Source organism: Salvia miltiorrhiza, chromosome 4 (assembly GCF_028751815.1).
Source record: "Salvia miltiorrhiza cultivar Shanhuang (shh) chromosome 4, IMPLAD_Smil_shh, whole genome shotgun sequence".
Classification (NCBI taxonomy): Eukaryota; Viridiplantae; Streptophyta; class Magnoliopsida; order Lamiales; family Lamiaceae; genus Salvia; species Salvia miltiorrhiza.
The window spans coordinates 4,448,964-4,578,122 of record NC_080390.1 but is presented as its reverse complement, the minus strand read 5'-3'; the positions used below and the strand labels follow the sequence as shown (position 1 = coordinate 4,578,122).

The 129,159-nt window shown below is 37.3% G+C and overlaps 9 protein-coding genes, 2 long non-coding RNA genes and 1 pseudogene across 12 annotated transcripts; 5 read left to right on the top strand and 7 right to left on the bottom strand.

Moving 5' to 3' along the window:
* Positions 1-32,023: 32,023 nt before the first annotated feature.
* On the bottom strand, positions 32,024-32,774 carry LOC131022317 (dirigent protein 22-like). The gene has a single exon (XM_057951764.1). It carries the CDS (start codon positions 32,723-32,725, stop codon positions 32,150-32,152), a length of 576 nt encoding a protein of 191 aa, XP_057807747.1. The 5' UTR covers positions 32,726-32,774; the 3' UTR covers positions 32,024-32,149.
* A 4,415-nt stretch (positions 32,775-37,189) lies between these two features.
* Positions 37,190-38,101, bottom strand: LOC131022316 (pterocarpan synthase 1-like). The gene has a single exon (XM_057951763.1). It carries the CDS (start codon positions 37,926-37,928, stop codon positions 37,362-37,364), a length of 567 nt encoding a protein of 188 aa, XP_057807746.1. The 5' UTR covers positions 37,929-38,101; the 3' UTR covers positions 37,190-37,361.
* A 2,964-nt stretch (positions 38,102-41,065) lies between these two features.
* Positions 41,066-42,692, bottom strand: LOC131022880 (NDR1/HIN1-like protein 10; annotated as a pseudogene).
* A 1,893-nt stretch (positions 42,693-44,585) lies between these two features.
* Positions 44,586-45,296, bottom strand: LOC131022315 (uncharacterized). Its single transcript, XM_057951762.1, has 2 exons — positions 45,162-45,296; positions 44,586-45,073 (listed from the first exon to the last, which is right to left on the bottom strand). Exons 1-2 carry the CDS (start codon positions 45,279-45,281, stop codon positions 44,732-44,734), a joined length of 462 nt encoding a protein of 153 aa, XP_057807745.1. The 5' UTR covers positions 45,282-45,296; the 3' UTR covers positions 44,586-44,731.
* A 3,075-nt stretch (positions 45,297-48,371) lies between these two features.
* LOC131022314 (dirigent protein 21-like) lies at positions 48,372-49,144 on the top strand. The gene has a single exon (XM_057951761.1). It carries the CDS (start codon positions 48,417-48,419, stop codon positions 48,996-48,998), a length of 582 nt encoding a protein of 193 aa, XP_057807744.1. The 5' UTR covers positions 48,372-48,416; the 3' UTR covers positions 48,999-49,144.
* A 1,789-nt stretch (positions 49,145-50,933) lies between these two features.
* Positions 50,934-56,630, bottom strand: LOC131022313 (cycloartenol-C-24-methyltransferase). 2 transcript variants are annotated; one of them, XM_057951759.1, is made up of 14 exons: positions 56,461-56,630; positions 56,249-56,380; positions 54,895-54,961; positions 54,141-54,214; positions 53,376-53,460; positions 53,238-53,293; positions 52,817-52,871; positions 52,518-52,565; positions 52,349-52,432; positions 52,123-52,239; positions 51,959-52,042; positions 51,743-51,868; positions 51,548-51,645; positions 50,934-51,245 (listed from the first exon to the last, which is right to left on the bottom strand). In XM_057951759.1, the coding sequence occupies exons 2-14, from the start codon at positions 56,329-56,331 to the stop codon at positions 51,182-51,184; spliced, it is 1,041 nt and encodes a 346-aa protein (XP_057807742.1). In that variant the 5' UTR covers positions 56,332-56,380; positions 56,461-56,630; the 3' UTR covers positions 50,934-51,181. The 2 variants fall into 2 exon arrangements, with proteins under 2 accessions (XP_057807742.1, XP_057807743.1); XM_057951760.1 differs by having other exon boundaries at positions 56,249-56,389; positions 56,462-56,564.
* Positions 56,631-66,189: 9,559 nt separating this feature from the next.
* On the top strand, positions 66,190-68,270 carry LOC131022312 (protein DUF642 L-GALACTONO-1,4-LACTONE-RESPONSIVE GENE 2-like). The gene is made up of 3 exons (XM_057951758.1): positions 66,190-66,434; positions 66,528-67,025; positions 67,661-68,270. The coding sequence occupies exons 1-3, from the start codon at positions 66,368-66,370 to the stop codon at positions 68,182-68,184; spliced, it is 1,089 nt and encodes a 362-aa protein (XP_057807741.1). The 5' UTR covers positions 66,190-66,367; the 3' UTR covers positions 68,185-68,270.
* Positions 68,271-77,838: 9,568 nt separating this feature from the next.
* LOC131022311 (dnaJ protein ERDJ3A) lies at positions 77,839-81,832 on the top strand. The gene is made up of 7 exons (XM_057951757.1): positions 77,839-78,131; positions 78,855-78,910; positions 78,999-79,072; positions 79,685-80,199; positions 80,281-80,619; positions 80,741-81,076; positions 81,288-81,832. The coding sequence occupies exons 1-7, from the start codon at positions 78,045-78,047 to the stop codon at positions 81,573-81,575; spliced, it is 1,695 nt and encodes a 564-aa protein (XP_057807740.1). The 5' UTR covers positions 77,839-78,044; the 3' UTR covers positions 81,576-81,832.
* Positions 81,833-86,378: 4,546 nt separating this feature from the next.
* Positions 86,379-87,454, top strand: LOC131022310 (uncharacterized). The gene is made up of 2 exons (XR_009101233.1): positions 86,379-86,484; positions 86,788-87,454. It is a non-coding gene; the product is annotated as an uncharacterized LOC131022310 (long non-coding RNA).
* A 2,678-nt stretch (positions 87,455-90,132) lies between these two features.
* Positions 90,133-96,836, top strand: LOC131022308 (DNA topoisomerase 2-like). The gene is given in 20 exon segments (XM_057951756.1): positions 90,133-90,818; positions 91,140-91,432; positions 91,506-91,572; positions 91,675-91,954; positions 92,055-92,251; positions 92,338-92,556; positions 92,717-92,830; positions 92,919-93,032; positions 93,132-93,296; positions 93,404-93,745; positions 93,834-93,967; positions 94,046-94,400; positions 94,470-94,656; positions 94,741-94,790; positions 94,907-95,332; positions 95,409-95,583; positions 95,662-95,729; positions 95,814-95,910; positions 96,122-96,239; positions 96,241-96,836. Coding segments are annotated over 20 exon segments (4,464 nt in total). The 5' UTR covers positions 90,133-90,236; the 3' UTR covers positions 96,722-96,836.
* Positions 96,837-98,049: 1,213 nt separating this feature from the next.
* On the bottom strand, positions 98,050-103,512 carry LOC131022307 (protein OBERON 4). The gene is given in 5 exon segments (XM_057951755.1): positions 98,050-98,668; positions 98,670-98,920; positions 100,012-101,629; positions 101,631-102,146; positions 102,148-103,512. Coding segments are annotated over 5 exon segments (3,477 nt in total). The 5' UTR covers positions 102,922-103,512; the 3' UTR covers positions 98,050-98,350.
* A 12,384-nt stretch (positions 103,513-115,896) lies between these two features.
* Positions 115,897-117,042, bottom strand: LOC131022306 (uncharacterized). Its single transcript, XR_009101232.1, has 2 exons — positions 116,777-117,042; positions 115,897-116,173 (listed from the first exon to the last, which is right to left on the bottom strand). It is a non-coding gene; the product is annotated as an uncharacterized LOC131022306 (long non-coding RNA).
* Positions 117,043-129,159: the final 12,117 nt, after the last annotated feature.

The window sequence follows — 129,159 nt, the reverse complement described above, 5'->3', positions numbered from 1 at the left end:
GAAGAAAAGCCTTCTTCAGCACCCACACACCTCGCGTAGGATTTCCCTGCTAAGCACACCTCGTGCTCAGACTTTTCACTCAGAGTTCAGAGTACCTTCCTGAACTCCGAACCACTCAAACACTCTTATGGGGGAGAGGTTTGAACGAGTGCCAACTATACTTACAAAGAACAAGTTCTTTGAAGCAAGTTTGACCTTTGGCTTCTGGGTAAACAGATATATGCCTAGGGTCTAAGAGAATGTATGTAATCAGCAGTGACTGATTTTGGCTTTGGAATTCTCTTCTTCGATTCAAGCTTTGGGGCGGTTAAGCTTTAGGCTGAGTAGCAATTTCGGCAGAGCTTCAGCTTATGTCGTTGAATCGGTGAAGGTTGAAGTGATCCTCGAGCGCTATTTGTAGGAGAACTCTTGAATTGATCTGTTGGCATAAATCATCCTCAATATTTCTTCCGTTGGAGAGCAATTCGAATTTGGGCTGAGGCTTCAATCTTCGAGGTTCCTTGTCTGTGTGGAAACGGCTCTCTTTGATGGACAGGAGATGTGACATCTCTGAAAAGTAACCACCAGATAGGAATGACCTCTGCAGAGATAAGATATTCTGAGATCTCTGCATTTAATGCGGCTGTACTTGTGCGTACGTGGCTTCCTCTGAACGTTGGAAGATCAGTCCTAGGAGGAATGTTCAACTCATACTTGACTTTAGTATCAGTCCTTTGCGCGCATTAAATAATCAGTCTTCAACTTATTCTTCAACTGATACTTCAGTTGGTATCTGCAGTCTTCAGTCTTCAGTCTTCGTTCTTCAGTCTTCAGTCTTCAGTCTTCGACACCGCAACTAAACTAGAAACGAACTCTAACACTTGAGTTCAAAACGATTCTAGTCTATTACATATAAGTCCTATGAATTTTGGTATCATCAAAACAAGGGTTAGGATATTCCACAAGGTTCCCAACAATTTCCCCCTTTTTGATGATGCCAAAACCACACAGCAGTTCTAGACAGCAAAAAGACTGAACTCACAGTACAAGTTCTAAACATGGGGTGAAAACAGTTCCCCCTTAACAATAGAACCTAAAAACTTGTACTTAGAGTAAGAACGAAAACAGTTCTAAAAATAGAACAAAAAGAAGACAGAAAAACCATAATCAGAGCCTGGACAAAGAGTCATTGTCTTCAGGTTGAGATCAATAAGAAGTTCATTTCATTAAAAAATGACTGATAAGCCATCAGTCGAGGTACAGGGCAAGACTTACATTGGAGTAGAAAGAAAAACAAAAACATCATGGGAAACCCATGGACTCCAGCAGTCTGCTTGGCTGCGCCTTGAACTTCTTGATCTTCATCTTCTGTCTTCGTGTCTTCATGTTCCTAAGCTTGTTCCACTCTCACTTGTGTTCCGTTGAATTGAGGTCTTTACCTCTTGGCGAATCTTCCTCATGATCATCGGTTGAAATAGGATGATCATTTTGCTTGATCGTCTTCAGTCTTTTGAGAATAAGTCTCTTAAGAATTTCCCCCTTTTTGGCAACATCAAAAAGGTGGGATTTTGACTGAAGGATGAAGCTAAGACCACTGCGTGGAAACAGAATCGCAGAATGGTCCAGAGAAAGATGCTGAGGGTTAGAGGTAAATGGAGAACGCGGAGGGTTTAGAAAAGGAAAAATAAAGAGTGAGTGGAGGAGATATGAAGGAGACGGAGAACGGGGAGGGATCAGGTTTGCATGACTCTCGAGACTTGGAAGAAGAGAGCAGCAATCATGCAAACCAAAGGAGGTTGAGGAGAGGGTTGATGGTGAAGAGAAAGAAGCACGTGAGGAGAAGTGTGTGGAGGAGAAAAATCGAATCAGTGGCTATCGTGAGGATAGACACTGTCGATGTGGCACCGGTTGACAATGAGCTCCTGCTCATTGTTGTTGCTTGGCATCGAAGCTCCACAGTGGGCAAGTGGCCTTTTTGTGAAGACTATGAAGTCTGTCCTATTTCAGACAGGTACTTCAAACCGATGCACCGGGCATGAGGATAGAAGACACACGCTTCGCTGGATACAAGTGAGGGTAGAGCAAACTTTGACGCCGGAGAGACGTTGAGATCCAGTGGAAGGGTCCGGTGAAGACCAGGTATGTGAGCGTCATTCTTCCACTCCATGACTTTGCAGTCATAGATTTCTCCTTTAGTCGGAACAATTTTTCTCTGCAACTTTTGGAAAGATTGAAAAATTTTCTCACAGTTAAGGCTGTGGAGAGTTGTTAGTTGATGCAGAAAAATCGTGAAGACAGCATGGTATAAATAGACAAGATTTGAACCATGTAAGAAGATGAAAGGTTTTTCGAAAACTGTGCCTAAAATGTAATTGAAGAGAAAATTCGCGTCCGCCGTCACTGCGAGGGACTGCGTCTTCAAAAAGTTGAAAGGCATCATTACATTCTGTCATGTCAATGAGCTTTTCAAGAAATTTTATTGCAGAGGCAAAAAGATTGGAAAGATTTTTGGCAATAAGATCAGGACAAGTTCAATCAAAACAGATTTTCACTTTATAAAAATCTTGTCCTTCTCGGATATTCCATTTTCCAACAATTTCCAACAATCAGTTAAAGTTTTTGAAAGAAACTGATCAGTTAGAGAAAAGATTTTGAACTAAAAACCTAAAGCTCTTAACTGAAATAACTGATTTTGAAATGTAAGCATTTAAAATACTTACTGATCAACTGAACATAGTAGTCAGTTGATACCACGTGATCCTGGTTGATTCATCAGGATGACTTCTTCTTCAGATGAGCATTCGGACTTCATTGCTTTCCACGTCGGCGATTGTTGAATCATTAGTTGGTTGACCACCAGTCAGCATGACTGTTTGAGAAGATCTTCAAACACAGCATCACTCTTCAGGGTTGATGAGGCCGATCTCTGCACATAGATCATTGAACCTCTCTTCTGGAAGAGCCTTGGTCAGCAGGTCCGCTCTCTGAATAGCAGTGGGAATCCATTCCACAAAGACATTCTTCTTTTCGACATGATCACGAATGAAGTGATGTCGAATTTCAATATGCTTTACTCTGGTGTGGTGAACTGGATTCTGGGAGATTGCAATAGCACTGGAGCTGTCGCAATAGATAGGAACTTCCTTTTCGTCGATCCCATAGTCCTTTAGTTGATGGACTAACCACAGGATTTGTGAGCAGCAGCTTCCAGCAGCAACATATTCAGCTTCAGTTGTAGAGGTGGCGACTGAAGTCTGCTTCTTTGAAAACCAAGAAATGAGCTTGTTGCCTAGGAATTGACATATTCCGGAGATTGATTTGCGATCAAGCTTGCATCCACCGAAGTCTGAATCTGAATATCCGGTGAGCTTGATGTCGTCGTCTGCTAGATACCACAATCCTAAATTAGGCGTGCCTTTTAGATATCTCAGAATCCGCTTTGCTGCATCCAAATGAGCTTCCTTAGGATCTGATTGATATCTTGCACATACCCCGACTGCAAATGCGATATCTGGTCTGCTCGCAGTCAAATACAACAAAGATCCAATGATTTCTCTGTACTTCTTCGAAGAGACAGAGTTTCCTTCTGAACCTGGATCAACTTTCCAGTTTGTGTTCATTGGGATCTTGACTGACTTCATGTGCTGAATACCGAACTTAGCTATCAGTTCCTTGGCATACTTGGACTGGCTGATCAGTATTCCTTCGTTGGTCTGCTTGACTTGCAATCCGAGAAAGAAATTCATTTCTCCCATCATGGACATTTGAAATTTGTTGGTCATGATGTCAGCAAACTTCTTGCACATGCGTTCGGATTTGGATCCGAAGATTATGTCATCGACATAAATCTGAACAAGCAAGAGATCTTCTTCTTCTTTGAGAGTGAACAGAGTTCTGTCCACAGATCCCTTTTTGAAGCCTTGTTCAACCAGATACTCCGAGAGAGTATCATACCACGCTCTTGGTGCTTGCTTCAATCCATAGAGCGCATTCTTCAGCTTGTACACCTTTTCTGGTCCAGCAACCTCAAACCCTGGAGGTTGTTCTACATAGACTTCATCTGTGAGCACTCCATTGAGAAATGCACACTTGACATCCATTTGGTGTACCTTGAAACCTTTGTGATCTGCGAAGGCTAAGAAGAGTCTGACTGCTTCCAATCTGGCAACTGGGGCGAACGTCTCGTCGTAGTCGATTCCTTCTTCTTGACTGTATCCTTTAGCCACTAGCCTTGCTTTGTTTCTCACAACATTTCCTTCTTCGTCTTCCTTGTTCTTGAAAATCCATTTCAAGCCAATCACCTTTGCATCGTCTGGTCGATCCACAAGCTCCCAAACTGAATTCCGGTTGAATTCATTGAGTTCTTATAGCATTGCGATGACCCATTGAGTAGACTTCAGAGCTTCTTCAATATCCTTGGGCTCTGTAGTTGATAAGAAACAGCTGAAATTCTTATCTTCGTTGATGCAGTTCTGATTGATGTCGAAGACGAGGTTGCACATTGATCTCCGAGTCTTGACGCCATCTGATGGTTCTCCAATGATGTTCTCCTTTGAGTGGAGTTCAAACCATCTTCGATACTTCTTGATCTCTTCAGGTGAAGGTGGGGCTTCTTCGGTCAGAATGGTTCTGGGGTGTTGAGCACCTTTTGGAGCAGGGGTGAGTTGAGCTGGGGCGGCTTCTGCGCGTTCAGCTCTAACTTCAGCAACTGGAGTTCCCCCTTGACTGATGCCGTCTGCATTTGCTTCAGTTTGAACTTCAGACCTTCGGTTGATCTTCTGATACTGAAGCATCTCAGTATCTTCATCTTTGCCTGGTCCCCATATCAAGACAGTAGAGGGCTCGGTGTTGTGGATTTCAGCTCTGGAACCTTCAGTGTTTTGAACACACTTTTCAGCTTCTTGTTCCCTGAAACCATCTGTAGACTCATCAAAGATCACATGAGGTATTTCTTCAACACAAAGAGTTTGAGTATTAAACACTCGATAGGCTTTGCTTGAACGTTCTGTTCCAGAGTATCCAAGGAAGACTCCTGGATCAGCCTTGCTATCGAAAGTGTTCAACCTCTTCTTATCATTGTTGTGTATGAAACACTTAGAACCGAAAGCATGAAAGTAGGCAATCAATGGCTTTCTGTTCTTTCATAACTCGTATGGAGTTCTTCCATGTCTCTGAGTGAGGAATGAGCGATTCTGCGTGTAGCATGCATTGTTGACTGCTTCGGCCCAAAACTTCAAGGGGAGTTTTGACTCGGCTAGCATCGTCCTTGCTGCTTCCTTTAGAGATCGGTTTTTTCTTTCTGCAACTTCGTTCTGCTGTGGAGTTCTTGCTGCAGAAGTTTGATGACTGATTCCTTGTTCATCACAATACTTACTAATGACAGTATTGAGGAACTCAGTCCCACGATCTGATCTGATGCTGATGATGTTGACTTCCTTTTCAACGCTCAGTCTTCTCAGCAGCTTTGGCAGTTCCTCCAGTGTCTCTTTCTTCTTGAAGAGAAAGATAACCCAAGTATATCGTGAATAATCATCCACAACTACTAAGGTGTACTTCCTACCGTTGTAGCTTCTTGGAGTGATCGGGCCAAAAAGATCTATGTGAAGTAGATGCAGAATCCTTTCAGAGGAGTGTCCTGATTTTGACTTGAATGATGTCCGCGTCTGCTTTCCTCTGAGGCATGCTTCACATTCTTGCTTCTTCTGGAACACAATAGAAGGAAGGCCTTCTACCAGTTGATGTTTAGCAAGTTTGTTGATCGTCTTGAAGTTGAGATGGTTGAGTCTCTTGTGCCATAGCCAATTGAGCTCCGAGCTGCTCTTGCTGATGAGACACGTTTCTGGTGGGCTGTCTTCCCAAGAAACGACGTAGAGACTTCCTTGTCTGAATCCTTTCAGAACCACCTTCTTTTGATTGTTTCTAACAGTGAATTCATCCTTCTTGATCTTCACTGTGAAACCACTGTCACAAAATTGACTCACAGACAACAGATTATGTTTAAGACCAGAAACAAAGCTAACATTACTGATACTGGCGTTACCCATGTTGAGCACATCGTAGCCTTTTGTTTCTCCGATTGAGTTGTCTCTGAATGCAACTTTGGATCCAGCTTTCTCAACATACTGAGATAGATATTCTTTGTAGCCCGTCATGTGCTTAGAACAGCCACTGTCCAGATACCACGTTCTGATCGAAGCTTTGGCCTCTTCCTTCTTTTTGTGTTTCCAGACATTGACCTGCAAGGAAGAGTTGCTTCAGGCACCCAATCAAGCTTTGGGTCCTTCGATGTTAGCTCGAGTTCCCTTTGGAACCCATATCTGCTTCAGAGTTGGTCTGGCTGATCTCTTGCGCTTTGTTGAATGTCTGATTGACGTCGTTGGCGCTTCAGGTGGCACATGAGCATTCTTCCGTTGAGAAATCCTTTTGAAGGCCTCACTCTTGTAGCAGTTCTGTCTGATGAGTTGTTGAGGACTTCTTTGCTCGGCGAAGTATCTTCCTTGAGATACTTGAGTCTTTGCAGACTTTTGGAGACTTGGCTGATGTCTAGTAGCTTGTTGTCGTGGATGGCTCTTGGCTCGCCTGAACTCAGCATTGCTTGGTCTCCATGGATGTTGTTCCTTCTGAAACTGAACTGAAGATGTCAGTTTCTGACTGATGTGGCCTTTCTTCCCCCTGGATTGACGAGGAAGATTCTTCTTGGCTTTTGATGTTCCTTCCCTGATCTTTGACTGAAATCTGCTTTCCAGCCTTCTTAATAGAATGATATGGTTGGGAACCTCCTTAGCTCGTCTGAAGCTTCGTGGAGGTGGAACATTTGATCTAGCCATCAGTCTGCGCTTGCGAACTTCATCCATATCATGATCTCTTGATTCTTCTGAGGTTGTGATTTCAGAAGGATCGTCTTTTGAGATGATCATGATATCCTTTCCTTTGTCAGCTGCAACCTTTCCTCCGATGCTGTTGACCAGTCCTTTCGATGGAAAGTTGCTCATCATGGGAGACTGCATCATGCAGTTCTTGACTGTTTCTTTCAGCTTGTGATTTAGCCTCCTGATCTCATGAGATGCTCTTTCACATTCTGAGTTGGAGATTCTAAGCTCTTCTTCCAGTCGGTTGTTCTCCATGATTAGCTGATCAAGACAAGTTTCATCCGGAAAGTAGATGATTGTCTGATTCTTAGCTCGTTCATCATTGATCTCCTTGTCCATTTTCTGATTCTGCTTGAGGAGATCTTCGAACATTTTCCTCAGCTGACAGTGATCAGTCATGAGCTGATCAAACTCGTCAGTTTCATCGGATGAGCTATCTCCAGATTCTGAGTGGTCTCCTGAAAGCATCAGGAAGTTATCAGTAAATGGAGTTTTTGAGTGAGAGTTTACCTCTGAGCCATTCATTCCATTGTCGTAGCTGTTGTCAGCCACGCTTTCTGATTCGTTGGCCATAAGGGCTCGGCTCTCATCATCTGAGCTGGAACTGTCGAAGTCGGATGATTCTGATGTGTCCTTGGAAGAGTCAGCATCGTCAGCAACCATCGCTTTCTTCTTCGAAAAGCTACGATCTTTCTTAGCTTTCAGTTCTCTGCGCTCAGCTGGAGTCAGATCAGGGCATTCATGTCGAAAGTGCCCTTTCTTTCTACATCCAAAGCATTCCATATCTTTGATGTCGTAAGCGGCTGACTTCCTTTCTCCGCTTCGATCTGTGGAATGTCTGGAGTTGCCTTCTCTTTCTTTTCCTTTGTAGTGCTGCTTGTGGAACCTTCTGTACTTCCGGAACTTGGACTCCATCTTGTTGAATCTTTCAGTCAACAAAGCATATTGACTGAAGAAGTCCTCTGGGTTGAGTTCCGTTGGTTCCTTGATCTGCTTCTTGCCTTCTCTGGTTGAGGCCTTCAGTGCTACTCCTCTTGAGGTTGATGGACCATCTTCGTCTGATCCTCCAGCCTTCTTGTTACCAAGATTTCTCAGAAGGTCGAACTCATTTGCCATGAGATCGGAGAAAAGCTTGTTTGTCGGGAGCTGACTGAAACTTGGCTTATGTTGATGAGCGACTGAGTAGATCTGCCATTCTCCACGTGGTAGTGCTCGAAGAATCTTCAGGTTGATTTCTAGTTGAGTGTATTTGTCTTTGGAAATGGATTGAACTTCATTCAAGATAAGATTGAATCTTTGTTCCATTTCCTCGACAGATTCATTCTTGAGCATGAGGAAGGAGTCGAACTTCTGGCAAGCTATCGATAGCTTATTCTCCTTGATTTCCTCGGAACCTACGCACATTCTTTCCAGAATGTCCCACATCTCATTTGCAGTTCCGCACTTGATGATCTTCATGACATGCTTGTCGGGAACAGTGCAGGAGATGATGCTTTTGGCGAGGTTGTCTAACTCATCTTGCTTCCTTTCTTCTGTGGTGAAGTCTGCCTTTGACTTGGGCTAGACCTCATCGTAAGGATCCTGATGGAGATCATTAGGAACCCTTTTGACAGTTTCGGTGATGGTGATCGGTCCGCTGGTGATGACTTCCCACATTCGGCAATGTTGGGCGGTGAGGAAGCTTTCAAGCCGAAACTTCCATATGTCGTATTTTTCAATACTAAACATAGGTAGAGAAGATAATCTGCTGTGGTTAGTCTCCATCAAAAAAGAGAGAACAGATAACAGCAGATAGAGCAAATAGCAAGCACAAAAAGAAAGAGTAAAACTTTTTCGAGACCTTTAAGAAAAAGGATCTAGTTCAAATAGAACCTAGTCAGATGCAGATAGTTCTTGCGAACAACCTGCTCTGATACCAATTGTTAGGTCCTGAGGGTCTCGAATAGGTGTATGGGGGGGGAATACACCTATAGGCTATTTTTGACTTAATCTACTGACCTCAATCAGAGGGATCTCAGTCATAGATCAAAACGAAACTTTGCACGCAAACAAGGACTCCTGTTTTACTGAAATCAGTTTTTGACCAACAGGGTTGACGACTGATACTGAAAGCTCTTCAGTAATGAGTTATCAGTTAAGTTACTGGAACTTAACTGATCCAAGTAAGGGCTTCAGTCGTGTTTGCAAAGATAGAGATGATATCACTCTTCCTTACTATCAGAGGATAGTTCAGTCAGATTGATATCATACGCAGCGGAAATTAAACTTAGTTTCGTAATAGCCTCGGTGGAGCAGGTTGTTGGATTAAGGTTTCTCTTTGCTGTTATTCAGTGTTCAGTTTTATCAATAGAAATAGCACAAGTAAGAATGTAAAACTGAAAGCTTTAAATAACACAGAGACTTTTACGTGGTTCGAAAAAACCCTTTCCTACATCCACGGCTGGTTGATCAGACCAACAATCCACTCCGCAAGTGCTTCACTGGTGCACTGCAAACCGTACCCGTGTGCTTGCCTGGTGCACACAACCGTAAACTGAAGAAAACCCTTCTTCAGCACCCACACACCTCGCGTAGGATTTCCCTGCTAAGCACACCTCGTGCTTAGACTTTTCACTCAGAGTTCAGAGTACCTTCCTGAACTTCGAACCACTCAAACACTCTTATGGGGGGAGGTTTGAACGAGTGCCAACTATACTTACAAAGAACAAGTTCTTTGAAGCAAGTTTGACCTTTGGCTTCTGGGTAAACAGATATATGCCTAGGGTCTAAGAGAATGTATGTAATCAGCAGTGACTGATTTTGGCTTTGGAATTCTCTTCTTCGATTCAAGCTTTGGGGCGGTTAAGCTTTAGGCTGAGTAGCAATTTCGGCAGAGCTTCAGCTTATGTCGTTGAATCGGTGAAGGTTGAAGTGATCCTCGAGCGCTATTTGTAGGAGAACTCTTGAATAGATCCGTTGGAGTAAATCGTCCTCAAGATTTCTTCTGTTGGAGAGCAATTCGAATTTGGGCTGAGGCTTCAATCTTCGAGGTTCCTTGTCTGTGTGGAAACGGCTCTCTTTGATGGACAGGAGATGTGACATCTCTGAAAAGTAACCACCAGATAGGAATGACCTCTGCAGAGATAAGATATTCTGAGATCTCTGCATTTAATGTGGCTGTACTTGTGCGTACGTGGCTTTCTCTGAACGTTGGAAGATCAGTCCTAGGAGGAATGTTCAACTGATACTTGACTTTAGTATCAGTCCTTTGCACGCATTAAATAATCAGTCTTCAACTGATTCTTCAACTGATACTTCAGTTGGTATCTGCAGTCTTCAGTCTTCGTTCTTCAGTCTTCAGTCTTCAGTCTTCGACACCGCAACTAAACTAGAAACGAACTCTAACACTTGAGTTCAAAACGATTCTAGTCTATTACATATAAGTCCTATGAATTTTGGTATCATCAAAACAAGGGTTAGGATATTCCACAAGGTTCCCAACATTTGTTCATATCAATAAAAGAGATCGAGTTGACCTGCCCGTGGACGTAGATCCAAAAGGATCGAACCACGTAAATCAAGCGTGTTCTTGTTCTTAATCTTTACTTCAAAGTTTGTTGCATTCAATCTGTTTCGCGGAGAGTTATTCGGCTTACAGTTATGTAACATTACGAATTTTCTATGAAAAATGATGAATTTTAATTTAAAGAAAAAAACTATAATATTCAAATTTTGGACCAATAATTCATTTAGCAAAGCTATGATTTCACGGGATTAAAATATTTGCTATTAAGCATAATGGTCTGTGACATGCTATATTTCAACACATATTTTTGAAATATTAATAGACATGTAAAGATATTCAAACTTAACTTAATACCTATCAAAGTTAATCGTATAGATACAAAAAAATACATACATTAATAAAAAAAATGCACATTAATAAAAATACATAAATACATAAATAAAAGTTCCATTATTTAACATTATTTTTTAAAAGGGTCAATTATATTAATATTGTTAATATTATATTTGTTAAATTCAAAAATGGGGACCCCAAAATAAATTTTGTTTATAAACTTATATTTAATAAACAAGGGTACACTTTCAATAGGTTTATAAATTTTTGCTGTGTATAAAAGGAGTAATTAAGTTACATAACTTACATCATTAAGAATGAAAAAAAAAAAAAAACAATGTTGCGGTTTTGTTGGAAATGGAATCAATGGTTTTTGTTAAATTGGTTTTTAATTTTTTCACTCTAATTCCAATTATATCCTTGCAATTGAATTAAATTACATTTACTTTGCTTTTTATATATATAAAGATATATATATATATATATATTTAAAATTATATATTTTATTTATTTGTTTTACATATTGAAAAAATATTAGTAATAGGAAATTATGTAATTATTATAAATTGATAACATATATACTATATAATATATTTTGTTTTAAGAACTATTAACTCAATAATTTTCATCTAACTAATTAATTGATTATTAATTAATTCTTAAAATTTTATATTTTCATGTACTTTCTCACTACTCTCATCCAAATAATTAAATCTTACTATATAAATTAGAAAAGTGAATCATTCCTTTTTCAAAATAGGGATAGTATAATACTAATAATTATCAACTAATATATATTCTCTTTAAAAATTCTACAGCCAGATATTAATTAATATCAGCTGATGTATTTTTACAAAAAGCGTGTAAAATATTTTGATTTTTTTTATTCTTTACACAAAACACATATTTTATATGATAAATCTTATTTAATTTGTATAATTATAGAAACTCCTTATATAAGTGATATTTTATCTATATAGACACATGTTATTTTTTATGAATTGCTTAAGTTATATTGAAATATTTTAGATCACTTTGCAAATAGTAAATTTGGTATCAAATTTTAATTTTATTATTTTATTTTAATATTATACATCTATATTCACAATTTACGTGATGAGGATGAAATTGAGCGCTTAAAATATTCAATTATGACTTCAGTGCAAATGCGAAACATGAAGAAAAAGTCACAGATCTGAGGTTAAAGGGGAATCAGAATAAAAGTAGAAAGCGAGAGATTTATATTCAGACTACAGAGACGCAGATTTGAAACACGTGACAACCAACAATTTGCACTTCTCAAATGTTATTATTTGGATGTCGAAACCAAGTTAAATGGACCTTGGTATTGTATCTGAACAATAGATCAATTATAAACAAGTCCTTTCATACGAGGAAATCAAATAAACAAATGATATTTTCTTTTCTAAGTTTTTTAAACACTCAATTTCTTAGTTCTTAGCTCGATTTTCTTCATTTTATATTTGCATAAGTTACATTGGTTATAAAAGTTAAAATATGAGGATACGTTCCTCATTTTAAGGAAAGATTTTGATAGTGGGAATGCATAGTTGCATACATTAAAAACTGCCGAAGAGTTTGACAACTTTTTCCACAAATTCCAATTATATCCTTCTAATTGATTTTAATTACATTTACTTTGCTTTATATATATATAAAGATTAGATCAATTTGCAAATAATAAATTTGATATTAATTTTTTTTTAGGTTATATTGATAATTACTCACTACGTCCACAAAAGCAGTCTATTTTTGTGATTTAAGGACGTCCACAAAAATTAGTCTTATTATAGTTTTGGAAAGTTTGCATCACATGATGGATCTTTTTCTTCACTCACAGTATAATTAATTATTATTATTACACTACTTTTTAAGTGTGATCCTTTATTCATTCACAATACACTAATCATTTTTATTAAAATTTGTATCATATTTTTCTAGAACTATTTTTTGTGGACGAAGAAAATATAAAATATATACATAATTTATGCGAGTCTAAAATCACCGCGCATAACGCGGGAGATACACTAGTAGTGTATAATAACAATATTATCAACTTAATTAATGAGTATAATATTTAATTTAATGAGTATTGTATAATAATAATTATTAAATTCATAAAAAATAATTAAAATTTATAGCTTGCAAACTGAATAATTTAAGTCAATCTTATTTTGAGTAAATAACACTAAACTATCAATATAATAAAATTAATAGTAGTCATTTAATATAACAATTTTGGGCTCTTAAAAGTCCAAAATGTATTACTATTATTATTAAAAGATCATATTAAATAGCCCAAAATTAAGTAAAATATCAAGAAAAATACAAATAATATAAAAAGAAAAATATAACAACAAATATATTTATATAAATAAATAATAAATCATACACATAATCAAATAAATTTATAATAAGAGTGGATTTTGAAAATAGCCACTTTGAAATAGTAAATTTACAAATTGGCTACACTTACCATTTTTTTCCTTCACATAAAAAAATTAAAAATTATCCACGAATTCACAACTAATACTAATTTTAATTGTGAATTCAAGTTTTGAAACTCGAATCCACAATTGAATAGCTAATTTTGTGAATTCGAGCTTTAAAGTTTGAATTCACAACTAGAAATATTGTTAGTCGTGAATTCAAGTTTTAAAATTTGAATCCTCAACTAGAAATGTTGTTAGTTGTGAATTCAAGGTTTAAAACTCAAATTCAAAACTAACATTATTTCTAGTTGGGAATTCAAACTTTAAAATTTGAATTCACAACTAGCAATAGAGTTGGTTGCGAATTCGAGCTTTAAAACTCAAATTCACAACTAACACTAGCAATTCAGTTGTGAATTCATTCCTGAAAATGAGTGGGAAAGTTGGAAAGAGTATTTGGGTCGGGATGCTGTGAAAGTGATAACACTCCCTTTTCCATAGTTTTTAATGTTCTTATGATGTTAATTTTATAGGGAATTGAGTGTTTGATGATTATTTTTGTGCTTAAATTGCTTTATCTTGTGAAATATGATACTTGCTCGTACTTTGGTGAATTTTACAGAAATATGGAGTTTGAATTTGAACTATTGGTCTTAATGAAAGTTGTAGTTTGTCTCGATACGAGTTCGTAGATGCAAACGTTTCGCAAATCCGAGTTCGGATGAAAACGATATGATCGAAACAAGAAAGTCGTGCGCAGTAGTGAATAGTGCCCAACGGGAATTTCTGAATTTCCAGGATTTTGCGAAATTTTGATATGTTATCAGTATTTTTGAGTTCTACACTGTATTTATCTTCTATGTCTATATATAGGTCTTTTATTTTTACCTATTTAGGGTTCCCGCGGTAAACTCCCACAGACCGTCTGACCCGGTGGCATGACGGCAATAAACCCGATGTCAACAGCAGTACAGGCTTGGCTACCGGAAGTAGCAGTAGCGGACATATCATCAACGCCGCAAGATTGTTTATCACCCGAAGAGTGGGAAAACGAAACCCTAGAAACTGGAGCAGCCGAAGGAACCCTAGCCGCCAAAGGCTGAGAACCGAACGAGGCTAGTTCCGGGAAGAGTAAACCATCAAAAGAGTGAATTCATGCGCCGGCAGCAGCAGGCATTAGAGCTTGAGTGGTGGCCGCACCGACAGAATCGAAAGAGGGAGCCTTCGGCGGAGGCGGAGGCCGAGAGAAATTCGAAGAGACAATTGGAAATTCCGAAGAAGGCATGGAAGAGACCATGCCGGCCGGTGAAAGCCAATACCCGGCCTGTGAAGACGAACGTAGAGCGGCCTTACCGCCGCCGCGGCGTCAAGGCGGAAGACGGCTCACGCAAGAGCATTCCCAATATTTAAGATGCATATATTTTAATCATTTTAAATTTTCAAAAAAAAAATCACCCCCCCCCCCTTAAGGGACATAGGGGAATCGAACCTCTGACCTCTGTATTTTGTAAATGATACTTTGCCACCTTGCCCGACGATGGCAGCCGCTTAAATGATTTTTAATGTCTTTAAAAAGGCACTCGTCTACAGAAATCCGATCCTTATAACTGGGCTCTATTTCTTGAGCCGACGATCGAGGCACATGGTGCATCAACAACGATAGTGGGCTCGTTGGAGCGCGGCTCGAGTCACACTATGAATGCCCTTATAAGATCTTAATTAAAACTTTACATCTTATAAATCATTAGAGATTATGAATTATTTATAATAAGTTTAGACAAACACACTTTTACTCTCATTAAGTAAGGTAATATGGAAAAACACATTTTTTACTGTCAATATTATAAATTTATAATAGTGCCACGGTGTGCCATTTGATCCGGATCAATTTGATCATCTTAGATTTATTGTTATGTTTAACCATATATTGATTTAATGTGTTTATATGAAACTAAGGCGCAATTGAAGTATTAATAAGGGATAATTGCATGTCTAAACAAAAGGGGGATAATTGCATATAAATATACCAATTCTGACTAAAATTCATTTTTGACGCTTATTTAGAAAAACTCAATAAAATACACAAATTTTATTAGTTGTTTAATTTTGTCTTCAATGAGCCATGTAAACGCAATGTACAGGCCATGTAGACACCATATAGATGTCACATAGACGCTATGTAGATGCTGTATCATTTATGATGAGCCACGTAGACATCATATTATTTTTTTAATTTAGAGAAAATAAAATTATAGTCAAAATCAAATAACTAATACTCCCTCCGTCCCAATAATCATGTCCCGTTTCTTTTCGGCACGAGTATTAAGGAGAGTAGTATTAAGAAAAAAGTTGTATGGCCCACATATTTATGGATTTGTTAATTAAATTTTAAGCATTGTTAACAGTCCTCTTCAATTTCTTGTTGCCGCCCATGCCAAGCAACCGGAACAGTGAACGTCGTTGGTGCGAGCCGCCGGAACAGTGAACAGAGGAGAGAGCTTATGAATACCACAACTTCTGAACACCAAAACACCATAATTTCGAAACAGTAAAACAGAGGAGAGAAATCTTTCAATTATGAACACCAAAACACCACCAGAAATCAAAAAATGAAAATCTTTCAATTTCTGAAATTAAAACAACAAAAAAAAAAACTCTAACAATTATGAGAGAGGAGACGGAGGGCAGCGACAGTTGTGGCGGCGCAAGGGTGGAGGCGAGCCCTAATTTCTAAAAACAAAAGAGTAGGAGAGAGGAGGCAGCCGAGGGCCAGAGGTGGTGGGTGAGAGCCAGAGGCGGAGGACAGCGGCTGCTGCGGTGGCGCAAGGGTGGAGGCGAGGCTAATTTCCAGCGAGCCCTAATTTTTGGAAATGAAAAAAAATAGAGTAGGAAAGAGGAGGCGGTGAGGCGAAGCGAAAAGAGGGGTGGTGGGCGCTCTACACCGCCGCTGCAACGAGCTCATGAGGGTGGCAGGGGCGGCGCAAGGGTGGAGGCGAGAGGGCTGCAGATGCAGCTCGAAGGGTGGAAGTGGGAAGGTGGCGAGGTGGCGCGATGGTGGAGGTGGGAGGACGACGGAGGTGGCGCGATGCTGGAGGGCGGTGGAGGTGGGAGGTGGGAGATGAGAGGGCGGCGGATAGGTGGAGAAGATAGAGAGGAAAGAGAATGTGGGGAGAGAAAGAGATAATTAGGGTTTAGATTTAATAGGTATATATAAATGTACTCCCTCCGTCCCATTAATAAAGACATACTCCCTCCATCCAAGATTCAGTGCCCCATTTGGGTATGGGCACGGAGTCTAAGAAAAGGTGAAAAAGGTGATGTGGATAAAGTATAAGGGTAGTGATCAAGAGATTAGATGACTTTTACTAATTTTGTGTTAAAAGAGTCTTTTTAATTTATGAATTTATTTTTAGCACCATTTGGGTTTATTTTTTTAATTTAAAATTTTCAATTTATTAAATTTCAATTTTTTGGCCCCATTTTGCCTTAAATTTCATTTTTTTTGGCTAAATTTTTCTGCCATTTATTTTTTTCCCATTTTTTTAATTGAGATACACTTGTTGCCTTATTTCAATTAATCGAAAAAGCATACACAACTTCACTCGGCCTCTTCCCGATCACGTCTGAAAGACTCTCTGATCTCGGCGATTCGTTGTGCCTCTTCCCAATCGCGTCTGAAAGATTCTCGAAGGGCTGCAATTCGCTTGGCCTTTTCCTTCTCTCTTCTGATTTGTTCAGACAGATGGAAGCCATCGGAATCGTATTCCGGCGATTCAGAGAGAGGGAGGGGCACCGGCTCAGTTTCCGGTAGCAACCATGGTCCGCCTTCGTAAGAAGGCAAAATCTGCTCTAATTCAGAGCGAGAGAGGGAGGCCGCCTCGATTCCCGGCAGTATCCATGGTGCCGCTTCGGATTCCGGTGGCGACGACTCCAATCCGGTGAGAGGGAGCAACCACGGCACTGCACACAAATCGTAAGCCCCAGTTTTAGTTTCATGCACAATCGACTCCGATCCACAGAGAGGGAGGCGCGCCGCTATGGATTCCGATAGCAACCACGACGCCGCTTCGGATTCGGGAACGAAATCAACCGATTCAGAGAGATCAAGAAGAGAAAATTCAGTTTCTGGCACAATCGTCTCCCGCAACACAAATCCATCCAGATAATTCATAAAAATGCCCTCCATCGATAAAGACGGAGGAGATTTGGATGGAGGTGGATTCATGAATCGAGAGTCTCAAGATCAGGAAGAGAGATGATTCTAGGGTTTTCAGAATTGAGAGTGAGAGAGGAAGCGGCGCTGGGTTCGAAATAATGGAGAGAATAAAGGATAGGGCAGAATACTTAATGAGAGCGCCGACCGAGGTAGTAAAATAGAGAGAGAGTGTTAATCAAGCCTTAATTAACTGTTTTTAAAAAAGGGGCGGGTAATGAATGGCAAAGGGTAGCAATTTTAAATAAATAGGGATGGTAAAAGGGTACAAAAAGCAAAACAGGGCATTCAATTGTGGACACTTTTTAAAGGCCAAACAGGGCACTAAATCATGGATGGAGGGAGTAGGTCTTTTGGGCACGGAGATTAAGGAGAGGTAGATTAGTTGTTAAAGTGTTGTGGCCCACCACTATTAGTGTAGGTGATTAATTTTGGAATCTTTCTATTTAATGCTTTACTTGAATTTTGAATTTAATTTCAAAAAATTTAATTAATTTAATTGAATTAATTTTTTTTAACCCAATTTTTTTTTTCGTTGATTTTTTATTAAACCTATCTTCATTTACTGCTTATCAAAACAGAATCAAACAAGTTATAGAAAAGGGGCGGCTACTCCCCTTTAAACACAAAACCAAAACTGTAAAGATGAAAAAATGGGCGCCAACTCAAATTTTTCATTCATAACTTTAATTTCCCACCAAATTTTGGGATTACAACCTTATAAAAGGTGTGGTTCTTCCAGAGCACAAACCATACACAAAAACTGTCTTAGAAACTCCAAACACAAAAAAAAAAAAAAAAATCACAAGATAGGTAGAAGGAAGGATTTAACAAGTGAGGAAAGGCAAGCCATGGCCTTCTTTCTTCTTCAAAATTCAACAGATGGGAAGCTCCACCATGGGACTATCGCTGCTGCCATGGCGAAGTGGGGGTGTTGTCGGAGCTCCGTCTCGCGTTTATGGCAGGCTGCAAAAAAGGAGCAAGCATAAGGTCAGTTAGTCTCTGTTCAAAGCAAAAAAATCAACAAATGTAGAAGAAAAAGAGTGCAAATAGATTTAGAACTCATATCTAGTCTAGAGTTGCACAAAAGGGGAACCATTCGAAGACTAAAAACAAATATAAATTGCTCGAAGAGTATAGTGGGTAGATGGATCTCGAAGGGCTTATCAGAGCTCATTCAAGTGTTATCCGACCCGATTTGACGACCCCCAACAAGTTATTGAGGCTACGGTTCTCTCTTGAACAGATTGAGTATGATAGGATATGCAATGTCCTAAAGTTCAAGAATATGCACAATGTAGTGTATATTGATGAGAAGTGGTTCTACTTCACCAAAGAAAACCATAAATTTTACTTAACTCCAGAGGAAACTGATCCGCATCGCACATGCAAGAGTAAGAAGTTTATCAAAAAAGTTATGTTCAGTTGTGCAGTGTCCAGGCCTCTATTCAATGAAGATGGGAGTGTGTTATTCGATGGCAAGATAGGGATTTTCCCTTTCACTGAGATGGTACTAGCCAGAAGAACAAGCAAGAACAGGCTGGCTGGAACAATGGAGGAGAAGCCAATCCAGTCCATCACTAAACAAGTGATGAAGGACTGCTATATCTCCAAGGCAAGATAGCTTAATTGAAGTTTATTCCAGTTTGTATTGTATTGCATTCAAATGTATGCAAGATTTATTAATTTCAGTTTGTTATGCCTTTAAATACAATTAATTCCAACAATTATGGCCAAATGGCCCCAATTTGCAAGCAAAACTATATATATACAGCAAGATAATGCAAGACCACATATTAAGGACAATAATCCAGATTGGAGAGCTGCAGCAACAGCCAATGGCTTCGATATCCAGATTGTACAGCAACCTCCAAATAGCCCAGACACCAACATCAATGACTTGGGTTGGTTTAGGGCTATTCAAAGCTTGCAAGAACAGTCAGTTGCCACAAATGAGCATGAGCTAGTAAAAGCAGTTGAAAAATCATTTGAGGAGCTAAGTCCTAATACTTTAAACTCTGTTTTCTTGAGCCTACAGGGATGTTTAACTGAAATTATGAAAATAAGAGGGCAGAATTGTTACAAGCTTCCACACATGAAGAAGGGAATGCTTGCAAGACAAGGTGCACTTCCAATGGCATTAGAAGTGCCAAAAGAGCTCGTGGAAGAGTGCGTTGGCTATTTATTTGAAAAAGGAGTGATGGAGGGCATAGACCAACTGAAAATGCAGTTGGGATTAGACCCTTCTCCATTTGAAGCAATGGAGACTGTCTTCAATCAATTGAATATGATTGAGGATGCCTCCATTTAGTTGGAATATGGTAAATATTTTTTGTAAAGCTTGAGAGCCTAATTTTTTGTAAAGCTCAAAGCATAGTCTTTTGTAAAGCTCATGGTATAGGTTTTTGTAAAGATCAGGGGGCAGTCTTTTGTAAAGCTCAAGGCATAGTTTTTGTAAAGCTTGAGAGCCTAACATTTTGTTAGAAAGATCACTTTTTAGAATTAAATGTAAAGAGGCAGGACAAACAAGAGGGACACACCCCTCATACCAAACACAATTAGTCACAAGAAAGAACCAGGGCACACACCATATTCAATCAAACACAATTAGTCACAAGAAAGAACCATGGCAGCAACCATCAACAAAATGTAGGGGACACCGCCCACAATCTCATTTTTTGACATTTAATCATAGATTTTTAGCATTATAGGGAAAATCAAACAAATGAGCAGCAAGTTCATCATCTCAGCATTCAGTCCATCTACCATAACAGACGAACACAGCGGAATAACAACACAGAGGGCCACACCCCTCATACGAACAGGACACAGAGAAACACAGAGGAACAACAGCACAGAGGGTCACACCCCTCATACCAACAGGACATAGAGGAACACAGAGGAACAACAGCACAGAGGGCCACACTCCTCATACCAACAGGACATAGACGATCACAAATATCGCAACAATAAGAAAGATCTCACCCTTTTAAAGCCAGAAACATGGTCTCCACCATCCTTCGCAACAAAGGGGAGCACCGGAGCCACCAGTCGCCGCCGAAAACCTCTTCCCGCTCACGCATGATGTCATCCCAGCTCTCCGTGCATAGGAGAGAGTCTAGCTCCGACTCTTGCGCCTTCATCGTGGTAGAGGGGCGGCAATAGATGGGCCGCCGGATCGGACTTCTCGGAACCCTCGAATCCTCCATGAAAGCACCACCGGCGGACTCCTCAGAACCCTGGAATGCGCCGCTCCCCTCATATAAAAAACCAGGTGGCGGCAACGGCAACGGAGGTAACTCCTCAAAGAATTCTTCGTCCTCCGAATCGGGGACGAATTCGGAGTTCAAATATGCCGACCAACCCATATTATCGGCCATAAATGCGTAGATCTAGGGTTCCAGAGAGAGGGAAAAAGGGGGATTAGGGTTTTGGAGGAGAGCGGTGCGGATGGAGGCTGAGGACGGCGGAATCTTAGGGTTTTGGAGGAGGGCGGCGCGGATGGAGGCGGTATCTTAGGGTTTCGGAGAGTGAGAGAGGCGGAGAGGCCGAGAGAGTGAAAATCAAGATAGGGTTTTTTTTGTTTCTTATTTATACTTTAATTAAGGTGCAATTAATTAGTGTATATTAAAGCCTAATTCTTTCCTTATTTAGCAGTGTGTCTTTATTATTGGGACACCCCAATAAGGAAAGTGTGTCTTCAATAATGGGACGGAGGGAGTATTAAGTTACTGTTAAACATTTCTTAATTATGTCTCAATTTAGAAATGGGACATGAATATTGGGACAACCCAAAAAGGAAAGTGGGACAAGATTATTGGGACGGAGGGAGTAAAATTTATATATTTTATTAAATCTTTCTAAGTACGCATAAAAAATAATTGTTGATCAAAATTTGTGCATTTATATGCAATTTCTTATTAATAATTCATTGAGGGAGGACATGAATACGACTTCCCCAAAGTAGCATATTAATTTTTTGGGTAAATATCGTATTAAACCTTGAACTATAACCGCTTTATCAAAAATACCCTGAAACTTTTGAAATGCTCTCTAAACCCTCAAAGTATCAGAGTTTTATCGTATATATCCCGTATCTCTTTTCCGGCCACCAGAAATGTGACGTGGCTCGCCGAATGCCACAGTGTAATTTACATTCTATTTTTTTTAATCCATGTAATTTTATATTCTCTTTTTTAATCCATGTCATTCTATAAATCAAAATCCATCCTGGAAATTAAACAAAATTCTGCGATTACAGACCTTCGATCCATAAATGAGACACAATTTGGAACAGATTAGAAAGAACAGATTAGAACATACAAATGAATCTGCTATTTGTCTCACTACTCGCAATTCTACAAATGAGACGTAATTTGGAACAGATTAGAACATACAAATGAGTCTGCTATTTGTCTTACTACTCGCAATCTGCATTTTGCTAATATGCATTTTGCTATCCATATTGGAACAGATTAGAGAAAACTACATTTGTCTCGACCGCCATGGAGGCCTGAAAGAAGTTCAATTTGGATTTTAATTTTTAGGATAGATTTTGATTTATAGAATGACATGGATTAAAAAAAATAGAATTTAAATTACACTGTGGCATCCGGCGAGCCACGTCACGTTTCTGGTGGCCGAAAAAGAAATGCGAGGTATATTTGATAAAACCATGATACTTTAAGGGTTTAGAGAGCATTTCGAAAGTTCCAGTGTATTTTTGATAAAGCGGGTATAATTCAAGGTTTAATATGATATTTACCCTAATTTCTCTTTTTTTATAAAAGTAGCATAATAATTGTTTATTTATTAGTGGATAATAATTAATAACTAACTTGTATCGTTACTTCATGATCCACTCAACAGTAAGAAATGAATTTTATTGCTTTAATTGTTTATTTATTAGTGGATAATAAATAACTAACTAGTATCGTTACTTCATGATCCACTCAACAGTAATAAAGAAATTTATTTGCTTTAAGATAATGACGACAAGATAAAATATTCATAAACATTTTTTATGCTCTAAGCCAAAATCTTAGATTTAGAATTAGGTTAGGTCAGTACTTATCATCAGTTATTCATTAATCATTATTAGAGTCCGTTAATATTAAGTTAGTTAAGATTAACTACATTTACAGTTAGTTTAGCTTGCAAACAATTAGTGGGTAATTAGATAAACTCTTAAACTTCAAGAATTTATAAGAATCACTACAAAAAACACGGAGTTTACCAACGGCGATCGCCGTCGGTATTTTGGTGAACCCACGACCCGCGTTGAAGCACATCGACGGCAAGGCCGGCCGTCAGTAATTACCGACGGCACGGCCACTCTCGGTAATCACCGAGGGTAATCGCCATCGGTGAATAATTATCCCACATTTAAATAATCAAAATTAATTAAGCCTACCAACAGCGGAGACCGTCGGCCCTCAGAATTTTTTAAAAAGTCAACCCGTGCTCTTTCCTGTTGGTAATCCCTCGGTAATTACCGAGAGGGTGTGCGCCGTCGATAACTTTGACCGGAAAATGGCCTGTTTTTTTGTAATGAGTGCCTCCAAAAGAGAATTAGAATTTTAGTTTTCAAAATGTCATACTCTCTCTGTCCCAATTATAAATATCTCACTTTCCATAATGAGATGTTCCATTACAACTGTCTCATTCACTTTTTGACAAATAATTAAAGAAATTTAATAGGTCCACCTACCATATTCTCTCTCTATACCTACTTTTAAAATAATATTTAAATAATTTCCATTAATCCACTTTATCTACTAATTATATATTCCTTAGTCTTCGTGTCCAAAAATAATGAGACATTTGTAATGGGATGAAAGGAGTGTCAATTTAAAAATTTACCTATTTTTTTTAACATCTACTCAAACAATGAATCAATTTTTAACTTCTGGAAGACCCTACTATAATATACTTCATCCGTCCTCATAAATGTATCTAATTTGTCATTTTCGTCCGTTCTCATAAAATATATTCAGTCTATTTTTGATAAGTTTTCCACTCATAATAAAGTGGGACTCTTACTCTATTCACAATACATTTAATTACTTTATTAAAATATGTGCTATTTAAAAATATATACTTTTATAAAAACGAATGGAGTAAAAAAAAAAAAAGCACACAAGCAAATTTTTGTGAAAAAAAAAAAAACAAATAAACAAACAAATAAAAATATTAAAAGTTGTCACCGGGGCTACCGAAAGGTGTCTGGGAGCTGGGTGCATATTTGCACTTGGTTTTTCGATTTACTTGTGAGAACTAGTTTCTAAAATCTTCAATGGTGGTTTCTTCTTTTGGGAACTGGAAATTTTATTCATTGGAGGCATCCTAAGCTTTTTAACGATAAGTTCCTTTACTCTAATTTTTTTTATAATATTATATATAATAATTATTTTATAAATATTATTCAATTATAATTTATTATTTTTATTATATACTATCTCAAGTTCATCTATCTTCAGATTTCATCTCTAACAAAGATTTTCTCTCTAACTCATAGGATCAATCATCCAAATACTTTAACAACTTATAAAATTTAAAGAAATTGTATCTTACAAGCTCTTGAAACATCATATAAGCTCTTTAAAATAAGCTTCGCCAAACACCCTTTTAGTTTAACTTTTGCGACTGTTTACAACTAGGAGATGCTTATTTTGCATGACTAATAAGATGCATGATTGAATGTTTTTCTCCTCAAGGGTGGAATTTCTGTAATCACACCATTTTAATGTGAGGTGAATCAAGTAAAATTAGCTTAAATAACATAAATAATTAAAAATCTTAAAATATTCTAAAATTTTAATTTATCGAAATAAACAAAAAAATAATTTTATATTTTTATTTATCAAGAATAATCCTATAACTTATCAGCTCATACACATGACGTGTTAATGTGAAAATGTAAACTCTATAAAAGGAGCAAATTTAAGATCAACTTCAGTTTACGTTGTAACACAAATTGGACCAAATGAAGGTTCTATGATGTATAGGGTATTTATGTCGTCTAGTAATGAATCAATTAGGTACATTACTTTTATATGAAGTTATTTTTCATAAAATTTATATTATTCCTTCAATGATGAGCTAACTATTTAGGCAGTTGATGTCATTGACGATCGTGCTAAAATAGGCAAAATGTTAATATTTGGGTTAGTTGTGTTAGCATATGATTGGCCCATTTATTGATCAAAAAAAAAATATGATTGGCCCATTTGGCACATGGAAACTGATCGTCCTTCGCTTTATCTGTGAGTGCAGCATAACACTAACATATAACACTAGTATTTTTATTTATTTATTTATTATTACCATCTTTTTTTGGTTTCTTTCTTCTTCGGAGGGAACAATAACATCAACACAAGAAAGTAGGCGAGGGTCACAGAATCTGGTAAAAAGCATGCGAAATGAATCTTGAATATCGATTATTAAATTCTCATAGGATCTAGAGGATACATAATTTTCACTTTTTTTTTTCTCTCTGAAAATGCAGGTATGTATTTTTTTTTCAATTGTCAAGATCAGTGGATCCAAGGGTGGATACGTGGCTTAAATCTAGGAAAGATGAAGCAAGTGGGTTCAAGTAAATTAAAGTTGTTTGTCTAAACTCTTAACATAAATATCGTACCCGAAAGTTGATGCACATACAAAGCCTTATCATGGATTGGGGGTAGGGATGGCAACGGGCCGGATCTGGACCGGGTCTGGCCAATACCAGATCCAGATCCGTTTGCATATACCAGATCCAGATCCGTTTGCATATACCAGATCCAGATCCGGATCCAGATCCGCGGATCTGAAAATTTTAAATCCAGATCCAGATCCGTCAAATCCGCGGGTCCGCGGGTCCAGATCCATGGATCTACTATTTTTTAATTAATTTAAAAAAAATTCAAAAAATCAACAAGTTTCGATAAATCCAATCTGAAATGGTTGAATCAAACAAACTCAATCAAAAACCATAATCTAATCTAACAAAATGGCTGCCAAAATGAACAAATTTAACGGCTGATATGAGTCAAATGACTGAATCTAACAAACTCAATCTCTCCAAAATGGCTGAAATCAACAATTTTTCTAACAAAATCTAACAATTTAATGGCTGCCAAATCAACAAATCTAACAATAAGTTTCAAATATAGTCTTAAATCTAACAATTTATTTAACAAAATGGCTAACTTTAGATTCTGAGCACTGTGGTGGACATCGACATCCGGCGACCGGTGCGTCGAGAGGTGGCTGTTATGGCGGCGGCCAATGGTGCGGCGCAACGGCGACCGGTGCGTGACGTGAGAGGGAGTTGAGCAGAGAGTAAAAGAGAGAGTGTGAAAGAGAAAGCGGCGACCTGTAACTCCGCCTTCGCCGGTGAACTGAGAGGGAGGCCGGCAGGGTGAGCTCGACCGCCGACGAACTGCAGCCCACAGCACGCAGAGTCGTACACAGAGTCATAGATGGCGGCCGAACTGGAGTGCTCCGAGAAGTCCGAGAAGGTGGCCGGCGAGCTGGAGTGATCCGAGAAGGTGGCGGCGGGCTGAGAAATAGAAAGAGGGGCGGCGGGCGAACAACGAACTGGAAGAGGATGGGCGTCAGGGCGTGTGCTGCTGCTGGAGAGGGAGACCGGACATGGGAGTGAGGCGACGATCGGCGAACTGGAGAGGCCGATAGGGAGATGGGGGTGATTGAGGCGGCGAGCGAGTGAGGGAGGGAGAGGAACCGAGAAAGGGGAAATTAGAATTAGAAACTAGGGTTTGGAAAGTTATTCAAATTTTTCTATTATTTTTATTTTTTAATATATATAATATTATTAATAAAATAAATATAAAAAATAAATAATATATTTTAAATAAAATCGGATCCACGGGTCGGATCTGGGTCGGATCCGGATCTCAAATTTCAAGATCCAGATCCAGATCCGTTTTAAAAAATGAGATCCAGATCCGGATCCAGATCCGCGGATCCAAAAAATTGAGATCCAGATCCGTAAAATCGGATCTGGATCCACGGATCTGGACCGGGTCCAGGATCCATTGCCATCCCTAATTGGGGGTGGGGTGTCTTAGATGCCATTGGTAGATGTGTGTAAGCCACACTTTTTTTTCCTTTTTTTTTTTTGAGGAATGTGTAAGCCATGACTCAAACTATCGCTTTAAGCTTATTTCAAAGAGTTTATCAGCTTCAAAGACTTATAAAATATTTCAAAAAATTCAGTTTAAGTTTATTTTAAAAAATTTATAAATTTCAAAGACGTTTCCTTCTATTCATGAGAAGAAACAAAAAAAAATGATTATTTTTTCTTTGAAAAACTAGATTTAGAAGAAAAAAAAAACATTGGCGCTAGATTGATGAAGAAGGAAGAAAGTGACAAGTAGTGTTTCGTGTCACCGTGTCCGTATCCACACAACATCTCCAACTCTAGAGCTCCATTGGGGGCTCTAGGAGGGTGGTTCCCATCTTAGAGAGTCACTCTACAGTCAAGGGGAACAAATAGAGACTTTAATTTTTTCATTCCATTTTTTACCTTTTCAATTTTAAAATTTCAACATTTCGTTAAAATTAAAATTGCCACATTACATTAATTAAAATTAAATCCAATTATTAAAAAGATTACAATAATTCACATAAAATTACAATGAAAAACTACAGCAATCCTATACGGTTCATGATTTTTCGAGCTGTGAATTGTGCACTGTCAATTGTCATTGATCCATCTTAATTTGAGGTGTATGTACTAAAAATTTTAAAATCGAGAGCTTCCCTTTGAGTGGCGAAGAGCTCAATTTCTTTGGCGACATGATCTCGCTGTTTTGGAGAGTGATGGAATTTCTACTACATCGTCGTTTTGAGCGAAACGAGTTTCGTTCAAGTTGATTGCATCAAGCCACGTGGCGAAGGCATTCGAGCTTTGAGAGAAATTAATGCGAGAACCCCAACCGAGAAGAAGTGGAAATGCTCGAAGAATGTGCTTAGGTTTTGAAGAACTCATTGAATTCACGATCCATTTTGATAAATGAAAGATGGCAAGAAGAATAAGAAATGAGAAAGGAAGACCAAAAAATGAGAGAATTATGAAATTTTGATGTAAAAAATAAGTTGAAAAATAAGTGTATTTATAGGAAGAACGAAATTAAAATGGGGGGAGGGGAAGAAGAAGAAGAAGAAGACCTTATGGTAAATATTCGGCCAACCAAAATGAAGGCTTTATCGTATATATATCATGATATCATCCCAATAAAATGTTGGGCAAAATTGGCCAACCAAAAAATGAAGGCATTATCGTATATATCATCCCAATAAAATGTTGGACAAAATTGTCAAACTGTAATAGAGACGTAATATTATAATTCAATTTATAATATTATGTAAGTTGAGAAATTTTATGTTGCATATTTTATATGAGCAGAGTATCGTTTATGTTTAGCATACATTAGCGCTATCTTTTTTACTATATACACTTATTTTATTATACTATATACATCATAATTATTATTGAGATTATTAATTTTATATATTACATAAAAAATCAAAACTTGAATTTTTATTTTTATTAATTATTTGAAGGTAAATGAAAAATAAACGAAATGAGCTTTAAATTTTACATAATTTACAAAATTCATTAACTCAATAACAATTTGCAATGTAAGGTATTCAAACAAAAATAAATATAAAGTCTAAAGAGTAAAATTTTGAAATAGTCAAAATGAATCATAAAACACAAATTATGGCCACTCATTGAAAAAACATAAATTTTTGCCATTTGTATAGCTTTGGGGCGTTTTTGCCCTTAATTGGGCGGACTGAGTAGGGTTAGAAGCGCGGGTCGCGTGCCGGGTAGGATCAGGCACGCGGGTCGGGTTAGGCACTTATGGCACTATTTAGTGCCATAAGTGCCAACGGAAATTTTTTTTTACTCCCCCTACCCTGTCTACCCCCCAGACCCTCGACCCCACCCACCCCCCTCTCCCAAGCCAAAAAAAAAAAATTTACTCCCCCTGCCTTGTTTACCCCCCAGACCCCCGATCCCACCCACCCACCCCACCCCCCCAAGCCAAAAAAAATAATAAATTTACTCCCCCTAGATAAAAATAAATCAAATTTTACTTTTGTTATTTTATTTTATGGCAGCCAACGAAAATCCAAAATAAAATAAAGTAAAATGGTCTTTTTTAGCACTTAGTGCCATAAGTGCCAAATATGCAGAACAAATATAGAAACAACAGCATCATCTAAACCCTAAATGGAATATTTAAACCATAAATGGATAATCTAAACCCTAAATGGAATATCTAAACCCTAAATGGATAATCTAAACCCTAAATGGAATATCTAAACCCTAGGGGAAGTGTTTAAAAGGGTCATTTTGGCACTTATGGCACTATTAGTGCCATAAAATAAAATAACAAAAGTAAAATTTGATTTATTTTTATCTAGGGGGAGTAAAAAAAAAAAATTGGCTTGGGGGTGGGTGGGGTGGGTAGGGTCGGGGGTCTGGGGGGTAGGCAGGGCAGTGGGAGTAAAAAAAAAAAAAATTTGGCTTGGGGGTGGGTGGGGTCGGGGTCTAGGGGGGTAGACAAGGCAGGGAAAGTAAAAAAAAAAAAAAAAACTAGCTTGGGGGTGGGTGGTGGGGGGGGGATGAGTGGGGTCGGGGGTCTGGGGGTAGACAAGGCAGGGGAAGTAAGAAAAAAAAAAAAATTGGCTTGGGGGTGGGTGGTGGGTGGGGTCGGGGTCTGGGGATTGACAAGGCAAGGGAAGTAAAAAGATTTTTTTTTTGGCTTGTGGGTGGGGGGTAGGTGGGGTCGGGGGGGTCTGGGGGCAGGGGAGTAAAAAAGAAAAAAAAAATTTGGCTTGGGGATGGAGGTGGGTCAAGGGGTAGATAGGGCGTAGAGAATTAAAAAAATAAAAAAAAATAATTTTTTTTAACTTAGGGGTATATTAGGCATATTGTCTAGTTAATGACCATAATTTGTGTTTTTTCAATTAATGGTCAAATATTGTGTTTGCATCTTCAATGTGATCATTTGACACCATTATTTCAAGTCTAAAAGTGACCAAAAATAAAAGACAAAGCAGTGTTTGCATGGATTGGAGTAATTTGATTGCTTTGACGCAATCTCAAAATTAAAACACATGATACTTTTATCCCATTCCCATATATACCTCATTTACTTTTTTGTACGTGTATAAAATGAAATCATTCATATATACAAGTGGTACGTGCACGTGTGTTGCAATATTAGATGCAGCACTTCAAATGCGACTTTCCCCTTAAAATAAGTGACGAGAGTCAATTGGAATCATCTCTATTCATATGTCCCAAATATGAATTTCTTCGCATCCAATATATTTTAAAAGTCATTTCCCCTCACATTGTATCATTTTAATTTCCATTTTCTCTTGGAATTTGACCACCAAATTTATGGACTTAGGCATGCTAATAATGATTGTATCTTGGAAATTCTGGGTTGAAGTTTTGTAGAAGCTAAGTTTCCCACATTTAATCAACGGCGGATTGGAAAGGGTTTTGCTCATTCAAATTTAGATGCCTTTCACTTTTTTTTTAAAGATTTGGTAGAGGAGAAAATGTTGAAACAAAGCACACAAAAAAGTCTTCCACTGGCTTAGCTTAAAAGATCCGATATTATATTTTTAATTTGTTTGCTTTAAGTTTTATCCGAGATAAATATAATTCTAGATATAGAAAATTAGAATTGGCCAAAAGTATGGTGAGGGAGGGATATTGAAAGGAGTAGGCTAAATGGATTCGAAGTCTTCATTAGATTTTAATTTAGAATATCTGTATAATGGCCCATTAAATGAGTTTTAAGTGTAAATCTTTTTTTTTTTTTTGGGCCTTTTTAATAAGTTTGGTCATAACTGTATGTGACATTGGGCGAGAACAAATTTTATTCAAGTGCCATACTAATAAAAACATGAGCTCTCCCTTCAAAACAATAAAAATAAAAACATGAGCTCTATAGTCACTTTAACAATAAAAATACTACATCCGTCTTTCTTATTTTTTCTTTTTGGGACATCCATAAAAGAACTTCCTGTTTATTTTTGGATTATATCCACCACTTATAAATATCTCATTTATCCTTACTTTTCACTTTTCATCACTCTCAATACTAATTAAAAGACATTTTCACTATTTCTAATATATTCAGCAATTTTTTCTCTATTTTCAATACACTCAACAATTTTTTTATTAAAACTTGTGTCACTAATTCTTAAAAAGTTATTTGGATGAAGTATATACACCTCTTTGCACATGACTCCAGATCGGCTGACATAATGTAAAAATTTTATTTTTCAATATTTATGGGATTTGTACCCTGATGGCCTAGGAGAATTTAAAACTAGTTGATGTTTAATAACTAGTTTAAAACATATTTAATATCTAGTTGGTTGTTAAATTTTGTTATCGCATAAATTAATTGCAGAAATTTATTTTTTTCGCATGTTCTTAGGTACACGATGCATTTCTTAGGCATGCAACTTTGTAAATAGTAGGGTACCTATTCGGTTTGAAAGATTACATGAGTCTTAGTTTCATTCTATGCTATTCGGTTAATTAAGGGGGCATTCACTTTAAAATATTAGTTTTGATAGATAAAATAATAAGGTTAATCCATTGTTAATTTTGATGGATTAAAACATTGAGATATCCCAAGGCTTTTGATTATTTCTGTCATGTGAGCTAGTTTTGTTTGATTCTTATCGAATATTGAGAACGAAAATACTCAATCATCTATTTTATCAATCATGCAAAGTAAACGTCCCCTAAATGAACTAATCCCAGTACCTAGTTTTAGAATAGTGCTACAAAGAATTAGTTTTGTCTTATGAATTACGATAAGATTAATTCGAATTTAAATAATTTCAAGTTAATCTGAACACCCACTATATACTTCATCCGTCCCATTACAAATGTCTCACTTTCATAATGGGATGTCTCATTAATTCCATTTTTGGCAATATATTCTCTATAGCTCTCTATACCTAATATTTACATAATTTTCATCGACCCATTTTATCTACTTTCTACACATTTATTAACCTCCGTACCCAAAAGTAATGAGACATTTGTAATGGGACGAAGGGAGTATTCGTTACTGTACTTGTAAGCCGACTTCGACCTGAATTCCGTAGGCTATAAAATAGACTTCCGATTTATCTACTTGCCATTGCTACCATATTGTGCCTTTTTGGACTTCTCCAATCTCAATATGGGGTGATATTTTGATTTTGGTTTCCCCCAAGACCATTTTATAATTGTAAATTTATCATAAAAAAATAAGTGAGATTTTTTTTTCTTTAAATCTCTTATTTCTTTTCTTATTTTCTACAAAAAAAAAAATCATCATTTCTCATTTATTCTTTTTCCTCGAACGAATAATAACAGTAACATTATCACACCATGGAGGGATAATAGTGCCCCGTTCAATTGTAATGTTGGGCCTCGATGACTTAACAAACTATTCTGATTTCTGATTTTTTTTTTTTTTTGATATTTTCATTCCTTTTAATTAGATGATTGTTATTTTCATATGAATGAATAGGATTTCTAGACTTTTATTTGTTAAAACCGGACTTTTGCTCATTATCTATGTAAATGGGAAGCATAAATATAGAGTCATCTATGTTAAAAGCTTGGATAGAAAATGAAAAAACCTACAATTTGATCATAAATAGGAGTGTGCACTATAATATCATCACAAGACATCAACGTGCATTATTCCATGCTCAAATAATTAAATAAACAACACAAGAGAGAGAGAGAGAATTAATAATGCAAAGCGACGACATTAATCTCAACAATGGCAAGAGCCATGGTGAAGTTGAAGAAGTATGTCTGCAAGGTAATAATCCCCCTCGCGAGGCGGAAGACGCCGGTGCCCCCGACGACGGGCAGCTCCCGGTATCGTTCCCCGATAGGGTTACGGCCGAGGACGGCGAGCGTGCTGCCGTTGCACTCGCCGTCCGTGAAGACAAAGGTGAGGCCCATGAGCATGCTCACCTCCTCCAAGGACGACGTGGCGTAGAAGCCCTGCGCGTAGCCCACCCTCTTCGACGAGATCTCCGGCCCCACCGTGAGGGGGTCGTCCGTGATCGTCAGCACCCCGAAGTACGGCGGCTGCTCCGAGAAGACGGGGGCCTTCGCCACCTGCACGGCGGAGAGATTCATGTCGGGATTGCGGGAGTTGTGGTAGTAGAAATGGAGTTTCGTCACCTTCTCTTTTGATTTTTTTAGGTTTGCGAACCAATCTTCCACGCCTTTCGGGGATTGCTCCACGGCTATCGCCATCGATACAATTGAACAAAGGATTAATGTAGTGTTAATTATGGAAAGCTTTCCCATTTTTTGTTTAATTATTGTTAGTGTATGATATGAATATGATCATTGTGCTTCATATTTATAGCCTCCTGTCTTCCGTATATATATAAGAGCTAATTGTTAAAACAGGATCATAATTTTTAATGTTTTTCAAAAGGGATTATAGCCAAAAAATACACGAACTTTGATAAAAATTGCAATTTTCACCTGAACTTTTAAATTGGCCAAAATATACGTGAACTTATATTTTTTGTTGTAAATTTCACCTCGACAGAGTTCAATCATTACAAGTTCAGGTGAAATTTACAACAAAAAATATAAGTTCAGGTATATTTTGGCTAATTTGAAAGTTCAGGTGAAAATTGCAATTTTTATCAAAGTTCGTGTATTTTTTTGGCTATAATCCCTTTTCAAAAATAGAACTATATGTTACGAAATTTGAAAATGAGGACTATAGCTTCCATTTTTAACATTTACGCTCATATTTAACACATCAAAATGAGGACTACCTGAAATAGGAGTGCAAATGTTAAAAATGGAAGTTATATATAGTCATCATTTTCAAATTCCGTAACATATATATAGTCTTCATTTTTAAATTTCGTCTTTTTGAAAAAAAAAACTAAAAATTACGGTCCTATTTTAACAATTAGCTCACTTCCATAATTGCAACTATAACTATTATGGATTAATTTAGCCTTATAAACTATTGTGTAACTTCAGTCATGTTGCCCTAATTTTACTATTTTCTAGCTACCAGAAATTTTAAATTTGGTCCCTGCAATATATATGTTGCAAAGTATATATATATTTCACTTAATCAGCACACATTTATGATATTATTCAATATTCAGGTGAAATGTGGAAAAATAACTAGTTATATTAATTAGTTAATTATTTTTTAATTGCATATTAAAACATAAAACCACGATTATTTAATTAGCCACTTCAAAATGAATGTACACAGAAAAAAAGGCAACAAATAATTGGATGTCTTTATCAAAATTGTAGATCTATCAAGAGCAAGTATTGAAGTCATATTGTTAATCTATTGATTTTTTTTATGTTAAATATTAATAAGAAAATTCTAGGACGACGTAATTTATCAAAATTGTTGGGCTCCTTGAATAAAACTCCTAGGCCTTTAATTATCTGTATCGTTTAGATACGCAAATATGCTCATAAATATATGCGTGGCAGTATTATATGTACCGTATGTAGGGGTGTGCAGTTGGTCAGACCCGGACCTATCTGCCGAGTTTGCTGGACCAAAAATTTTGAGAGAACGAGCCGACCCGGACCGAAAAATATGTGCGGGCCGACCCGGACCGAACCCGAGCAACGGGTCCGGTTCGGTCCGGGTCCGACCCGCCGAGGCCGAAATTTTTTTTCTCCCTATTTCGCACTTAATTTTCATACATAAAACGTAATAAATTCGATACCAACACATATCAATATCATAGTTCCACCATTTGCAATCCACAACTCAATCTTTAGGGTTAAAAAATCTGGATTTTAAATTTTATTAATACTATTTTAAATATTAAATATATAAAAAATAATTAATTTATAAATACATGAGTCAATCTGGGTTCGACGGGTTCGACCGCGTTTTGACCCGGACCGACCCGACAAAAATTCAGTCCAAGAAAATTGACCCGGATCGGACCGAACATAGGTCTTGGATCGATCCGATTCGGACGAGTTCGACGGGTTCGGGTTGGGTCTGCACACCCCTAACCACATGTCACAGGCAAATTGTTTTGGTAAGTTAAAAGGTCCCACATAGAAAAGTGAGCCATACAAAATGTGTCAAGTCTATCGATTATTACCGTCATGCATGTTGAACGTAAATATATATGCAAAATCGATAAGTGTAATCTTTTTTTATCGTTTCGTATTCAATAAATGGATATATTCATCGACGGATAAATTACGAACTCATGAATTCTCTATGAGATTTGTATGAATTTACTGTGAAAATATATAAATTCAATTATTGAAATTTTCACTTTTCATGAAATTTGAAAATAGGATTACTAATTCGTCCAACCAATTAGTGATGAACATGTCGTAAATCTTAATAAATGATTGAAAATTATTCATAGTTTATATTTTAAAATAAAATTTTATTTTAAACCATTCCTACCTACTCACCATTAAATTTTCTGTAAAGGAATTTTATTAAGTTTAGTAGGCTAGCTACAGGTTTTAATACAATTTAATTTAAATAGTAATTATTTGATGTCATCTCGATAGTTGGTTGAAGAAATACAAAAGAGGCAACAAAATCTTGTGATGAATTGAATTGATTGTGTATCCTAATTAAATTACGTACCTAATTACATATGAGCTAGCATTTCTTATTTACAGTAACGATTATTAATATTATAAATTATCCGACAAGGGGATGTTAGAGAATAAATTACTAAGTGGGCTTTTTTTTGAAAAAATAAAAAATAATCCTCAACACAGCCACAACATAAGGCAAAAAGTGTCGCTAATTAACTTGAGATGCTCTTTTTGGTGGTACATCGTCATTTCTCCATAGTTTATTATAGTATCTAAAATACTTTTGCTAAATAATATACTCATGAATCATCTCTTATAAAATAAAGGGTAAATTGCAAAATACTTCAGCACATCGTTTTGTAAATTAAAGTGATAATATTAAAAATTTAAACGATCCAAAACTATATATTTAGTTTGTGCATTATACTTCTGGTGTTAATGGACAAACAAAAGGCGACAATAAGAAAGAGAAAATTAAAGAAAGCTCTAACATTCTGACTTATTATTCTTAATTAATTATCATGATATAATAACATGATGAGGAATTTTATTAGCCATGATCAGCGTATCATACATATAAAGATGATTTGGTGGTTAGTTTTAGACAAACAACGTATTATTATATTCAATATAGATCGTTTAAATTTGTGCCGGATATTAATTATATATAATGCATGATCAGATATACTTTATTAGAGTATTTTGAAAATTGAAATTCGGAGACTTTTTTGGCGAATATTTTCAGATCGAAAATATTGGCTCGTTGTCTTATTTGTTAACAGAGTCGAGAAGCAATAAAAATGGAGACAATGATGATAAATAGCCATTTTGCTAACAAGGTTTTAGAATTGTAAATATATTAAAATGTAAGAGTAGTAGTACGTATGTATGATTAATTTTACCCTAAAACAAAGTGATTTATTTTAAATATGTATAAATAGAGGTTATTAATTTATTATGAGAACTATGTTTGCATTTGATGTATAAAATTATTATATTCGCCTCGAAATTTATTGTTCTCAAAAAAAAAAATGAAATTTTCATTCTTTATGGGATTTGAATTCGGATGCGGCATTCATCCATATATCTACTATAGATTTTGGTAATCCAAGTGCTGAGAATGGTTCTTCATTCTCAAATATCCACCGTATATTCTAACGAAAAATCAATAACGAAATGAAAAAAACAATTAAAAAAACTCGTAGTTGAATAGTTCATCATTTTTTCTTGAGATCCATGGTATGCTACATATCTTTCATATATAAAAGTGAAATTTTATCAATGAAGAAAACTAGTACTTAATTTGTGTGAATTGAAGAAAGAGCAAAGAGTTAGTTAATTATGAACAAGTGTCTAGGCGGAGAATGTACCTATCTCATAGTTCGAGATGCATACGTATGAAATCTCTAAACTAATTTATTCATTTATTCATGTTTAATTATGTATCTATTCGCAATGATAACTTATTGTGCATTATAAATTACAAAATAGGTTGATATGATTGCCAAGGCTGCATAGCTATCTCAGCCAAGTGAGGGCTCCGAGTCACATGCGGTGAACATGAACACGTCATTACTGGATGTTGTGGCATGTGTCGGTCAAGAAGCGAATATTTGGGATTGTATCACAATCTCGTGCGTACACCTCCATATTTGGATCCAACTGAAGAGAAGATATTAGCTCAGAGCCTCAATCATGATGTAGTTAATTTAGTCGAGAAAATGAAGAAGTATGAGGCTCAAATGCAAGCATAGATACTGGCTAAAGAATCTCATATACGAGATGAGGCGCAAGATAAAGAGGCTCATATGCAAGCATACGTGCATGTGCAGTTGCAGGCACAACAAGCTGAGTTCATGAAGATGCTAGTTCAGATGAAGAATCCACCACCCTCCAGATTATGTTTATTTTAAAAACTACTCCTTAATTTGAATTTGGATTGTTAAATATTTAACTTTGATGATTGTTGATTTCTAGATACTCCTAAATTCTATATGTTATAAAAATGTTTAAATTATATTATTCGATTACATTACATGGCACGTGAGAATTGCTAGTAACAAATTAAAATTACAACTTTCTTGAAGACATGAAGGATAACTATATATATATAACATTCAATCTTGGAAGAAGCTTAAATGTCTTCGAAACCAACTTGCTGAATTGCATTTCAAGAATTCATCGACAAATATAATATGAGACAAACTAATCAAATTCATATTACTCTCGATAATAATAAACAAATATTAACATAAATAAAAATACGAGCGCGCTTTGAATTGATGAGGAAAGAAACGAAGGAAACAGCACACACAACACAGGTAAAAAGTTTTCCCTTAGAATTGAGACACACACAACACAAATGAAGTTAATAATGGAAAACGACGGCGTCTGCCTGAATGGAAGCATCCCTGGTGGTAGCGTTGAAGAAGTAGGTCTGAAAGGTGACAACCCCACGCGCCAGCCGGAACGCGCCGGTGCCGCCGACGATGGGCAGCTCGCGGTACTCGTGAAAGATGGCGTTGCTGCCGACGACGGCGAGGCTGCTGCCGTCGCCGAAGGAGAGGGTGAAGTAGTCCACCAGAACCACTTCCTCCAACGACACCGTCGCCGACATTCCCTGCGCGTAACCGATATGGGCGGACGACATCTCCGGCCCCACCGTCAGAGGATCGTCCCTTATCACCGTCAGCCCGAAACTATTAGGCATAGTGGCGTTCGCCTTCGCCACTACCACGGCCGAGGGGGAGGAGGCGCCGCCGCCTAATCGGTGGAAGTAGAAGTGGAGCTTGCTCAGCTTTTCTTGTTTGTTGGATTTAATTAGGGTTTCCACCCACTTCTCCACGGCCTTGGGGTTTTCAAGTGGGGAAGAGCCGGCCATGGCCTTGCATAAAATCGATGACCACAAAATTACGACTATCATTGATTTCTTCATATTTTCTTCTCTTGGTGGCGACGACCTTAATTAATGTTTATGTTACCCTTCTTTAATTCGTCTAATATATAGAGGTGGCATAATATAAGAATTGTATTTATCACAAGAACATGAGAACACTGCATTTAACGTATAAAATTATTGTATAGTAAAATTTCAGTTCCTTATTGAATTCGAACTCGGGTGTTGCATTCATCTCTTAAGGTTATACAAGCGCTGTGAATGGTTTACTATTCTCATTTTAAATAAGGATTTTCATTTGAAGTCCAGGTGTATATCTTATCAAATATAAATCACTTTTAGCCATTAAAACATGAAGATTTACAGTGAATTCATCATTTTTATGAATAAATTCATGATTCAGGATTCGAATTCCAGAGGTGTGGTGAAAATTAAATTTTATTGAACTAATATTTTTTTGTGAATTCATAATGTTTCGTATCAAATTCATAGTGTATATATATATATATAAATATATATTTTGACTAATGATCATCAGAAAAGCTCTCAATCTTTCGAATAGTTTATTATTATACTACACATAAGGTCATGCAGATTCAGAATTTGTCGTTAGGGGGCTAAATTTGTTGAAGTATGGTGTTCGAAAGTATTTGTATGGAGTTCGGGGTCTAGAGCCCTCGAGCCAAACTTTTTTGAGCATTCTGTACAATTATTTTTATGTTCAAGTAGAATTTTAATAGAGTTAGAATTAAAATTCAATCACCTAGTATAATAAATAGTTGTTCACATTCCATTATTCAACAACAAGTATATTGGAAGCATATAAAGACATACTCTATGCTTTTTTTAGAAAAAGGTGTTTCATCTTAAAAAAAAAAAAAAACAAACAAACAAATGTTATTACTAGTTTATAACTTTACTTTAACTTGAGAATTGACTTAAATTCAAGATTGAAAATTAACTAAAAAGAAAAATAGTACAAAAATAATACAAATTTGACAAAATAGTAGTATAACAAATCATTGTAAATTATTCAGCAATTAACGTGGATATTACGATTATTAAAACAATGTTTATATATATATATATATAGATAGATAGATAGATAGATAGATAGATAGATAGATAGAAAAACTTAAAAATTGGGAGAAGGCTTCAACCTCCCTACCATGTTCTTTTTTTCAAAACTTCAACAGTAGAATCACAAAATAAGGCAAAAGTGTCACCGTAGACAAAATAATTAATTTGAGGGCTTAAATTTGTTGGTATTACATTTTTTTAATATGTGTGCTACTTCTATATATAATATGTTTTGTTGTTAATTTATATATTATCGAAACTAGCTTGTTTTGTTACTCTTTTTTATTTTTTTTATTTTTCTGTTTTTTTTTTGTTGTTAATATATGTTATACTATCGTCTAAAACCTATTTCGTATGAAACTTTATTTGATATGTGACTGCTGCTTAATTCTATATATATTTGTGTTTAAGTCGGTTGTTTCGAATCATGATCTCTCTGAAAAAATAAATCTAAAACGTGGATTATGATTTATGAGTTCAGTTGATATATTCATCTCATGAATGATGAGACAGTCTTGCTCAATTTTTTTATATATATATAATCCGATTCATTATTTAATGCTCATTTGATTTAAATAGAAGAATGAAAAGGGAATGGAATCAAATGATGGAATGGTAACAATAAGTCAATAATTATAATTTTATTGAGTGTTTAATTTAACAATAAAAATGAATCACTAGTAAGTGATTCCCTTTCTTTTGTTTCTCCTCTACTTTAAGGAGTAATATATTGGGTGATTGAATTGCCCTCAAATAAAAGTAATGATTAACTCATTACCTAAATTAAACAATAAGTAATAAATTCAATTTATTGAATTTCTTTTCAACCGTCAAATGCATCCAATCAAACATGGGATTTAATTATGATATGTGCTCGTCACTTCTCTTCACTAATCTTTAATAGAACCCCAGAAAACGATTTTATTCGCCACATGTTATTTCTTAATTTTCTATATAATTAATGATTGCGTCTACCTAAAAAAACTAAATGTGCCAATTTTGTTTTAAGTCTTGTCCACAATTAACCGATATCGATTGGAGATAATGCAAAGGTATAATAAACTATGTAACAAAATTCTGTCGAACTTATTATATTTCGAGAAAAAAAAAATCAATATGGAAATGACAAATGACAAACTTAATTAGTTAATCTATATATACGTATGTATATATTTTGTTCGTTTTTAGTTATAATTTAATCAATTATGGTGGTGGTGGGTGGGCGTTAGTTAAAATGATTTCATCACGTAAATTCCTCATGGAATATTGAAGAATTAAATATAAGAAGAGAGAGAGCTGAAGTAATTGAATGTTAAGATATGAAGGAATAAAATCCGGTAGGTGGTAGGTGATTTTCCTTGAGATTTTTGCATTCGGATTCCCTCGTTAAGTTTCCGAGAGAGAATTAAAAAAATGAATTGACAATAAAGTTCAGTTTAATTGGGTAAAGCTTCCTCTTCGATCGTTAGGTTGTGGTTCAAATTATTACGGAAAAAAAATAGAAAAATTTTATTGATTCTTTTTTAAATAAAAAATAAAATAAAATGAATTATATCTTATCTTTCGTTTCTTCATTTCCTTTTCTATTTTTAGTGTAAAATTGACACAAAATCAAATTGAGGTATTATTATGTAGTATATGATAGCGCTGGTTCTCCTATATCACTATATTCACCATGTCCATTATAATCCAAGAAATCAATGAAGGGTGAAATTGTCTTAAACATTCAAGAATCAAGATTTCCTATTTTTGAAGTTGTATATTATTTGTAATTGTAATTCTAATTGTAGGGTCATGTACCCGATGTATATATGGCAATAGCTCCAAATTATTATGCGTACGTAAAGTTAATTAAAATAAGCCGAATATGAAGAAATAGGTCAATATAGCTCAAAGACCGTTCAATGAACTTTGGGGGAATATATACACTTTTTGAAAGATAAAATATAAAATATATCTATATTTTCTAGGGCGAAGGTGCAGATTCCCCCCTGAACTACACCCCCTAGAGCTTTTAGCCCCCCATTCTCGGTCAAGGCGCGTTGACCTCCCCAAAGTCTCGAAAGAAGGGTGCAATTAGGTCCTAGGGTGAAACGGGCGTTTTAACGCCGTTCACTTAATATTTTTTTAAAATTTCTAGTGGGCTCCACCCCCAACCAGCAACAGAACGGACCAGAGCAGATCTGCAGCGGCAGCTCCTTCTTGGCCGTCCGCTGTCGGAAACGCGAGAGAGGGATGAGGGGGAGGCTAGTAGCGGGGGAGGCGCTCCATCCTTGGCCGTCTGCTATCGGAGATGCGAGAGAGAGAGGGAGGACAGATGGGAGGCGGTGGCGAGAGCGGAGGGATGTGAGGGGTACGACGGCTAGCAATTCTCGCCGGAGAAGTGAGCAATGGCGGAGAGAGAGAGAGCGGTGAGAAACAGAGAGAGATGAGCGATGAGAGTGGAGAGAATGGGGAGGGGAATCGATTTTGATGATTGAGTGAGAGAGGGAAGGCCTCGACGCGGCACTGCCTCGGTCCGCCGGTTAACACCCCCGATCTCCCACTAGTCGGCAGTCCAAGAACTAGATCCCCGTAGAACACCTTCAGAAACCTCCTTCGAGTCCTCCACACCTTGGCCTCAAACCTAACCCTAGAAAGCATCCTCAAATTGAAATTCACATTATCATTCTTCCCCCTCTCGCCAGTAATCTCGTCCACCGCCACCTTCTCCAGAAAACTCCCCGCCGCAGTGAATCTCGCCGTCAGAGAGGTCTCGTTCTTCGTGCCTTGATAGAAGGGCGCGACGGTGGTCTCGGAGAGGGAATACGATTGGTAGTAAATCGCGGTCTCAATGTGATCGTAGCCGAGCTTCATCTTCTTGTTAGGGTTTTTGGCGGTCAGCTTGATCTCGGAGGTGAAGGAGATGAGCAAGTCGTTGCTGAGCGTGAAATTGGAGATAGACAAGGAGTCGACTCAAAACTCGGGGAGCTGGGGGCGGAGGATGAGCCAGACGATGAAGGTGACTGTGCCGAAGATGACGATGAGGTCGATCACGAAAGCGAAGATGCGGCGGAGGCAGGTGGCGCGGCGGACGGACTCGGCGTCGTATTGGTAGTTCTGCTGCTGGTTGGGGATGGAGCCCACTAGAAAATTAAAAAAAAAATTAAGTTAACGGCGTGTAACAGCCGTTTAACGCATGGGGCAATCTGCACCCTTCTTCCGAGACTTTGGGGAGGTCAACGCGCCTTGACCGAGAATGGGGGCTAAAAGCTCTAGGGGGTGTAGTTCAGGGGGCAATCTGCACCTTTGCCCTATTTTCTAAAATACTTCATTTGTCCTCCAACTAAATTCCTAAAAAAGAAGGGCGAGCTAGTTTTAAAACGAAAATGTGAAAATGTGAAAAATATGGGTAAAATGGAGTATTGGAGGTGGTGAAAAGGTGTTAAATAAAGATAAATGAAGTATTATTAGTTGACGAGGTATAGTCCAAAAATAGAAAGAAAATTCTTTTAGGGAGCAGACCAAAAAGGAAAGTTAGGAAGTTATTGGGAATGTAGGGAGTATATAATTTTAGTCATTATGGAAATTTTACTCTTATAGCAATTTAACATTAAATTTAATTATAATTTATAAGAATAAAAAAAGTTTCTCCCATCCACTGTGTTTTTCGCCACAACCACATTTCTCAAATCATCCACCACCACCGTCGCCGCCACCTATCCATAAATCCACCACCGCCATCGCCACCAATTCACAGATCCACCAACACCATCATACATACTCGACTAGCATCGAACATCAAGCATTCGAGTGTTGCTCAACATTGAAGCGTTGAGTATCAATATTGAGTAATAGTTAAATTTGGATTGTTGCTTAACACTCGAGCATCGAGTATCAATAGTGTCGAGCATCGACTATCGAGCATCGAGCATCTAATATTGCTTGACACTCTCGAGCATTGAGTGTATCATGCGTCGAGCATCGTGTGTCGAGTACCTTGCAATCGTTCAAATTGAACTATTGTTCAGCACTTGATTGTCGAGCACTAAACTTAACTCAAATCTCAGGCGAGGCGGAGGGGAGAGGCGTTAGATCTGGAGAGAGAGAGAGAGAGAGATGTGAAGGTACGGCGAGGCGAATGGGGAAGGCGGCGGTTTGTTTTCTGATGGGACGAGACGAGACGGAGGGGTAAAACGATAGATCGAGGTTGGATGCGACAACGATGAGGCGGAGTGGGGAGATGGCAAATCTAGAGAGCTAGACAATGTTTGTTTTTTGATGGAGGGAGGCGACAATTTCTATTTGGGGTGTTTTTCTTATAGTTTTTAATTATTTTCTATTATGATTTCATTAATGGTATAAACGTCAAATTTTCTAATAAGTGTGTATTATTTATATATTTTAGTTTGTAAGTGGTTCTTCATTCTCACAATAATCAAGGGTTCTCATTTACACCATTTCTTATATATACTTTCTCTATTCACGAAAATAGATCTTAATTTATCATTTTCGTCTGTCCACGAAAATATGTATCTTAATCACTACAAAAAAAAAAGTGATTACCGGCGGCATTTCCCGTCGGTAAAAAAGGGACGGCCGCCGGCGATTCAATTACCGGCGGCATTACCGGCGGCAGGTTGCCGCCGGTATATATCTCGTCGGAGATGTGAATCCCGGCGGCGAAGCTCAGCCGCCGGAGATTGGCGGCGGCCGCACCGCCGGTGGAGTTTCTCGGGAAGCTCAGGTGATTTCCCGAATGTTTACCGGCGGTCTTTGCCGCCGGTAATCAGCGGCGGCTATATGCAGCCGGTAATCAGCGGCGGTACCATTGCCGCCGGTGATCACCACCACTACACCGATGGTCGTCGATGTTTGGGGATTACCGGCGGCCCTTGCCGCCGCCAATTACCGGCGGGATATTGCCGCCGGTAATTAATTAATTATTTAAATTATTTATTTATTTAAATTATTTATTTTATTTATTTTATTTATTTTATTTATTTTATTTATTTTATTTATTTTATTTATTTTATTTTCGTATTTATACAATATTTCAAACCTTAGGCGAACTTCCCAGTGGGTCACCCATCTTAGTTGTGCTCTAAGTCAAGCACGCTTAACCTTGAAGTTCCTTTTGAATTGTCCCCAGTAGAGAACACTCGTATAATTGATATATCTATTGCCTATTAAATCATTTAAAGGCTATTTCAATATACAATATATATCATATATTCATAACATTTGAATATGAGGAGATTATATCCAAGTAATGTTAATTACGGACCAGTCTCGTGCCGCCCGTATTTTTATGACAAATAAATATTTATTTTTTAATTTTTTTTTTAATTTTTTTTAATTTTTTTAATTTTTTTTTTAATTTTTTTTAAAATTTTTTTAAAATTATTTTTATCAATATAGTTTATTAATCATAAGTATTTTAATTTGATAGTTTTAATGTATTTTTGAATTCATTTGCATATATGTCTTTATTTTTATGTCGAAACAATATATCTATTTATTAATCAATATGTTATTAATTTTTTTTTATCAATCTACGTTATAGAATATAAGTATTTTCATTTTGTAATTATAATATATTTTGAATTCATTTGCATACCTTGAATTCACTCACAATAAATAGAACGATTTGAAAACATAAAACAATTAAATTGTTCAACAAAACACAAATGTTAAACAAAGTTCAAGTGTAATTGTGTTTATTCAGAAACATAACATAAAAAAAAGTTCAACATGATATAGATACATAGAAGTGATCATGCTCAAGGTAGCTGACCCGACCGCCTCAGTATCTCCTCTAACTGACTCATCCGTTGCTCAAGGGCCTCACGTGCTGCTTGTTCGGCCTCACGTGCTGCTTCCTGGGCCGCCCTATCCTCCTCAGCCTTTTGGAGACGCTCCTCCAGTGTGGAGATCCGAGTATCATACATCCGCTGAGACATCTGGGAAGAGCATGTACTGTTGGTAGACCCCCTACTGAACTGGCTCACACCAGCACTTCCAGTGCCGTACAGTCGTGACCTACCGGGACGTACGAGCTCCAAGTAGACCTCATCGAGTCGGTCCTCTCGTCCTGTCTCAGCAGCAACACGATGAATCTCCGCCTAATTCATACATAACAATACACAATTATTATAAAATAAATACATTTTACTATGTATTACTAATATTTGTTCAAACTTAAACATTTACATCAAGGTTGGCATCCTTTTCTGACACAAAAGTTCCATCTGCGTACATGTGTAGGCGGAGGAAAGTGCTGTAGTTAGATGCAGTTGGGGGGACTTCACCATCCACGAGCTGTTCATGCATTTATATAAGAAAAATAAGGTGTGGACATGCCAATTTCCCATACAGTGTGGACATGCCAATTTCCCAGCTGTACCCCACCCAGACAACATAGCGTACGCTGGAAAATCATTAATAGTCCATATTAGAGCTGCCCGCATCTGAAAATTTTGCTGCAACGATATGTCATAAGTGTTCACACCAACCTCCCACAAATATTTCAACTCATGTATCAGTGGCTGTAAGAAAACATCCAACTTCATCTTTGGGTTAGATGGCCCAGGCACGAGGACAGTGAGGAACATGAATTGTTCTTTCATGCACAACCACGGAGGCAAGTTATACGGTGTGACAATGACCGGCCAAGAAGAATATTGACGCCCTGATTGTGCAAATGGGGCAAAACCATCTGTAGAAAGGCCTAATCTCACATTTCTTATCTCCTCGGTGAATCCAGGATATACTGAATTCAAGTGTTTCCATGCCGGAGAGTCTGCTGGGTGGCGCATGATCCCATCTTCTATTGAAGTCGCATGCCATCGCATATTTTCGGCTGTTGCCGCAGATGCAAACAACCTTTGCAGTCGGGGCGTCAAAGGAAAATAGTGCATCTGTTTGGCGGCCACACGTTTCTTTCGGCGGCTTCCAGATGCACGCAAGTTCTCCTTATATCGTGATGCACCACAAAAATTACAACTCTCTAGCTCACTGTCGTCCCCCCAATACAACATGCAGTTATTAACGCAACAATCAATCTTCTCTACTGGCAAACCCAACCCGCGCAGATTTCTCTTCGTACTGTAAAAGCTGTCAGGGCAGTTGTTATCCTTCGGTAAAGCCTTTTGAACCATCTCAGATATCTGATTAAAACATCTCTCTGACATGTGATTTTCAACCTTTATGCTCATCATCTGTGTCATCCAGGATAACTGTGAGTAAGTATCACAGTCTGGGTATAGAGGACTATCGGCTGCGTTCAACATGTCATAAATTTGTTGAGCGTCAGGATTAGGCGGCTCCTCAAGATTTGGAGGATCTTGATAATTACTAGGTCCAGCATGATCATGCACCATCCTTTGGTAATTACTGTATGACCCATCATCCTCATCCATTATAGTATGTTCTGCTGGCATATACACTGGTGCTTCCCCTTGATAACACCAGTTCGTGTAATTGTGGACAAATCCACGCCTAGTAACATGTTCTCTGACTGTAGGTACAGATGCAAAGACTTTATTCTTACACTTCCTACACGGGCACCTAATGTTACCAATTCCATCTGTATACGCTGTTTGATTTATCGCAAACTCGAGGAAACTCTCAAGTCCCGTTTCAAATGCAGCACGATCATTGTATCTCGCGTACATCCACGATCGATTATCACTCATTCTTGCAAATTCTAATTGAGAATAAAAATAAATCAAATACAATAAATTACTTGAATCTAAGAAAATTTCGACAGCATAACCCCACTATCCTAACTACCAAGTGCTCGACTCTACCAGCAACTATAGTGACCATAGTGGTCCTAATTTACTAAACCTATACTAGGTCTACCCGGCCCCCCAATGTCGAAACAATAATAAAATAACATATAAAACAATAAAAAAAATAAAGTAATAAAAGCAAACACAATCATTTGTTGGGAGAAGATCCTTAAGAAATAATCAATTTCTATCCCAAAGGGAGAAGATCCTTAAGAAATTGATTAAATCTATCCCACAATATATAATAACATATCATTTCATCCAAAACAGAAAATCAATTTAAAATTAATCTAATTAACAAATTAATTTCAATTAATCATACTTTAAACATCCTATAAAGTAACTACAGTTAAATCAATTCATAATTAATCTAATTACCAAATTAATTTCAATTAATCATACTTTAAACATCCTATAAAGTATCTAATTACCAAATTAATTTCAATTTATCATACTTTAAACATCCTATAAAGTAATTAGAATTATGTTAATTTTAATCAAACAAATAAATAATAAATAAATAAACAAATAAATAAAAGTCTATTAAAAACGAAAGTGTACCGTAGGAGTTGACGGCGGAACCGTGCGGTGGCAGGAGCGGTGAGACGGCAGGATTGGCCTGCAATTAGGAGGAGAAAGATGAAGAGAGGATGAGAGGGTGAGAGAGAGAGAGAGAGAGAGAGAGAGACAGAGAGAGAGAAGGAAAGGAGGGGCTTACCTTGACGGAGGCGACGGCGGCGACCGGCGACGGCGACAGGCGGCGGCAGGAGGGCAGGGCAGCGGCAGGGCAGGGTGGGGGGGGGGGGGGGGCAGGGGGGCTGGAGGCGCGAGAGGGGGGAGGGATCTGTTCTGGAGGAGAGAGGGTTAGGGCACGATTTTGGGCTTTAAAATTAGCGGCGGCCCATTACCGCCGCTAAAGCCCGACCCGCACTATTTTTACCGGCGGCAAATTACCGCCGCTAATCACCGGCGGCAGATGCCGCCGCTATCTGCTAAATATAATAAAAAAAAATTAAAAAATAAAATTCCCGGCGGCCTTAATATTTACCGGCCGCGTTGCCGCCGGTGATCACCGGCGGTACTTTGCCGCCGGTATCATCGCCATATATTCAAAAAATACGGGTCGGCAGCATTGCCGTCGGAAAGCCGCCGGTGATCGCCGGCGGCGAGACTGCCGCCGGTAAATCCTGCCGGTAAATCGGCGCTTTTTTGTAGTGAATCTTTTTGTGTCATTCATGACCCATTATTTTTTAATATGTGGGGCCATTTCTCTCACTAATTCTCTCTATTCTTTTTTTAAATTTATAAGTCTCTTTTTCTACTCAATAAATAAATAATTACTTTTTTCTTAAAACTCGCTTAGGATCTATTTTCGTGAACGGATGGAGCATACAGAAAAAGATTATATAGATCCTTTTAACTTTTCATAGTAACATAGATCCCTTTAACATGTGAGTAATGTATTCACAAAAGTAGCGATTGTGGTAACCACGAGTGCACGAACGACATCAACTACAAAAAATTGAAAAATTAAAATTATTACTATGAAGCTACATCATTACATGAATTTAGAGTTTCGGAATAAGATGTAATGAGCCTATAAATACTTTTTCTTATTCATGATGCCCTATAAGTAGTTGACAGTTCCTAATTAAGCTGATATACAATTTGCATGCACAAAAATACCACCAAGGAAATAAAAATGACAATTTTTGTAGTATTTTGGACAATAATGATAGTAGCCACGGCAACTTCCAATCCCATAGACCAAAGCCCCAAAGCCGTCGGAAAATGGGCGGAGAGTCTCCGGCGAGAAAAGCTGACGAAGCTCCACTTCTTCTGCCACCACCTCCACGGCGCAACAGCCGTGTCCATCGCCAAAGCCCCCACCACCGACGCCTCGCCGACGCTCTTCGGCTTGCTCGACACGCGGGATGACCCCGTGACGGTGGGGCCGGAGAAGTCGTCGGAGCGCGTGGGGTACGCGCAGGGGATCTCCGCGGCGGCGTCGCTGCAGGAGATCTCCTCCTTCGACCCCTTCACTATTCTCTTCACGAACCGAGAGTTCAACGGCAGCACCCTGGCGGTCATGGGCAGCTGCCCGCTCTCCAGCCCGGCTTGCGAGGCCGCGGTGATCGGCGGCAGCGGTTTTTTCCGGCTGGCGCGTGGGGTCCTCACCACCAAAGCCTACTATCTCAATTTCACAACGGGGGCGGCTAGTGTTGAGATTAACGCTATGCTTCTGCATTACTAATGATCACTTCCATCCATTTTATTATATTATGTGTTTCAACTTTATCTTGATTTGATTGGTCTGTGGTTAAATTTTATGGTTTGCTTGAGTTGTTTGTTTCTTTGGTTGTTTTTAAATTTTTACTACATTCAAATTTTAATTTTTAACCAGCAATGTTTACTTGGTCAGTCATATATAAACTTTGAATAAATTTCGGACACACTTAATCAAGAAAATATTGAGATAATATTTCGATGTTCACGTAATAAATATGTGGACAAAATGTTGGCGAAATTTTAATTCAGGCCGAATTCCAATAATTTTGAAGTTTATGTATTAAAAACATAAATTTGGATAGTTCGTATATTTAGTAATTTACATGCAAGTTAATTAGTCCTTTACTAAACAATTTGGAAACTTCTGATAATGTGTATAACATATTGAAAATATATAGATAATTACAAACATGAATACAAATACTTGTCATTACAAATACAAAGCGTAAAATATAAAACAAAGAAACAGACTGAAAAACTATCCAACGTTGCAAGCAACACGCAATTGGAGCCTTAAAATTCTCCTTTCCTCTCGTCTCCCATTGTTATAAGCAAATGGCCTCCAAAAGTTTGCACATTTGAGAGAAATTTGTTAAGTATTTCCGTATTCCCTTTGCCGAGAAAGAAGATATCAGAGGGCAGAAGGAATGGGGAAGTATACGGAGCTTCTGGATTTAGGCTTCAGGCTTGCTTCCAGATTTCAATCTCACTACCCGCAGACTGCCCGGATGTACTACCACCCTCCATCCCGCCACGACGCCGCACCCGCACCCAACGCCCACGCTGAGGATCTCATCATCATGCCTCACGCTGATACTATCAACTTCATTATTTATACCGTCGTCTCCTAGTCTGTCAATCAGATTACATTTGGATTCATCATTTTTGCTTTACAAATTTTCTCTGTTGATTGTCATACAGATGATGATCCCGCAAAACGTTGTGCGTGTGTGTGAGAGAGGGGGACTATTATATAGCGTCAAAATTCATGAAGTTTGGCCCGATTTGTTTTTCCCATAACCTTAAAATTTCGTGTATAAATTCATAACTGTGGCTCCGATTATTAATTTTCCCTTAATGACGTTTTCTAGCTATTAATTTGATGATGTGTAACGTAATGCTGAGTAGATTAATTAAGGGTAAAACGTGGTCGATTTCCATCTGAATTGAGTCCTCTTCATTTCATTCATCTCTCTCAGTATTGAGTTCTCATTCTTTTGGCCGAGACATGCTGCTTCAACTTGTTCGACTAAAGCCCTGTAGCCCTTTGATTTCCTCTTTCAGACGTGCTATCTCCTGCTCAATGGAACTACATAGGTTCGTGTGGCGTGAAACTTCCTCTCCTTGATCTCCCTCAAGGTAAGGATTTCACTCTCGAGATAAGTTTGCTTCACTCAGGCTTCGATTTTCTTCCCCAACCTTACAAATTTCTCCTTCAAGCCCCTGTTTGCTTGCTTCCAAGTCCTTGAGGGCAGCATCATAGCTCTTTGTTCGTCTCAAGATTGAGAATGTAGGTCTTACATGGCAATGGTTCAGAATCGAAAACGAGAGCTTTGGGGATGAAACTCTTGACGAATCCTAATTTGAAGAGGGACAATGTTTTAATTCTGATTTAATCCCCAAAACAAAAAGAAAACAACGATGCTTAATGAAACAGAGTCATTTTTGTCGCAAGACAACATAGCTTACGTGTATTTTCCAATTGCCATGTAAGCATTATTTTGAGGGGAATTTTCATTTTATGGGAAAATTAAAAATCGAACCCAATGTCATTGATTTATACGCGAAATTTTAAGGTCATGGAAAAAACGAGAATCAAGCCAAACTTCATAGAGTTTGACACTATTTGCCTATATTCATATCTCTGCCCGAATATAATTGACAATAATTTAGTTGGACATTTTTGTTGCAGTTTTGAAGCCCTTCTATTACTAAATCAGAGTCATGATATATCAAGTACATGAAGGGGGCAAGCGAACCCAAAAACACACCAGTTTGTCAAAATCTAACTAGTTTTGTAGTTAACACTACAATAAAACAAAGCCCACATAGCTTCTAGCACAAACCATTTTAACAAAATCTCGAATTCACCAAACTTAACTGGCAACCACGGGGGCGAACTGCACACACCTACCATCACTAGCGTGTTTACTCAGCCTCCGTGTGGGGCTTGCGAGCCAAGAAGAAGTACATAGATGTGAAAATTTCTTTCCTGGAGATTAAGGGTTGTGTCAGGCACCATAGGAGGAAAAACAAAGAGAAGCAAACAGAGATAGGAAATGATGACAATCAAGCTTCCAAATGTAACTAGTGTTTGAGATATTGAGGTGCCAATTAACACGTGCTGCTTTCTTCTCTCACCGTGTAAGAAAATAAAATGAACCACTTTGCATATCCAGATGGGATGGATTGATTAATTTTGAACTTATTTTATCATCTAATCCTGTAAATACTCAATGATATGTTTTATAAATCTGTCTTATCACACTTTTTAGTAAAGGATGGTATTCTTACCTTCCCCCAGCAACAAGTCCTTCTGCAGCCTTCTCTAAGAAAGCCTGAACCCTTTGGCTTCCCTTAGGGGCAACTCCAATTTTTTCCAGAGCAGCCACCTGAACAGACAAATATCAAAGGGAAATTTTCTTCAGAATGACAAGTAATATTGAGCACAAGCTACAAATGCATGACGTGTAGTAACGAAAATCTGACCAAATTTCTTGTACAGAAACGTCCAAGTGATGTTAGGCGGAAAGAGCTGAGAGAGAAGTAGCTTGCATCTATGGGCAAGTACCATGGGACAGGTGAGTCAACTGCAAGATCTTTCTCCCAAACAACCTTTACAACAAAGATGTATTCAATTATCGTTAATTAACTTCTGGGTTAAACCAGTAGACTCACATGGTGCTTCAAAATTTTGCTATTTACCTCAAAACCAGCTTTCTTGACAGCTTCAAGGCACTGGCTTGTCAGCCTTATGTCAGGGAGGCCGTTACCTAATTCGATTTCAGCCTGTACAGAGAGAATTTTAGAATGAACCAAGGGAATTGTGTGGAGCGTAGGTAAGAGGCATTTCTACAAATAATGATCACCTTAATCTGCTGGTGTTCTTTATTACTAGGATCATAAGCATCAGTCATGCACCACTCGTATGCAGCAAAACACTGGCCAGGTTTTAGTACCCTGTATATCTCCTTATAGCAGCCAACCTGGAGGAAGGTAGCAAGTCAAGGAATTCCCTAGTAAGAATAATGGGGTATTCCTATCCAAAAGATTAGCATATCGAGCTCAAACTTAGAAGGGTATCAGTTTACATACTGCGTCCGGGGCATGGCAAGTCGCTTCAATTGCATACACTGCATCATAGCTATTGTCAGGGATTGGCATCTTCATGAAATCTGCCTGTATTGTTAACAAAAATTCTTAGATAAGTATGAAAAAATCAAGATATATATGGAATAAAGATTTAAAGTCCAACTTTACTGACTTTAACAAAGTCACAAGTCCTGTCCAGTCCAGCAATCCGGTTTAGCACCTATGCCATGCAGTGAGATGAAAATTACACCCCAAGAAAACAAAATACAAAAAACAGAAAAAGGCAGCTCTAATTCAGAGATGCCCATAAGAGATTATGATAATATGAGATCATATTCTACATATGACTAAAGTTGTAACTTAGCAGAAAGGTGTGCTCCAACACAAGAACATGGAATCGTAGTAAAGAAACAAATGCAGTTATCCAACAAATAATTATATTTTACTGTCAACTTAGGATTAGACACATACCTTTCCCCTAGATATTTGGTATTCATTATTATTGAGACCTGTGACTGATGTCATGCTGCAAGATGTAAATACAAAGTAAGAGGTTGAGCAGCAGTTAAAACTGACAGAATAAGTAGGGCACCTAACTGAAGTGCAAATAAATCTTGATACTAACAAGCTAACTAGATCTCGAATTTCATTATTGATCATAGAGCAAAACAGAATCACATATATACATGAACATGACAATGATAGTCAGTTAAGCCACTTCTGGCACCACTACATGGATAGAAAACAAAGCACCATGGCTGCATCGGAACTGTTCTCATCGTCTTAATTGCTTGATCTAAACCCAAAGATGTAAGGGAGAAAAAGGGCTTATCAAAATGAAAACAGAGTTTATAAATAGCTAAAAACTGAATGAATTGGTTTCTCATATCACCTAAATCGAGCAATTTCTCTTAATGGTCCACCAATTCCACATCCCACGTCCAAGACCTACAGACAAGGACAAGTCTCCACAATTATTTATAGCAAAGAAATGAAGTCCATTTTAGCTCAGGAAAGAAGCCCAAAACACCTTTTGTCCTGGTTTCAAGCCAAGTTGTAAAGCAAGGAAGTGCTCATGCCGCTTGATGCTCTCTTGAAGAGATTCGCCTTTCCATCTGTGGGACATTACATTAATCATATTTAGTACTCCCTCCGTCCGCCAAAAGTATTCCACAATTACTATATTTGGCGTCCGCAAAAAGTATTCCACTTTCCTTTTTTAAGCCATGGTCCCACCATCCACCTTTATATTTTTATCTTTACAAACACTCTTTATTTACAAAAAACCCATCTCAAATTCAATCTCAACCACACATCTCATAAAGTGGTGGGACCCTTTCTCCACTACATCAACATCATCACACATTTTATTAAACTCCGTGCCCGGCCAAAGTGGAATACTTTTGGCGGACGGAGGGAGTAATTGTTACAAGCTGCAATTCAAAAGAACCTAAACTGTCCTTGAACACATTATAGAGTAACAGAGCATCTTTTGACAGCTTAAAATGACCTGATTCATTGCTGATGGGACAAGAAATTATCAAATTAACAGGATTAAAAGTTATATTTGAGATTTGGCTGCATCTTCCACCAGCAATGGGGTCCAGATCTTGGAACTATTGCCCCAACTGCATACTTAGGACTCACAGGATATACAGAACTAGACAATTCAGTAGTTTCCTTTATACTTCATATTTTTAAGCGATGGTATGGAGTACTGAAGGTTGCTCTTGTTGAGAAAATTATGGTGAATTTATAATCAACAAAAGTAATTATGACACAGCAAATCATTTACCTGGGCGCAAAATGGAATGATTCTCCCCATCCATACTCATAGAAACTTGTGACGAGATCATAGTACTTATTGACCTGGGAAATTAATGGCAAAGTCATTTTTTCAAGTAATAACTTTTAGCTAAAATAAAGTGCTATGACACTTAAAATGTTAAAAACATTAATCGGCATCATAACTAAAGGGGACTAGACTGAATTGTTGACCATCTACACACTCTTCTACAACAGGAATGCACAAAAACTCTTGTCTATGAACCATAAGAACAGCCCCTTTACCACAGAAGATGATAGAAAGAATTTCGGGTGTTATGATACTTTTCAACAAACATAAGAAACTAAAGTATATAGCATCTAACCACGTTGACTAGAACTTTATATATTACAGCTTTTCTTTTGTACTCTCACTAATTTGTTAGTTTGTATGATCTCCAAAGAAATAAATTGATTTGCAAGGTCAACAGCTTAGAAACGTTAAGTCTTTCTTGAGGCTCTTGATTGACACAAGGAGGTCAAAACATAATCTCTCAAAACTAGACCTAATCAAATATAGAGTTGAAACAGATGCAACAGCTTGTGGTCTCTCCACTTCCATAATCATCAATGACACTTTCTAAAAGTCGAGTGATGCCTAAAGTATCAAGCAACCAAAACACTGTAGTAGTAAGCTTTTTAGATCAAGGATGACTGTGAAATTACTAAAACATAAAATAAGTCCTGTAAAAGTGAAAGCCAGCGTGACAGATAAGAAATCTCACCATGTCAGTATAGTTGGCTTTTCTGTCTTCCTGATCACCTCCGTAGCAAACATGATACTTCTCATACCTGATTTGCAAATAAATGAGTAACAATGTGTATAATATAATGATAGTAGAATGACAGAACCCCAAAGATAATGATAGTGGAATGACAGAACCACTTTAAAACCTCTGGTCTACAGGGATAAGAACATTGAATGGAGCATAAATATGATAACAGGTCAGAACAATCTGAAGAACAAGTTCATTAGTCACTCTTTCTAAATAGTTACTATGCATACTAGTTGAAGTCCGTGAACAAATCATGACTTTTATTTCAGGTTAAAAGAACATAGAACTTTTATCACTGAACGCTTCAAAGCATTTTAATAAATTTAGGTAAAAGTGATACAGGAACAATTTCTTAGAATCACAAGAAAAGCTTTCGAGGTAGCAAGCAACACAGTCCATATCATACAGGTTAACTACAACATTCTCGCCTTGAACACGGAGATTAGGCATGTTACTGATTGACTGCTTCGTATTAAATCAAGGGAGACATCTTTAACTCAAGAGCATCTGCAGTGCCAGAAGAAGAAAAGACAAAAAAGAGATACTCGAGTTAATTAACATATTTGTGCAAATTTGACTGCTAGCTCTCCAGTTAACAACACACGTGCACACACACAAAGAGTCCGGTCTCTGATTCGTAAACATCCGATACATATTATACCAAGCAAAGGAACTAAAGTTTCCAATCTCCATTGGCTTCCTCAACAGTTTACTCAATCATATATAAAAACAGTTTTTTTTAATTAGAATAGACACAGCCATCATTTTCACTATTCCATGTATAACAAGAAAACTAGTAAATTCAACACTACAAGGTCGGCCATGAAAATCCAGGCCAAATGGGGCCAGATTACCATCCGTCAAGATGTGATGTTTCACACAATATCAATAATCATATCCACCACACATTCAGATTCATTTTTCTATAAGTTCACTAATAGCTACCAGGTCAACCAATAAAAACAAATGATGAAAAAGACAACATGGCCCGTTTTTCCAATGATGCCAATGCCAATTAAGAGGAGACGACTTGCGTTTGCATAAAATGATAGAAAAGTCACGTATTGAGAATAGGCTCGTAGTGGCTACAGAATTCAATAATGAGACACCATCGCAAGTAATTAACACAGGAACAAATGTGATGCTTCCGAATTACTAACAGAGATGCCCCATTGCAAGTAATTAACAAAGGAAATCATGTGATTCTGCAATGTCACAATTCAAACTTCACCAATCAGCCAAATCCATCTCTCTATCTCCACATACAACACTAGAGAGGAGAGATGAGGGTTTAAAAGGTTACTTGTCCACAGCGGAGAGAACTTCATCTTTCTGAATTTTTCCGCCGACGCCAGATGCCAGATCCAGTGCTCCCGCCTTCGACATGGTCGCCGCTCTGGTTTATGACAATTCCACAGCCTCCGAGAGGGGAATCCTGAAGATCAGAGACAAAAATCGAGACAATGTGAGATATAAGTATAAATCTAACGTGAGCAGAGCAGGAATTGTAGTCACCTCACGCCCAAAGATCCTTTGAGAGAGAGAGAGAGAGTCCAAGATGCTGAAAACTCTAGTGCGATCAGAAAGTGAAACAATAAAAAGGCGAGAGCCAGAAAAATACTTATAAAGTAATTGGAATTTGTATGGCAGAGAGAGAGAGAGAGAGAAAGGTGACAACAAGAAGTGAAGTGTCGCGATTTGGAGCGTAGTGGTATGGACAGTGCCAGTGATTCAGTGTGGTTGCCACGTCAGCGGATCACGTGCGTCTGCTCGCTTCCATCCGCCGGCTATTTCTCGGACCAAATCCTACAAACACTATATTCGGTAAATACGGACGGAGAATTTTGTTTTATTTCATTAATTTGGAATTTTCTTATTAAATGAGATTTTATTAAAAGAAAAAAGCAAAAACCCTTGAGAGCACAAAGAGCAAACTAAGGGCCGAGCCTCATTAAAACCCCTCTAAGGTAAACCCGCGAGGGAAAATCCTTAAAAGGGAAAAAGACTACTCGTTAAAGCGCAAACGTGAAAAAGGAAGCGGGGTTGAGACAACTTCAAAGGTTCCGGCCTAACCATTACCCCTAAGCTGCTCGGCTTCCCATCACAAAAACGACGAACAAAAGACACTAAGCAAACACAAAAACTAAGCAGCACGAAACAAAGAAAAACGACAAGATCCTGCTTGGCAAACAAACAAAACGAAGGAGGAGATAAAACTCCGAGACTCAGCTCATCAATGACGGCATCGGCTGAATCCCACCAAAACTCGACCCCAAGAAAGGGAGTCGAAAACCAAGGAAGTCCGACCAGTTTCGCCCCCGAGCCGAGCTCACCCGGACACGGAAAGGCTCCACTGCCACTCCAACCCCAACAATTCCAGCCCACATCCGACCCGCTACTAGCAACAGGCTGCGCTCGTAGCCAACTCACGGCATCAAACCAGCCAACCTCAGCGGAAGCTCGGCTTCCCATCACTTGCGTACCCTGGCAGCAAACCAAGAAAGGAGATAAAACTCCGAGACTCAGCTCATCAATGACGGCATTGGCTGAGTCCCACCAAAACTCAATCCCAGGAAGATGATTCGAAAACCAAAGGAAATCGACCAGCTTCGCCCCCGAGCCGAGCTCACCCGGATACGGAAAAGTTCCACTGCCACTCCCACCCCAACAACTCCAGCTCATGGCAGACCAGCCACTAACACCAGGCAGCGCCCGAATCCCACCCTCAGCATCAAACTTTCCGCGCCCAGGCCCAGCAGCAACCACAACACCCTCCATGCACCTCCCCTCGACGAGCCTACCAGGTGTTCGATGTAAAGCTCGAACCAAGAAAAACTCAAAACACCTGTTCGCCAAAACAGCCAAAATCCTATCGATCAAAGCAGGATAATTCGGCCCAGTACCAACCCCAGAAATAGCAGGCCCCTCACCCAGACTAATCCCAACAGAAACGATCCGCAGCCTATTATAGCAGAGAAAGAACCCAACCAAAAGCGCACACCAGCTGCTCGCCAAAAAAACAGCAGCCCAAACCGGAGAAACCACCATCCAGCAGCAGAAGTTAGCGACACAGTCTCAGATGACTGTGCGAAGCCATATCCAGACGGACCGCAGTTTTGATCTCTTCAATTTCGTGCGGCCACCACCCCTCAATCCTTTGTTGATTGGCCATAATGTCTGCTACTTTGTTTCCCTCTCTATAAATATGCGTGACCTGCAAAGTGAAGTTCTCTAAAATCTGTAAGATGTTATACCAAGTCGCCTTAAACCTCCAAGGCACCGCATTAGACCGAGTATTCAGGAGGGAGACAACGTAAGTAGAGTCAGCTTCAATCCATAATTTGTGCCACCCACGAGCATTAGCAATTTGAATCGCGGAGATGATAGCCAAAAGCTCAGCTTCAAAGGCGTATCCCAACCCACCTTTGAAATGAAAACAGCCCTGCACCACATTCCAGTTGTCACGAAACACGCCGCCAGCCGCTATGGTGCCCGGCGCTCCCAACGCCGATCCGTCCGTATTCACTTTGATCCAAGGAGCGACCGGCGGCCACCAATGAACCTCCACAAACTCCGGAGGCGGAGCACTCCTGGTGTTCACTCCCACCGCACGTAGGATCAGATAGTCCGACCAACTATTATGCATGTGGCCAAGTTTGGAAAAATTATAGTCCATATCTTTGAAAGTAACTTTCACCAGATAAATAATACGACGCGCTTCAAACTTCTGATTTTCAAAGATACAATTGTTCCTCTGTATCCAGATAGCCCAGAGGATTGTGATGATGCCAGCTTTCCAAAGATTGCCCACGAGCGGACTGAGATTATGACGCCAAGCTTCCACCAAGAAGCTATGAATATCACTAGCCTGCAGACTTTGCGTGAGATTGAACCAGCTAAGAAATAATTTGGAATTTTCTGTTCCTTCAATATAATGTCTCATTAATTTTCTCCATCACACTTCAATTATATCTTGTTTTTCAAAATTATACGAAAAATAATCACTAATTTGATTTTGATTGCTATATTAAATACTCCCTTCGTTTCCAAAAATTGTAGTTTTATTACTATGTTCGTCCGTCCAATAAAATCATAGTAATGTATATCTCTTATGTTTTAAATTAGATTTAGTCTCACATTTACAAAAAAAACTCAATTGTTTAACGAATTAATTTTGGTAGCTTTTTTTCCACTTTATACATATTTCTTGATTATTTATTAAAATTTGTGTATCAAATAACACTACAATTTTTGTGGACGAATGCAGTATTATTTTGAAAAATCAAATTAAATTAAGATTTAATAATTTTACAAATTAAAGTAATGCACGTTATTATTTGCTCAAGCATATATAATCACATTTTCAACACTTTTACATGCGTTTAAATTTTTCTATTAGGACAAAAACTAAGTAGTTATCTAAAAAAAAAATATGATATTTATTAGTATTATAATAATGTCGAGTATATAAATTGCATCACCAAGGTAAAATGGATTTGAATCATTTGATTGCCTAAATACAGCCCAAAAGTGGTTTTAAATTTTATCAACAAGAGTAGCCCAAAAAACAGGGTGTCAACTGATGGGCTGGAGCAGGGTTTCTAGCCCAATAGGCCTGAACGTAGTCCAGTACAACAATTGCTCTGCCCGACTGGCCCAAATTCTGTTCCATTAATTTTTTGGTGATTCTATTCATAACCTCATTTTACTCTTTGTAGTCTCTAATTTAATAAAATATTACAAATATTAATAAAAGGGTAATTTTAAGCAGCAGCTCCGAATTTTCTCACTATAACTTCTTATTTAAAAATAAAAATAAAAATAATTATAATTGTATTATTATACCCTTATAGCCCCCATTTAAAATTTATAATAAATTAATAAGTTTACAAAAATTTAGTTAAAAAAACATTACGTAAAATCTCTTAGCAAATAATTCTATAACCCCTTTCCTGAACTAGTATTAAAAATACTAATAAATAATCCTAATAATTTCATCAGTATATTACCAACTCAAAATCTCAAGAATATGATTTTTGTATAAAAGAAATGCATAGATGCAGTAAGAAGAAGATGAAGAAACTGATAGACGGCAGGAAGCTCCATTACTTGTTTCATCTTTCCAATCTTGACAAAATTACTGTTGTAAGAGCTTGTTCAATGAACAAATCCCTTAGTGATCATTTCACAATAAATTCTTATTGATTCTTTCATATTCCCAATCTTACAAAATTCTTCCTCCAAAATATTACAGGTTACTGCATTTAGCTTTAATTCATGTAAAGGATATATTTAATTCATGTCATGAATTAATTATTGTCTATTTTAATATGTTGGCCATATGTATTCATAAATGAGATATTGTTAGGGACCCGCTAAATACGTCTAGAACGTCACGGTCCTTGATATGCCACAATGAGATTTGATGTTAAAGTTATAATTGCAATCATTGTCGTCAGAGTCCCGTTAAATGGGTCTATGACATTAAAGTCCTTGGTATGTCACCGTGTGACTTGAGGTTATGAATATTATGACCATATGTGTTACCATATTATTATTTTGGACAATTGTGCATAAAGTCTCACACCGAGTATACTTTGTATGCCCGTCCCATATTTAATATCTTCAAGTTTTTAAGGTCGAAAGCGCGTGAAAGGTTGAATGACAGATCAAATATTTTGAATTTAGTTTTACTTAAAGATGTTATATTAAATAAATAAAGTATTTTAAATAATAATTTGTTATACGATTTTTCACATTAACTATTTATAGATATATATTAATTTTTCGCATAAATATACTTTTAAATTTTAATTAGATTAGGGTGTTACAAGGTGGTATCAGAGTAGGTCTACTTTCCTGTAGACTCTGCAAATTATTTATGCATAAAAATTTTAAGAGTCATGTGCGACAAGTCATTCGACCACTACGCGCTTCAACTTAAAGGTAAAGGTATTTTAAATTTTAATTTGAATAAATTTTATGTTGTTAAATTTAATGTTTAATTTATTTGTAAGGTACATTGAAAATAAAGATAAAATGAAAAAAAAAATTAAGAGCCCAAGTGAGAAGAGTCCCATTATAGGGAAGGGGCTCAGAAATGGTGGGGACCATTTAAGATCCCCTTAAGGGGCTCTCGGCTAGAGATACTCTTAGGGTGGGACCTTTTCGATAAAATAAGATTTATACATAGAATAACCTAAATGGTGATCTATTCATAGCCTCCATCTTATACATTATAGTCTCATATTTAAAATAAACTAAAATATATATAAATTTACTAATTTATTTTAGGGTAAATATCAGTTTTTGGCCCATCGTTTGGGCGTTCTTTTTAAAAATATCTCACCCTAAGCATAATTACAAAATAGTACCCATCGTTTCACTTTTTTCTTATTTATGACCCGTAAAAATAATCCGGCAACTGGTATATGACGTGTTCTGGCCAAGTGCCAACATGGCAGACACGTGGAATTAAAAAAAGAAAGAAAAAAATTCATGAAAATCCACGTAATAAAATAACACAACTCTTCTTCTTCTTCCCATTCCCCTTCATTCAACCCTAACTTATTCAACCCACCGCCATGGCCGCTGCTCATCGCCGCCACGACACTGCTATCCTGTGTCGTCGTGTCCCTGCCCCCTACCCTGCCCTGCAGCTCCACTCTTGTCTCCTACCCCCTCTTGGCTTGTGAAACATAAAAAGTATAACACAAATTGCTCCTAAACATCCATTAATAGCAACTCGTGATATACATCTGCCAGAAAAGTAAAGAATTCATCCCCCTCTCACCCCCAAACAAAAAAAACGCAGAAGGTTCTCAGCACCTCCAACAAGGTTTGGCAAGGATTAGATGAGTATTAAGATCATAAATTGTTCGTCTTTGTATTTGGCATGCTATGAAGCCGCAACTCAACCTCCAATCAAATTGTTCATCTTTGTCTTTGTATTTTACTTCACGCAGCGCCTCACCATCGCCCTGCTCCGCCCTTGCACTTGCCTCGCCGTGGATCTCCCATCCAACGGCATCCAGCTCAGCCCCTCCGCCCCCTTTAACATCACGAGTAGCAACTGCATCTTCTACCTTAATTTCTCTTATTCGATCCTCAATTTGCCCTTCAACTGCACCTCTGCCATGCCTACAGCAACGCTACGGCCAACCCCTTCCGGGCCGGTAGGTCGACCACTGCGTACCAAATCTGGGTCAAGGAAGAGGGCTATTGAGCCTATCGGAGCTTCGTGAACCTCGATCCCGTGCTGCCCGTCGACAGGTGGCCGCAGCCCGCGGTGGAGCTGCTGTGGTTGTTGCCGCCGGAGCCCACTTGCGCTGTGCAGGCGAGGAGGAGGAGGAGGTGGAGGTGGTGAGTAGCGGAATATATGAGTATTTTTCAGAGATAATAAGAGTTGTGTTATTTTAAATACGTGGATTTTCATTAATTTTTTTCTTTCTTTTTAATTCCACTGTGTTTGCCATGTTGGCGCTTGGCCAGAATACGTCATATACCGGTTGCCAGATTATTTTTATGGGTCATAAATAAGAAAAAAGTGAAACGATGTGTATTGTTTTGTAATTATGCTTAGGGTGGGATATTTTTGAGAAAACGCCCAAACGATGGGCCAAAAACTGATATTTACCCTTTATTTTATAATTCATAGCCCCAAATTAAAACTGAATTATGAATGAAATACTCCCTCCGTCCACTAATTGATGACCTAAGGGAGGTAACGCGGATTTTAAGAAAAAGTGCATTATTTATTAATTTAGTGGAGAAAGGGACCCACAAAGTGTATTGTTTATTAGTTAAGTTAGTTGAGTGGAAAAAGTGGTCCACAAAGTGTATTATTTATTAGTTGAGTGGAGAAAAAATGTAGTATTATTTATTTGGACTCACCAATTAAAAAATGTATAAATAATTACTAAAAATAGGTAGAACATGAATTGGTGGACGGACCAAAAAGAAAAATAGGACATGAATTGGTGGACGGAGGGAGTAATTAACATTGGTAATTCCTAGAGTTAGGGTTTTGAAGATAGTCAGATGGGTGTTGATTCTCCATTCTTTGTCTTTCGGTATCGTTGTGCTTGCTCAGAGCAATAAAGGTCTTATTTGCAAGATGAAGATGGTGGTACTTGGCAATCACATTGCAAAGTTTTTGTTTTTAATAAATTAACAACTAAACAATTAATTAAAGATGTATCAAGATGGACTCGAACTCGAGACCTTTAACCTTAGATATTAACCATTTTATCGCTAGGTCAACACACACATTCATCACACTGCAAAGTTTGATTCATCCTATGATTTCCATATCTGAAAGAAACCAGTAAATTTTCCTTTGATCAGTTTATGTATGCAAGAGTCAATTTTTAAATCAGTAAATATCATGAGAAAGAGTAAAATAAGTTACTCCCTCCGTCCCGCGAAGCGTGACCCACTTTCCTTTTTGGGTTGTCCCACGAAGCTTGACCTGTTTATAAAAATAGCAAAAAATTTACCCTTTATTCACCTTTTCACTTTTTCACCTATCACACTTAACACACAAAATGCCAATTTCTTAATTTTCGTGCCGAAAAGAAATGGGTCACGCTTCATGGGACGGAGGGAGTATTTATTAGGTGTTTAATTTGGAAGCTATGAATTATAAAATAAAATAATTACTTTTATTAGTACTCCATTGTTTAAATATAGAGCTATAATGGTTAAAATGTAAGCTATAAATATAATCTCCCAAACAAAAAATGTGAAATAGTGGATGTTAAGTGTCTTTGACAAGTGTTGTTGGATTGGACCAAAAAAAAAATGGCTGTTGAGGAAGATCAATGTAGCTGCCAACGTGGCTTAAGTCATCAGCTCACAATTCTTGATTGGGCCATTTTGTGGGTGAGCCCAAATGCGGCCTGCCCCGTTTATGACTTATGAGTAGTTTGAGAATATAATTGCTCCATTGATTGCGCCATTATTCACTACTAGGATGAGATAGGTATTTCTCCATGATTATACACCGCAGCGAATTTATTGTTATAATTCACTACCCTACGCTGCTTTTTATTATTTCTCCATTAATTACTACTTATTTCAAAAGGAAAATTAAATAAATAATGAATTAGTGACAATTAATCAACATTATTAAGATTTCTTCAACAACAACAAAAACCGCCTTCTATTTTTGTCCTATTTACATGATTTTCCAACAATGATTGAAATATTACGCCTTAATTAGGGACGAACAAAATGTTTGGAATTTGATTTTTTTGGATTATTGTTTGGATTCAATATCTTATTTTTCAAACTTCGGATTGTTCGATTTCAAAATTGAACAAAATTGAAATTTGAATTATATATTGTTAGAGTATTTTCATACTATATTCTATTTAATTGTCATTGAGTAGACAATAAGTGTATAAAGATTTTATGATCAAACTTCGGATTGTTCGATTTCAAAATTGAACAAAATTGAAATTTGAATTATATATTGTTAGAGTATTTTCATACTATACTCTATTTAATTGTCATTGAGTAGACAATAAGTGTATAAAGATTTTATGATCTGGATTGAACTGTTTCTTTGAGAGTTGCTTCAAGAGTTCTACAGTCTGTTCCTTGTTGGGTTGCTTCTTCGGTCTCATGTTTCTGGCAGCCTCTTTCCCTGCGGGATTTTGAAGGAGTTTCTCTTGGATCTATTTATGGATATATATCTACTAGATCTTTTGTTGGCTTGGGAGTCCTCATTCATTGGGTTTCATTGAACCCTAATTTGTGTCGCTGCAACTGGATCGCTTTATGGGCCGTCGCCTGGAGCCCAACAAGAGCCCAAACTTCTTCTAGGGTTTGGCTATATATACTTGATGAAGGGAATTCGTTTTTGCTGGGGATTTTCGTTCAGATCAGTTCTCACGATGTAGACGTGAATTATTACTCCTGCTAGGTGTCCCCCCGGACTTGGTACCATCCGTAGTACTTTTCTTGATATTGTACTTTTCTTTTCTCCTAACAGAAGAGTGTTTGTGAGTTATACACTTGAGCGTACATTGTACAAGAGTTATTTACTCTTCTTTATTGTTGGTTCTTGTTTCTCGAGGGATTAGGTGCGCCTAGAAAGTTAGTCGTTGTCTAGCTTTCAGTTATTCACCGTTGATGAGGTTTTGGGAAGATGTAGAGGCTAAGTAAGAGGGTGTCTTATTGTGTAAGTCCTTTGTAGATCTTAACTTCATATAGTGGATGATTTTCCCTGGGCGAGGCCCCCCAGACGTAGGTTGTTTAACCGAACTGGGTTATCATTCGTTGTGTTCTATCTTTCGTACTCACATTCATTGTTACGACGCATCTCACCACATTTTGTATGGATTAGTTATTTTTTCATATATGATATTAATTTTATTTAAATGATTAAATTTGATTTCAACCTTTTTTGGGGTTGTTTTTAGTATTTTCAATGGGGATCATTTATTAATCTTAAACTTGGGATAGTTTGGTTTGGGTTGTTTTCGAAAACAAAAATTAAACATTCGATTTTGAGAAAAACGTACATGTTCACCTCTAGCGTTAGTCGGTTTTCCTCTATATACGTGCCAAAGATAACATATAGAGTATTTTATATATTATCTTTTGAGATAATGAGATATAAATATATCTTTATGTCATAAAATTATATTTCCTTCATACATGAATTATCTTTTTAAGAGTAAGCGATATGAATTTTAAGGAAAGTTATTTATTTGATTAGTGAATAATGATGATAGTTAGAAAGAGATTATTTTAAAAAGTGGTTGGCTCATTAATAATAATATGTATAAATATATGAGAATAGTAAGACTGATAATTAGTAAAATTAGTTTTAAAAATAAATTAAAAAAATATTTTATAAATGGACGAAAATAAAAAAATAGGAAGATATTTTTTGTACGAAAGAAGTAGTGTATTACTTTTTTCGTCGATAAAAAAATATTCTAATTTAATGAGTGAAAAAAATGACTCATAAATAAATGAGTGAAGAAAGAGATTCACAAATTAAAAGTAGATTATGATAGTAGTATTTTTTTATGAATAGAGCACAATCATAAATTAGGATATTTTAACGTGGACAAATTACAGTACGTTCAAAATGAAAGCGCGGAAAAAAGACTCCTTTTTGTGTTGTGGATGTCACTAGCAATAGCAAAGAAACAGTAAGTATAGGAGTAGTAATAATAATTGATGAATTTTGTTGGATAATAATGATGGAATTTAATATTAGCATGGATTAAGGAGAAAAAGGTAAAGTGATATCCACCTTTTGAAATTTCTTGAATTATCAACCTGCTGCTGCTTCAATCTTCTGTCTCTTCCTCCACCTCCCACATGCTTTATTTTCACACTCACTCACTCACAACACTCTATATAAATACCCCTCCCTCACCTCTACTCAACTGAAGCCCTAGAAATGGCGCTGAAGACTACTGTCTTTCTCTCTCTCTCCTTTCTCTACACAGTTTCTGCTTCTTTCGAAGGTACTTCAGCTTTACCATTTTCCAAATTAACTCTGTTTCACATTCTCTCTGGTTTTTTTGTTATTGAGATAATTTGTGTCTGTTTTGAAACAGGGCTGCTTCCCAATGGAAACTTCGAGGAGACCCCGAAGAGCACAGACATGAAGAAAACGGTGCTCCAGGGGCGTCACGCCCTCCCCAAATGGGAGATCAGCGGCCTGGTCGAGTACATTTCCGGCGGGCCCCAGCCGGGGGGGATGTACTTCGCGGTGGCGCACGGCGTCCACGCGGTGCGCCTCGGCAACGAGGCCTCCGTCTCCCAGCCCATCCCCGTCCGGAACGGCTCCCTCTACGCGCTCACGTTCGGCGCGTCGCGGACCTGCGCGCAGAACGAGGTGCTGCGCGTGTCTGTGCCGCCGCAGTCCGGCGATCTCCCCCTCCAGACGCTCTACAGCAGCAACGGCGGCGACACCTACGCCTGGGGGTTCCGCGCCACCTCCAGCTCCGTCAAGGTCGTCTTCCACAACCCTGGGATGCAGGAAGATCCCGCCTGCGGCCCCCTCCTCGACGCCGTCGCCATCAAGGAGCTCACCCTCCCCACCGCCACTAAAGGTCCACATCACCCATAAATATCTTTTTAATTGATTAAAACAACCATAAAAGTTACCTATTTTTACCTTGAAATGATAAAAATTACTCCTAGATTTGAAGCTTCATCTTACTATTCCATGTTACATGACTATTGTGAATCTGGCATTAGTGAAAAATGCAACTGCTCTGTTCTATCTCTGCAAGTTACTTGAGCATTCGTAGAAAATACATTAGTATTTCATGTAGACTTAACCTTCAATAAAAGGGTAAAAAAGAAGTCTTTAATGAATATAATTCATGTGCTATTTTGTAAAAGGTGAGTATTTTTTACTCCCTCAGTTCCACTGAGTATGGATGTGCATATTAAGAAAGTGTTGTTTAAATTGTAAGTAAAAAGGTCCCACTTATTTTAAGACATAAAATAAGTTTTGAGTCTTTATCAGTGGGATACCTTATTCTATGTTTGAGCCAGAACAGAGGAGTATATTTTATCTTTCAAGATGAAAAGATATCATTTTCATTTTCATCTTTTTAATATTATCAGAGTTTAAGTGGGGAGAGAGTTATCCAAACTCATTCATTCTAGTTTCTAACTTTGTATTTGCAACATGAAGTAGTAATGGTAGAAGAGCTGAATCTGTCTTGATCTGTCTCAGCTAACCTGGTGAAGAATGGTGGATTCGAGGAGGGCCCTCATATCCTGTTGAACTCCTCCCACGGCGTGCTCCTCCCTCCGAAGCAGGAGGACTCCACCTCGCCCCTCCCGGGGTGGATCATCGAGTCCCTCAAGGCCGTCAAGTTCATAGACTCCAACCATTTCAACGTCCCCTCGGGCAAATCTGCTGTGGAGCTCGTAGCCGGGAGAGAGAGCGCCATAGCTCAAGTCATCAGAACCGTCCCCAACAAAGCCTACAGCCTCAAGTTCGCGGTGGGGGATGCCAAGAACGGGTGCCATGGATCCATGATGATCGAGGCGTTTGCAGCCAATGCCACCATGAAGGCTCCCTTTAAATCTCAAGGGAAGGGCAAGTTTGAAGGGTTCAGCTTCAGATTCACGGCGGCGTCGGATCGGACCAGGTTGACTTTCTTCAGCTCGTTCTACCATACAAAGGTTCAAGACTATGGAAGTCTGTGTGGGCCTGTTCTTGATCAAGTCGAGGTTCTTCCTCTTAAGATGTGATCTGTGAGAAGCAATGCTTAGTGTTTTTGTAACTGCATAAACTTCTTGTCTACTGCTTTCTTCAATGCCATGCCACATTTCGAATATATGTCTCATCTTATGCATAAATTTTCTTGTTTAGTAGTGTTTGATACCACAACACAAACTATTAGAAAGGTCAATTTGGTTTTTGAAAAAAAAGACATTGTTTGAGTAATAAGCTTACCACTTCAAATTTAATTTTGGTCACATTAGTTTCGGTTTATGTATTTATACCATAATTTTTTAAAGTAGGAAAAAAAATTCAAAATTAATTAATAATTTATGAATTTACAATCAATTCATCCTTCTTAGAAGTTAAAACAATACTTAGACAAGAAACTGACAAAAGTACCGAGCCTTGTTGCTTAATGATATTGTATTAATCTATAAAACTGTAAATCTCAGTCCTAACCTCACTCAATTAAATTTTTAAAATTTATGGTTTAAGAATTGGTGGATGGAGGAATGAGTGAAATAAAAAGAAAAAGACCGAAATCAATGAGATTTGGATAAGAAGGGAGAAAGCAGATATTTGAAGCGAATGTGTGTGTTAATCATGACTTGGTGAGCCAAATTCAAAACAAGAAAGCACATGCATAATGGAGAAAGGAGGCAATTAACAAGCTTAGAATGAATATAAAGAATTCAGTTAGGGGAGACTTGGATCTCAACCAAGAATCTTTGAGATAAAATATAGTAGTATAGTAGAAATGCAACAAAGATATACTATACTAGTCTTTGATTAAAAATGAGACAAGAAGAAGACAATAATAATGCAGATGTTTAATTAGATTTGGAGCATAGCGAAACCTGCTTGAGATAGATAGACATGATAAAAGCATGGTGCTCACGATTAATTGTCGCTTGGCACTTTGGCTACCAGAAAAATAATTGATGCCATCATTAATAATTTTACTAGCATCCACATTGTAGTTTATTGAGAAACAAATATGGCTGCAGTTGAAAGCTATTCACTTCTTTTCGAGGGGAATACAAGTGATGGTATGGTTAGTGAAGAAAATTATTTCTAAAAAAAAAAAAAAAAAAAAAGTAAATATCACTTTAAACCCCAAATTATTTTCACACTATCAATTATATTCAGAACTATTGAAAATAATTTTTTAAACCTTGAACTATCAATTTTGTAATTATCCATTTTTCATCCTTTGAATTTTTAATGAATAATGCATATAATCATGTCGTTTTATATAATATAGGTCAAAAAAAGAATGATTCTAAATACATTGTAGTATCCGGTGAGTCACGTCAAATTTTTGAAGTTAAAAAGATGAACGAATGCTACAATTGATACAAAATTGATAGTTCAAAGTTTTAAAAATTATTTTCGATAATTCAGAATATAATTGATAGTGCGAAAATAGTTTGGGGTTTAAAGTGGTATTTAGCCAAAAAAAAAATGGATTCAGCTGGGGAAATTTTGTAGAGTTGATTGGAGCATTTTGTGAACAAACAAAATCGGGGTGTTGGAATATTAGTGTGTGTGGTATGTAAACCACGCATTACGTATGGGCCATGAACTGCTCGGCCTGCTCAAGTCAAGCACATAATATATGTAACTCGTCATCTGGGCCAACCAAGTTATACAATGAAGCACATAAAATAAAGTGTTAATAAGCAAAAATGCCCTATTCCTTATGTTGTATATGAAAAATGCCCTATTTTATAAACTTAAGCATTTTATGCTCTAATTATGTAAAGTACCTATTTTACCATTTGTTGTTGATGGGTTTCTTGGTTTTCTGTGAAAGTCTTACACATTTGATCGATTTGGCAACTATCAGTCATAAAAGTTAACGATTTGACAGCTATCAGTGGAGAGTACATATGACCGGTGGGTGGCTAGATCATGTGTCCGTTCGGGCGGACACATAATTTTACTGGCCGGACACATGATCTATTCTAGCCACCCAAATCATGTGTCCGCCTGGTGAAATCAAGCGATGCAGAGAAAATACCAAATTAGGGCATTTGCATATTGATTGCTATGAGAAGCGTGAGTTTTTGTCGAAGGAGAAAGGTAGAATTTAGATAAAACGAAATACAGACATGAGAGAAGGCCACGTAGGACAGAGAATTATTGTGGAGTCTCTTAGATGTATCCCATTGTATAATAGATAGATGGTAAGCTATATAAATTGTGTATAAAATGATACAATATGAATACGAACAAATTATTTTTTAAATATATAAGTACTAATAAATTATGATTGCCCTTATGCGTATCATTAAGACATGAATTAGAATTAATATCTCCACTTTAATCACACACACATATATAATATTACTTAAAAAAATACATAAACTACGTAGCTAAAAGAGTGGATTTTGAAAATAGCCACTTTTATATAGTAAAAATAAATTTTACCCACTAATATAAAAACTTAAAAAAATACCCACAGTTACCATTTTACCCTTACATATAAAATTTTTACAAATACCCACGAATTCACAACCAAAATAAATTTTGGTTGTGAATTCAAGTTTTAAAACTCGAATTCACAACTGAATAACAAGTATTGGTTGTGAATTCAAGTTTTAAAGTTTGAATTCACAACTATAAAATAACAAGTATTGGTTGTGAATTTAAGTTTTAAAGTTTGAATTCACAACTATAAATAATGTTAGTTGTGAATTCGCGTGAATTCACAACCCACACTATTTCAAGTTGTGAATTCACAACCGATAAAACTTGAATTCACAACCAACATTTTTTCAAGTTGTGAATTCACAACCAATTAAACTTGAATTCGCAATCAACACTATTTCAATTGTGAATTCACAACCAACGCCGATAATTCAGTTGTGAATTCATAAACTTTGTTGTGAATTCAAGAACATTTGCACAAAATTGAGCGATTTTCATCAATTTATTCAATCAGTGATCCAATATACTTAGTATTCAATCAAAACAAAGCTTATACAGTTTTTGATATTCCATTAAAAATAAAATTAATGCTGAGCAACATTGATCCCTCCGCCGAGTACGCGGCGAGCAAGCGGAAGCGGCGGCCGGCGGGGATGCCAGATCCGGACGCGGAGGTGGTGTCGCTGTCGCCGAAGACGCTGCTGGAGTCGGATCGGTACGTGTGCGAGATCTGCAACCAAGGGTTCCAGCGGGATCAGAACCTGCAGATGCACCGGCGCCGCCACAAGGTGCCGTGGAAGCTGCTGAAGAGGGAGATGCCGGTGGCGCGGGCGCTGCAGATCCGACGGTGATGCAGATCCGGGGCGGCGCGGCCGAGGCCAGGCTCTGCTGGACGCGATCGGAAGCAGAAATCGAGACACAGAGAGAGAAATCGGCGCTGAGGTGGCGGCGTGATGAAGGACGGCCTATGGAGGGAATGCGAACAGTCGCCGGTCGTCGCTACGTCCGACTCGGACGCCCCTCCCCCATCCGTCTCTTCCCCCTTCAATTGTTCTTTCTATTTCTCAGTTTCAAAGCAAGGAACACAAAAGAAAAGCCCTAGTTTTCTCTTCCAGCTATATTGCCGCCGCCACTGCAACTGGAAGGCCGGTGAGATTCGCCGCTGCTTTCGACCTTGCTCACTCTTACCGATTGAAGAAACGACGAGAAGCGGTGGTGAAGGCAGTGGCTGTGCCACTCGGCGGCGGCGCCGTTGAACGTCGACGGCGACAGCAGGTGCTGAGAGAGAGAGACGGGGGTCGATCGAGAGAGAGAAAAAGAGAGAAGAGAGAGGACGTGTGGGTAGAGAGAGAGAGAAGAGAGAGTGAGAAATGAGGGAATGAAAGGAAATTATGGTTTGCCCATTTATATATAAGGGTAATTTAGTCCATTCAATAAAAAAGTGGGTAAAATTTTAAGTTTTATTTTGAGTGGGTAAAATTTATTTTTGTTATAAGAAAGTGGGTACTTTGATATATTAACACTAGCTAAAACATGTCTTAAATATAATCATATTTGTTATATTTAAGACTAAATTTTTAAATGTAATACATTCAGTGTATGTATATATATATATAATATTAAAATAGATGTAATAATACAAATAAATTTATAAATGTAATTTGAAATAATAAAAATAATAAGTGCCATCGGAAATCCAAAATAAAATCAAGTAAAATAGTCATTTTGGCACTTATGGCACTAATAGTGTCATAAGTGCCAACGAAATTCAAAATAAAACTAAGTAAAATGGCCATCAGCACAAATATCAGAAACAACAACATCATTTAAACCCTAAATGGAACATCTAAACCCTAAATGGATAATCTAAACCCTAAATGGAACATCTAAACCCCAAATGAATAATCTAAACCCTAAATGGAATATCTAAACCCTAGGGGGAAGTGTGCACTTATGGCACTTATGGCACTATTAGTGTCATACGTGCAACACAGATCAGATCAGATCAGATCTGTCGATGGCTGAAATCGAAGGAGGTGAAGATCAGATCTGCCGATGGAGGAGGCGGCGCAACGATCAGATCAGATCCACCGCCGTCACCTCATCAGATCAGATCCACCGCCGCCTCATCAGATCAGATCTGCCGCCGCCGCCTCATCCTCCGCCACCTGACCGACCTCCTCCACGCCGCCGATTTCAGAGGACCGGATCTCCTCCACCGCCGCCGCCTCATCCTCTACTCCGACAAAGTCTGCCCAAGCCGTGAGAGCTCCGGCGAATTCTCCAAGCTCGGCGCCGCTGGAGAGAGAGGGAGATGAGAAAGAGAGAGGAGAGAAAGAGAGAGAGAAGGGTAGAATAGTTATGACATACAAAAAATGGCCAAAATTTATGTTTTTTCAAATAGTTGACAAAATTTGATTTTCATTCTTCATTAGGGCCATTTGGGTGGATTGTTTCTATATATATATATATATATATATATATATATATATATATATTTGTTTATATTAGTATATGTACATTTTAAGAGTAATAATATAATATTTCAAACTAATGTATACAATAAATCAATAATTAACAAACTTAAACATTGGCCCAACGATCATGTCTTGGATCCATTTACTTATTTGAATGTTTTAGGAGTATATCTTAAACTGATAATGCTTACATCTAAATTGAATTGATGCGTCGTCTCCCCACCCCCAGTCCTCCTTGCGGCCTTGCCTGCTTCTTTTCATCTTTCGACAACTCCCCGGCCTCGACCCCATCCCCACACCACCAATCCGCTGCTTCTCATTCTCTTTCAATGTTCTGGTGCTGCAGTGCTTTTCAGGAAAGGCGCCCAAGTTCAGTAAGCGCGTGATGTGAAGAGTCGTTGGAATAGTTCGTCTTGATTGAATTAAGGTGGGTGATGGAATAGTTCGTCCCGATTGAATTGAGAATGCTGTTTAAATCTGTTACACCCTTCTGTTTTCCCCCTAATTTTGATCCATTAAAATTTAGGTGTTGTTATATTTCTATTTCCTTTTTTCATTTAATAAAAATTTTAACTTTATGTGTAGTATATGTGTGTGGATTTTAGATATAAGTGGAAATTGTTGATGTTGATCTCTCTCTTTTGAGATCTGAAACAAAGATTGAGAATGTCGAATGAATTTTGTTGGCTTTGATGTTGAAATACACGTTCATTTAAATATGTTATAATTTTGGAATAAAAAACTGACAATTTTTTGGTGGAAAATTGTTACCGTTATACTGCTCTTTTATACTCCTGCCGTCCCATTCCAATAGGCTCATTTTCTTTTTTGGGATGTCCCATTCCAATAAGCTCATTTCTTTTTTTGGTAAAAAAAATTATACTTAATTGGTGTGGACCACACCACTTTACTATCACTTTACTACTAAAAAGTAAGTTTTCTTAATCTCTGTGCCCAAAAGAAGTGAGCCTATTGGACTAGGACCAAGGGAGTATATTATATAAGCTAGTCGGTAACCCGTCGAAAATCGACGGGGGTTTTCGATGGGGATCTATTAAAACATAAATATTTGTAATTATTCAATATATTTTTTATTTGATGAATTTTTTTCACTAAAACAAAGCATTTAATGAATTTGTTTTAAAGTAAAAGATGCAATATTTATTTGAAATCGACCTAAACTAAATGTCTATGTAAGCAAAGTTTTGATCCAAAAAATATTAAAAGAAAAGTTGCAACAATTATTTGAAACGTGATTTGAAGTCATAAATCAAGCTTATCACGTACGAAGCTATCAAATGTTAAATTCCAGCAAAAGACTGAGAGACAAAAAAAAATCCAAGCAAAAAATAAGAAAAAAATATTTTAAATAATATCGTTAATGACTTAAAACTTTTAAAGATTGAATAAAATATTAAATTTGCAATTACCTCATAATCTATCGAAAATTTCATCATACACAACGTTAGTTGTTGTGTTTTGCGTATGATCACTTTCATCACATACTAAAATCTTTAGACCTCTTTTTCTAGTGACTCTTTGCCACGTAGAATTGCTCATGACTAAAAACTGGTTTCGGTAGGTATAATCCTACATTTGATGTCATAGCAAACAAACACTCACAGGGAATTGCCTTATCTGGAACCGAATTGAAAATTTAGTGAAATCTGATGAACTCATAATCATAGGTGTATAAGACTTGATGTAACAAATTATGAAAAACAGAAAGCATGTATGGTGCATATTAAGTATGATGCATGAATAAATCTTATATCAAAATGCATTTGTAAATATATATTTATACAAACCTTAATATAAAATCTTTAACTTCTTGAATATCAGGGCTGATAAAAAATCTGGTTGGGTGCTTCATCGTGGAAACTTTGGCTACACCTAAAATAACATTTAAATTATTAGCAAAGCTTTGTAAAGTTAATTTAGTTATATATTAATAAATGAATATTGTAAATGATTAATAACATATGAAACTCTGAATGTTGATAACATAGTAAATTGTAAATCTATCACTACTGGTTCTTTATCCTCGCTTGATATGCTTTCCATGAATATTTTGAGTTCATCGGCATATGATCCCCACAATACGCAAATTACTCGTGTGCCATTGTTACATATATAATTAATAACATAATTAAAAATAAAATAAAAAATATTAATCATTATTCAACGAAGAATTTAGAAACTTACTCTGAATCAGCCAATGTTATGTCACACTTCTTAGCTTTGCCATGCTTCATTTATACACAATCTATCGCAATATTTTTTCAGTTTTTACCTCCCCAAGAATATCTACAAAATGTAATTTAAATCCAAAATTAAAACTAATATTAGGAAATTATAGAATAAAATAATTTTTTTCTATAATATATTATACTTACACAATACCAATTCTGGATCATGTGAATGGACATTTCGAAAAATGGATGAAATCAAATTCATTCTCAGTAATATTCGGGTATTCAGTTGATTCAGAAACGCTAAAATCGATTTTCCACTCATGATTGATTTTTGCATGCTGAAAGTTAGGCTTGTTTTTCAGTACTTGAAAGTTTTTAATAACTGTTATTTGTCCCTCTTTAAGAAACTCATGAAACTTTTTCTTGAACCCTATTGAGACGGATGCTTGAATTTTGTAGCCCTACATAATAAAAATATGCTATTGGATAGTATAAATTGAAAATTAATAATTTTACAAAACTATTTATTCAATAAAACTATGATAAGACTTACGCATTCATAAGCACAAAATTCCGACCACCGCATTTTTATTTCGTATTTTTTGATTGATGGCATTCAAACGAATAGCTTCATTATTCGTCGACATTTCCTATATTTAGAGTAAGTAAATCAATTATCAAATATTATGCTATTATTCACATGAGTTACAAAAGTTACATAATCTAAAACAAAATACTCTCCGTTCTTACTGAACTTGCAATACAATCATTAGAGTGAAAGAAATAGCTAGGATAAGATACAACTCATTGCAACAGCAGAACTCTATATGAATCTCAAAGAAACATGGGTCATAAAGCTTATTAAAGTATTATTGCCCATTGAAACCTCAAGGCCTAATTAAATAAATCATGATCTAAATATCATATCGCACAAAATAGAACCTCAATTTTCAAAAAGTAATCAGAAAGATGTGGATTTGGCAATGAATTTTTTTAAAAATAAAAAATAAAAAAATCGAGTCTTAAAACTTGCTAAAGCAATAAAATCGACCAATAATACACACAATCAAAGCCCATTTTCCCACAATTTGATTACACAAACCAAAAATCCTACTGATAAAGATAGAATCCAAAAAATAAATAACTGAAATTAGAGAGCTCAGCTGTGTCGCGTGGATCAGTGAAGAGCACGAGAATAAACTTGAGAAGAAGAACAATCAGTTCTCTGCGGTGCAATTTTCCAATATCAAACCTATTCCTATCAGTTCATGCATAAAATACATTTAAGTGAAGAAACAATCTATAAGCATAAAAAACTTGCCAACCGATGAGAATAGTTGAGGTTAAAGAAATAAAATTAATTATACACCTTTTTATATATAGATGAAATATAAGATTATCAATTTGACAAAGAATTATACTTTTGATAGGATTTATCTATATTTGAGTCTATCTATAATTTGTTAATAATTATGATGTTGATCAAATACATGTTAATAATTAAAATCAAGAGAAAGAGATGAAGATGATAGGTTCGAATAAGTCATCCCTTGTTAATAGGTTGATGTTAATTCATTATTTTAACAGTTTAGTCTTCAGGTTAATAGGTTCGAATAAGTTATCCCTTGCGAAAATTTAGGTGTTGATGTTAATTATTATATGTTTGAATGAAATAGAATATCATAAAATTATATAATAATAAAGTTTCATGTAGATATATAGTTTTATTCGTTGTATAGAATTTGTATTATCAGTCAAATTTATTAGTGGTGTCATTTTCCTTTGAGGTGGTCTTGGGTACAATCGGGTGTACCGTACAATCGGGTTGCACGCCCTCACTTAGACCCTGACCCTCATCCTGATCCGAATCCGTATCCTGACCCGAACCTTATAAATAACACTATTTTGGGTGCGGGTCAACCCGATTGTACGGTACACCCGGTTGTACCTAAGTTTTTGTGTTTTTCTTTTTATTAATTCTAGCATTGTCTTATTCAAAGAAAACATGGTCTTTTATAAAATTAAAATGTATGAAAATTGATAAGTATGAATGGATTTGTGTCTAACATAAAAAAATAACCTTTTCCATTATGTCTTTTATAAAATTAAAATGTATGAATGGATTTGTGTCTAACACAAAAAAATAACCTTTTCGATTATGTCTTTTATAAAATTAAAATGTATAAAAATAGATAAGTATGAATGGATTTGTGTCTAACACAAAAAATAACCTTTTCGATTATAATGAACTAAAAATCAACGAACTAACAATCATCATAATTTGATTATGTTTATCGAAATTTGTTGATTAAAAGTTTTTAAAAAATAAGAATGAATGAGAATTGAGGAAAATTGGAATGGAGTGATTATACGACGCCATATAGGATAGAATTTATTTTACTTTATATATACTTTTATTTTATATATATAGATATAGATTTTATAAATTATTTCTATTTCTATTTTTACGCTTGGAGTTTTATTAATCATTATTGACACGTCACTAATTGCAATTGCAACAAAGCTTCGCGGGGTATCTATCCTCTGACGCCATTCTTCCCAATTGTATAAGCAGCTCTTGAATCCTATTGGCTGAGAGCTCGTGGCGGCATTCAGCGAGTGCCACGTCAGCGAAGAGGCCGAACAATCTGGATTTTTCCCCTCCCCTCCCGCAACCTATTAATTCTGGGGCCCCTCACCATCCATAAAACTCCTAAATTTTGAATTTTTTTTTGATGAAGTGAAACTCGTTGTTGGTTGCAAGAATTTGAGGAACAAAACATGAAGAACCGATTCGCATTACCGCTGATTGCCGCCGGAATTATGTTTCTTCTCTGCGTAGAATCCAAGAAAACCGACCCCTATAAGGTAACGATGCTACTCCACCACCACCAACGGCAGGGCTTGCGTTTTTGATGATTTAGGGCTAAATTGACGGAGAGAAAGCTTTTTAGGACGAGTTTTAGTTACCTCTGTAGAATTTTGCATTGTAATGCGACATGTTTTTTTGCCTAGTAAGGGAATTTGTAGTGCGAAAAATGTATGATCGGCTTCTTCGATGAGTCACGTGAATGTATGTATGGGAATAGGGCACAGTAGGTCTTTTGGAAAAGATTTTTTAGCGTACATTTTCTTTGTAGTTTGAATAATTCATTTGGTGCTAGTCGTTGCTTGACGTTCGAATAGAAATGGGGAGGGGGAGAAGGTGCCACAGTTTAACAGTGTAAAACCTTGACATTTGTGTGGAAAGATTGTGTTATGTGTAGCAACATCAGAATGCAGAGGGAATTTTCACGCTTTTGCACAATGTGCCGGATGATGTTCCATGGTTGATTATTAGGTACACTCCAAATTAGAGAGCTATTAGGGATTGTTTTTCTATATAGGATTACAATTTTAATATTGCAAAGAACGAAAAGGAGTTCTGACTATGTTTTGATGACTAGCTACTTGTGCTAGCTGCAGGAATATATGAATGGTACAACAGGGGATTCTTATTTTGATTTAGCGCTTGTTAGATTTATGTTCTGCTTCTGAGCAAGCACTGTATATTTTTTTTATTTGCCTTCTAACAATTGAATCCTTTGTCAGGTGCTTGGGGTTGATCGAAATGCGTGTAACCGAGAAATTCAGAAAGCCTTTCACAAGTATGTGTACTTTGCAAGATTCAGATGGAATATGGTTTTTGTATTGTTAATTATTCATTGACAAATCTTGTATGCATTTGTTTTCCAGGTTATCTCTGCAATATCATCCTGACAAAAACAAGAATAAGGGTGCCCAAGAAAAATTTGCAGAGATCAATAATGGTATACACTTCACATCTTCTTAATTTTAGGCTTCTGCGTTGTTCTTTTTTTTTTTTTTTTTTTGTGGGGAAGGGGAAGGGTCAGTTTGCTTGATGATCTTGCTGAGGTATTTTATCTTCATCGATGTTCGATGTGAGCGAACAATCATCCATACAAGAACATTCGGTCCTAAAAATTTGTCCAAGCACACCTTCATGATGGATATTGCATATTTTATAGTCTTCAATTTAGTTTAACCGAACGTCAAAGGAATGTGATTGTGGAAGTTGTCTGGGACTGAAACAATCAAATAAGCAAGTTCTTGTTTCAGATTTCCTTTTATCTTCGAAGCAAAATAGCCAATTAAACTCTACGTTTAACATGAATATTTGGGTTAATTGTAATCTTCATTTTGACTTGAGGTGCTTTAGTCTCGTTTGTGTGCCATGTAACAGCAAGATTCTAGGGAAGTTATTTTATAGTTCATATATCTTCTCAAGTTGGGGTAGCTGTGGAAAATCTGACCTTTCCTTATTTCCTGCTTTCTTTAGATGCTTAATCTCTCTTGGATTCCAAGTCATGCCGTTTGAATTTTTTTACAACACGTCCTGACGCTTCTTCACTTGTTTTCAGCATATGACATCTTATCTGATGAGCAGAAAAGAAAGAATTATGATCTCTATGGGGATGAGAAAGGTAATCCGGGATTTGATGCTGGAGACCCTAGACAGCAAGGCGGGTATTCCTATTTCACTAGTGGTGGACCAGGACAAAGTGGGTTCAGTTTCACACCAGGTGACTGGCAGAATATGGGCGGACAAGAAGGCTCAAAATCATTCTCATTCTCATTTGGAGGTCCTGGTTCTGGCGGTGGTTTTGACATGGGTGACATATTTTCTAATTTTTTTGGTGGGGGTATGGGAGGAGGCAGCCAGTTTGGTGGTTTTGGCAGCTCAGGCAGGTCAAAGCAGGGGAATAGACAATCATCGAAGAGCATACCATCTGTGAACTCCCAGCTCTACAGGAAAGAGATAGTTGATAAGGGGATGACATGGCTCTTATTAGTTCACTCATCCAATATACAGGAGATCCAAATTTATGAATCTGTTATAGAGGAAGTTGGCAACTCACTTCTGGGAGCATTGAAGGTATTTGGTCATTTTCTACTGCACTAGGCCTTGTAGTTAAATACTTCACGTGTGCTCAGGTTTATGGGTTCTCTTGTGCAGGTTGGAAGTATAAATTGTGGATCTGAGACATCCTTGTGCAAGGAGCTTGGTTTATACCATCGCAGAGAACCTAAAATTATTGTCTACTCATATGCATCTGGTGAAAAAGCTTCTTTGGTGGAGTATGGTGGCGACTTGGATGTAAGATCCCTCAAAAGTTTTTGTCAAGACCATTTACCCAGATTCTCAAACCGGATCAACTTGGATAGATTTGATGCTGCATCTGAAGGTGGAAGGTTACCCAAAGTGTTGCTTTTGTCTACTAAGAAAAGCACTCCTGTTATCTGGCGAACAATAAGTGGCTTATATCACAAGCGTTTCTCATTCTACGATGCTGAGGTACTTTAGCTATAGAAAGATACATGAAGATATGTTACTTTGTGTTTCTGAGATGTTCGCGTACACTTGCACTCCTTATTTCTTTAAATGGATTAATGATGTTGGTTTTGCTAATTTACAGGTTCGTGATGCCTCAGACCCGTCTTTGAGAAAATTGGGCATTGATTCGCTTCCAGCCATCGTTGGTTGGCTGTCGAATGGGGAGAAAGAAATTCTCAAGTCTGGTATATCCGTAAAAGACCTGAAGTCTTCAATTCAAGAGCTCAGTGGCTTGCTTGAAAATTTCGAGAAAAAGAATAAGAAGGCTTCTGTCCGAAAGGATCCTAGCGAATCAGGCATACCATTGCTTACCACTTCAAATTTTGACAACATCTGTGGCGAGAAAGTTCCCGTCTGCTTGATCGGTGTTTTCAAGTCATCAACAACTCGGGACAAGTTGCAAAAAATCTTGCAATCTGTGAGTTCCTTAGTTTCATCTTTCATGTTACATTTATACATAGATTTGATTTTCGTAGATTTAACTTCAGCTGTTAGCAGTCTGAACTTCCATTAGAACCAAATTCACTTTCATCCGTCTTGCCTTTCACAGATCCTACTATGCCCTTGCAGCAACGTAGAGCTTACACGTTTATGAATCCCATCTTCTTAACATTTGATTTCTTGTACAGGTATCCCAGAAGTCATTTTCTAGACGACAAAGATCAACATCTGGCCCGAGGGACTCGGTCTCATATGCTCTCTTGGATGCATCAAAGCAGCAAGCGTTCTTAACTGCCCTCGACAAGACAGGGTTCAAGTCCTCGGAGAAGCTCCTGTTGGCCTACAAACCAAAGCGAGGCACCTATGCCGCGTCTCAGGGCGAAATAACCGAAGAAGCAGTCGAGAGTTTCGTAAGTTCGGTATTGAATGGAGACGTACAATTCTCCAAGGCAAGACAGAAGCCTACTCTAAAATGATCCGAGGTGACAGGCCAAATTGGTAAGAGTGTTAAAACCATGTATATTAATTATTATATATACCTTCGCCCTCAATTGATAGGATAGTAAATTATGGCCAAATTCTACTAAAAAGTTTGGTTTGCACAAGTTTTAGTACAACTTTTGCGGAGGCTTAGATAGAAACGAGAAAGTATTACTTATGTATGCGGTACATTTGTATATAATATAATTTTGAGTTAATCTTTGGAGGTCAATACAATTTCTTGTTTACTTCCTCTCTCCTAAATTAATGCTTAATTAGTCGGTTTAGTCGATTTTTTTTGGGAACTATGTAATATATAGTTTCAATAGTAATCAAGTGATAGCCCAGACGTACCAAACATCAGTTAATAATTCCTTGAAATAAATTTAATAAGTTGTATTCATGTACAAGGCTCCCACAATCCCCTATACTAATACACACGCACAAGTCCATATATGTATAAAAAGTCATTTTTTAATGTAAACATGTTCTGATTTTTTGCTATTAAAAAAAAAAAAAAATCCTACCACATGATGCACAAATAAAATAAATTACGAGATTGGAATATTATTTGCAAATATATATAGAGAGTTTTTTACTACCAAATTTTATCTCTTTCTTTTTCTATTTTAATTAATTGATGAAAAATATTCAATATAGATGAGAAATTAAAGTTTATGAGAATATCTTTAATTCAATGTAGAAGTTATAAAAAAATGAATTTAAAACGGATAAATTATTATTGTTTAAATGTCAAAATTAATTTTTAGTTCTTACCCATTTATCTGTAAGTTGAACATCATATTCTTTTCTCATTTTGTTTTTTTTTTTGTTGGTGGAAAAATAAATAGATGTAATTTTTTTCTTTAAAATAGTTTATATTATTGTTTAATTGTAGTAATTATTTTAAATGTAAATATTTGTAAACTACAATAATTTTTAATGCAATTCAGGAGAAGAAAATTTGTATTGATTTTAATAGGAATTTATAAATAAAAAACTAGTCCTTCATTCACAACTAGTTCCCTTACGTGCGATGCAAAGCGAGTATCCAATTAAACGATATGTTTCAATAAATACAAATATTAAACACAACCAAAATACAAGCAAATCGGGGACGAAGTGCGGAGTGATCGCCGATGCAAAAGAGGCATGGACAAGGAGCGGTTCCGATTAAGACTTCCAAGCGGAGGGGAACGGGAATGAATCGGAACACACCCGAACGAGAGGGATTCCGAGAATATGCAGGTATGGGACTGCATATTCGAGGAGAGCTTACTTGATTTTACAAGAATATCATAATAGTTGACAAACCATTTTGCAGTCAAATTAAATTAATTTTTCTTTGTCTAACTTGATTTTACAAGAATATCGTAATAGTCAGCGATCCATTTTTCGGTCAGATTAAATTAATTTTTCTTTATCTTTAGGCGTAAAAGAATTACTAATATTAGAATTAACCCTTCAAAACTCCAAGATAAAACGCAGAAGACATAAGTGACTTACATGAATTTTGATTGAGCATTTTTGCAGGATAATAGCTTTAAAATTAATATTATATATATATATATATATAATTATTTTATTAAACTCATAGAACCTCTTTGTGTAGGTGTGGCAGCCAACTGTTGAAAAAGGCCATCGATTTGTGCTTATTTTGTTGTATCTTTTTCTAAATTATTCTAAAGTTTATTGCCGCTTGATTTTGTTAAAGAAAGGCTCCAAGATCATACCACTGTTGCATGAATTCGATTTTGGCTCTTGTGGAATACTAAATTAAATTTATGCACTTTTGTTGCTAAATGTAATATACGAAGGAGTTTTTTCCTTTCAAAATTTTATGTTCCAAATTCGGATTTTCATTGAGCAATTGATGCGGATTAAACATATTTGCATAGGTGCTACTCATATCAACAAGATGCATCTTTTTTTCTGGTGCCCACGTGGAAGAAACTCCAAGATTAAGCGTGCTTGGCTTCAAGCAATTCCGGGATGGGTGACCCCCTGGGAAGTTTATCTGGGAGCGTGCGAGTGAGGACAAAACACGCTAGAAAATACTCGTGTTGGTCTGTGGGGACAGCCGTCAACTCTGAAGCCAGGCTGTTACAAGATGTAATGGATAAGTTCTTTTTGGAAGTTTGTTTTTGTAAAAGCACAGTTTTTTAATTCTGTAATGCTTTAGTTGGAATTACAAACATGTTGGATGTGGTGAAGCATTTTGATCCACTTATTTATCAGTTGGATTTCTTAATGATGGAGTCAATTTCTTCTGCTGAATTCAACTGATTTTGTTTATCATTTATAATTAATAAATCTTACTCTAATTAAAATTATCTTACTATAATTACAATTTCCATATCATGGTGGGCACGTTATGCATGCCCATGGTGGATAGGTGATCGTTTATGATTGTTGTTAATTATGAACATGTAATTTGAGGTAAATAAGGTTTCATTCATTCATATAGCAATACATAATTCAAGTGGTTGTAAAACAAAATACCAAAATGACAACCACTTAATGAAATCATAGCATTAACTACTGTTTCGACAAGCACTCAAGCAAATCCTAAACATGAACTAAGACAAACAAACCAACCAAAAGCCCTATCACAACACCCCTCAACCAACACTTTGTCTATTTCTTCCCCATTTCATGATGCTCTGCAATGTATAGCCCTGCCTTTTCCCAAGCATTTTCTTCGGACTCCTTCAATTCACAACATTCATAGCTTTTCCTACAAAGCTCGTTTCGTACTTCATCACTTTCGCGCTTCAGCTTCGCAATGTAGTTCAGTAGGCATCGGGTCGATAAACTCAAAATAAGAACAAGAACTAGCCTGCCATTCACGAAAAAAAAAAAAAAAAAACATTTCAGTTGTGAAAAAAACAAAAATGAAAACTTCAAAATTTCGATACTTACTTCTTCTTGGGGACATCGATACCGGGTTGGCATCGGTCCATGAAGTTCTTATTTCAGCAGGGAGCCCATGGTTGCACTCACGCTTAGCCATGGCGTCAATGAATCAATGGAGGAAGAACAAACCCTTGTCCAAAAATTCAAAGATAGAATAAAGTGGTTATAATTATTATTGGAAAGTGTGAAAAGTGTTATAATTAGTATTGGGAATGGTGAAAAGTGAAAAGTAAGAATAAATAAATATTATTAGTGGTAGGGTAGTTGTACAAAAATGAAAAGAAAGAAATAGGAAGTTATTTTGGGGACGTTCCAAAAAGGAAAAAGAGGAAGTCATTTCAAGGACGGAGGGAGTAATATATTTTTAAAATTAGGAAACCAAATATTTTAAAATTTTATTTATGTTTTTGGTACTACATGTACATATAATTCTTGAATAGCATCAAATGTTTAAGAGTACCACGTCATGAAATATACTTAAAGGTTGGAACTCCAGTTATGTTGTTGAGAAACAATGGTCATTTAAATTTGAACGATGAAAGTTCCCTCTAAATGTCACTTATGCAATTACGATAAAAGTCAAGATCATCTATCTCTTTCTCATGTTGGTTTATTTTTGTCAAGACCAATTTTTATACATGATTAATTATACGTTGCGGTGTCAAGAGTGCAAAATCGAGAAGTGACTTTAAATTCTATTAACTTACACACAATATCTTATTTTTATATTTATTAATTTAAATTATTATTTAAGAATATCGCTCATCGTGCAATGTAGTTTTTTCTTAAAACTCGTGTCACTCCATCTTAAAAAGTTTTTTCATGGATGGAGGGAATATATCAAAACTTTGAATTAATTAACTCAAATAATTTATTATTAATTTAAATAAATATAAAAAATAATTATAAACTCCAATGGGATGAGTGAACCCTAAGTATGAAATTATAATTAAAAAATACAAGAAATTAAGAGTGAAACACCATGATACACAATAATTTACAATAGTTTGTGGTTCAAATCTTTTCGGCACAGGAATTAAGAAGATGGTGTAAATTGGTTGAAAGTGGTAGGGCCTACACTTTTTTAAGGGTTAAATTTTTTCATTTATGAAAACATTCCACTTATAATGAGACAATCGAAAATGGAATAAAGTAGGACGAAGAAAGTATGATGGATAAGCTACACATATAACATAACCCTCATTAGACTCCCACTTCAAGCCTCCAAGATTCTGCCACTTGTAGTCCTCATTTTACGGTCGACGATAACTTCTCCATCTCTTACGAAACAAAACTTCTCCAACAAATAATCCAAGTCCAGCAAGGATTCTCCATCAACAATGAAGGTTATATATATATATATATATATATATATATATATATATATATATATATATATAGGGTGCGGTTATAGTGAGAACCACAATTATCGTGAGAACATAAGAACCAATAAAATTACTGCATCTGCTATACAAATTAATGCATCCGAAAAAAATAATTTTTTTGCTCCCTTCAGGATTCGAACCGAGCACCTGCATCCATCCACCAAGATGATGCTTCCACCGTAGATCTTGATGATCGAATGGCTTAAAATGGTTCTCCGTTCTTATTTTATTAGTGGTTCTTATTTGAACCTCTCCCTATGTATATATATATATATATATATATATATATATATATATATATATATATAGGGAGAGGCTCTGCGACTTTCCTATATATATATATATATATATATATATAGGAAAGTCGCAGAGCCTTTCATTTCCTACAAATGAGGTTGTAAATCCATCAAACTACTTTGGGATTTATCCCCCTAGAGCATTCAATGACAGATGTAACTATCCGAATTGCTCTAGATTGTCCATTGATGGTGGGATATAGTTGGAGAGAGCATTGTGGAAAAAGTTCAGAACATAAAGAACCTTCGGTTCTCCAACTTCTTCTAGTATCACTCCTTGGAGATGGTTGCACGACAAGTTGATCAAGGTAAAGTTGCCAATAATATTTTTCAACTCATGCTCTGTTCCTAACGAACCCAAATTTTGTGCTCTCTTTAGTGTCGTGTCTAGGTCTAGATCGAGTCTTGTTCGATTTGTTTTGTGTTGTTTTGTGTTTGGAGGACACTATTATGGGTAGGGACTCGTGGAAGCCAAAATGGTTACAATGGAGCAACTCTGATGGGATCTGGGAAGTCGCCTCACGATCAACTCTAATGCAACCCCTAGAGCATTCAATGAAAAAAGCGAGAGAACTTTTTATAATCTGTTGGGCATGATGCTGATCAAGCAGGTAGTACTGCTTAGAAGGGGAGATCTGTTGGACCTTGGGCACGATGGAGCTAATTATGGAAAAGAGTATTGCAACCAATGCTATTGCCGCTGATCAAGAGATTGGTCTGACTACCGCTCAGAATCAAACATCCACCACGAGAGGCACTGAGGGTAAGATAGGGGCATGATGGCTGACGAGATGGAGAACAATGAAGAAGATAGAAGTGACCAGGCATCAAGGGCAGGACGATGACGTGGTGGATCTGGTGCATGGAGATATGATGCAGGGAATATTCTTTTTTCCCATGCACGGAACATATAAGTTAAAAACCTTTCGAATATGCACAGGTCGAGGGTGAAACTGATCGAAGGAGAGTCCCTGAGCTTGAAGACTCTATCTAGGGCAAACCCTGGACACTCCATTCAAAGATTGACTCTCCAAAACCCTAGCCGCATGCTGGCCGCCAGGCCTTAAAATCTATATAAACTTGTTTTCATTTCATATTTAGTGTCTGCGTATTGAGGGAAGCAAGTGGTGTGCCACAAAATAATTTCTTTTAATTTTCTGCATTTGGTATTTGAAGTCCTGACTTGGGAAAAACATTTAGATTATATTATTTTGTCGGTAGTGAAGACGTTTTGCCTTATTTCTGTTTTAATAGTAAGTACTATTTATTTTGTTTCTATGTCTTATTTATCTTTTGTTTACGCACTTTACTTTTATGTTTAGCTAAGTTAATTAATCTAGGTAAGGAATAGATGATGTGGATATGAACTGATGAATCGTAAGGTCCAAGTGCGTGCTTAAATAATTGCATGAATGTGTCCCCTAAGTGTCGGGCAAGATAACCAAGTGTCGAGATCAACGGAATAGTGACATGGACGAACGGAATAAAAATAAATTTAGGTTAAATATCACTTTATATCCCAACGTATTAGCGTTTTAACAAATATGTCTCATTGTTTGGATAAGTGCAAAATAGTACCCAACATATGAAAAATGTATGAATTTTAAGTTTTTTTTTTTTTTGAAGGAAAATTTATGAATTTTAAGTTAAGGACTTGAATCATCAAATTTTTGGTCATTTTAAGTCCTTTTGTATATCAATTTTTCGGGTAATCATAAATTTTACTTCAAAAAAAAAAAAACTTAAAATTCATAAATTTTCATATATTGGGCACTTTTTTGCATTTATCCAAACGATGGGACATATTTGTTAAAACACTAATACGTTGGAATATTGATGAGGAGTAAAATCTGCATCAAAGCTGTGCAATTAACATGGCTGAAATCTTTCATTTATATTATTATTATTGACACAATTATTATTATTTCAAATATTTTGTGCAGCGCTAATTTGACAGGGCTAACCTTATCAATCGGGAATTATCTGGGCAGCTCAACGACTTGGCTTCAAGCTCAAGACTAATGTAATAAGGGCTTAGGCCCAATTATTTAAATTAATGGGCCTTAGAGGTTCAATGGGCCAAGCTCAATTAATTAATATCATATAAATATGGCTCTTTCAGTTTTTTACTCACAAGTTAGAAAAGTTAGTCATTCTACTCAATTCTCACAACTTGTAAATGTAATTGCTCCCCAAATATAGTGAAAATCCCGAAATCCACCATGGATGTAGATCTTCACGATCGAACCACGTAAAATCCTTGTGTCGTTTATCGTTTTATTTACTATATTGATTCTTGTTTCATCAAATATCAGGTGTTTGTGTTTACATATATATTTTTAAATTATAATAGTTTACATGTAATAGAGGTGAAGGAATATATATTGGTTCATTATATAGCTCTTTTTTAAAAATAATTTTTTGTATTAATTTTAATATAATTTTGTAGATGAAATTAGTATACATATTAAAATATATCATTTCAAATATTTTTTTATATTTGTAAATTATTTATTTATTTATTATGATGCATCATACTTTATAATTATAATAATATATAATGCTAATTTTCATTATCAATTAATTTTTAATTATTTAATAACTATAATTATCATTATATTTTATATAAAGTTGAAAATTTACGTTTTTAAATCCAAGAGTAATTGATGGGGGCAAAATGATATATACCCATTTTGAAAGATAAAACCTAAAAAATACCCACCTTTTATAAAATATATAAATATACCCATTTAGGACATTTTTACTTTTACGTCGAGAATTAGTGTATTTTGCACTGATGCTCGACTTGTAATCGATAAATGTCGGGCTTAGTGTATTTTCTAAGAATGCTCGACTACAAATGCTCGATTGCTCGACTCACAACGGTTGAGCATGTCGAGCATTGAAGTATTTACCACTATTGCTCGACTCGTAGAAGTCTAGCATGTCGAGCATTAATATATTTATCGCACATACGCTAATGCTCGATATACCCGACTCAATGGTAGAACATGTCTCATTTTTTACTTCAGACCGGTGTCCATTTTAGATGAAAATCATGGGATATTTCCAACTATCTGGTGCCTATAGCCCATCTTCTCTTGGCAAGATGGAAGTGGCGCTTTTGTCTAACATGCTATGGTCTCAATACCCTTACAAGGTAATGATGAGTTTCACGCGCTCTAAGCCCGGCCCTAAGCGGCTAGGAAGATTGGCCGCAATCTGACTCTCCTAATCGAGCTTTATTGCCCCAACTTTTCCTTCTGTGCCTTCTGTCCGAACTCTTTGCTTGGGGGTTCTACGGCTCAAGGTCCGCTTTTCAAAACCGACGTTTCACGCGCCCATGATTTGGAAAGGTTTGACTTAACTCACTAAGCGGAAGAAGAGCAAGAAGTGTATTTACCACTAATGCTCGGCATACATTAGTCAAGTATGTGGAGCAAAGTTCGCAATTTCAGCAATTTTTATGAATTAAGTAAGAGTAATTTTGTCATTTCAAATTCAAAATAGGTAGTTTTTATAATTTTCTTATATAGTGAGTATTTTTTATTTTTATCTTTGAAAATGAGTAAAAACAACCATTAACTCTAATTAATGTCGTTTAATTTCGATACACGATATGCATTGAACGAGAGATCGTACTAGTTTTAATACTAAAACTACTCTATAATAAAACTAACATCTAAAAATTACCTAAGAAACAATCGTAACCCAAAAGAAAAATACTACTAATATAAAAATTAAAAACTAACCACAATTTTGGCAAGAAAATAAAAATCCATTAAAACGTGTGGGATGCAAATAGGCAGTTAGTTTATGAAAGAAGGAAAGTGGAAGACTAGAGAGAGTCGGAATCGAAAACGGGGCAGATCCGAATTGAAAATTGGTAACCCGTGTGGAATTGGAATTCGAATTTCAAATTTCAAATTTCAAATTTGAGCACTCGTACCGTTACTCACTCACTCCCCTCATTTTAATCCCAATTCTTTCATTTCCGCCATTCTTCACTTCTCCCAAAAGACACTCTCTCCGTGTCTCTGCAAACAAACCCTAATTCGCCATGGCCGGTGCAAAGAAGGCACCCCTAACCTCCAGCAACAATGCCAACATTCCACCGCCTGAAGCCACCACCTCCGCCGCTGGCAGCAAGAAAACCATTGAGCAAATGTACCAGAAGAAATCGCAGCTCGAACACATCCTCCTCCGCCCCGACACCTACATTGGATCGGTGGAGAAACACACCCAAACCTTATGGGTCTACGACAACGACCACATGGTCCAGAGATCAGTCTCCTATGTTCCCGGTCTGTACAAGATCTTCGACGAAATCCTCGTCAACGCAGCCGACAACAAACAGAGAGACCCCAAGATGGACTCTGTGAAGGTGACTATTGACGTCGCGTCCAACTCGATTAGTGTGTACAACACTGGGGATGGGATCCCTGTTGAGATCCATCAGGAAGAAGGGGTTTACGTGCCCGAATTGATATTTGGGCATTTGTTGACGAGTAGCAATTATGATGATACTGAGAAGAAGACGACGGGTGGGAGGAACGGGTACGGGGCCAAGCTCACAAATATTTTTTCGACTGAGTTCGTGGTCGAGACTGCGGATGGCAAGCGGCAGAAAAAGTATAAGCAGGTATGATTATTGTCTCGGAGATTTCGTCCCAGTTTGCAATGTTTGCTGTTTATCCTGAGATTTTGTTTCGATGTGTGGAAAATTTATGATATGTTCTCAGTTGTGAGGTTTATTGTCTTGAGATTAGTACGATTATTTTCTACATTATGTTATCGGTCTAATGTGCTATCTCTGAGCCATTTAATGTCTTCCTGTTGAGGCCATGTTGAATTGCTGTGCATGTTCAAGCTTTTCTATGCAGTCCAAAATACACATTTGTGCATCTTCTAAATGTTAGGGTTCCCTCTGGTACTAATTTTAACATGGCCTTGTGTTGTTAAGGTTTTCTCCAATAACATGGGAGCAAAATCCGAGCCATCTGTTTCGAAATGCAGAGCAACCGAGAATTGGACTAAGATTACTTTCAAGCCAGATTTGGCGAAATTTAGCATGACATGCTTGGAGGATGATGTTGTTGCTCTCATGAAGAAGCGTGTGATTGACATTGCGGGTTGCCTTGGGAAAACAGTCAAGGTTGAGTTGAATGGACAGGTGTTTCAGTTCAAGTCGTTCTCAAACTATTGCGAACTTTATCTGAATTCTGTAGCTGGTTCTGGCTCAGATCCGCTCCCAAGGTAATTGCCATTTACTGGCTTTGATTGTTCTTCACATATAGTTTGCTAACTGATTGTCTTTTTAACTTGGCAGATTTGAAGAGTACGTACACGATAGGTGGCAGATTTGTATTAGTCGCAGTGATGGACAATTTCAACAGGTACTGAACCAGCCATGATATTAGGCCATTTTTACCTTTTGTTTTGACTTGACCTATATACCAATCAGACTATGTGCCTAATTTACCTGTTGGTTTGTGCAGGTCAGCTTTGTGAATTCAATCGCAACAATCAAGGGTGGGACTCACGTGGATTATGTTACTAATAAGATAGCAAGCCATCTTGTTACTGTTATAAATAACAAGAACAAGAAGAACAAAGGCTTTGATGTCAAGCCTCATAATGTAAAAAATCATTTGTGGGTTTTTGTCAATGCACTCATTGACAACCCTGCTTTTGACTCTCAAACCAAGGAGACCCTGACACTTCGTGCAGGAAGTTTTGGCTCATCTTGGGATTTCACATCAAAATTCTTGGACAAAGGTTAGTGATTTCAGAGCTAATGGCTCTTACTTTTCCATAAGGCTAGTTTCCGTGTAATTTTCCATTTAGAAGTTCTAATGCTACCAATTTGTACCTGCAGTGGCCAAGTCAGATATCATGAAGAATATTGAGGAATGGGCAGAGTTTAAACAACAGAAAGATCTTAAGAAAACAGATGGATCAAAAAACAAAAGGGTCTTCGTAGAGAAGCATGAAGAAGCTCACGAGTGGGGTAAAAAAGAGGCAGACCAATGTACGTTGATTTTGACAGAAGGAGATTCTGCCAAGGCGCTAGCAGTAAGTTTTCTTTGAGGTTATGGCTTGTACACGAGAAACCTGTTTACATTTGATTTTGAAGCTTATGAAATATATATCTTGTGCAGATTGCTGGTCTCACAATTGTCGGGAAAAGACACTATGGTGTGTTTCCTCTTAGAGGAAAGTTACTCAATGTGAGGGAAGCGAGTCATAATCAGATAATGCAGAATGCTGAGTTAACTAAGATTAAGCAGATTCTTGGTCTCCAGCATGGTTTGAAATATGATGATGCCAAATCACTCAAGTCACTCAAGTATGGTCACGTGATGATTATGACTGATCAGGTTTCTTTCTGATCTTTGATTCGTTTCACACTCCACAGCCATGTTGCTGTGTGTTAGATACTTCTCTACCATTCAAATGCTACAACATTATGATGTATGATAAATTTTGATTTTCTTTTGGTCACTTAAACTCAAATCCAGTCTTTGTCCCCGTATGCAGGATCATGATGGTTCCCACATCAAGGGATTATTGATCAATTTATTCCATTCATTTTGGCCATCATTGCTTAAAGTTCCTTCTTTTCTTCTGGAGTTCATAACCCCTATCGTCAAGGTTTGAAGGGGAACAAACTTGTGATATATGTTCTACAAGCTCTGATACGATAGCTTATGCACTAATTTCTTGTCATTTCCTAATTCAGGCTAAACATAAGGATGGCAGAAGAACGGAAGCATTCTACACAATGCCACAGTATGAGGCATGGAAAGAAAGGCTGGGGACTGATGCGAAAAATTGGACCATAAAGTACTACAAGGTTTGTCGTCCTTTGCAATGTACTGAGCTGTGGGTTTGTCGTCCATAAATTAGATCCCCTTAATTTAAGCGATGCGTTTGTTCTCTATGTCAATTACAGGGTTTGGGAACAAGTACAGGCGAAGAAGCTAAGGAGTACTTTCGAGACATTGACAAACATAAGAAAGATTTTGTTTGGGAGAATGATGAAGATGGTGAGGCAATTGAACTTGCTTTCAGTAAGAAGAAGATCGAAGCCAGAAAAAATTGGCTCAGACAATTTGAGGTTAGAAGCTCGATAAGCATTGTTCATTTTCTACATTTAAATTTTCATTATTGTCGCACTCAACAGTGCTATGATTCTCATAAATGTTTAATTTTCCTGTTATGCAGCCTGGCACATTTCTTGATGATGCAGACAAACACATTAAGTACCGGGACTTTGTTCATAAGGAACTGATATTGTTCTCAATAGCAGATGTTCAGAGATCAATTCCATCCATGGTTGATGGACTGAAACCTGGACAAAGAAAGATACTTTTCTGTTCTTTCAAGAGGAACTTTGTCAAGGAAGCAAAAGTGGCACAATTCTCTGGTTATGTATCAGAGCATTCAGCTTATCATCATGGAGAGCAGAGCCTGGCTAGTACCATAATTGGTATGGCCCAAGATTACGTGGGCAGCAACAATATAAATCTTCTGTTACCAAATGGTCAGTTTGGTACTCGAGGCCAGGTAATAATACCTCAGACTGATGTTACTTTTTACGAAAGAAATTATAACTTTGAAAAGTATCTCATGACATATGGGATTCCATTCTCAGGGCGGCAAGGATCATGCCAGTCCCAGGTACCTTTACACGCAGCTGGCTCCGGTAACTAGATTTTTGTTTCCAAAGGCAGATGACATTCTCCTCAACTATTTAAATGAAGATGGGCAGTCAATTGAACCATCATGGTGAGCTTTTATAATTTATGGGATATGTGCGTATGAGATTCCTCGGATGATTTGTATCTGATGCCGTGTTCTTACTAGGTATATGCCAATCATACCAATGGTTCTAGTGAATGGAAGTGAAGGAATAGGCACTGGATGGAGTTCCTATGTACCTAATTACAACCCTTTTGACATTATACGAAACATTAGGCATTTGTTGAATGATGAACCGTTGGAGGTAATGCACCCATGGTATAAAGGATTCATTGGTTCAATTGAGAAAAATGTGATGAAGGATACTGGAAGCTACACTATTAGTGGAAATGTAGAGGAAGTGGATGAGAATACTCTAAGGATAACTGAGCTTCCAATTCGAAGGTGGACACAGGATTACAAGGAGTTTTTGGAGTCTGTTTCGTTTGACAATGATAAGAGCATAGATCCTTTCATCAAGGTATGTAAATGTTGATCTTGATATATTGTAGACAGTAAGAAAATCTGAAGCCTTTTCTTTTTTTACCAGGAATTCTGTGACAACAGTGGTGGAGAAATAGTACATTTCTCTCTTTGTATGTCAGAAGAGAGGCTTCCAGCTGTCAAGCAAGAGGGCTTGCTTAAGAAATTAAAGCTATCCACGTCTATTAGCACAAATAACATGCATCTCTTTGACTCACGGGGTGTAATAAAGAAATATGACACTCCTGAACAGAGTACGTGAAATAAATATTGAAGTGACTAAATGTATTTTTGTTTAAGCCTGGTTAAAGCACTGACTTGTTGCTCTTTCCATGCAGTTCTTGAAGAATTCTTTTATCTAAGGCTGGAGTTCTATGACAAACGAAAAGCAAGTTTTATTATGACTCAATATTTCCTTCAATTTTTCCCTCTATATTATCTAGGGATATGCTCGAGCATTTTCCAAGTGGAATTACTACTGACCAATGATCATTTTCATTGCAGAAAGCTGTGTTAGCCATTCTTGAGAAGGAGATGCTGAAATGTGACAACAAGTGTAGATTTATACAATGTGTTGTCGAAGGTAGCATCATTGTGAGCAACAGGAAAAGGGCTGACTTGTTCCTTGAGTTGAAAGAAAAGGGTTTCACTCCATTTCCAAAGAAGGAAATTGCTTCAGAAGTTTCTGTGGCTGGTGCGGCTAATGATGCAGAGGAACCTGAGAGTGAAGTGCCAATAGCCCAAGGGGCTTCTTCTGGTGATTATGACTACTTGCTGTCTTTGGCGATTGGAACGTTGACACGTGAAAAGATGCAACAGTTGCTTGCTGAGATGGAAAAGCGTGTGGCAGAAGTGGAAGACCTTAAATCAACATCAGTGAAGTCCTTGTGGATGAGAGATATTGATGCTTTGGAGGCTAAACTTCTTGAGGTGTGTAAAATTGATTTATTTGGTTATGTTTTGTTTCACTCAAAGCTGGCTCTTGCTTATGTGAACATTTGTGTAGGAACTCAATAAATATGAGAAAAAATGGGAAGCTGATAGAAAAAGGTTACATGAGGGTGCGTATCTGAAGAAAGGAGCACAAAAAAATCCACGAAAGAAGAATCAGAAGACAACAACCAAGAAGGAATCTGCTGAAGATCCAATGGAAATTTCTGAGAACACTATGCCTGAAACTGGTAGGTTTCAACAGAAATGCTCTATAAACATTATTTTCATTTGTTTATAATGAATGTAATTTCCATTTATATTATCAGATAAAGTTGCTGAAGTCAAGAAACCGAGAGCCAAAGCACCTGCTAAGAAGAAGGCTCCAGCAGCTAAGGTTGAAAATGCTTGATTATCATTTATGGATTTTTGTTTCTGTGAAAGACATACACTAAGCTTTTCTGTTATTTAAATATGGCAGACCACTGCAACTGCTGATGAAGATGATGATGACATAGCTGATCTTAGACAGAGAATGGCTGCTTACAATTTTGACTCTTCTCCTGATCGTTCAGAAGGTAAACGAAAAGCCCATATAATTTGGGTTATTTTGGAATAAATAACGAAAAGCCCATATAATATGTATAAATAATGCCAACTGGAACTATGTCTGGTTTCTTGTATGGTTATAGAATTATACCTGGCTGAAGTAGAATAACTAAAGAACAGATACTTCTTGGGTGATTATATTCATGCTTTATAAAAATATGTCAATTCACTTTCTTACAGATCTTGAGTCAGAGGTATCCCAGATGCCAACGAAGAAACAACCAGCCAAAAGGGGTGCTGCAAAGAAGAAGCCTTCATCAAGTATTTCAGAGTTTGATGACAATGGTGATGATGATGATTTTTGAGCAGGAAGAGAAGAAAAAGAAGGGCGGAAGGAAACCAGCTAACGGCAAAGCAGCAGCAAAACCACCTGTTGCTGCGACGAAGAAGAGAGCACCAGCTGGCAAACAGCTTGTAGGGCAGAAGCTGATCACTCAGGTGCTGAAGCCTGCAGAAGTTTCTCCTGATAAGAAAGTGAGGAAAATGAGGGCATCGCCATTTAACAAGAAAAGCGGTTCTGTTCTTGGAAGGACTATCAACGTTGATGACGAAGAAGATGAAACTTCAGAAGCCTCTGCTTCTACTTTGGGTAGTGCGAGTGATGCTGCAGGTGCAGGTGCAGGTGCAGGTGCAGTAGCACCTGCGGTGGCAGCTAGGCCAAAGAGGGCCAACCGGGTGCAGATGAGGTATGTTATAAGTGATTCTGAGAGTGATAAGGCTGATGACACCGATGACACTGCTGAAGAAGACGATTTGGGCTTCAGTGATGATGAGGATTAGATTCCTTTTACTTGATCTGGAACATGTGATTTGTTATGTGATGAAACAAAGTCTTTAGTCATTTGTGTAATGACTAACTATGCATCATGTTATGGAATTCACCGTTCTCTCTCTCTGTCTCTCTCTCTCTCAAATCATGTAGCTTGATTATGTACATTTCCTACATATTTAGATGGTGATTAAACTAGGTTAAGATCGTAAAATCTAACTACAAATAATATATTTCTTAGGATCTTAGTATGTGATTAACTTCAGTTTAGTTTTTTGTATGGAGATAGTTAGATTGGTTTTTCTAGTGACCATAGTTTAGGTGACAGATTCTTTTATTATAAAACATAACACCCATTGTAAGTCTGTTGAGACCATCAAATTGTTTCTCTACTAGGTGAGTTAGTTAAGTGATTAATTTATGATTTTATTTAAGAGCCTCCTACTTGTATAATTTCATTACTGTATTTGATATTATTTCTCATAGTCATTTACAAAAAAGATATCCATTAATTGTCTTGCGAACTAAAATGATTCATTGAATAGTTTTTCTTAATCCCAAGATTTAAAAATAATTGAAGTAATATATGAAGCTGACCTAAAATAATACTCAAATCTCTACATAATTTTTAATTTTATGATAGACCGAATAATGAACTACTACTATATAAGTTGTGAAACGACTCTCTCTCTCTCTCTCTCTCCACAGAGAGGAATACAGCTCACTCTTTTATTCAAACTTCTAACAGAATCGAACATTATTTTGAAACCATGTCCCACACAAATTTTAAAGGTCCACCTTTTTTTTTTTTTTTTTTCTGAGAAATGATTGACTTCCACACTAGCCCATTTCACCCCACACCCATGATCTCATTAAAATCATTGGATGAAAAAGAAGCAAAAAACCCCATCTTCCTTATTTCCTTCACTTTAACATGTTCGACACTTCCATTTTTTATTGTTTAAGTTGGAAGATCTCTGAGGACTATATTGTGCACTTTATGATAGGAACACATTTAAATTTTTATTAATCGTGATAAATGAATGAATTGCAATATTAAAACATTAATAATTACAGAATATATGAAATTATATGATTCGATCATAGTTAATAAAAATACAATTTGATTTTATCTCATGAACCAATGATAGTAAATGGATAAAACTTGCTTCTCATGTCCAATTACAATGGGATTTGTTATTCATGCAATGTCAAAGAAAATCCCTTAGAACTTGAATTTTCTTCTTGCCAGACTGCGACATCTAAATGAAGACGATGAATTTCAAAGCCACCAATAAGAAAAACATACCATTAAAAGAAAATTTCAAAACTACTGATCTTTCATAGAAAAGAAATTGAATTTAGGAACTTGTGGATTAAAAAAATAACACCAAGTCTGATAGCGTATTTCTCCATCTGCATTCTGTTCCATAACATAACAAGGAACGTTTCGATTCTATATTTGGAGATTAGCTACCCTTTGTACAGATTCTAGTTAGTACTACACTGCATTAAACAAGACTGATAAACCTACAAATCGACTAACACATTAGTCCAATCATCCGCGACATACAGCACTAGACGAGAAACCCCACTTGATCACCGATAAAGCAGAGTTCATCGAACACTAACCTTGTCAATCATGTCGTGAGGTTCCTTCTTGTCGCTTCCATCTTCAACAGAAGATCCTTGATATCTGTTTCCATCCTCATTTTCATATTGAAGTATTCCTGATACGCTCTTTCGAGAGCCTGGAGCTCTTCCACCTTCTGCTTTCGCATCTCCTCAGCTTCAGCCAAACGAAGTTTGGTGATCCGACTTGTGTATTCTTCTTCAATTCTTTCGCTTTTGGTCACTGAAATGCGTTTCAGGGCTTCAGATTCCTTTCTTGCATCCTCTGCACGTGCTTGAAACATCTTAGCCTCAGCATGTTTGATTCTCACGATGCTCTCCAGTTCAGTCAATTATAGGCTCCTTTTGGGTAATTTTGGGGATATCCATGTTCACTGTGTACTTATCATTCTTATTGGTGCTGTAGTCATGAATTAAATTGACTGGATCTCCCAAGAGAGGAGCCTTTTCTGGATAAACAGGCTTCATCCACCCAGCTCCATGGCTAGACCCAGCAATGCCGTTGCTGCCTTCTTGTTTTCTTGCTGGCAACTCTTTTCTGGATTCAATTACATTGCCAGACCTTTCCAAATTGGTTTCTGTGACAACAGAAAGCCGTAAGCAAATTTAAGTCGTCTAATAGGCAATCAAAAATATATTCAGGGCAAAAAACAAAATGTGAAAAATGGTAATATGTAGATGCATGAAATAAGAAACTTCCAAACTTCCATGATCAACTGTGACAAATAAATAACAAGAACAAGTACACGGTTTCAAAAATGAATAGTGGCTTAAAACAAAGAAGATAAATCTTAGATCAACTATTTAGTACTAGTAACTAGCATAGAGAATGATACAATATAGCAGATTGGAGTACTTTTGAACTTCGAACTTTTCTAGATAGGGCAGACATGAAATTTCCATGGGAATGAAACATGCTTCAAGACATTGGGTGATAGAAATCAGCATTATAATTGCAACGCTTTGTAAAACATATAAACGAGCATCACTCCCTCTGCAAACATGACATAACTAGTATAAGATCATCGTCCAAATACCAGAGGTGTTAAAAGTACTATATCTTAGGCTGAAAAGTAAAAACACTATCAAATTTAGAAGTGAATAGATATAATTGGGGCAATCAATAGTGAGGCCGATCAAGTTCTGCAGCTAGTGACTTCATAGAACATACAAGAACCTAAGAAAATGGGGGAAGGCAAATGAGTCAACTGAACCAGAGCACCAGTTTTCAGAAAACAAAACCACATTCACAATTGGTATTTCTACAGCTTAATGTCATTGAAACTTGCATGGTAGGGCTAAGATGTTCTTATACCACCAAAACCATTAATGAAATGGGAAAAAATATTCCCAAAGGTGTAAGGCGAGAGGGTATCTACTTTTAATCACCCACACTCTGAAATTTCCTAAAACTTGCATGCTACAGCTACGATATTCTGCAACAAAATACCAGCTACAGATGGCAATATAATATTTCCAGTAGTGTAGAGCGTAGAGCAAAAGAGGATGTTCTACTTTTGGTCTTCCCCACTATACAAATTTCATAAAATACTCTCTCAGCAATTGTTTACCCAGCTCCAAGATAATGCATGATAACAACTGATTATGAGAACGATGTGCTTACGTAAGGGAATTTTAAAGAGAAAATGAGATGACAGACCAAACATACCAGTGAAAAAGTTTATTATATAATTCTGTGCCTCCTGAAAATCTGATCTGTTAGCCAATCTAGACAGCATCCGCACAGCAATTTCGTGGAGCTGTTTCCCTCTAACATCCTCACTGGCATAAAATATTCTTCTCACATATTCAAGTTCTCTGGAAAGATTTTCTGGAGTCCATTCTTTGACGAAGTTCTGGAAAACCTCCTTTACAAAACCAAACATCTCAGATGGATGATCACAGGCAACACAGTAGAACTGCATTTCTGTGGTTCCTTGAGCACCGGATGCACTACGCCCATTTCTGATATGAGATTCTCGTAACCCACAATCTGCATGGCACCAATGTAAGCATACATCACAACCGACCCAACTACATGTGTTAGATGCCATGTCAAACTTTGAACACACAAGACACATGCAATCCCTGCAAAAGTCACTCCGCTGCGAACATATTTTGCAGTCACATTCATCCACAGGAAGAAGACTCCGACAATTAAGATTTCTACATCGCATATTGAGAAATATTTCTGCCAAATCTGAGGAGGCGATATCATCTTTCTGCAGAACAAATTCACGAAGCCCTGTTTTCAAAGCCACCAAGATCTCCAATTGGGTACGATTTGCATTTAGTAGCATATCCAGAGTAATATCTGACCTCTTCTGTAATGCCTTCTGCAAAGCACTCAGCTGCCACTGCTTACCTGGGTTTGAGATTATATCACGGGCAAACTCTTTAATAGATGGCACGTGCTTCGCATTCATGTCATTAAACCTCCGAGCCATTGTATGTATTGGTTCAGAGACTATCATAGTAACTATAGACTCGGCGAGGTCAGAGCCAACCCCCAACTCTTGATCTTTACCATCCCTGCCGTTGTTCCTTTGCAAACTACCAGAATCCTTCTCTGTCAGAGATTGCCTGCTGTCTTTCGAATACTCCAGTCCATTTTCATAAGGGCCAAAACCTTGAGCTCCAGATAACTGTTTACTACTTAATTGCCGTTCAAGACCAATCAGCATCTTGGAGCTTCCTCCAGTAACTCTCATATTTTGCAGGGCAGCTTGTCCACTGGAGTTGCCTTGGGATACCTGAGATTGCTGATGCAAGACATTTTCTCTAGATGACATTCCTTGATATGTAGAACCCTCCTTATTCTTAGTCTCATCTAAAGACAAGGCTTTCCAATCCACCCCCTGAAATAGCGGCTTGCTACCAACAGATTTCTCATAATCAAGTGCATTATGAGTGAGAGAACAGCTAGGGTTGTGAGTGAACTGCTGGGATCCAGAAAACGACATTGAAGCTGTAAACCCATCAGAATTTGTCCGAAACGAGCTAGCAAATGATTGAACACTTCTTGCATGACTAGGAGAACCCGGAGCTTGCCTCTGAGAACCAATTGGCAATAATACATTTGGCAAGCTAAGAGAAAGTTCAAGAGCCAATTTATCATCTTTAGGCTTGCTATGTGTTGATTGCTCCACTTTCTCTGGCTTTTTAATTGGATCAGTTGAGAAAAACTGGAACCCCCTGGTACTTGGCCCTTCCATTTCAGTGTCTCTACTTTCTGTGAGATCCCTTGGTTTGTTATCAACCTCCAAATTCTCTGTAAAGAGAATGCCGATCAGAGGGCAATAAAGCAACACATTTACCCTTGTCCTTCATACTTGGGGCTGTTCTCTCTGTAGTAGGCAGTTCACTTTTGCATGTTTCTTGTACACTTCCTGCCACTTCCACATCATCTGCCTTGACTTGATTGTTAACAATCCGGTCTTCCTGTTGCTCCTGCAAAGTTGAGAGCTTCTCATCACATGTGCTGTCTGCAACCTCCTCCAAACAGCCCTCTCTTCCATCATCCCTTACATGGTCACCGCCCCCATTTTCTCCTTTTGCATCATTATCATCTCTATTTCCCCCTGCCCCTCGGAATGATGTATCCCGACAATCAGGCAAGTCGCCATTTTGGCTAACAACGTCTTCAGCCTCCTTAGATTGTCCATCTTCAGCTTGATCCTCACAGCTGTCCACTTTACTCATGTTCCCCTTTTCTACTGATGAGAAACTCACCTTGTCCAGTGATACTTTGTTTTCAACCCGGGTTTCATTATGGAGCTGCTTCTCAGGCTGAGGTCTGTCTATCAGCAGCTTTATCTTCAATAACTGGCTTCACGGCAGGCACATCGGGTTGCGGATCAGGCTCCAGCTCTCCTTCTTCCCGTTCACTGCTGGGACCGCCACTCTCCACTTGCATTTCCTCAGATTTCTTGCATTCAACACTCCTTGATCGCTCACTTCCGGAATCCTTAGACCAGGCTGGAGATTTTGCATCTCTGAATCCCTGTGGAGACTTTGCCTTGCCAACTTCCTTTGATTCCACTCTAGTTCCTCTACTCGCCTCACTGCCACTCCTGGCCCCATCATCAGCGTCTTTCCCACTACCAAATCTCCTCCACGATGCACCAATACCCTCCCTTTTAGGCCTATCCCTCTCAGACCTAAACCCCTTGGGAAAGTCTCTCCTAGGTGCAGAAAAGCTCTGAGAACGATACATCTGATCCATCCCATAACCAGCCCTAGGCGATGAGCTCAATATCCCTCTATCGTTCCCGTTCCCATTCCCATTCCCATCTTTATGGCGATCGTAACTCTTTCTCCTATCATAATTCTCCAAATCATAATCCGGCCGCTTCCTAATCAATTTTGAGCTCTCCCTCTCATCTTCTAACCGATCATACCTAGATGTTGATGAGGATAAGACCTTCCTCCCACTATCAGATGATCTGTAGTAAGAGCTCCTATGCAAAGACGAAGATGAACGCTGGGGAGCAGCCTCATCTTCTCTTCTTCCCCAATCCTTCAGAACACCCTTCTCCCCGTACGAGTGCAGATCATCACTGGACCTCAACCTCTTCATAATTTCCAGTCTCTAAATCAATTATTACAAATAAAATAACATCGCCATACTAAAATACAAACACCTCACCCCAAATACTCACGAAAAGCATATGAACCAACAAAATAACCCTCCTACAGCACAACAACACTGATACAAAACGAATCAACAGATCGACTCAAAATTTCAAATCAACCACTAAACCTACCGATTAACTGAGCTGACAGAACGTGAGCCAAGCCATATCCTCAACTGAAGAAAATCACCAACACATAGATAAAGATAAAGGTGGAAGAAGCGTCAGCTCTACTTCACCAGCCTAACCCTAGTTTTCACCAAAAATAAGCAAGGAGGGAACAAAAGTCGAAGCTTTAGGTAGAACCAAACCCAGATTCAAACGTGGGTCGCCGGAGAGTAAAGCGGCGCGTGGGGGATTTGCATATGTAGGTTGGAGTTGGGATTTGCTTTGTATACAGTCAACGGAAATTTTTAAAGTAGTGGGGTTGGGTTGGGAGAAAGATGAAGACTTGAATACGCAAAGTGCGCATAGCGCACCGGTCAAGGCTTTGGGAAGTGTAAACAATCTGGTGGGGGAGGGGGTGCGTAGTGCGCCTCATGTGCAGGTTAGATATCCTCACCATTTAGTCAACTCGGGTTTGAAAAAGTTAAAGTTAACCGGTTGCTCTTTCTACGTCACCATCGTTTTTTTCTCTATAAATAAATCTTTTCCTACTAAAATAAATTTATACAAGGAATTTGATAAATCTCTATGCTTTTTCTTGATTTTAATTTTTTTTTTTACCAACTTGTGTCATTTATGAAGGAATAAAATAAATCTCTTTTTCTCAAATACTAGCAATGTCTGCATGCGTGTGGAAGATTTTTTTTAAGATTTTTATGATATAAATAATTTAAAACAACAAATATTGAAATAATTAATAGTATTAGGGTTCGTTTAGTAAGGATGATTAGGGTGTATAATATTAATTATGACAGTATCTTATTTGGTAAGAAGTAATACAAAACACACGGCCCTTTATAAATTAAAAGTCTAAAAATATTGTACTGATTTGATTGATTCTACAAACCATCTGCATAGATGATATACGTAATACAAATCTTAATTATAATTATTATTAATTTTAATACTTTATATAATCTTAATACATTGCACTAAATTATATTTTATAGATATTTTAGTGCATTTTACAAACATAATATTAATATAAGCTAGTAATTTACCCAAATTTTACAAGAAAACATTTTATATTATAAGGGTGCGTTTACTTTGATGGATAAATTTATCATGGATAAACGAGGGATAACAAAAATTTATGCATTTAAATGTCTCATTTGTTTTCCCACATTTTACACAAAATAGAAGTTCACAATTTTTATTTCCTTATTTTCACTTCAATGCTGGATAATATTATCACACCAAAAATTGAGGGATAATATTTTTCCTCTTTAAAATGAAAATAAGGAAGGAAAAATGGTGAGCTTTTCTTATGTGTAAAATGTGGGAAAAGAAAGTAGATATTTAAAAGCATAAATTTTTGTTATTCCTCCTTTTTTTCATAATAAATTTATCCATCAAAATAAACGCACTCTAAGTTTGCACACTAAATTTATATGTATAAATTTTAAAGATAAATCAAATAGTACTTTATTTTAATACGACGGTATTTGACCAATCTTTAGGAAAAAATGTTATAAATAAATAAAATTATAATAGATAAACAGGATAAAATATCTTTCTTCATTTTGTTTTTCAGTTTATGTGAAAAATTATGTCTATAAGGTAATCAAAATATGGATAGAGTATATTCTACCACATTTGAGAACCTACGAGGGTACAAACTATTCTTTTCGTTTCTTTTCTTTGTTTGACTGGCGCAGTCAAATTTAATAGCATAGGTAAAATACAACAATTAAAACTCAAGATTTGAATTTCCACCACATTCCCTAAACCAAATAATAATTGTGGGGAGTGTTAAAAAAAATATATGAGTGGTTGAAAGCATTGATTTGACCCCTCAGAATTGGCTTATTTTGACTCTTGTTCTTTTCCAATCGTAGATTCACAAGCAGCAGATGCAAGCAAACTCCATTTTTGCCCTTCTTTTATTTACTTTATTATTTATTAAATTATTGTTTGACGACTGTGTGTGACCCATGGCCCACCAATAATGGAGGACAACTTGTTTATGTTGTGTCTACTAATCAAATCAAATTGGACTTTCCATAAATTTACTCCCAATTCAAATCAAACCCATATTTAAGAAAAGAAGTTCGAAATTCAATCACATAACTATATAAGTAAAATAAAGGATTGGAATTACGTTAACTATGGGGATATTTACTTATTATAGTTTCTTATTTAAAAAGACAATGTACGCATGATTAGATAATTTACTTTAATAATACTTGTTTTATTCACTCCATAAATAATGAAGCTATTGTTTCTCAATCATTGTAGATGTTGTATAGGCAAGATAAGATCTGTATAGGGATATAAATAGGGCATAATAGGTTGGGTACACAAAAATTCATATGCAACTGGGTAAAGTATATGCTAGGCCGACCTCATTGAGGTTCCCCGCTCTGATTTCGACACGTCATTCCTTGAACTTTACTCGGTTCGCCACTTGCTTAGTGGACCAGCCCGGTTCCAGCGAATACTTAAACCGCCGGCCCATGCTGGGTTTTTGTTTACTTTTGAAAATTATCCTGAAGCTGTATTTTTTTTGTCTCGGTAATGGTGTCAAGCTTGGTAGACACGTCGTTCATCTTTTCTCCATGGATTTTCGATGTCTCCCTGCTCGTTAAATATGGAAAATGGGTGAGTTGCAATAGTTTGCAGGGATCCGGCAAGGAATATGGCGACATCGCATACGAGACCTCCTGGTAATTCGTTAATCCTTTTTCTATTGTATTGCAGTTTTTATGGTTTTCCTTTTTCCAGTTTAGCTTCGTAGTATGAAATTGTTCCTTTTTTTATTGCGTTGTAATTAGACTCTGCGTTGTACTATGTGCTTCAAATGAGTTGTCTTTGGATTAATTTGGTACTTTGATGCGTGTATTTTATCATTAATTTAGTGTGCTAGGAATTTGATACGGTATGGAGTTATGGGGAGAGTAATTTTAGTTTGTTTTATGTTTTTTAGTATTTTGGAATAATTATGTTATAAATAGAAGCAACCTTTATATTTAGTTGTTATTCTTTGGAAATTTGTAAGCAACCTTTATAATCTAAATATTAGTATTATCTGAAAACTCATAAGGCTTTATGTGTCGATCTAGCATCCTTATTGTTGTATTTTGGTTACAATTGTCGTTAACTGATATTTTTATTGTTTTGAATCATTGCAAGGCGTGGAAATGACATGTGCATCTCAAATGTGGTATATCGAAGAAGTTCGCGCTTTGTTATCGGAGTCTAATATGTCTATGTTGCGGGGTTCGTCATTTGGCCATTTGTTGGACATTGGAGAGATGCACTTTGTGGAAGAGATATACAATAACTTGTGCCGGAGATTGCATAGTAGTAGCTTGGATCGAATGTCACTACAATTTATCATCGCTGAACACGTGGTGGAGTTTAGTTTGTCCGATTTTTGCTTAATGACAGGAATGAATTGTAAAGGTAACACCACAACACCAGAACATTCGAAATTACATTGTTTAGCCTTTGGTTCGAGGGATGAAATAAATTTTGGAGATATTCATGAAGAATTTCGGAAAGAAAGCGCGAAGAGTGGAGGGAAATTCAATTCTCTGTTTGAAATTAGCATACCTATTCCTTATTTATGGTTTGTTTGGTTTGAAGGACCCGACAACTGAGAAACTCAATCTGGGGTGCATTCATTTATTGGAGGATATTATCAAATTTAATGATTTTCCATGGGGTAAGGTTGCATATGAGAGCCTTGTTTGTTGGACCCATCGGTCAAAGCATGAAATCGAAAATCTTGATTTTGTAAACCAAAAAATGAAAGTTGAAGTAAATGGTTTTGTATTTGCTCTTCAATGTTGGGTCTTTGCGGTAATCCCCGCCGTTGGTACATATTGTGCCTCCCTGAAGCACGAACACTTGAACACTTTTCCTCGATTATTGAAGTGGTGCGTGACAAGGAAATTAGAATCTGAAATTGAAGATTTGTGGAAATTTTTCCTTCCAAACAAGGGTTGTGATCCTGTAAGTGTAATTGAGTCACCCTCTAACATAATTATTTGGCGATACGTATTAGTCACTGTATGATCCCTTTTTTTGATTTTGCAGGTTCGTTTGCTTTTAACAATGGGTGATAAGAATAGGTTGTTCAGACTTGGAATACCGCCGACGATGCACGTTGCTTCCCCTATCCTCGTTCTCGACGTCGACAAGAATGTGGGACGGGAACTCGATTTCGATGATGTTAAACAAGGAGGTAAATCCTCAAATAAGTATTTGGGAAAACGTAAGGTTTTCCCCCGTCGGTGTGGGTATTGGGAAGAATGTGAAGAATAGTTCGCGTCGACAAAAATCATGTGAGGTGGCGTCTTCCAAATGTAAGCGGAAGAACTCGGCCAGCTCTAATATAGGAATATCTGGGGAAGAAAGCCATTCGAAGATGTTTACTAGTACCCCCCAAAGTAGAGTCGGCGTAAATCCGGCAGACGACAATGTCAGCCCTTTCTTTTCCTTATTAATGTTATCTTTTAGACGTGTTTTTTTTTTTTGTTTTTTAAATTTTGTATGTGTCTTATTGACTTGTGTTTTTCTATTGATTTTCCTTACTGTGTGAAGAATCAATTGACCTCTTTTGAATATTATGTGAAGAAAAAATTTGCATCCATTGAGAGTGAATTCCCGAAACGCAATCCTGTTTTGCACGATGATTATCTTAGCATTTCTAACCATCTGATCGATATTGAAACCCGTGTGGATGTTGAAATTGATCACGAACCATTGTGTAACCCACGCATCGTCGAAATGCGCAAGACAAATGAGAATGAAATGCGGTTTCTATTCGATCCCAATGAAATGGATTTTATTTATCCGGAGCTGAAACCCTACATGCTTTGGATTGCAGCTCATGTGGAGAGTAATAAGTAATTTATTTTTGGAGTTTACCGTGCAGTTATTTAATTTTTTTTTGTATTAGTGGGAAAATCCTAATTTTTTTGTGTTTTTGGAGGCAAGAAGTAATAATGTTGCCGTCCGAAGTTCTAAGGTTTGCGGACCAAAAGTGGTTTGATGTGCTGTGGAAGCGCGATGGATGGCTTGAGAATATTGTACGTTCATTCCCAAATTAGTATTAATTTTATATATTTTCTAGCCCCAATGACATTGATGCCCCACAAAACATTGTTGTGCAACACATTGATGCTTTGATTAATTTGCTAATTATCTGGTATGATAATGATGCACGGATATGCCAACGAAGAAAGTGGTCATGCATTGAAATTGATTGCTCCGTAAGTATATTTGTTAAAAACAGCTGTAGGTTTGTAACTATCCACTATGATGTTTTGAAGATTGCAATGCATATGTATATATTTTTGATGTCTTGTAGCAAGCTCTTCGGGAGTTGAGTTATACCGATGTGACTCCAACTGTTATGCCTTACGTCACTGGTGAGCGACCTGCTAGAGGTGGTTTGAGTTGGAAGGATGCTACACATTTGTTTGGTGTGGCCAACATCAACAAATGTCATTGGGTTTTTTTTTTAGATTTCCCTTTTTGAGCAACGCATTACCGTATATAACTCGTTAAGGCAGTGTTGGGACTTGATTGTGCCCCAGTTTGCCAATATGCGTAGGAATCTACCGAAAATTTGTGAACTTGATGGTTTGTGGGACTTACATATTCGTGGGCGTTGTCCTTTGAAAGAGACTTGGGACTTAGTTGAGTACCCGAACCCCGGTACTCAACCCCCCTCGACAGATGAATCACTCTGATTGCGGGATTAAGTGGAATTTCTTAGTTGAGTTTATTCTTCCCATTATTCTACCCATTCGTGTTTATTGACTTTATTCTTTCCATTGCGGGATTAAGTGGAAGAACACTCAAAGTATTCGGATGGAATGGAAGATTATGAAGTGGGTATGAGATGTGTGGAAGGAATTTGGTGAATTTGAAGTGAGTTGGGAGTAATTTGATGAAGAAAAAGTGTAAATTTCGTGGGTTTTGGAGTGAGGGAGTGAAAGGAAGTGAAAGAATGAGGAAAATGGGAGAAAAACCATTTAAAACGCACATGCCCGCACGCACGGCGACCGCCGCCTGACCGCCGGGGTCAGGCCAAATTTAACAAAGGAGCCGGCGACCGCCGCCCGACCGCCGCGCGGTCGCTGTGCGTGCGGGCAGGTGCGTTTTAAATGGTTTTTCTCCCCTTTTCCTCATTCTTTCACTTCCTTTCACTCCCTCACTCCAAAACCCACGAAATTTACACTTTTTCTTCATCAAATTACTCCCAACTCACTTCAAATTCACCAAATTCCTTCCACACATCTTATACCCACTTCATAATCTTCCATTCCATCCGAATACTTTGAGTGTTCTTCCACTTAATCACCAACATTCAAGTTTGGGGGTTTTTGTGTTGGGTTTGCAAGTCTTCACTTATTTTTGCTAAAGATTCAAGGTAACTCACTTCTATCCTTTGCTTTTCTTGTTATTCTTGCTAGTTTCACTAAGATTTTTGCTATTGTTCTAGCCTAGCTTGGTAATTTAGCTTGATTTTATGATATTGGAGTAGTTAGTGTAGTTCTTTATTTTGTGAAGTTAAGTTGTGAATTGAAGCATGCTAATCACTAGTGGTTTACATGTTCATCTTACTTATGTTTTTTTATTAATGCTAGCATGTTAATTTGTTGTAGAATTCAGCTTGATTTTGTGATTGGGAAGTAGGCTTTGCTCATGATATGTTTTGCTTTGCTTATTCATATGAGTAGAGTTAGCTTGGAATTGTGATATTTAAGGATTGAGTTGTGGATTAGGGAGATGATTTATAATGGAAGATGTTGCTAAGTTAGGAGCTTCATTGCTTTATATTTGTTGGTTTGTTGGTTATAGATGGTGCTTTGGAATTGATTGTAAAATTTTTGTAGGCACCATGGCACCAAAGAAACGAAATGGAAGCGCTGGAGCCTCGGGGTCGAGAAATGCTCCATTGACACCCGATCAACCCGAGTATCACGGCGTGGTACTCATGTCGAATCTAGATCGACCAAAGTTTGCAGCATTGTGGCATCGAAAGATTGAGCCCACACGCTATGCCGACCCGGCTGTGCTCCAAGAGATGGGGGTTTATGGAGATGTCCAGCAGTTGTTCGCCAACATTGGGTGGAACCGAATTCTTGAAGGAGGATGGCCTACGATCGAGAGAGTTGTGCTCGAGATGATGAGCACGTTTGATGAGAGAGTGATGTCGGAGACGTATCCCAACTCGATGGCCTTCCAGCTCAACAACAATTGGGAGCATGATGTGGATACGAGCACCATTAACAGCATCTTTGAGTGCTCTACTGATTGTGCTTTCACACATCTTGCCGGATTTAGACCGAAGGAGCTGTGGCGGGATTTGGTGCAACCCGAAGGTGGTGTATACGCGTCGGGCACATCCAAGGCAGCTAGCATCAGAAACCCGATCTTTCGGGCAGTTCAGCGCATCATCGCCCATACTGTTCTCGCTCGTAAGGAAAACAGTAATGTTAGCCAGTTGGACCTCTACATTATCTATGCTATGCTCACTAGAACCCACATCAGCCTCGCCGACATTCTGGTTCAGCAATTTTACAGAGTCGCCAAGGCCCCCAAGGGCATTATTACGATTGGAGGGATGCTCACTCCCATTGCTTTACACTTCTGTCGCGAGGTGAGAGATTGGCAGGCTATGAGGGGTGAAACTTTACTGCATGCTAGCCGGATGTTTGATATGCGAGTGATTTCCCGAGTTCATCCGCCTTTCACGTTTATTCAGAGGGATGGGGATCACTTTCCCCTGCCCAACACTGCGCTCACTACGGTCAATGGTCGCTATGACATGATCAACTGGAAGTTAGACACTCCTGCTCATCGTGCACTGGCAGGCCCATGAAGAGGCGGGCATGGGGTGCAGGCGCAAGTAGAGATTGAGGTAGATGATGAGGAACCGGCGGTGTCTCCTCCCCATGCACATCAGGGCGCTGCTGCCGGCGCAGGAGGCCACTATGATATGGCAGCTTTGACTGAGAGGATGGGTAGTTTGGATGCCCAGTTTACCGTCGTTCGTGGCGATATGATGGCTGTGAGAATGGCGCAGCAAGAGGCCGACCGACGCCAGGCAGAGTTTGAAGCTTATGCACGTGAGCAGTTCAGACGCCAGCAGCAGTTTGAGGAGTATCAGCGAGCTGAGATAGAGCGTCAGATGGCTATGCAGGAGGAGCTTTTACGCGAGTACCGGCGGTTTCGTGATCCACCGGCCTCCTGATTGCGTTTCTGTGAGTATGCATCACATAACCTTTATCTATTTTTCCCTCCAAATTTATTTTCGAGCTTTTGCTCCTTAATAAGTTTGGGGGAGGGGGATGGAGATTGGTTATGTTTTGCATTATTTTTTCTAGTTTTTTCTCGCTGCTATTCTGTTTTCGTAGCATGTTGGAGTCTGGTGTGTTCTTTACTTGCTTGTTTTGTTATGTTTTAGTTGGTTGGTGCTTTGCTGCAATGCTTTTGAGTTGGTTATTACTCCATTAGATTTTTGGTGAGGGGCTTATGATGATTTCTTTGATAAAATTTTGTAGAATTCAATCTTCTTTGACAAGTTGAGCATAATTTGAACTAATTTGCATAATTTAGGGTGATTTTGACCTTGATTTTGGGACGTTGAATAAACCTGTGAGGATTTGAGCTATAACTGTTTATCATGCACAGTTTATTCTTTGTTGTGAGTTTTGTCATTGCATGTGGTGATCTTCTAGAACTTGCCATAGTTTCTGTGTTGAGGTTGCTGTTGTGCCCAGGATTAGGAGATGATTTTAGGCCATCTTTTGTTAGCCACATTATTTTCCCAAACACTGTCCTTAATGAAAAATTTATCCTTTGTTATCCACTTTGAGCCTATTTAGCTTTTATTCTTTAGCTGGATGATAGGGGGTGATGTAGTATATGGGGATCTTTATGTGGTGAATATTCATAGTGGGTTGTGAAAAAGAAGGGATGATTTTGTGTTACTATTTACTCTTATGAGCTCTAGAAAAGTTGTGAAAAAAAAAAACAAAAAAAAAGAAAAGAAAAAAAAAGAAAAAGAAAAAGGAAAAAAAATGTGAAGTCGAGTGTATGTTGAGATATTTGTTTGAAAGTCGACTTTGTGTGTTGGAAAGAAGTTGAGAGCATAAAAGAGTGTTTAGTTCTGTTTTGTGATGATTAAATCCCTTGAGTTTTGTTGATTATGGTGACATAGTTGGGTGGAAGATGGAATTTATTCCATGCTTGATTGTGAAGCTATAAGGTTGGTGTTCTTGATCTATTTGAGTCACTTAGCCTATATTTCCCTACCTTAACCAATGTCCCTACATTATAACCCAAAAATAAAGACCTATTTGATCTTAGTCTTGGCACACTTTTAGCGATGGAGATTGTAGACGATTGGCAAGCCTATGGTAAGTGATCTGCATTGCATTGAATTCGATGAGAGTATACACGTCCCATCATACACATTGAGAGTTGAGTGAAACACATACATAGTGAGATTCAATTGTTTGAAATTCAAGGTTGATTTTGCTTTAAGTTGTGTTTAATTGGTGAACTTTGTGTTTACTTGTTGGAGATTTGAGAATTCTAACTTTCTACGTTTTTCTAAGGCCTCTGTGATCCAAATTTCTGCCCATTCGTGTTTATTGAGTTTATTTGAGTTTATTCTTTCCATTATTCTTAGTTGACTTTATTCTTTCCATTATTCTTTCCAAAAAGTTGATCACTAATTTCTTAGCAACAAATACCGCAACTAAACAGTGTAATTGTAGCACAGAAATAGCAAGCAGAGTATCGTATCCACAGAGACTATTATGACGAAATCACTATATCTATTTCCTAAACAGACTCTCACAGTATGCAGGTAAACGAAAGCAGGAAGGTTTAATTAACTTATACTAAAACACAATTAACAATAATTAAAAAGACGTAGGAAAATTCGAATATTAAAAGACAACTGATCCTAGGGTAGTAAATTTATTAACTAAATCCACATAATAAATCTATTAATCCTATGTACCAGTTTAATCCAGTTATGATGAGAGATCACTTAATTAATCAATCACTCTCGCTAGAGCAGCAACGATCGTAGATTAGTAAATTATCTATCTCCGTTAGGTCTCAAGAAAATCTACTAACTCCCAATAGCTCATAAGAATAGCTCCCTATGATCCACCTATCTCCGCTAGGTCTCAAACCGAATAGCTAAACATGCAAACTATTGATCAGATAAATCACAAGAAATTAAGCACCAGGAATTATGAATCATAAACTGGAAGGCACAAAGGTATTAACAAATAAATCACATAAATTCAATCAACTATTTACAAACCCTAGAATCAGCTAAAGGGAACTAGCCAGACATGCTGAAATAAAACATAAACATAATTAAGAATAATGCAATTATAAAAACTAAATTGTATAAAAACCGAATGAAAACGATTGTAGCGACCCGGCGGCGGTCGGGCGGCGATCGCCGGCTCCTTTGTTAAATTTGGCCTGACCCCGGCGGTCAGGCGGCAGTCGTCGGGTCCTGCGATTTTTTTTTTTTTTAAGAACAGAAAAAAAAAGGGAATTATATAAAAAAAAAACTACTTGAAAAAACGAAAAAGAACTATTAAACTAAAGAAAAACAAGCTAAAAGAAAGCAATAAAAATTGGGTTACCTCCCAAAAAGTGCTAAAATTAACGTCTATAGCTTGACGGTACCTCAAACTCATGGGTCATTGAATTCGACAACTTCAAGACCACGATCCACGTTCGACTTGAAGTACGGTTTGAGACGATGACCATTGGCAGTGAAAGTATTGCCATCAGCAGCTAGGGGTCTAAACAAACCAAGCCGCTCGCGAACTATTCGGAGCTCGGCTCGAAAAAAGCTCGTTCAAGTTCGTTTAGAGAAGCTCGATAAATAAACAAACCAAACTTGAGCTTAGTAGTATTCGGCTCGTTAGCTCGTGAACATGTTCGTCAAGTGATTCAGCTAGAAAAATATAAATTATTAGTATATACAACTTATATTTATCCACTGAAATTAATAAGTAATTGTTTAAATCTCTAATTAATTTTATTTGTCATAAGAAAATAATTAATATATTTATTATTTTAAATAAAATAATTTATTCATAAAATAAAATAATCAACATTTTAAATATAAATATAAATTTAGAAAGTTCGTATAGGCTCGATTAGGCTCGTGAGCCGCTCGCGAGCCTCAAAGTATTCGGTAAGTAAAGTTCGGGATTCGATTCGATACTAAACAAACCAAACTTGAGCACACCACTATTCGGTTCGGCTCGGTTCGATTACACCCCTATCAGCAGCGAACAACTCATACGTCCCATTCCAATTGCTCTTATGCACCACATATGGCCCTGTCCATCTTGATTGCAGCTTACCAGGAAACAAACACAATTTAGAATTGTATAAAAGTACCTCATCTCCTGGCTTGATTTCCTTGGTGCGAATGTTCAAATCATGGAATTTCTTGGCTCTCTCTTTGTAGATGCGGGAACTCTCATAAGCCTCATTCCTCCATTCATCTAACTCCGTCAACAAATCACGCCTTGTATGACCAGCCTCCTTGAACTCCAAATTGATTCTCCTCGTCGCCCAATATGCCTTGTGCTCAATCTCAACAGGTAAATGACATGACTTGCCAAAGACAAGTTGATAGGGAGACATGCCAATCAGAGTTTTGTAGGCAGTGCGATACGCCCAAAGAGCATCATCTAGGTGCTTCGCCCAATCCTTCTTGTTGGCCACACTTTTCTCCAAAATTTGCTTGATCTCTCGATTAGCCAATTCCGCCTGCCCATTAGCTTGAGGATGATATGGAGTTGTCACCTTGTGCTTTACTCCATACTTTGCCAAAACGCTTGCTAGCAATTTATTGTTGAAGTGCGACCCCCCATCACTAAGCAACGCTCTCGGTGCTCCGAACCGAGTCAAAATATTCTTTTGCAAGAATTTAATGACTACTTTGGAATCGTTGGTGGCAGTTGGAATCGCCTCCACCCATTTATAAACATATTCCACAGCAAGCAAAATATAGGAAAAACCACATGACGTAGGGAAAGGACCCATGAAGTCAATCCCCCAAACATCAAACAGCTCGACCTCAACAATGATATTCTGCGGCATCTCATCCTTCTTGGTGATATTGCCCATGCGTTGACAACGATCACACGACTTCACAAAAGCATGGCAATCTGCAAAAATTGAAGGCCAATAGAATCCACTATGATTTACCTTCATGGCAGTGCGGTTGGCAGCAAAGTGACCTCCACTAGGTGAGCTATGGCACTCCTCAATGATCTTCGACCATTTATGCTCTCTAACACATCGCCGAATAAAGCCATCGGCGCACCTCCGGTATAGGTAAGGATCCTCCCAATAATAGAACTTGACATCATGGAGGAACTTTTTCTTTTGATAGTGCGACAATCCCTCGGGAAGAGCTCCAATAACCAAGTAGTTGCTATAAACAGCATACCAAGGATCCTTAAATAGCATCGCCCAAATCTGCTCATCGGGAAAAGACTCATTGATGGCCATCTTCGGATCATCCCCCTCGATTGGATTCTCCAGACGAGACAAGTGATCGGCTACCACGTTCTCACATCCCTTTCGATCTCGGATCTCCATATCAAACTCTTGCAGCAATAATGTCACAGCCCGCCCTAACTAGGGATAGTTAGGCCGAGTGATCCACGACTAGGGATGGGGTTAAAGAAGAAGGGAAAGAAAAGGGGCGTCATTTATAGCCGTAAAACTTACTCATCTTAATAAAACTCGTCATTTTTATTCATTAACTCTCAATTGAAAACAGTCTATGAAAGACTGCATAAAAGTTAATTAATATCATTAATCAAGTTATACATCATATGCAACCATTCTCTTAAGACTCAAAGTATGACATAACATACTATAACATCAACAACATCTTGCAGCGGAAAGTAGCTAGACATATGTATGAAGACATATTCTAGACAGGTTAACTATTTATTAACAACCCTGGAGACTCCGCTCATTGCAGCACCATCATCACATCAGCTCAACCTGCACATTTAGAAAACATATGCAGGGCTGAGTACAAAAGCACTCAGTGGGCACGTATGCCTAGGTATAAAAATACATGCTTCAAAACTGTAAATTGTCATGCCATCATAAACAGTACAGCAAGGGAGTTTTTCGCTAAAAAGGCCCAAGCTTACTAAGTTCATTTGTGATTCTTAAAGTTCGTCTGATCAGACTAAGTTCTTTTGTAATCTATCATATCTGAAACTGTGTGCCGGAGAGGTGGCCACCTCTCACGGTCACTTGACCGGCCAACCCGCTAGATGACTCACGGTCACTGGTGTACACTAGCCCTGGCAGGATAGCTATCAACTGCTCAAGACCCGAATTCGATTGCATCATTGGCAAAGCCAAAGCAGATAGATATCATACTAAAATTGAAACATTTTATGGCAAGACAATACTTGAAATAACTTTAACTCAAAGATTTTGTCATGAAATAACTTGCTCAAAGGTAGCATTAAACTCGTTTGATAGATATATAAAACTGAAATTAACAGTTAAATCATCTCATGCATTCATTCGTATAAGAGGCCTACGACAAGCAGGGGATCTCTATATACGTATAGTAAAAGTAATGCCCACCTCGTTGTGTCTCTGTATCAATGAGTAACGTCACTCTCTCCCTCAAGTCGTTACTTCCCAAAAAGACCTTCATCGTTATGAAGAATTGGTGAGAAGTTATAAAAGAAACCTCGATTAATAATCTAATCTCTTTTATGAAACATTAGTATCTCTAATGTTCATCTCTCTTGATTGTTAATCAATATAACAATTATTATCTCTCGTCATTACTCATTAATTATAACATCCTTATGTTATAATTAGCAGCGCTTCAATTAAAAGAAATATTTAACACATCGAAAAGTCCACTTTCTTAGCAGATCTATTCGCTCTCATCTCGTCTAATTAACCGATTAGAAAGTTAAACTTTCCATTAGGCATGTATTTGAGTCACGGGTCAACAAGAATTGACTATGCTCAAATTCTAATTTCACTAAAAATTTCGGCGTGACCTATTCATATATAATGTCAGCCACGAGATTTCAACGCGTGAATCTCACTACGTGAACTCGTCTCTCGACTCAAAACTTAACATCTTGACATCTTTTCAACGCAAACCAAACAATTCAAAATCATCAAAACTCTTTATCAGTAAACTATCATTTATACTCGACACCAATTGTTCGAGTGTCAGATACCAACATTTATGTGCGTTAATCATAACTCTCACAACTCACACCATTTAGTCATATCGTATCATCCATCAAAACAAATATAATCAAGTTGTTTTCTAGAAAGTTTTGCTGTTTTTGTGTCATCTTTAAAAATTCATAACAACCAACTCAATCATCATAAACTCTCATACCAATTGATCTCAAAAACTCCATGAAGTGTAGTTCACTCTAAAAATGGTAGTTAACCAAAAAGGTTAAAGGTTTTTGGAGATATTGCTCTTTTAGTGCAGGCTGTCAAAGATTGACAGTTTCTGCCAATTTTGTTTAGGCCATTAGAAACCAAGGCAAACCTTAATAAAATTCCATCAAATTTAATCAGCCAAAACTAAAGGTATCCTTGAAGATTTGGTTAAAATTTCACAAGAGAAAACGTTCATATGATCTGCCAAATAAACAATGAAACTCATACACTTTTACTGTTGGAAAAATATGACAGCAGAACAGGGCATTTTTGAAATAATAAACTGCTCTGTTTCAGAGGTCATAAAAATCGAAATCTTATGTTTTTAGAAAAGTATTGAAGTCTAGTTTCGTTTAAAAAAACGGTGATGCAAAATCCTTCATGGATTAATAGATATAAACGTTTTTGTGAAGTCTACCAATAGTTGACAGATTCTGTCAAGGATTTTTTCAAAATATCTTTAAAATACCAAACATCATCCAAAAGACATGAAATTTTGCAGCGTCGAAATACACATATCATAGATAAACATTCTAAAATTTTAGAGCCATCAAGCAATGAAAACTCATCGAAACATAAGCTTGAAACTGCTGTAAAATTTTGACAGAATTCCAGTTTTAATTTCGTTCAACAATTATCATCCATAAATTGTAAATCAATTAGCATGCTCATGTGATATCGTAGAACACATATATGCAATAATATTCATTATGCAACGTCTCAAACTTCACGAATTTAAATAATCATACTCTAAAAATTTATACAATTTTCGTGCTTGGAAAAATACGAATTTAATATATATCGATTCTAGCATACCCTTAAGCACAAATATCAAGTCAAAACGATCAAACAAAAATCGAAAGACAAGCTAATATGTGAAAAACGGGGCTGCCCTCATGGGTTTCATAGCTACGGTTCGTTCCGTTCTTACTCCATTCATTAAACATGCTCAACATCTACCCAAGAACAACCTACTAAAATTTCACGACGATCCGACGTCGTTTCAAAATAAAGTCGAGAATCAACGTTTTTCGACGTCGACGAAAATCGAAAAGAAAACCATCAAAACGTAGGTAGAGATCTTACCTACTTAGATACGTGATCGAAAAGATGATCGGCGCTCGTCTCGGTGCTCAAATCGGAGGTCAAAAAGCTTGAGCTCAAACTAAAATGAAAATGGCGTGAACTAGTGTGTGTTTTAGGTGTTGTATGCGTGAGATTAAAGTGTGAGTGGAGTGTTTGGCTAATACAGCCGTATAATATGTGTGAGTGAGTGGGGTTGGGTGGTTGGTGGAGTGGTTAGGGTAGGGTAGGTTAGATAGTATATTATCCCACTTAGTCGTTAAATATCTCGTTTCGTCTCGTTTTAACGACTAACTACCCATATTCTTCGTTACTCGTCCTCTTAACTCCTACTCACTTTTATTATACTCGTAATTCTATATAAATATAGAAAACGCAAGCTCGTTCTCGAAATTCTGATAAACGAGCTCGGTTCGTTTATCGAGAAATCACAGTTTACTATTCACTCGTCGTCCAAAAATAAAAACTTTCATTATTGGACTCGTATCGAAAAATTTAGAATATTTCTCGACGACGTGCACGTAAGATTTTGAAAGTCGACAAAAAGACGAAATAGCAGTATTTTACTATTCATCGTCAAAAAGTCAAAAATTTCAAAAACGTCTTAACGGACTCAGATTTCACTTCCGAGTTCATCGTTCTCATTCAAATAATTATCTCGAATTATTCAAATACTCAAACTCAACTACGGATTTAAAATCCCACATCATCCACACATCATCAAAAGAACATCTCAACGTCTTAAAAATAACAAGGGAACTTCATATAACTCCTCATCTCTTTACAAAGTAAATCAAACAAGGGATCTAAACCTTAATTACTCAAACTCAAGCAATTAATCACGTAATCAAAAGCCCGGGTATTACATACCCTCCCCCTTAAAATAAATTTCGTCCCGAAATTTGTACCTCTTGTAAATGTTTCGGGTACTTCTCTCACATCTTATCCTCAAGCTCTCTTTCCACTTCTTTCTAACTATCATATCTCCATTGGACCTTATCCAATGTAATCGACCTATTACTCAATTGCCGAATTTATGATCTAGCAACATCTGAGGTCTCTCTTCATAACTCAAGTCTGGTTCTAAGATCATTTCTTCTTAGTAAACCACATGGTTTGGGTAAAATATATATCCTCTCAATTGTGACACGTGAAACACGTTATGCACATTTCCAAAGCTAGGTGACAAAGCCAACCTATACGCTATTGGACCTATCTTTTGCAATATCTCGTAAGAACTTATAACTCTGGGTCTAAGCTGTCCTTTAACTCCAAATCTATTCATCCCCTTTGAGGGTGAAACCTTCAAGAAAACTTTGTTTCCTATCTCGAAACTTTGTCTCACATCCTATAGGCAAACTCAATTAGTGGCAACACATTCTCCCGATTTACTCCTCTATCAAGGATAGTAGTTCTTATCATATCTTCTATCGTCTGCTATGCTAAAATTCATCCTTGTACCCAACTCTTTCTGTAACTCATCCAAAAACGTGATGTAATATTTTTTTTTTTTGAGGTGATCTACACTGGTACTCAATGCAATCTTATGATGTCACGAACATACAATTGTGCTAACTTATCTGGTCCATACGCGATTAGGATCGGTATGAAATGTGCAGATTTTGTTAGTCGATCTACAATCACTCAAATTGCTGTATTTCCTCTTTAACTTTTGGGTAAAGCTGTCACAAAATCCATCGCTATGTGATCCCATTTCCACTCGGGAATCTCCAACGGTTTTAACTTCCCATAGGGTCGTTGGTGTAATGCTTTCACTTGCTGACAAGCTAAGCATCGCTCTACAAACGAAGCTATGTCTCATTTCATTCCGTCCCACAAAAATCTATTTTTTTACAACCTGATACATCTTTATGCCTCCTGGGTGGGCGGTGTAAGGCGTGTTATGAGTCTCACTCATGATCGTATTTTTTTTTTTTTGTAACTCTTGAGATCTCCTGCTCTTATCCTTTCTCGTAACTTGTTCATTGTCTCATCTTTCCTTGTGCTTCAATCACCATTTTCCTCAAACTAGGCATCGTCGCAACAATACTTGCTATCGTCCCTGGTGGTTTTATCATCTCTATCCTCATCTTGTCAAAGGTCCTTTATAAGCTCATCCTCTCTCGTGAGAATACATCCTAACTTTGACGAGACCTTTCGGCTCAATGCATCGGCTACTACATTGGCCTTGCCAGGGTGATAGTTAATGTCGCAGTTAACATCCTTTACTAATTTGAGCCATCTCATTTGCCTCATGTTAATATCCTTATGCTTGAAAAAGTATTTCAAAGTTTTGTGGTCCGTGAAAATCTCACATCTAACTCCGTAGAGATGATGTCTCCAAAATTTTTTTTTTTTTTTTGGGCATGCACAACGGCTGCAAGCTCTAAATCATGCATTGGATAATTTATCTCGTGGGATCTAAGTTGTCGTGATGCATAGACTATAACTCTTCCTTCTTGCATCAAAACACATCCTAGCCCATTCTTTGACGCATCTGTGTAGATGGTATACTCTTTATCCATTTCCGGGACTAGCAGCACTGGTGTTGTAGTCAATTTCCTTTAAGCTCTTAAAAACTCTCTTTACACTCCTCTTTCCATTTGTACTTAGCTTCTTTTCTCGGTCTTGCTATCATGGAAAATCCTTTAATAAACCTCTGATAGTATCCTGCTAAACCTAAAAAGTTGCGAATCTCGTTAGGCGTAGTTGGTGATCTCCACTCATGTACAACTTGTACCTTGACGGGGTCAACTTTAATTCTTTCGGATGATACAATATGTCCTAGAAAAGTTACTTCGTTCAACCAAAACTCGCACTTGGTGAATTTGGCAAAAAGCTTCTCAACTCTTAGCGTTTCCAACATCGTTCTCAAATGTTTTGGCGCTCCTGCTCATTCTTCGAATAGATGAGAATATCATCTATGAAAACTAGGATAAATTTATCCAGTTATTGATGGAACACTCGATTCATGTGATCCATGAAAACTACTGGTGCCTTCGTCAAACCGAATGGCATAACTATGAACTCATAGTGCTCATACCTCATTTGAAAAGCTGTCTTAGGTGTATCCTCCTGTCAAAATTTGAACTAGTGGTATTATGATCTCAAGTCAACTTTCAAGAAAAACTCGCTCCTCGTAATTGATCAAACAAGTCTTCTATCCTCGGCAAAGGATATTTGTTCTTGAGTGTCAATTTATTCAGCTCTCGATAATCTATGCACATTCTCAACGTGTCGTCCTTCTTTTTGACAAAAAAGACTGGTGCTCCCCACGGGGATACACTACGTCTAATAAAACCTAACTCGAGCAATTCTTGTAGCTGAATCTTCAGCTCTTGTAGCTCCTTAGGCGCCATTCTATAGGGTGCCTTCGACACTAGTGCTGATCCAGGTTCTAGGTCGATAGTGAACTCCAACTATCTTGTTGGTGGCAATCCTGGTAAGACCTCGGGAAATACATCTCTATATTCCCTTACCACTACTACATCCTCAAAGTATTTACTTGATTCTCCTTCATCATTCAAGTAAACTAGGTAAGCTTGTGCTCCTTTCTTCTTTACCAATTTCGACGCCTGAAGTGCCGAAATGATTGGAATTCTCTTCTTTCTATCAATGTCGTGAAAACATGTCTGTTCCTTCCCAGGTGGTTGGAAAGTTATCTGTCTCTTCTAACAATCAATCGGGGCAAAGTTCTCTGCTAACCAGTCCATCCTTAGAATAATGTCTACGTTCCACATAGGCATTAAGTGCAAGGTTCTTGTTTTCATCTTTAGTGATCCTAACTCAAACTCTAATTTAGAAATCATGTGAGAAACTGTAGTAGCTCTTCCTACAGGAGTGATTACTCTCAACTTGGGACTAGCTCGTTTTGGTTCGAGTTTGAAGGTAACATGCTTCAAACACTTAAAGAATGCGAGGCTCCTGTATTAAACAGGATTCTAACTGATGCATCCAATAACTTGCCCAATACTACCTTAAAGTCCTGCCTTAAACCGGCACATAAAACTCAGACATCTCATCATCAGTATCCATCTTCTAATGAGCAAATCGTGATAGCTCACAGAATTCTCGATTATACTCTACAACCGATTTCTTTCCTTGCATCAAACTTCGATAGTCAGCCTCTTGCTGCTTACTGTACTCCTTGGTACATATTTCTCAAGAGTAGCCTTGAATTGTTCTCAGGTGTAGTTTACCAGTTGCTCGGGTGTTAAAGTCCTCTGACGTGCTTCTCACTAGTCTTATACATCAAAAGAATCTACTAGGATAACTCAAAAGTTGTAAGGGTTCAACACTAGAACGACATCAAAACAAATTGTTCAAGAGACTCAAATGAATGACCAGAGGGTAGAATGAAGTAACTACCAGGTCGAACAAAAATGGCCTAGAGTAAGAACCCATCTGGCTTTTCAACCGAAAGTTGAAACACATGGGTTTATAAACCCAAAACACGTCTACTGAGATTTGGATCATGCGGACTGGCCAGATCCAACATAATCACTCCCCAGTCACACGGGATATACTATCCCGAACTTGGAAATTCTGTGTCTTCTAAACCCTCAACATACTATACATAACAAAACTTAAGTTCACACCAGCAAGCTAAAAGCTTAAACTCAGGGTCCTATGTTCTAGACTCTTGTTTCGAAAGTTCAATATTTTTCGACTCTCCTCTCATGTTGCGGTGGTGGTGGCGGAGTATTATCCCGCCTATCCTTCACATCACACTCTTGATGACATCTTTGAGGCATTTTTGAAATCACAAAAGGAAAACTCAACTCGACCAACGCTCTAAGCATCCTCAAAACTCAAGTTCAATTTACTAACTCAACTTTAAGGAAACACTCACGGTCACCTTAACATTCATCTGTAAGGCAATAAGCACTCACGAAATGCTAACAAAAAGACCACTCTGGTCAACCTAATATATCCATCAGTAGAATGCCTCTTTTTAGAGGGCTTACATAAAGGGGTTATTTAAACCCTACAAAAACCATAGTATCTATCGTAATGTCCCTTCTAAATCGACATCATTAATAGTACTATGTCTCGGTCTGGACCTCCTACGGTAATTGCTACCAGTTAACTCATCTAGTTGCTACTTTAGCACACTAGGAACATCCATCTATTTAACATCAGTAGGGTACTAAATTCGCTTGCTTATCTATCATCATGTCAAAATCTCAAGTACCAGTATCTCCTAAGTAAGTTATATACATCGCAATGTAATTGCAACTAATAAAAAACGAGGGTGTACCGCGCATACTCTCAAGATCATCCTTAGCTCTAGCCTACATCGACTTCTCTTCTCATCCTCATCAACTCTAGCCCTCCTCGGCTACTTCTCATCCTCATTATCGTTTATCATTTTATCATCTTTGGTAACTGATACTTAAGGATCGACTCGATATCTACTACACTCTTCTAGAGTCCCTGGTAGAAAACAAGCATCCGGTCAGTAGATCCGCATAGAAAATCTGGGTATCTGTAACAAATCCCATCTCCTGTGGGTCCAATGCTCAAGACGACATGTCCTATCATATTGAGTGGCTTTCTTCCTTGCTCAATCCTACCACTCGATTGGTAGCACGGGGACTAGGTGCACGATGCCATCCAGTCTAGTAACAACCATAAGGCTTTCATCCTTTCATAGTCTATGAACATGTGTTTGAAAATCTGCTAGGGTATCTCTGTACCACATACTGTACGCCTCGTCCTCGTATCTGATCTTTCCTGAGTTCGATCTCACAACAGTCCACTTTCGTGCAGTGCCAACAGTCCTGGCCAACCTATAAGGAGAACTTAAAGGTGACTCTAGGAACTAACTCTACTTGGCTCCAGCAACAGAAATAAACAAAACATAACTTAGCAAAACTCCTACTAAGTAGTACTGTTCTCTTAAAACTCAAGCTCAAAACATCTAAATTCTCATCTCGTCCCATCTTTACATAGTAGGTAACCTCTCTAAACAATGATATTAGATCCCTTAATCTAAATCATCGTGACTCAGTAAGACAACTCAACAATTCTCTCTCAAAGCCATCTCCAAAGACTATGGCTCATGATACCTCCTCAAGTACCATTAAGGTTGTGTGAGCAAAACTCGCGTCACAAAACAACTCAACATATCGTACAATATCTCATTGCTGCATGCTAATAACTAATCATTAATCATGTTATTATACTCAAGCTCATAACTCAAACTCATAACTCAAACCAACAAGTACTTAAAGCAATTGCTAATTCTCTCAAGCTTTAGCTCTAAGTTCTCATTTCATCCTTCTACTTAGAAAAAAAAATCTCTCTTAACAATGACATTAGATTCCTTCATCTAAATCATCGTGACTTATCACAACTGCTCAAACAATTCTCATCACAAAACATCTCAAATACATCACATCATAACTCATAATTATGCATCCTCAATCATATAACATCATATGATATAAACGCTCTCATGATTCATCATGTAACATCAACATATGCTCTTACAACATAATAACTCATTATTAATCATGTTGTCATCCTCAAACTCAAACTATGCACCTTTAAAGTGTAACATCATAACTCATCATATAACCTCAACATCATGCTCTTCAAAATTTAACGTCAAATAAACTTTGAAATTTTACATACCTCGTTGAGCCTGGTGTGATGGTGCGCTGAGCTCACGGTTGTTAATAACTATTAGTCTAGTGACTCATTCTAGACTAAACTCAAGACTTCTAATTCAGAGCTTTCCTTCGCTCTGATACCACTCTGTCACAGCCCGCCCTAACTAGGGATAGTTAGGCCGAGTGATCCACGACTAGGGATGGGGTTAAAGAAGAAGGGAAAGAAAAGGGGCGTCATTTATAGCCGTAAAACTTACTCATCTTAATAAAACTCGTCATTTTTATTCATTAACTCTCAATTGAAAACAGTCTATGAAAGACTGCATAAAAGTTAATTAATATCATTAATCAAGTTATACATCATATGCAACCATTCTCTTAAGACTCAAAGTATGACATAACATACTATAACATCAACAACATCTTGCAGCGGAAAGTAGCTAGACATATGTATGAAGACATATTCTAGACAGGTTAACTATTTATTAACAACCCTGGAGACTCCGCTCATTGCAGCACCATCATCACATCAGCTCAACCTGCACATTTAGAAAACATATGCAGGGCTGAGTACAAAAGCACTCAGTGGGCACGTATGCCTAGGTATAAAAATACATGCTTCAAAACTGTAAATTGTCATGCCATCATAAACAGTACAGCAAGGGAGTTTTTCGCTAAAAAGGCCCAAGCTTACTAAGTTCATTTGTGATTCTTAAAGTTCGTCTGATCAGACTAAGTTCTTTTGTAATCTATCATATCTGAAACTGTGTGCCGGAGAGGTGGCCACCTCTCACGGTCACTTGACCGGCCAACCCGCTAGATGACTCACGGTCACTGGTGTACACTAGCCCTGGCAGGATAGCTATCAACTGCTCAAGACCCGAATTCGATTGCATCATTGGCAAAGCCAAAGCAGATAGATATCATACTAAAATTGAAACATTTTATGGCAAGACAATACTTGAAATAACTTTAACTCAAAGATTTTGTCATGAAATAACTTGCTCAAAGGTAGCATTAAACTCGTTTGATAGATATATAAAACTGAAATTAACAGTTAAATCATCTCATGCATTCATTCGTATAAGAGGCCTACGACAAGCAGGGGATCTCTATATACGTATAGTAAAAGTAATGCCCACCTCGTTGTGTCTCTGTATCAATGAGTAACGTCACTCTCTCCCTCAAGTCGTTACTTCCCAAAAGGACCTTCATCGTTATGAAGAATTGGTGAGAAGTTATAAAAGAAACCTCGATTAATAATCTAATCTCTTTTATGAAACATTAGTATCTCCAATGTTCATCTCTCTTGATTGTTAATCAATATGACAATTATTATCTCTCGTCATTACTCATTAATTATAACATCCTTATGTTATAATTAGCAGCGCTTCAATTAAAAGAAATATTTAACACATCGAAAAGTCCACTTTCTTAGCAGATCTATTCGCTCTCATCTCGTCTAATTAACCGATTAGAAAGTTAAACTTTCCATTAGGCATGTATTTGAGTCACGGGTCAACAAGAATTGACTATGCTCAAATTCTAATTTCACTAAAAATTTCGGCATGACCTATTCATATATAATGTCAGCCACGAGATTTCAACGCGTGAATCTCACTACGTGAACTCGTCTCTCGACTCAAAACTTAACATCTTGACATCTTTTCAACGCAAACCAAACAATTCAAAATCATCAAAACTCTTTATCAGTAAACTATCATTTATACTCGACACCAATTGTTCGAGTGTCAGATACCAACATTTATGTGCGTTAATCATAACTCTCACAACTCACACCATTTAGTCATATCGTATCATCCATCAAAACAAATATAATCAAGTTGTTTTCTAGAAAGTTTTGCTGTTTTTGTGTCATCTTTAAAAATTCATAACAACCAACTCAATCATCATAAACTCTCATACCAATTGATCTCAAAAACTCCATGAAGTGTAGTTCACTCTAAAAATGGTAGTTAACCAAAAAGGTTAAAGGTTTTTGGAGATATTGCTCTTTTAGTGCAGGCTGTCAAAGATTGACAGTTTCTGCCAATTTTGTTTAGGCCATTAGAAACCAAGGCAAACCTTAATAAAATTTCATCAAATTTAATCAGCCAAAACTAAAGGTATCCTTGAAGATTTGGTTAAAATTTCACAAGAGAAAACGTTCATATGATCTGCCAAATAAACAATGAAACTCATACACTTTTACTGTTGGAAAAATATGACAGCAGAACAGGGCATTTTTGAAATAATAAACTGCTCTGTTTCAGAGGTCATAAAAATCGAAATCTTATGTTTTTAGAAAAGTATTGAAGTCTAGTTTCGTTTAAAAAAACGGTGATGCAAAATCCTTCATGGATTAATAGATATAAACGTTTTTGTGAAGTCTACCAATAGTTGACAGATTCTGTCAAGGATTTTTTCAAAATATCTTTAAAATACCAAACATCATCCAAAAGACATGAAATTTTGCAGCGTCGAAATACACATATCATAGATAAACATTCTAAAATTTTAGAGCCATCAAGCAATGAAAACTCATCGAAACATAAGCTTGAAACTGCTGTAAAATTTTGACAGAATTCCAGTTTTAATTTCGTTCAACAATTATCATCCATAAATTGTAAATCAATTAGCATGCTCATGTGATATCGTAGAACACATATATGCAATAATATTCATTATGCAACGTCTCAAACTTCACGAATTTAAATAATCATACTCTAAAAATTTATACAATTTTCGTGCTTGGAAAAATACGAATTTAATATATATCGATTCTAGCATACCCTTAAACACAAATATCAAGTCAAAACGATCAAACAAAAATCGAAAGACAAGCTAATATGTGAAAAACGGGGCTGCCCTCATGGGTTTCATAGCTACGGTTCGTTCCGTTCTTACTCCATTCATTAAACATGCTCAACATCTACCCAAGAACAACCTACTAAAATTTCACGACGATCCGACGTCGTTTCAAAATAAAGTCGAGAATCAACGTTTTTCGACGTCGACGAAAATCGAAAAGAAAACCATCAAAACGTAGGTAGAGATCTTACCTACTTAGATACGTGATCGAAAAGATGATCGGCGCTCGTCTCGGTGCTCAAATCGGAGGTCAAAAAGCTTGAGCTCAAACTAAAATGAAAATGGCGTGAACTAGTGTGTGTTTTAGGTGTTGTATGTGTGAGATTAAAGTGTGAGTGGAGTGTTTGGCTGATACAGCCGTATAATATGTGTGAGTGAGTGGGGTTGGGTGGTTGGTGGAGTGGTTAGGGTAGGGTAGGTTAGATAGTATATTATCCCACTTAGTCGTTAAATATCTCGTTTCGTCTCGTTTTAACGACTAACTACCCATATTCTTCGTTACTCGTCCTCTTAACTCCTACTCACTTTTATTATACTCGTAATTCTATATAAATATAGAAAACGCAAGCTCGTTCTCGAAATTCTGATAAACGAGCTCGGTTCGTTTATCGAGAAATCACAGTTTACTATTCACTCGTCGTCCAAAAATAAAAACTTTCATTATTGGACTCGTATCGAAAAATTTAGAATATTTCTCGACGACGTGCACGTAAGATTTTGAAAGTCGACAAAAAGACGAAATAGCAGTATTTTACTATTCATCGTCAAAAAGTCAAAAATTTCAAAAACGTCTTAACGGACTCAGATTTCACTTCCGAGTTCATCGTTCTCATTCAAATAATTATCTCGAATTATTCAAATACTCAAACTCAACTACGGATTTAAAATCCCACATCATCCACACATCATCAAAAGAACATCTCAACGTCTTAAAAATAACAAGGGAACTTCATATAACTCCTCATCTCTTTACAAAGT

Coding starts and splice junctions, on each gene's coding strand:
- LOC131022316 (XM_057951763.1), bottom strand. CDS start 37,928: ATGAAGAAATCAATGATAGTCGTAATTTTGTGGTCATCGATTTTATGC.
- LOC131022313 (XM_057951759.1), bottom strand. CDS start 56,331: ATGTCGAAGGCGGGAGCACTGGATCTGGCATCTGGCGTCGGCGGAAAA. Junction 52,433..52,517: donor GGACTTGTGACTTTGTTAAA/GTCAGTAAAGTT, acceptor TTAACAATACAG/GCAGATTTCATGAAGATGCC. Junction 52,240..52,348: donor CTTGCCATGCCCCGGACGCA/GTATGTAAACTG, acceptor ACCTTCCTCCAG/GTTGGCTGCTATAAGGAGAT.
- LOC131022317 (XM_057951764.1), bottom strand. CDS start 32,725: ATGGGAAAGCTTTCCATAATTAACACTACATTAATCCTTTGTTCAATT.
- LOC131022314 (XM_057951761.1), top strand. CDS start 48,417: ATGCACAAAAATACCACCAAGGAAATAAAAATGACAATTTTTGTAGTA.
- LOC131022311 (XM_057951757.1), top strand. CDS start 78,045: ATGAAGAACCGATTCGCATTACCGCTGATTGCCGCCGGAATTATGTTT. Junction 78,132..78,854: donor AGAAAACCGACCCCTATAAG/GTAACGATGCTA, acceptor ATCCTTTGTCAG/GTGCTTGGGGTTGATCGAAA. Junction 78,911..78,998: donor ATTCAGAAAGCCTTTCACAA/GTATGTGTACTT, acceptor TTTGTTTTCCAG/GTTATCTCTGCAATATCATC.
- LOC131022315 (XM_057951762.1), bottom strand. CDS start 45,281: ATGCATGAACAGCTCGTGGATGGTGAAGTCCCCCCAACTGCATCTAAC. Junction 45,074..45,161: donor AAAAGGATGCCAACCTTGAT/GTAAATGTTTAA, acceptor TGTATGAATTAG/GCGGAGATTCATCGTGTTGC.
- LOC131022312 (XM_057951758.1), top strand. CDS start 66,368: ATGGCGCTGAAGACTACTGTCTTTCTCTCTCTCTCCTTTCTCTACACA. Junction 66,435..66,527: donor AGTTTCTGCTTCTTTCGAAG/GTACTTCAGCTT, acceptor GTTTTGAAACAG/GGCTGCTTCCCAATGGAAAC. Junction 67,026..67,660: donor CCTCCCCACCGCCACTAAAG/GTCCACATCACC, acceptor GATCTGTCTCAG/CTAACCTGGTGAAGAATGGT.